The sequence below is a fragment of the Diospyros lotus genome, chromosome 1 (assembly GCF_014633365.1).
Source record: "Diospyros lotus cultivar Yz01 chromosome 1, ASM1463336v1, whole genome shotgun sequence".
Taxonomy (NCBI): Eukaryota; Viridiplantae; Streptophyta; class Magnoliopsida; order Ericales; family Ebenaceae; genus Diospyros; species Diospyros lotus.
The window spans coordinates 10353576-10497754 of NC_068338.1; the positions used below are offsets into that span (position 1 = coordinate 10353576).

The 144179-nt window shown below is 39.0% G+C and overlaps 1 protein-coding gene, 1 long non-coding RNA gene and 2 other non-coding genes across 4 annotated transcripts; all 4 read left to right on the forward strand.

Annotated features, from left to right (window-relative positions):
- Positions 1–30988: 30988 nt before the first annotated feature.
- LOC127806537 (uncharacterized) lies at positions 30989–93118 on the forward strand. Its single transcript, XM_052343904.1, has 7 exons — positions 30989–31370; positions 31484–31560; positions 31653–31787; positions 37834–37888; positions 37990–38077; positions 92550–92648; positions 92751–93118. The coding sequence occupies exons 1-7, from the start codon at positions 31015–31017 to the stop codon at positions 92889–92891; spliced, it is 951 nt and encodes a 316-aa protein (XP_052199864.1). The 5' UTR covers positions 30989–31014; the 3' UTR covers positions 92892–93118.
- Positions 93119–104033: 10915 nt separating this feature from the next.
- LOC127807904 (uncharacterized) lies at positions 104034–109829 on the forward strand. Its single transcript, XR_008024826.1, has 2 exons — positions 104034–106703; positions 109307–109829. It is a non-coding gene; the product is annotated as an uncharacterized LOC127807904 (long non-coding RNA).
- Positions 104541–104628, forward strand: LOC127793636 (small nucleolar RNA R12). The gene has a single exon (XR_008021472.1). It is a non-coding gene; the product is annotated as a small nucleolar RNA R12 (small nucleolar RNA).
- LOC127793607 (small nucleolar RNA SNORD24) lies at positions 104731–104822 on the forward strand. The gene has a single exon (XR_008021450.1). It is a non-coding gene; the product is annotated as a small nucleolar RNA SNORD24 (small nucleolar RNA).
- Positions 109830–144179: the final 34350 nt, after the last annotated feature.

Sequence of the window (144179 nt, forward strand, 5' to 3'; positions counted from 1 at the left end):
TACCATTGCCCTATCCTCAACGGAAGCTGAATATGTAGCAACTAGTTTGTGTTGCATACAAGTTTTATGGATTAAGCATCAACTAGAAGATTATGGCATTCATCTAGAAAGAATTCCAATCAAGTGTGATAACATGAGTACAATAGTCTTATCCAAAAATCCTATATTCCATGCAAGAACCAAGCATATTGAAATCAAACATCATTTATTAAGGGATCATGTTCAAAAAGAAGATATCACAATAGAATTCGTAGATACAAATAATCAAGTCGCCGATATCTTTACAAAACCATTAGATAACAAAAGGTTTGAACACTTTAGATCGTGTCTCAATTTATTGGAAATCAAATTCTAAGGTTCGCTTCTATCAAAATTTGATTCTAAGTGTTTTTGCTTAAAGAAGTTTCGAAACATATCTTTCAAGTTTCGAAACATGTGTTGTACCGAGAACATCGTGTTTCAGAACATCATATATTTTCATTTCAAAACACATTTTCCAGGGAGTTGTATTTCGAAACATGTTTTCCAGAGAGCATTATTTCGAAACATACTTGATCTATGTTTCGAAACTTGATTTCCAGAGAGGTATGTTTTGAAACATATCCATTATGTTTCAAAACCTAAAATTGGGATTACAAATACCCGAACGGTTTCAGACTTTCATTTTCTCCAAAATTTCCTCTTTGTTTCGAAACCCTAGCCTTTGAAACCTCTCTCTCTGCCTCTCCCACTCGACATCTCTCTCAATCTCTCATTCCATCCTTGCAAATCGATCACAGTGAGATCAAAGAGGACCGCCGACAAGCTTCAACACACCCATCTCTCTCCGTCTCCTCCTCCTCAAGAGTTCAACGGCGATTTTCCCACTCCTCAAGCATTCCATTCCTTCAAATCATCATTTGAAAAATGCGAGGTAAATCCCGACCGCCCTTTTGATACTGATGTCTTAGAAAAAGCCAATTTCTCCTATCTATCTTAGTTAAAATAAAGAAATTAGTTGCAACTTCAAAAACTTAGAACTCCAGTTCTTCAAGACTATGTTCGAATCTTGTATTCAAATGCGCAATCGTCTTTTGATAACCATGAATACACTGATCATTTTCGAACTTTTATCCAAAATACTGAAATTGAAATAAGCCCTAACTCACTGGCTACCGTTTTGGGTATTCCAGCCACAGGAGACATCTACATTCCTTACACATTTAAATCCTTAGATGCATGTAGGAAGATTTCTGGAAATCCCAATCTCAAATAGGCTTTCACAAATATAAACGTCTTATCATTTGATTTTCGTATCCTTCATCTTATTATTTGTCAAGTTTTACACCCTAGGAAGGGAAACTTTGCCAAACTCTATCCCGAGGACTTATGGTTCATGGAGAAGTATATGGATAACATGTTAATCAACCTTCCCTCAATTATTTGTAACAAAATGGTAGATGCTCGCGCTCACCATAAGCAATCTCTTCCCTATGGTTGCCTACTTTCAACGTTTATCAAAACTAAGTTTCCAACTATCCAATCTTCATCCATTCTTCCAGTATCAAAGATTACCCTTTTTAATCATACATCTCTTACAAAAAGGGATATAGATATGATGATGTGAATAAGAGATACACCAAAATGATCCATAGTCACCAAAGATTTAGTTTTGAGGTGGATGCTCAAGTGGAAGAAGAAGCCGAGAAAGAAGACTAGGAAGAGGAAGAAGACGAAGAAGACAAAGACGCTCCAGCCATCAAAGCTGGACCTTCCACTCGAGTCACACCCGATATGCTAGCATCGCTTCAATCCACTATAAATGAAGGTTTTGCCTCGATGACTCAGAGATTTGATGACATCATGACTATCCAAGCCACTTTTGGAACTCAACTACAATCCTTAAACGACAAGGTTAATGACAATCATTGCAAAACCAAAGAGTACCTTGACAATTTTAGGGATCAAATAGGAAATTTAGAAGAGATGATAGTTAGCTATCCGAGGGATACTTCTCCTCATTCCCCGACCCCCTAAGTTTTAGATGTTTTACATTAATGTATTTATGTTTTGGATATCTTGGCATGTATTTCCTACTGGATGTTTTTGGCATTGAATTTCCATGTTTTAGATGTTTTTAAACTTATCTACCATATCTTTTGCTTATGATAAAAAGGGGGAGAAAAATGTATGATGCATGCAATGTATGTCTAGTAAAAATTGGTATAAAAAACGTTTTCATGTCTAAGTTAACAATTGGCATACTATTCCTGAAACTCTAACTCTTGGTATCAAGAAAACCTTTGTGATATGTAGTTTCAAACAAATGCAAGAAAGGATGTGCCACTTCAAAGGTTTGTATTTCTATCTCGGTATAAGTTTACGGGGGAGTTATGCGTATGCTAAGTGCATATTGATTTTATTTTTCAAAGGGTTTTCATCATTATCAAAAAATAGGGGCAGAATTGTTGTATCATATTTTTTTATATATGAGAAAATGTGTTTGATGAAAAACCATATGAAAATCTCATATTTCGAAATAAGTTTTTCATATTTCGAAACATGCATGATTAGTGTTTTGGCGCTTAAGGTCAAATGTTTAAAAAATCCAATTTGTATGTATCATGTTTCGAAACTTTGTTTCAATGTTTCGAAACATAGTTCTATTATGTCTCTATACATATTCGAAATGCTCCGTGATATGTTTGAATAAATTCAATTTTTTATGCATCATGTTTTGAAACAATGTTTCCATGCTTCAAAACATCTGCCTGTCATGTTTCTTTTTCATGTTTCGAAATGTATATTGATAGGGTTTCAAGTTTTGCTAAATTTATTTGCTGTATTTTGAAACCTATTTGAAAACTAAGATTATGTTTCGAAACCTATATAGTATGTTTCGAAACCTCTATCAGCAATGTTTTCAAAATCCTTGTTTAACAGGTTTTGAAACATGTTTCTAAAGTATGTTTTGAAACTTTCTTTTTCATGTTTCGAAACATCTGACTCTGTCAGAAGAATATCTGAAAATCTGTCATACTTTTACTCTTTATTTCAAAAGCTATTTTAAAAGCTTATTTTTAAAATAATCCCCATACCCTGATGTTCAAATTTCAGATATGCTATAAATGGAGAATAAAACCAAATAATTTTGTTCTTAAAAAAAGTTGTCCTCCACTCATTTTGTCTCTTGGTGCATATCCAGTTGTAAAGGTTGTATATTTCGAAACATGGTATGTATGTTTCAAAACATTTGTGTAAAAATGTATTGTTTCGAAACCTAAAATATGTGTTTCAAAACCTACTTTATTATATTCTTGATTAGTGGTTAATTTTGTAAAAATTATGTTATAACTACACCTTTCTTTTGATCTTAAAAATGGCTTAAATTAGATATTAATATATATTTTATGGTTATATGCAAGTTTAAATTGAAAAATGAATGAAATGAAGTTCTAAAGTAAAAATTTAAAAATAATAATAATAATAATATATAAGATTATATATAATACATATACATCACTATATGCATGCATATAATATATATATAATATATAATTTATTAATAACATTAAATTATTATTTTTTTTTTTGTAGGCATGAAGAATTCAAGCCCATGAAGAATTCAAACCCATGAAGAATTAAAGCCCAATTTGAGCAACCCATGGAAGATAGCATTTGGAGAAGGACCAAGCATTATTTTTAATCATAATGAAGATTAAAAACCCAATTATAGAAATCTACGTTTATTTTTTTTAATGTGAGTGCTTTATTAGGTCTGAAAGTAAAGCATGGTCGCTACGGGGCAAACAGCGTAGTTCAAAATTTTTGAACTTACCCCGATCCCGGCGATTGGATCAACGTCGAAATCAAATCATTCACATACAAATAAATAAATCTAACCTTTAGATTATAGAGTCGTTCTTGGATTTGAGCCGTCCAAGCATCCGGCCTCTAACTCGTGATACGCGGCACACGTCCGTTGGCAAGAAGAGCGGAATAGGAGTGCTAGATCCTTCTCCTTTGCGTGGCTTGTGTATGGACGGAAAAAGAACGCCCTCGTTTCGTATTGATGCCAAAAGAAACGGGAAAGAGTGAACGGCAATACGTTTTTTCAACTCTTGAAAAACGACACCAAAAACTCCCCAATTTTGGGCAACCCATGAAGGTATATTTATAAGGAAATATCCTAGGGTTTCTAAAACCCTAATGGATTGGGCTAGCCCATTAATTCTAATTTAATTAGAATCTTAAGTGGGATTATTCTAGTCCAACTAGAAATATAATTAAATGGCCCAATCCTTTTATAGGTTAAATAAAATATTATGGTCCAAATCTAATTCAAGCCCAAATATATTTTATTTAATATTTGGCTCAAATCTAATTTGGTTCAAATATAATATTTAATATTTGGCCCAAATCTAATTTAGTCCAAATATAATATTTATTTTAATATTTGGCCCAAATCCAATTTAGTCAAAATATAATATTTAATTTAATATTTGACCCAAATCTAATTTAGTCCAAATATTAACTTAAGCCTAAATATATTTTATTTCCTATTTGCCACTCCAACAAATAGAAAATTATTAAATTAGAAACTCCTTCCTAATTTAATCAATTTCCATTTTAGGAAACTCTTTCCATTATGACGACCCCTCGCCATATCGACGTTATTACATCTATTTGTTCTTTTTCCGTGAGAACCTACGACGGCACAACTTCTTGCCGAAGTGTCCCACTTAACCATACGTCCACTCTCCTGGTTTAAGTCAGGGACCGTGCCTATTGCATATGACTCATTAGGCTTCCGAATATGTTGGCAATGTGTCAGTACAAACACATAAGACAAGATTGGCCTCTAGCAAGGCATCATGCCTACCCAATTATTCAGAAGGATTCATAATCCGCAAATAACCTTTCACGAATATGGTTACCGTGTAATTCGATCCTCTCGTCAATGTATCTTATGTGATCTCAGGTATGGTGATGTGTTGCTTGATAACGATCACATGAGTTTTCTTCGGTCTTCTAGATATCTTCACTTAATAGAAAGTAAATCAATAACTCCTTATTGATTTCTTTTACCATGGCCATGGATTTAAAGTGAATATCCACCGAAGGCGCCTTAGATACATCATCCTCTATCAAGGGATAGATGAGTCCCATCTTGGTTATACACCCATCTCCATAAGCCTCACGACATACCCAACAATCGCCCACGTACAGCCTTTGTCTAGGCCCATCGAAACGATGTCAAAGCATACCGGTCTTCTTATGTGATGACCGTGACAACCTCAGGTCCAAGGATTAGTTACACCCATCTCGTATGAGAATTCCATCAACATATAACCAAAATGGATTCTCATGGCGAGTCATGTATAGTGACACGTTCTCCAACATTGGTCACCTATGTACTTGTCTAGGCATCCCCATGCCTATGGGTGTGAGACCCTCGTTGCTATCACATAGCAAAAACATAGCACATACAAGTCTTACCGCAATTGTCAATGTCCATTCTTGACATTGCTACAACTTGGGACATTCAATGATGTCTAGAAACTGTGATGCATCTTCTCACATCTTTACAGATTAATCACAGTATACATCATATGGATTTCTATCTAGTTTCATTCAGTTATTACAATAATAACAAGAAACTAATAGAATGACTTCTTGTGAATTTGAACAACTCCTTATTCAAATAATAAACATGATTAAAATTGTCAGTGTACAACATGCCCAATCTGATTGGGTCTAGAGAACCTACACTAACATGTTTTAACTAAAATCCATTTAACTATTAGGTGTGTATTATAACTAAAATCCATTTAACTTTATGAGTGCTTTATTAGGTATGTATTTTAGCTAAGTGTGATTATTATTCTTGAATCAACGTTTAGTTGTTTCCTTAGAATTCTCTCTTAGATAATTGTTTTTGTTCTCTCTTATTTTCTCTATTGTGTTCTCTTGTGATCTTACTTCCTTTCTTTCTTCTTTTAAATTCTTATGTCATTTATTGTTACTTTATTATTCACCGCCTAAATGGCCGGTTAGTTTATGCCTTTAAATTTCTACAATTTTAATTCTTGTCTTTTAATTATCCACCTCCTAAATAACCGATTAGTTTTCTGCTATTTTAATTCCTGTCATTTAAATTCTGTTATTTAAATTACGTCGTTTAAATTCCTGTTAATTAACTTTCAAATGGAAATGAGTAGCTAAATCTAATCTTGGGTTAAGGCAAGGACAGTGTCCAACGCCAATGATTCCCAAAGAAAGCTTCGCTTTAAATGAGTAACATTAATTTAAATTTCAGTATGAGTATGTCTTAATTATTGAGAAATCACTAGGTTTGGATTGCAGCGTAAGCCTAACTTAGAACTTTCATGTCACGCATGAGAGTTACTAGAATTGGAAACGCTATCATACCCAAACTCGGATAATTAATTTAGTTGTTTTGTGTATTAATTGCAATTGGATTTATGGTGGTTTCTTAAATTAGAATCTCGCATATCATGTATGGGGATTGCTTAAACTAGAACTATCATCATCTCTAATTGCATTTAATAACAAACCCTCATATCTGAAATTAAATTAATGTTGCTAATATTTTCTACTAAAATTTGGGAATCAACGGGTTGACACTGAAATTGTCTTAACTCAAGTACTATCCAATTTCATATTCTCACGTTTAGTATTTATTTCAACTTTTGCCTTGCTTTATTTTATAGTATTTGTTATCTAAAAAAAATCATAAAAAATCTTGTTATCAATCCATCTAAATATGTGTGCGTGTGTGTGACATTCTTTTTCTTTTGCCATAAATAAATCTCTCAGTGGACGACCTGGACTCATCTAGAAAGTATAAATTTAAATTTGGACTACAACTGCACTCGTACACTGACAAGTATAAACCTCTCACCTAAATAAAGAAAAAAATATAAAATTTTTATTGTGTTTTGTTTTGTGTTTTAATTGTAAGGTGAGAGTGCAGCCAAATTTTGGCACCATTGCCAGGGAGATTGAGGCAAAAACAAAAAGAAAAAAATATATAAGAATGAGCATCTCCTGATAAATTCGTCTAAATAAAACTTTTGCATACGAGTTCATGCATTGAAGACCACCAGGTATGCCTATCTTCTATCATTTTATTGCCGATTGAGGACAATGCACAATTCAAGTTGGGGGGTAAGGTGTACTTAAGAATTAATTTATTGGTGTTTGAAATTGATCCATTGTGCAAATAATTTTATTTGACTCGATAATATTGTCTTGGGTGGTATATATGATTTTATAAGGTCCCTAAAAAAATTAATTAAAAAAATTATTAAAAAAATTGAATTGAGAGAGACAGAATTAACGTTGGTGGTAGCCATTTTTCTCGGGCAGTGCAATCACACTACCCTATAAAGGAAGAGGTACACTGCCAAATGTTGAAAAATGAGGCACCAAGCGTTGAAAAAGAGACGCCAAGCTTGACCCTGCAATTATGGCATGCCTCGAGTTGAGTGTAGAATAGTGATACCCATTGCTCTATAAGAGACTCCATATTTGTATGAGGCAAGCCACCCTTCTTTGAGCTCAGTCTTCTCTCCTTTGTGTTATTCTCCGATCAGGTACTCTCATCCATTTTGTAAAGTTTATAGTTCTTTACTTTCTTCTTATAGTTGTCTTTAAAAAATAAAGAAAAAAATGGATCTTTATCTCTCAAAAATTCACAAGTATTATCCATCTCTCCCGCAGAATGATTTGAAAAAAATTTATGCTACTAGGTGTGAAAGACTTAAGTTGTTGATGCGTTATAACATCCCTGAAGATATTCATTGGCTGATTGAAGCAAAAGTTCGATTAGCTGGCGAAACTTCACCTAGTTTTAAGCACTTTCCAGGCTTAGGGAAGAGTAGTTTTACAAAAAAAAAAAAGAGCGAAAAAAGTGAATGGTTGTTACAAATGTGCTCGATAGACCTGTAACACACGATGCAAATCTGTGGGGTTTACGTCCATAAATCGAGAAGATAAAATTAGTTTCATAAGGATGGAGTGAGTAAGGAGTCTTTGGATGATATTCGATTGACTCTTGAGACGCATCCATGTGGAATAGTGCAAAGAGACCTTCTTGCTTTATGGACCCAGTTCAGAAGTGACTACCAACGCTATAGTCTTGGAAATCTGACTAAAAACGACCATATTTGCCAATCTATAAGAAAATTGGATGGGAAGCCTATCCCCGCTTCATAAAAAGTGTTTAAACCGTTTCTGGCCGTAAAACCAGAGAAGATGTGAGCCATAATCACAACTACTTGTAAATACGCATGATTTTGGTTTGTGTTTATTTCTTATTGAATTCTTATATAGCTACTTTTGATCACCAAACTTCTTTCAGGGCATACAAAAGGAACAAACATGGAAGGCCAGTTAGTTCGTCGAATCAACACCATATGTGTACTTTGTGGCTCTTAACTTGGGAGTGATATTTGTTACGCATTTGCAGCAAGCGAACTTAGCCGAAAATTGGGAGAGAAAAAAAATTAATTTGGTATATGGAGGGGGAAGTCGTGGATTGAATGGTTATGTTTCACAAGATGCACATCTTGGAAAATCATCTGTGGTAGATGTAATGCCAATCCCTTTGGCTGAACCACATATTTTCGGGATTACACGCGGTCAACTTATAGAAACGACTTTTATGTCTGAGTGCATGGCTTGTAAGATTTATCAGTCAGATGCCTTCATTGCTTTACCAGGAGGTTTTGGAACACTTGAAGAAATCTTTTGTATAATCTCCTGGGCCAAGAGTAATCTCCATACCAAACCCATTGGACTTTTAAATATTAACCATTTTTTCGATGGGTTGCTCTCTTTTCTTGATCAGGCTGTGGACAAAGAGTTCATTTCTCTCTCAGCAAGAAAGATTCTCATTTCCGCATCCACCATTGAGGAGCTACTAGAGAAATTATACGCTTATGTTCCACAGTACGATCCTCATGAGCCTCGAATAGACTGGTCTAAGGCAATTAGTAACAAGCGCCAAAGGGGTCCGATTAATTTAGATTTATCATTGTGAAAAATGTTCTTTGTTAAGGTGGCTGAGTAAGGAGTACTTTTTGTACTCTTGAGACGCATCTAGTTATTGTATAATTTGTAGGATTTTTTTTAGTTTTTTTTTTTAAAAAAAAAATTGTAGAATGTTTTTAAGCAAGTCTATGATAAGATGGCAGAGTAAGGAGTACTTTTTGTACTCTTAAGACGCATTTTGTTTATCTTATGACTTGCATGAAATTTTTTATTTTGGTGTGAAAATATAAATATATATCTATATGATATGCTCATTTGTTTGTTTGAGTTTTAGCAGTTCATAGTAAATCTATGGACTTGTGGAGTTACAGGTATTCCTAACAACCCTATTTTATTACTGCAATTCAGGTTGGAGGGTGTAAGGTCTAGTTATGAATTATCTGGTTCATGTTTAACTGTGAGTTTGCTATTGTTTGCTTATAGTCTTGTGTAAATTAGTTATCTTTATCTACTCTTATTATAAAAAAAAAAATTGTGTGTTTCAAATAACGTTATTCCTAAAGCTTTAGAGTTATGCACTGATAGCTGGTTAAGTTTGCAATACGAAACATGAATGCATTGATTTCTTATTTGAAAACGTATATGCATTAGAATAAGTAATTTGCATTCATTGGGTATTCAAAATTTAAAAAATTGGTTGTCGGTCATAAAGTCAAAGGTAGCAGTAATTAGCTGATTAGTACACTGTATGATCCCTCAACAGAAGTAGAGACTATTACCCAAGAGAGTGTTTGAGCCTAATAACCGTTAATTTTGAGTGAAATAACACTTACTCTAAATATGCTTTATTGTTTATCTTATCTTTTCAATGGCTTCAAAACATCAATTCGCTTTGAATGTTTAGTATGATAGCGGATGAATTTAACTGGTTTCAAACTTCGAATTAGATGACTGAGTATCATCATTTTATAGAAGCATGATAGGGGGATCAATTTCTTTCATTTTGAGCCTATTAAACTTTTTTTTTCTTTTTTTAAATTAACTTCCCTTACTAGCCCATTTGAGCCAATTGTAGTACAACTTCTTTTGTTACCCTCGTTTAACCCATAACTATATGAATTTTGTCCAATCTTGTGTGTTTTGGGGAATTAGTCTATCTAACTATTTTCATATTTAAAAAAAAAAGCGAAAAAAGAAAGAAAAAAATAAGAAAAAAAAGTGAAAAAAAAAAAAGAAAAATTCTCTTAGCTATTCAGCACAATTGTTTCAAAATAAATGCTAAAAAAAAAATCCTAACACACCATTTGCACACTCTACCTTTTCTTTGACAACCCGTATTAACCTCATAACCCCATTACAACCCAGTCTAGTCCCTCTTGATGTTATAAATCATGTGATCTCAGAATTCGAGTTTGGAGTAGGGAATCATGTTTAAATTCAAAAGTTACTCATCTAGAGCATTATTCCAATCATGAAGCTATGTCAATTTCCCTGTTCTTTCATGAAAATACGTTCCTTGTATTTGGGATGACACCGAGTTTTGAACTTGTTCTGTATTTACTCTTATAACGGTGCACCCCCTTGTGTGTACACCTGAGGAATCCTTTTTATTGGAGAGAAAATCCGTAGTAAGGTTTGAAGTCAAAACTTTGAGCGAGTAAGTCTGTGTGTTGGTTATCCTAATTTCCATTCCTAAGATTGTATGACCTTTAACCAAAAATCCTATTTAGAATGCTAAATTACTTATTCGATTTTATGCATTTTGGTTTCAAATTTGAAATTTTTACATTCATACAATTATTGTGAATAAAGTTTGGCAGGTGTATAGTCTGATTGCGAAGGGACTCGCAATGTTTAAGTTGGAGGGTATGATTAGTGGTTAATTTTGTAAAAATTATGTTATAACTACACCTTTCTTTTGATCGTAAAAATGGCTTAAATTAGATATTAATATATATTTTACGGTTATATGCAAGTTTAAATTGAAAAATGAATGAAATAAAGTTCTAAAGTAAAATTTAAAAAAAATAATAATAATATATAAAATTATATATAATACATATACATCATTATATGCATGTATGTAATATATATATGTGCCATGTGTAATACATATATATAACATAATTTATTAATAACATTAAATTTTTTTTTTTTTTGTAGGCATGAATAATTCAAGCTCATGAAGAATCCAAGCCATGAAGATTTCAAGCTCATGAAGAATTAAAGCCCATGAAGAATTAAAACCCAATTTGAGCAACCCATGGAAGATAACATTTGGAGAAGGCCCAAGCATTATTTTTAATCATAATGAAAATTAAAAACCCAATTATAGAAATCTATTTTTATTTTTTTAATGTGAGTACTTTATTAGGTGTGTTTTTTAGCTAAAATCCATTTAACTATTAGGTGTGTATTATAACTAAAATCCATTTAACTTTATGAGTGCTTTATTAGGTATGTATTTTAGCTAAAATCCATTTAATATTAGGTGTGTATTATAGCTAAAATCCATTTAACTTTAAGTGTGTGAGTGCCCATTAGATATAATTATGTCTAGTTCAATAATTGAAATTGTGTGGTTTGTATTGCATCTTGTGACCTATAAATAGCTCACTTGATTGCATTTGTAAGTGTGATTATTATTCTTGAATCAAAGTTTAGTTGTTTCCTTAGAATTCTCTCTTAGAGAATTATTTTTGTTCTCTCTTATTTTCTCTATTGTGTTCTCTTGTGATCTTACTTTCTTTCTTTCTTCTTTTAAATTCTTATGTCATTTATTGTTACTTTATTATTCACCGCCTAAATGGCCTGTTAGTTTATGCCTGTAAATTTCTGCAATTTTAATTCTTGTCTTTTAATTATCCACCGACTAAATAGCCGATTAGTTTTCTGCTATTTTAATTCCTGTCATTTAAATTTTGTTATTTAAATTACGTCATTTAAATTCCTGTCAATTAACTTTTAAATGAAAATGAGTAGCTAAATCTAATCTTGGGTTAAGGCAAGGACAGTGTTCAACGCCAATGATTCCTAAAGAAAGCTGCGCTTTAAATGAGTAACATTAATTTAAATTTCAGTATGAGTGTGTCTTAATTATTGAGAAATCACTAGGTTTGGATTGCAGCGTAAGCCTAACTTATAACTTTCATGTCACGCATGAGAGTTACTAGAACTGGAAACGCTATCATACTCAAACCAAAATAATTAATTTAGTTGTTTTGTGTATTAATTGCAATTTGATTTATGGTGGTTTCTTAAATTAGAATCCCGCATATCATGTATGGGGATTACTTAAATAGAACTATCATCATCTCTAATTGCATCTAATAACAAACCCTCATATCTGAAATTAAATTAATGTTGCTAATATTTTCTACTAAAATTTGGGAATCAACGGGTTGACACTGAAATTGTCTTAACTCAAGTACTATCCAATTTCATATTCTCACGTTTAGTATTTATTTCAACTTCTGTCTTACTTTATTTTATAGTATTTGTTATCTAAAAAAAACCATAAAAAATCTTGTTATCAATCCATCTAAATGTGTGTGCGTGTGTGTGACATTCTTTTTCTTTTACCATAAATAAATCTCTCAGTGGACGACCTAGACTCATCTAGAAAGTATAAATTTAAATTTGGACTACAACTGCACTCGTACACTGACGAGTATAAACCTCTCACCTAAATAAAGAAAAAATATAAAATTTTTATTGTGTTTTGTTTTGTGTTTTAATTGCAGGGTAAGAGTGCAGTCAATTCTCTCCAACAGTTATAATTAGCCAAAAATCTATCTCTTGATATATATATTGATATATATATATATATCAGTTCTTTGAAGATAAGAAGTACCTCTCTAACAAGCTATAACGACCTACTCCCACTTACGGGCGTCACCGGTAAATAATCGACCGGATTACTCACCCGACGAACCACAACTGAAGGGTTGGACTATGTTTCAACAGGAAACGCCCTAAGTGGGAACTAGACTTCATCATTCCCTTTGCTCCACTCAAGAATCGGTCCCAACTCAAACAAGAAACACAGTGGACCGAGACTCGAACCCGAGTGAGCCTCACCTCTCTTCAACTCGCCCCATAGCAAGCCAAAGGTGACCCAGGCATAAAGCTAGCATAACAAACAGTTTGCTGAGTATTGGGGATTTATGAGAACATACCTTGCTAATCTTTACTCGGTCCGAACTTAGCTTCAACAACTCAAGCCACATATAAATCACGCAGACTCACAATCATCTAACACACTGATGATTACAACAATTAGATACATCTAATGCTCATCAACACATACATTTACTCACAAGGGTATACATACACAACACCACATGGCTACATACAAGAGATAATAAAATACACAACTCAGGCAACACTGCTAGTTGCCACAATAGCCTCCTGACACCATCCCTGCTTGCATATGGTCTTGCATCATCTACAACACGAGGTAAAACCTCATGAGTCATAAAGACTCAGTAAGGGTGCAATGCATGTAAATATGAATATAATCATGTTTATGTATGACAAATGCATGCAAATGAGGCTAGGCCCACTCATCCTCACAAACCACTAAGATTTGAGGCATCAACCTATCAGCCCCCACCACACTAGTCCTCCATATGGCCATAGGTACACTAGGTCTTGCATCACACAAGATATAACCACTACATGCCAATGTAACATAAAAACATTATCAAACATATTTACCCACTTGCAAGGCCACCTCCACATGGGGTCATCCCTTACCTGGCTCGAAGCTTCATCTCTGCCTCGACACGAATTCTAACCTGAATCTCAAGTTTCTCTAGGATCACTGCCTTCCTGGTCGAACCTAGAGACAAATAGACAAAACCCCACCATATCAAGCATTAACCAATGCCTTCGTTTTTGCTTACACCGCAAAATCACCCATCAACACTATCTCCAAACAACACTAACCATAACATACACCAGTCGTCAATAAATTCCAAACAACCCCAACCCAGGGTTTAATCCAACAATTAATTACTCTACACAATTTAAAATCTCACATAAAGGAAATATTCTGAAAAGAATTAATTAACTCACTTCAGATAATCTAGAAGAGAAAATCGGTTAATCACCTATGCCGACGTTGCCTCATTGACTACCATCTCATGCTCAAGAACTCATTCTCGAGCTTCTAATATGCTTCACGAGCCTCGAAATAATTTTTAAAACTTTTCTGGAATTTTCTAGAATTTTTCTCCTATTTTTCCTTATTTTCCAGATTTTTCCTTATTTTCTATTTTCTTTTCATTTTTCTTTTTCTTCTTATTTTTTTCTTCTCTTCTTCCCTGCTCCCTCTCCCGCGCGCGCTCCTGTTGCTTCATCTTCTTCGAGCTTGGCAGCCTGCTCCAGTCGCCGCTCATGGCCACACTAGTTGTCGTTGCTTGGCCCTACCATCGGCCACCGTTGTAGTCGTTGCTCACCACCTCGAACTACTCTCAACCACCACGTGAACGCTGGCTATCGGCTAGCCTTGAACCAGCCTCACTACAAGCCTCAGCCGCTGCCATTGATAGCTGCTTCCGACGCTGATAGGTGTCGCGACCACCACTGGTCGACTCTGCCTCCGGCCTCTACGAGCTTCACCGGCGCGCCTCGCTGCTCCACCTACTGCTGCCTTCTTCTTCCATCATCGGGCAGCCATAGCTACTCCCCCGAGCTTCAGCATCGCGGCCATGGCTGCGGCCTTTAGCCGTTGTCGCCATCTCTCGCTCTCCCTCGAAATCTCTCGACCTCTATGCTTCTCACTCACTCTCTCCTCTCTCGGCTCTGCTCCATTCGGCCATCTCTCACATTACCATGGCAGAGACCACACCGAGGAAGCTTCCTTGAAGCGTCCTCATCACGCACACACGTGCATATATAAATATATAATTTACACTTTTAATCCCTCAATTACTCAATTATTTCACTTCCTAATATCCTTAATCCCACTTAAGGAATTTATTAATTGCACTTGGCCCTCCAAGCCTTAATTAATTATCACTAAATCACACAATTTTTTTATTTTTCAAGAATTAATATTCGACCTTTTATTCGATAAGGCCGATTTTGTCCCTGCGCCTGCACGGGACTTCTATTCCACCTGAAAATGCTTCAGAGTTGCCTTAGTTGCAAAGCCGAACCACCCCTACGGTCCCCTCAGCTTCCCGGAGGTCCCCAACGACCATTCAAGATTGGCACCCACTCGGACTTATACAAAATTTATTCCGAAAATTATTCCCGGCCGGACCGCTTCCAGCATCATTATCCTCATCTCGAGATGCTCACCAATCTCTTACCTTCTTCCCTGGACATCCAAGTCCCGAGGCACTCCCTGCCGCCAACTCGGCAATTTCATTAATTAATTTCTCAGAACCGACTCTTGGGCTTCCCGGACCACCCGAGATCCTTTCAAAATAATCAAAATTTATTTATTTTTTCAATACCATGTAATATGGGGTATTACATTCCACCCCCCTTAAAGAATTTCGTCCTCAAAATTCACTTTACCTTATTCTTCTGCCCAAGATAATCACATTCTCGGGTTATTCACCATTTCCACTTTGGCCTTCTGCCAAATCGCCCCACTAGTCGCTGGTCACGCTTACTGCAACGCTGTCTATCTTTGGATGGATTTTCTCTGCCTCAAAGCATCACTTTGCAGTCCACTTCCTATTTTCCCATCAATCAAAACAAACTCTCGCTAACATTGCATCATTGATCAGTCTACCATGATTTTACGCCGATCACACACGGCAACGTTTCCCACTGCCAATCTCACATGGCCACGATTTTATGCTGGTCCAACCAACAACGTCTTAGCATTGATCATCCGCCGCAATGTCACTTCTAGTGCCCACAAGACACTCTAACACCCATTCCACTACGGCATGCAGCCGTTAATCACATGCATGCATAGTTTGAGTCGATCCTCATGGCAACCTCTCATTATCGATCAACTAACCATGCTAGCACTACATGGGAAGCAACCATTTGGCCACCCAGCCAACTTCGACCATTTCATACATGGTCTACTACCTTGACCAGTCGACCCTCATTTATCAATATGATTTTGCATAATCGATATACTCAGCACCATGCTAGGCGATTTCACATTTCAATCGTATGTGCACTACCTGAGTCCACCTCGAGCTTGGCGATGCACACACCATTACATTCTCACCTTGAGCTTAACCATGCTCGGCCAGAACCTTCTCCTAACTAGGAGCTCTTCACATAAGCACACAGAGACACTTAGGCCTTTCTTACTAGCCGATATCACATGCTAGTAGGGGTCTCATATCCATACCAGGGAACTGTTCACTGAGTAACCCCTCTTAAATTCTTCACCCAATTCAGCTTTCACAATCATGCTCCAAGCTAGGTCTTACCTTGGCTATTAAACCCTACCGCGAGTCAAGGATCCTACCATTGCACTTAAGGTCGCGGAAACCATTAATCGGTCCTCGTCATCACCCACGGTGCGTGGCACAAGTGATTGGGTTATTACCATCTGCACAATCACTTATTACATTGCACTTGTAGGATGACTCGTGCCTTTGGTCCGCACCACAACAAACTAACACGGTTACACCCCCACTCTTGTAGCGGTCTTCTAGCCAAATTTACTCGCCCAGCTTCAATTTCATTGGGACTTTTCAAATCTCACCATTTCTCAACAGAGCCTCTCACTCTAGAGGCACGAAACTTTCAGCCATCCTAAATCAAGTTCATTCTCAATCCGCAATAAACACCTGACTTAAACCATGCATAATGGTTCCCTTTGTCCTCCTCGGCAAGGACAACACCATGACAGCAACGAATTTCCCCCCCACAGTCGTTGCATCTCAAACTTCACAGGCATTAGCCTTTATGGCCATTCACACTCGGCTTCGAGGTCCTATCATGCACAATGGTTACCTTTGACCTTCCTGACAACATCTTTTCCTGACAACAACGATGACACCACCATATCCTCTCAAAAGACTCGCTGCTCCATGAATCTTACTGGTCATCGCTACCAACATGACCCCACTCTTAGGCTGCCTTCTACAAATCACTTTACTATGATTATAGCAGTTAGCTAATTCCCTGAGAGACTCTGGCTTCTCCCGGACTCTTATACACTTTGCTACAACTAGTTCACATCACTCGATGAGAAACCACATGGCTCTAACACCACAACAGCTTCACTAACCGATTTCCCTTCACAACCATTAACCTTAAACACGAGGTTAATTCTCATCAATTGCCCACATTCCAAGGTATCCCCCTAGCTGTACCACTCACAGCTATCAGGTGATTTCATCACCTCACACCATTCCTGGGAACCAATCTCGTCTCATAAGCTCTTCCTTCGACCTCTCATCACCCATTGGCGATATCTTAAATTTGCCCTCATCTTCCATCTAACCAACTCGATTAACCCTAGCCGGATTGCCCGGCTCACAACCAACACAACCTTCATCCAGGCACTACACTTGCAATCATCGACTACTTCTTCGATACAAACTCCATCCATTGGAAATCACCACTTCCATTCATGAGGAATTTACACTTCCACTCAATGCCACAGGACTTACATTCCTACTCAGGCACTTGCCATCACGCTGGCTTTCCCCGAGTGATCCATCTTGATAGAGTTGTAGTGCCTTCGAAGGTCCATTTAGTATTGTTGCCCCCTGCTCAACTTTTCTTGGGAGAACATTTCAAGTTCTACCCTGACCACATTTCAACACTATCATCTATAACTCCCGTTACGAAGTAGCACTCCTTCAAGTAGCACAATTTTGCCCTAACCAACCATCTTTTATCACCTTGGATCTCTATCTCAAAATTTGTTGGGTCAAGCCACCAAGACTCGCTGAACCTTTATATACACGGAAATCAACAAGGCTTTACATCACAGTCCTCGAGCCTCACGCTCTCACCATTGCCATCAGGTGCTACCACCTGGCAACTGATCCTATGTCATCAACCGAAAATTCATCCAGTGCTACATGAGGATACTTCCTCATTTTCGCATCGACACATCAGGACTAACACTAAACTGTGCAATTGCGAGCATTTATGGATTTCGAACCGTGCCTTATCCACTTGTTCAGCCTGCCTAAACTCACCTCACGGGATTAGAGATCCCCATACTTGAAACTTTTGCACGCTTCAACATTCCCATCTCATGGTTGGCTTCCAACTCATAAGTCTCGCCCTCCACGGCACTTACGTAACATTCTCGCTCCACTTACCAACTCCACCGATCAATCCCGTCTTCATGCCTTACTGGAAGATCATACTGGGTCCATCATCCCAATTTACCCTATCAACTTCGATCAAATTAACCACAACCACGTTAGCATCCTTTAACAAGGAGCATCGCCACACATCTTGTTTTCACACCATAAGATATCACTCGATCGATTCACAAACCTTCTCCCTGCCATGATAACCAAAGGTACCACTACGATACTTCAACCCTTACGGAAATTTAGGTCTGCCCTAGGCATAACCTATAGCATACCCCCGGTTTTGGCTTCTAATCATCTCCACCGCAGACGGGTTACTCCACATAGAGGGTTGCAATCCCTCATGTGAACTAACCGTCTGTATCTAGTGGTGCCTAGCATTAGACCCGTCACCGGTAGGCATCAACCATAGCGTTATTCCTATGCCAGACCTGTTTCTTTTCCACGAGTTTCTTTCTCAAACATCTCGACACTCTACAACACCTTAACATTCGTTAAACCGCCTTAACACCGCTTATTACTCGCAGTTGAGTTGTAGAACTGACCACAACTTTCGTCACCCCTACCGTGCATCTCACAAATCTTCAGCCCCTAACCATCTGCATAATCACTGTGTTACCCTGTGCTTTAAGCGAGCCAACACCTGGTCATCATTATCGTGTCACTCCCATACACTGGCCCAACACTGGTTTCCCATCGTGTTGCCCTGTGCTTCGGGGAGTCAACACCCAATCATTATTACCGTGTTGCTCTCTTACACTGGCCCAACAACAGTTCCCAACAACATGGCTCAGGTCTAACACTGATCTGCTTCGCACCCCGCAGTGCGTTTTTTCAGCCTTCCAATCCAACCTCTGATATCGAACCCGGCATGACTACCCCACCACGCTCGCAGCCATTATCCTTACCAGGCTTCCTACTCTGCAAATAATCTATCGGATCATTACCGCTTTCAAAGATTCCTCCTTAGGACTACTCTAGACGTCCTATCCCTTACAAGAGACTCTCGGTCTCACCTCACCAAATTTCTTAAGGTGTTGTTCCAAATTTTCGGCATCTGATCATCCCCTACAGTTCATTAAATTGCTCAGGCCCATGGGCCACTTGCCCTCAACACGAGGTAACTCATTAGTCCTCTGCCACATGGTCCATAGCATCAGATCCGTCACATCGAACCTTGCACCCATAGCATCAAGCTACTTAAAGCCTCCCCGAGCTACGATGGTTCCACCACCATCTTATCAAAGCCATCTTACTTGGTTATCCTTGCCTTGATAACCTCAAGCTCATACCATGAGCCCCACTCCTCATGACTCTACATCTCTTACCACTTATGAGAATCACAAACCACTCCAATTTTTGAGGCCTCATGATCTTACCCCACAAGATCATACCTCACGGCTTCCAACCAACACGGGAAAGTTCCAACTTCCCAAACAATGGATCCGAGTCCATCATGATTCACTTTACCACTCCGCTCATCCCAGAGCTTGACTATCAACGATCTCTCAATCCACAACCGACATGCCGAGCCTACCTCAAGCTCCGGCACCCATAACCATAGAGCACCTACCATTACCCTCCAGGTAAATAGAGACCTCCCGTCTCTCCTTACACACCCACAGTGCATTCAGTCACGACTCCCGGCCTGGCCTTCCAGCACGCCTCGCACGGGCTTCCATAACTTGGAATTTAAAATTCGGGGCCTCCACATTACTCATCATGCCCCTACCTACTCGGCATCCAAAGTTGGCATTTCTCTAGCGCGCATAGCCCACGGATGTCCTGTTTCCACACACTCATCGCCCTTGGACCACACACACACCCGTTCATACCCTTCATTGGGTGACCTCCGCATCTCCCATCAAGGGTCTCGTGACCTTAGGCGTCATCACGACCCCAAGCATCACAATGAGGGTCTATTCACTTCTCATCTCCCGACCTTAGGCATCCCACCAGACCCCAAGCGTCATAATGAGAGTTTTGATTGGCCCCTCATCCATCAATCACTTGAACGGTCTTTTGGCCCTTCACAACTAGGACTTCTAACCCAACGACTCTCACACGCATATCAACACATGACCAACTCTTTAATCCCCAATCTAGATTCCCCTGGATTCCAGCTTGACCTACTTGGGATTTTCATCTCATACAAACACCCGCTAGGGTTCATTTTCCACACGCCTATCATTCCCAATGATAGACCTCGTCTCATCATGAAACAAACTAGGGTCCACTCATACCCTAGGCACATCCCCTCTGGGATCATCACAACAATACGATTACATCGTATCACAATAATATGATCACATCGCATCACATATATCTAGCATCCTGACTCCCCTCAGAGTCCTCCCGGATTTTGCTAAAGACCCTAATATAAAACCATTGTTGCAACATATTCCTGATATACTCCGTCAAACATTGAATCAGCAATTTACGCGCATCTGTTAGAGCTGCATTGAGACATTCTGCAATGTTTGTTGTCATTATATCAAACCTCTTGCCATCTGAATATGCACATGCCTAACAATTGAAGCTAGCCTCTCTAAGATAGGCACCGATGGCTGGAGCATATCGCTCAATCTCATTAAAGTATTCATGAAATTTTGATTGTCGATATGTCTTCGCAGCTTTGTAGAAAAGAGCATGCAAATTTCCCTGTTTAAATTTAGCCTTAACGTTTTGGCCAATATGATACATACATGAAACGTGCAATGAATTAGGGAACACCATCATGACCGCCTTATGGATGCTTTTGTGTCGTTCAGACACAAATACCAAATCAGGTATCTTATCACCAAGTGTAGAGCGCAATTTACTGAAGAACCATTCCCATGAGGCATCATTTTCAGAATCTTCGACTCCCCATGCTATAGGATAAATATGATTGTTATTGTTTTTGCATGTGGCAACAAACAAACTACCAAGAACTTGCCCTTAAGAAAACAAGCGTCGACTGTAATGATGGGTTGTATCTTGCGACGAAATTCGACAAGGCATGCATCAATGGCCATAAAAATGTTCTTGAATCTGTTGCCATTGTCACTCTCAAATTCTGCAATACTCCCGAGGTTATTCAACTTCAACATGTATAGATAAGATGGAAGCAACTGGAATGATTCCTCCGTACCCCCCTGATCATGTCCAAAGTCTTTTCCTGCGATCTCCATGCCTTATCATAACTTATGTTTACCCCAAAGTCCTTGCGAATATCGTCGACAATGTTTTTAGACTTATAAATAAGCTTAACATCAAACTGGTTTTTATATAAGAACCGATTATTCTTCTCTTCACCCGACAATGATCGCGACACATTATTGAAGATGAACATTAATGAGTATTTACATATTTCCTAATTGTTCAACCAAAAGAAGTGCCGAGCGCCGCTGCCCTCAACTACCATTTACAATCACCGTTCTTAAATTTCATGTACATTACCTTCTTAGTTGACTTGACCACTTTGTATTCATAATTATTCTTCAAAGCCAACAAACTCATTTGTTGATGCAATTCTGATTTTGACGCAAAAATTTCATTCAACTCAACTTCTAACACCGTCGACGATGTTTGTAACGCCCCACTTTTCCAAATACACAACAACGTGAAATACAAGCAGACATCACCTAGGGCGTTATGGAAACCTTTGCCAACGGAAGCATTGGATCGAACTTGAAAGCTTAACCAAAGCAAAATAAATGGGGTTTCCACTCACTTTTCCTTTACATTTACAAGAAACGCATACAACTTTCAAAAAACCCAAAAGACACAACTCACTACTTGTAATTATAACTGCAACACATACTCAAGCTAGCGAATAAACCCTCATCATGGAAGCTTCCCCATACAACATTTAAAGTGTGTCATGACCACCACAACAGTACTCCATACCTTGTATACCCATTAATCTATGGTATTATAAAGGTACATCTTACTGTACATATACATGAGAGCAACCGTAGGACACCCACACACACCTCTTACAACCTTGAGTATCCTAATTGTTATTACAATACATCACTTGGTTACAAGGGTATATAATGAAATAAAACCCAAAGCTAGCCAACCATCGCCTCTTTGCCCTTGCTTGAACTAGAATCTGAAACACCTGGCACTTCTGATAAATCTGGGACGTTGAATGTCCCAAGGGTATGAAACATCCGAGTTAGATGATAACATCTAAGTGAGTGAATCAGAAAAGGAAAGGTATGTGCGAGCAAATGCAATAATGCTATTATGAAATCCACCCATGTGGTAGCAATGCCAAGGTGTTGCAATCACCCATGCGGTCATCATAGTCACTGGCTGCGCTTAACCTTGTGCATTTATTTCAAACAAACACATACAAAATAAACAAAGAAGAAACAAGCATGCAAGCACAAGGCGTTTATACTCACCAGTGTACGAGTGTGCGCTATAGCACAATTTACTTTTCTGGGTAAGTCCAGGTCGATTCATTGGGAGATCAAAATGGAAATGAAATGCGGCGAAAAATCTTTATGTGCTAAACGGGTTTGTCAGACCAATTTAGCTAAACAATTTGTTTTTCAAGATTAAAAATAGGATGTTTATGTATGGAAGGTAATCATGGGACAAAGCAATTTATATGCCAGCCCACTGATTTACCAAAGAGATATCAAAATATTAACATCGATTGATTTAAATTGAGGTTATGCAGTTAACTGTATTTCAAAATGATAATAGTTTTAAGTTAAGCACTCTCCATACATGGCATGAGAGAGTCTAGATTAAGTAACTATCATAAATTGAAATACAGATTAACACACATTTGAGATCCGATAAGTAACTACAACTCAAGGTCATGATAGTTCTAGGTTAAGCACTCTCCATACATGGCATAAGAAAGTCTAAATTAAGCAACCACCATAAATTGGATCGTAGATTAATCATTCTAGCTTGAGTATGAAACCATTTCCAGTTTAAGTAACCTCCATACATGGCATGGAGACTCTAAGTTAGGCTTATGTTTCAACTCAAACCCAAAGATTCAATACACACACATTTCTCAATTCAAATAAGCATTCTGTTAATTCAATCGGAGTTCGGCTCTCTTGGGCAAGCAGTGGCACTGGACACAGTCCTTGCCTTGGCCCAAGCTTAAGTTTAGCCACACATCTCCAACTAAAAATTAAAGAAACAGGAAGTAAAATGCTGGAATGTAAATACAGAAATTAAAATTACAGAAACATAAATAAACTGTTAAAGAACATTACAGAATGTCAACAAGCATGAAAAGAAATTGCAGAATGTAACTAACAGAAAATGAAGAACACTGTATTGATGAAACAAAGTAAATGAACAACACTATTGGAATGAAAGAAAAAAGAAAAACAGAACGTAAACAATGCTCTCTTCCCCTTATTCTAGTTAAATGGCGGATGGGGGTCTCTTTTGCTGAAGTCGACGATGAATATATATATATGTATATATTTTGCAAATGGCCCTGGTCAAAGAAGAAATTACGTCGCATGCCACCACGGTCATTTGCATGTGCTCTGACAAAATCTTCAAAAAGGGATTCCGATGATGGTGCTTGAAACAGCGTTGAACGGTTTGGAGAGGGCACATCCAGATGAGGGACGAGTCATTCGAATAAGTTTGATCTTCAACAGTACTTGGACTTCATCCATCTGAATGGGTATTGTGAAGCATCCAAATGAATGTTGGCTTTATCGGATTGAGCTTCACGCATGGCTGCCAAGACATTATAATATGTTATAATGTTATATATATTATATGATATATTATATGCTTATATATTATATTATATATATGCTTCACACATGCACTTATATGATATATATGTTTTATTTTTATATAGGTATTATATATATATATATATCATATTATATTTATTTTATTATTACTATTTTTTATATATTATATATACTTTTATATTAATTTTTTAAAACTGCATATAATCACAAATTGCATATAAATATTCAATTAAAACTAATTTTAAGATTAAACTAGGGGTATAAATATAATAAAATTTTGACATTTTTGAGCATCAATCAATCACCCCTGGCTCATCGTAAGAGCACGAGATCTTCCATTATGGCCCAACAACTAGCCACAGTCACCAACACGAACATGATATATGACAAAGCAGAAGGAATATACATAAATAAGGGAAAATATGACATGTAAGCCACAAAGGCATGATATGCAAGCCAACATCCACACACGAGTGAAGCAATAAATGCTCAAAGTGTCACAAAACATGCAGGAATCACTCACATTGACTGATTACCTTAGGAAGCACGGTTTACAACGAGCAAGATAGGTTTTCTCTTAGTTTTTCTTACTACTTGGCACGAACTTCAAGAAAAACCTGAAAACTCTGTCAAGGCTCATTCTCCCTTCTTTTTGATAGCGTTTCCTCTCTCAAACTCCTTTCATTTTTCTCCTTGCTTGGCGCCCAAAATGAATAACCTCAAAACCCTTATTTATAGGAAACTCCGACGAACCAAATCATGCCACGTGTCGCGTCATCATGAGACTTCAAATCCTATCTCCTAAGTGGCCAATGAATGCTTGCCACATGTCCTTAGGGATAAGGTTTTGAGACTTTTGCAAACATGGAGGCTAAGTAAGCTTTTCTTGGCCAATCATGTGATGCCACCTCAAGGGGTCATTATGAACCATCATGTGACCTTATCTTATCTTTCAAGTGGCCAATGGTTGATTGTCATGTGTCCTTGAGGATAAGGTTTGGAGACTTTTAAGGTTAAACAAAAGACTTGGAGAAGACTTAGGGAAGATTTTGAGAAGACTTGGACTTTAAACAAAGATTTAGGGAAGACTTGGAGAAGACTTAGAGCAAAGACTTGGACTTGGACTTGGACTTCAAAACGATCCAAAGCTCCATTTGATTTGAGTTTGAAATCCAAGATATTTTGAAGAGATATTTTAAGATTTCAACAAATGACACTTTGGCCCAAACTTTCCACGTAACTGCACTTAGACCCTTACAACTTGGTCCCCAGGCCATTTTTAATTGCACTTTTTGGTCCCTAAAAAATGGATAAATTACACTTAGCACTCCAAGATTTTAGGTAAATTATACTTTTACCCAAACTTCAGTATAAAACGATTTTGCCACTGGTTCAGAAACTGAACCTTTGACTCAAGACTTCTATAATCCCTTGAAATGACCTATTTTCTCAAGTATTAAAACCTAATAATCTCAAGTATTGCATCATATTTGAGTTTGAAAATCTGAGATATTACAATGTTCCCACACTAACCCTTGATAATCTCGAAGATGGGAGTAAACTAGGCGGCTTAGCATGATCACGAACCTCTACATTGATATTGTTCAAATTTTCAGCATCTTCAACTCCGTGCCCAGCATCATCCCAATTAACAGCTTCAACCCCATGTTCGGCATCATCCCAATTAACATCTTCAACACCATTTCCAACATCATCCCAATTAACATTTTCATAACCATTTCCGTCAACAACATCATCGCGATTAACCTTGTCTTTCAACGATGTTAGACTATCGCTGCCCAAGCATGTCACCGGAGAATCCTGCAAACTTTATTCTTTGCAACCACTTCCTTATGCCTAACACCAGAATTAGGTTGTGTTTGCGGTAGTAATTTGTCCACAAAATCAACATATAATGGGCTTTTGGACTTTATCCAAGAGCATTCTAATAGAAAACACTCAACATCTATATCATTACGAATCTCCAATGGAAGTGTGGATATATCCAAGTGCTTAAACTTATACTTCAGCACAACTGACTTCTCAGCTGAACTAATGTTAAACTTGTTATATAGGGAACTTACCAGTAGGTCGAATGTGCAATCTGGCTCCACACGTATTATCGACCCACATTCTTCAGTCACATATTTATATTCTTTCGAATCAACATCATATTGTCATTGACCTCCATACATCACAACCACAAAGATATGTCTCGAAGTTGCCATTCCTATAATATAAATTGAAAAGATTTCTAAATTAAATAAAAATATATCAATTTTCCTAAGGTATATCAGTTTCTAAATGTCGATTGTGTAAGGTCATATCGGTTAATATATATCAGTTTACATAAGACCTCAACCGATAACATAATACCGATATATCAATAGAGAAAGGATGTCGATACATACACATCATTTTGAAACCTATATATCGGTTGGTAAATATACTTACATGACCAATATATAAATCGATATATCATTTTTCATGATGCTTATGTGTTTGAACCTATATCGGTTGAAATATATTATGACGTAAATTGTTGAAATATCAATCGATATATGTCTAAACTAGCGAAATACATATTTTTCACTCATTACTTTTTCTTTCAAAAAATAGCAGAACAGAGGGCAAACTATCCTGAACTCACCCAAACTACTCAGACTCGTTGACCAAATCTTGTTGAAGATAGGAAAATAACTAAATACCTAGATGGAGAGAAGACGATTGATGTGTGAAAGCAACAACACTTAAGGAATAACAACAATGGGTTTGAAGAAGACGATTGATGAAGAAGTAACAACACTTTGGTGAGTGAATAACAACAATGGCTTTGAAGGAGCAGGAACACTCAGATGGAGAGAAAGAAAGACGAGCGAGAGAGATTGATGGCGACTGAGTGAGAGAAGACAAGAAGACAGGGTCTTGTCGTTGATTTAAAATGGGGGCATTTTTTTCCAAACAAGTTCCAAAAGTCCTAGTTTTGCAAAGATTTTCAAAGTGTCATATTTTTCCAAATTTCTTGGGTCCTATCGTTGATTTAAAGTGGGGGCATTTTTGTCCAAACAAGTTCCAAAAGTCTTAGTTTTGCAAAGATTTTTGAAGTGCCCTATTTTTCCAAAGTTTAGTATCGAAAGTCCTATTTTTCCAATTTTCTCTAAGCAAAAAGAAAACAAAATTTGTGTAACGCCCCATTTTCCCACAACGAGTGTTAACTCGAGATTTCGGGAATTTTTTTTTTTTTTCAACATCAAACACACAACATAAGTCTCTCAATACATATACCTTCATCATAATCATTTCCCGTCAATCCCGATCGTACCTTCTTAGCATATCAAAATTTAATAATAAATAAACTAAGACAGGCATTAACAATCGCATCAGCGGAAGCAAGATCGAAACCTCAATGATATATAACCGACAATTCCTTTACAATAACCAAGTCGATGTTTCACATGAAAATATCAAAATATTACATAACCTCTGAACATCGTAATCATGGACAAAACCTACGAAAACTAAACATAGCCGCTACATCTCAATGATATTCTTTCCCTTGGCGCCACTGCTTTCACCTGGAACGTTTGAATATTCAAGGGACATAGTCCAAATTAGATGCTGAATCATCTAAGTGAGAGTTCAAAAACGTTTTCATGCAGATATGAAAAATCATATACAAAATCGATAAATCCCGACATGCACCAGCCTAAGAGAATCCCACATAGCACTTAACCCTAACCGGGGAAAATGCAATCTCTCTAAAGGCGACACAACCACTTCAGCCCATTGGCAAAACAATCCTGCTTAAGAGGGACAACCTCGGCATATGAACCCGGGAATCACCCCATTGTCATTGTTAGGCTTTACGCTCCAACTCAAAAGCATTCCAAAACCCAACGCAACCTTAGCCCCAAGAGTGTCACATCAGCACTATCCTCGAAATCGACGTCACCTCGGCATTAATGCTATCGCTCAAAGGAACCTGGGGTGGTGTCCACTCGCAGCCCCGTCACTTGAGCCAACAACCGGGGTGGTGTCCACTCTCAGCCCCGCCACTTGGGTCCCGTAGGGTGAAGTCCGTCTCAGCCCCGTCCCAAGTGGGTCACCTAGCATTAATCCTAGGTACGCATCCCGAGTGCTGTCACTTTGGGCTACGTCACAAGTTACCAACCCACGTCCCACATGGACCACACAAAACAAGCCAATGCCGAAAAATCATAACATGCATAAAAATCAACATCTCAATGTATGCAATTTACTATACGAAATTCAATGCATGTGTAAATAACTGTTTGGACAACCATAATACACCAAGCCATAGGGATGAGCATTCATAGTAAACCATTCACATGTCACTCAAGGTCTTTTTGGGTAGAACCACTCACAAGTCAAAACGAAGTTGGGGGAGAACACTCACCTTTGGCGATATTTCTGTACGCCTCGATTTGCGTGCCTACCTCGATTTGCGTGCCTTCTTTGATCTTCGCACGAGTCACTTCGTGTCAACCCTCAAGGCACCCTAATCATCACATTTATCCAAAAATTATAATTTTCCTTAATTTTCTCACAATTTTCCTATTTTTCTCCCATTTTCTTCTCTAAGAATCCAAAATAAATATCTACACAACTATTTTCTCAAATATTTTTACATAATAATTCATAAAACAATATTTATAAGCCTCTGGGATTTTCTGGAAATTTTCCAGATTTTTCTCCTATTTTCTCAAATTTCCATAATTACTTTTCCTTGAGAAAATTTATTTCTCATCGATTTACTTCGAATATACTTCAAGAAAAATCACCAAAAATCATCAAATATATTACTTATACTTCTGGAAATTTTTCAGAATTTTTTAAAAATTCCTCCTATTTATTTTCTATTTACATTTCCTTTCAAAAATCAAAAATAATTATTTTCTCAAGAAATTTCCAAGATAAAAATTCATAAAAATAAACTATTCATCTTTATAGAATTTATGGATATTTTTCCAGAATTTTAATTCCTTTAATTCTATTTTTCCTATAATTTTCTTTATTTTCAGTATTTAAAAAAACACAAAAATACCTCCGGTCATCTTCTCCGGCGACGGCACACCGAAAAATTGAAGCGACGACACCAGGCTGTTCCTCTCCCTTATTCGATCCCAATGGTACCAATCTTGCTCGAAAAAGACCACCGGAAGCCTTCCGATTTGGTCAAAAACAGTCAGCCGAAGCTATCCCGCCACCGAACTCCGGCGAATCAAATTGACCCTCGATTCGAACTCCGATTGGCACGAAACTTTCCAGATCAGTTACCCATCACCTTGCGAACAAAAGCCCCTTATTAGATCGCTCGATCGATCACTCTACAACCCGATTGCAAAATGTATATATATATATACGGCCGAATGTATATATATACGAAAACACCCTCTATACTACCCCAAAAATTCCCAAAATCTCCAGAAATGATCCCCTTCCCTCAAGGATCAAAAGCCCCTTATTGGTTTCCCTCGATTCGCTCTCAAACTTGAGCGATTTGATGATTCAAATTCGGCCGAAACCCTTGGCTATTTATAGCCAAAATCCGACCCCTACGTGGCCAATTTCAGGCCAAAACTCCTCCTACACGCCACCAGGACAGTCCTTGGCCATGCCCTGATGATCCTAGGCTGCCAAATGGCCGGATTTTCCGGCCAAATCTATGGCCAAATCGGCCATGCTTGTACAATTTTTGGAAAATTGCACTTTGGTCCTTTGAAATTTCTCTTTTGCATTTTGGCCCTTACCCTCAAGCCCCTGATCTCTTTAGCACCCTCACTAAGACCCTCAAGATTAGGACTTCTCATTTCGCCCTTGAAATTTCTGAAAATTTACCGTTTTGACCTCCCTCGGGCATTTTTAGAAAATTACACTTAGGCCCGATTGATTTATTTGACCTCAAATCCACTCGATTCAACCTGAAACCTCTTAAGGGTTGTTATATACATTGAATACTAGTCCTTGATGCCCTCCTTTGACTTTTTGGACATCGTTTATAACAATTCGGTAATACGACCTAATTGGCAGCTGTATTTTTGCTGTACCGAAAACTGTTTCCGATCTCATTTCTTTTATCACTAAAAATCATAATTTTAATTGCTCGTCGGTACTATACCATTTTCCTTGGCTATCTAGAGTCCGAGGTACTCCTTCTGATTAATTCGGTCGTCCAAAGCTGTGTTAGTGTGCCCTATAGTCCTATTTTTTCCAAAATTCCAATTATACCCTTTATCAAATATCATTTTTATCCTCAAAATTATTCTCGGGTGTTACAATTTGACTAAGTATAAAGATGCTTATGAAGGCAAGCAATGGTGGTCTAAACGAAGGTAAAATAAAAAAATGGACCAACACAAATTCACCATTACCTGTCATAATATTTAGCAAAACACCCCAACGGGCGAGTTTTGCTTGCTTGGAATCTAGCAAGCTAGAACACTTTTTTTTTTTTTTTTTCGGATGGAGTGTTTAAATGAATGTTCGAATGCTAGTTTGTTAAATTACTTGAAAAATGTAATAATATATTAAATAATTTAAAACTATATAATATTTTTAAAAATTCCTCAAAAACAATTGTTGGACATGGATATGGATGGAGGGGACGTGGTCACTTTGGGCGACCTACCTACCACAACAATAACAAGAAGAAATATTCTCTATTCTCCTCCTAAAGCATAGATCAAGTGATTGGATTATGATAAATTAAGATTCGTATCAGTAGATCATAAGTTCAATTCATTTTTCTGTACAATAAAGTAAAATTTTTACTTATAATTTATTTTTTATATCAAAATCGAGAACATGAACGATGAAACAGTAATCCCAAAAAATATCATCTACTCTATGCTCTTTTAGATTCTAGAAAGAGAGAAAGGCAGTAACAATATAATAATAATAATAATAATAATAATAATAGTAGGAGATAGCAGAAAGTGAAAGCAGATAAATGGATTAAATAGATAAATAGATATGGATACAGTTTCCCAGCGACAATGACAACGGCAATGGCAATGGAGGCGAGCTCTGTGCTGCGCTCTTCTTCATCTTCCTCCTCGTATTCCATCGTCTCTTCTTCTCCGAAGCAGCCCCAATTTGTTTTGAGTTTCAACCTTCGCCCCTGTTGTTTCCCCAAGAAATGCCCATTTCTTGCTTTTTTTCCTCAAACCCGGGCTTTTCGCCGCCACAACTCCATCCTTCGTGCTTCTACTTCTGCCATCGTCGTCGGTGAAGAGGTCTCTTCCGGCTCTGCCTTCTCCTCCTCCTCCTCCTCGTCTTCGCCGGAATTGATGCCGAAAATCGACAAGAGCGGGAGGTTCTGCAGCCCCAGAGCCGCCAGAGAGCTCGCTCTGTATCCGTCTTCTCTCAAATTCTCTTCTCTGTCTATCCACTTGTGCTATTTGACTTGGTAGATATAATGCTTGAATGATCAATAACGTCGTGTGTTGGATTTGGAATTATCAGGTCTATTCTTTACGCCGCGTGTTTGGAAGGTTCCGACCCACTCCGCCTCTTTGAGAAGCGAATGAATGTCCGAAGAGGTCACCTTTGTCCCTCCCTCCTCTATTTTTCCCATTCATTTCCATTCCCATTTCCGACTATCTACCTACTTGTATTGTTGTTGTGAGTTCAGAACCAGGCTTCCTGTTTGACAAAACATTGTTAACCAAATACAATCAAATGAGCTTCGCTGGTCCGCCTGTCACAGTTGACACTGTTGAGGAAGCGGATGAGCTTATCCGCAAGGATAACGAAGAGTCTGAAATTGGTAAATTACTATTCTTCAAATGTCTTCTTTGCTTTTGCCATATCGGGATATTTATACAAGCACCGTGTTTCAGAACTAAGTGCAATTGTCAGTGACATATCTATTTCTAGATGACATGGTTTTAGCTCATAGAAATTCTCGTTACTTCGGTAGGTCCGTTCTAGTGTAGGGTCTTACATTTCACAAGTCCATCTTCTTACCATTATTCTGTATCTCAAAGGAAGTTTAAATGTTGTTGGGTTCACTCTATTATCATCTTTGATTTTTTCTTTCAGCAATTTCAGCAATGGTTATTGCACTGTGATGCGTATACTTGTGCTTTAATTTTGTTTGCTTACTGAGTAGTTTACACATCAATGCACTGTGATGTCCGTATTTGTCCTTTAATTTGTTGTTGAATACACCGGTCCTGAGCATGTCACTATATTTATCAACATGTCTGGCATGTGTGTGATGTTTAAAATTGAAATGGTAGGCACTGGGTGGAGTCTCACTTGCATGTATCTAAAGGTAGTTTAATGTGCAGTTTGGTTTCAAAAGTATGCACACGCATAACTGACTGGCTGGAGGTGTGCCGGCAAAGGAGTTGTCACATAACTATTATGTTGGGTTTCCAAAGCCTGGAACTAAGATCTTGGAAGATTTCGGCAAGAAGTTATGTTGAAACATTAGGAATGGAAACTCCCTAGGCAACTGCCCTGACGCCTTCGGTTGCATTCATTGGGCTTTGTTTGGGAGAGAGTGATGAAATGGAATGGAACATAACATATTTTTTTCCTCATTTGGATAGTAGAGGATGAAAAGTGATAAAAAAATGTGTCTCTTTTTTGAGAGAGTAATGCAAATGGATGAAATGGAAGGATATTGAGCAGCAAATGACCATAATATTCTTTTAATGGAATAGTACAATGTTATAAAGTCAAGGGCAAACTTGAACTTCTAAATAACTATTAAGGTTAATGTTGTCAAAACACATTGTTAAGATTTTCATCCATCCATTTCCATTCAAATTAGGGTAGACAAAAAGTAGGGGGATTGGAGGAGAATGAATTGGAATTGTGTCTATTCATTTTCATTTCATTCCATTACTATTGTCTATCTCTCTCCTAAATGAGGAGAACCCCCGTCCATCCATTTTCATTCCATCTCCCTCTCCCAAACACACTGTCTATTCATTTTGCATTTCATTCCATTACAGGTGCCATAGAAGTTTTTTTTTTGTTTATTTGTTTTTCTTTTCCCAGTGAAATGTCGGCTTACGATGAAAAGAATGGCAGTGATATATCCATGAACCCAATCTTCTTCCTGTACAAGAAGAATTGCTTGTGAACAATCCTTTCTTTCACACCCTCTTTCAGCTGCAAAATCAGCCAACACTACTTGTGAGTTGTGAAGCATTTGACTCAAAGACACCTGTTGCCGTTCACCATGGCCATGACCCTACACATGATTTTCCACCACAAAATCATCTTTTAGAATCAACTTTCTCCTCAATATATCTCCAATTGAAATCACTGAGGGTTTACATCAATTCCCCAGTGTTGGGGTTTGCTGGTTGTGCTCAACCCCCAGCAATGCAACACCTATCGGCCATCACTAGGGGGGCCATGGCGATGGTGGCTGGCCGCTGCTGGTGATATTTTAATTATTAAATGTATTTATATATTCAAATCTTTATATATATGTAGTTTATCTTATATATGTAGTTTATATGAATATATTTTTTTGTAAATTTGTTTATATACATTTAGTTTAAGTTTACACTTTTCTTTTAGAAAATATATATTTTAGTTTATAGTAGTTTATATTTTTTGTTTGGAAAATATATTTTTAATATACTTTACATTTATATATAGATATATTGTCTGTAAATATATATTATTTTTAGTTTAAGTTTATATTTATATTTATGTTTTAGTTAATTTTTTTATTTCTTGTAATTATAATATATTTTATAATTAAAAAAATATAATCTATAAGTAAAATATAGAGAGGAGAAAGAGACAGATAAGAGATAGTTATTTAAGAGAGAGAAGGGAGAGAGAAAGAGAAAGAGAAAAGGGAGGAAAGAATTTAAAGATTAGGGGCAAAGTAGTCAATTTAAATAATTTGTTAACAATAGGGGAGGGCATTGTCATTTCTGATAATTCAGATGCGTGTATGTCTCTTTGCCAAATCTCAGGGGGCATTGTCATTTTTTATAAGTTGGAGGGGTTTGTATCTTTTTGCTAAACCTTAGGGGTGTCAGATATAATTTACCCTAAAAAGTAATAATTGGCTTGTCAAAATATTTTTGAGATGTTTAATAATAATCAAGACAATGATACAAAAAGAAAAATCCTATTATAAATAAAAAAAAATTCTACTAGGGATCTTAAATGAATTATCACACATTAGTCACAAACAAACAAACATGGATGGATGTTATGCAAAGGGATATATTTAATTTTCAGTGCTTTGCAGCAACATTTAGTAGAAGAAAGATTATAAAAGAGTGAGTGAAAGAGAGACAACCTAAAATCTCTCCAATGCTAGCTAGGAATTTCACCATTGCAAACTAACAAGGTTCTTCAAGGAAATTTCAGTAGACCACAGCTCTCTTCAAGGAAATATAGTGAATTCATATTTCCCTCTTACTTTCTCTCTCTTTTTCTCCCTTGTTTTCCCTTATTTCTCTTGATTTCTGCTCTATCTCTCCCTCTAATTCTTCTTTGTTTCTCTCTCAAATTCTTCCAATTTCCTTCCTAGACCCTAGCTAAACCCTAGGGTCGTGACATTTGGTATTAGAGCCACCGTTCCTCAGCGGCTTTCTCTATTGATTAATTTTTGACGGATTGACATCTGCTGTCCAATGGAGGTTGATTCTCGGAATTAAAGGGAGAATTCAGTTCTGGTGATTTCGGCAAACCTTGGCACTTAGGTTGGGATTTGATTGATAGAACACCCACTCACACCTCTTGATCCACCATTTCGGCCCATCACTTTCAAACGTCGGAATAGCCATCTTTGATGCTGGGGATGTGGAAGGGTTTCCTCCAACTCCTCTGACCACATCTCCTTTCTCTGCCTCTGACCTCTCCTTTGCTTCCATAGGATCGTTAGGCCTCTGTCTAGATCTTGTCGTCATTAGATTTGGCGTCGATGAAGCTCTGGGACTGAAATCTGTCGAAAAACAGACATTAGACTGTCAAGCTAACATGCTCAAGGCAACATTCAACTGCTAGCTGATTTGCTGGCGGAATCCAGCAATTTCCTCCCGGAGTTTGCTAATAGCTCGATCCAAATTGGCCGCAAACTCCGCTTGATAGCAACTTGCCTCCACTTGGGGTTGCTTGACTTAGTAGGATCAACTATTGCAGGCACCTACCTTATCAAGACCTCGAATATTGGACTCAACCTCGTGGCATCTCACCGTGCTCAGTCAGTCTATCTGGCCTCAGAATAAGGATTTATGGATCCGTCTTCATCCAAAAATGACATAAGAAGACGTGCCCCTCAATCAAGTTCCCAAAATAGTCCATGGACATCAATGCTTGAAAACTTTATGCAAACCACATAACTGATGCATGTCAAAACAATGCAAAAAATGTACATGTAATACACTACACCAACTAATGCCCACCCTAGGTAGTCCTTTTACATGTTTCTTTTGATTATTCCTTGCCTGGAAGTTCCTCATGGATTTGACATCCCCTTTAAATAGAATATGAAATATTGTGTTACTGATAATCTCAAGGTTTAATTACACTAAACCCTTAAATTTCTAGGAATTACACCTTTGTTCTTGAACTCCTAGAAATCTCATTTTGACCCTTAAGCTTCTAGAAATTACGCCTTTGACTCATTTTTGTCTAGAAGGTTCATTGAAACCCAAATTGTTATTAAATCAGCACTATGGCCCCCAAACCATGTAATATTTATATAAAGGCCCTTTGATTTTTATAAATTGCATCTTGGCCCTTAGATTTTTCAAAAATTACATTTTAGGCTCATACTTTACCAAAAACCTCATTTGAGGCTGAACCATTATAATTTGAATACACTTTAACCCAAAACAATGCCTTAGTTACATTAAGACCCGCAAGATTTCTAAATAAACCATTTCACCCATCAACAACAACAACAACATATCCAGCCTTTATCCCACTATGTGGGGTCGGCTACATGAATTCTAGACCACATCAAAACCCCAAAGTCTTTCTTTAGTTCAGTTCCAGCAACTTAACGTTCAGTTTACTGCAGTTAGGGCCCTGAACTTTTATAAGCACACAGTCCCCTTGACCAAACTCCCTAGCTCATTAAACCTCAAATTCCATTCCATTTCTTGCTAATTAACCACATGCAAGCACCAACCACCAACCAGGGACATCTAGTAGTTAAATTATGCCCATCAACAGGGAGAAACTAAGCCAAAAACTAAAAATTGAACTTACTGAAAAACTGCCCCTCTTTTCTTCTGGAAAATTCTGCCACCATTTTCCTTTCTTCTTTCCCAATTTTCTTGTTTCTTCAAGCTCAGCCAGACAGTCAAGACATTCACAAGGACACATGGAATAATTAGACGAAGAGAGGGAAATCAGATTGCCAAAATTTTGAAAGAAAAGCTGACTGGAACACCCTGTTTGCTGCTGCTCATTGCTGCTGTTTCTTCTTTGTTGTCTGGCGAGCTCTCCTTCTTGCTCCAGTGAGCACCTCCAGCAAATGCCTTGACTGCCGGCAACACCCCCATCTTCTCTTCTTCTATTCTTTCTTCCTTTCTTTCTTCTCCTTTCTTTCCCTGATCTCTCAGCTGGAAGGTTTGAGAAGCCCCCTGCATATATTTATATATGCTTTCATCAAATTACACATTGGTGCTCTAGTTTCCTCTATTCGTGCTTAACTTTATATAATCTCACATGGACCCCATTTAATCTCCTTTATTTCACTTAAGCCCACAAAGTTTCAAGAACTTTCTTACATGCCCACATAATCTTTCCCAACATTTATTAATTTTTCCACTTTGGCCCTAAACTGTTAATCTTCAACTTTCTTGAGCCCTCAGGATTTCTTAAAATATTTTGAGTCCAACCTTCAGGGTCCATTTGTGCCCATTTTAAAAATCTCTGTAATGTGAGCCTCGCAACAGCCAATTTTCTTGTTTCAAGTAACTGCGAATGTTCGGGTCTTGTGTTCTACCTGACCTTACTTTAGGGTTGGTTCTTAATAAAAAATAGACCCTCACTCAAGTTCATTTCACTTTTCTGAAGTCCTTATGATGTTTTGGTTTTTCAGGTTGGCATTTAGTCATTTAGGCACTATCTCAATTTCAAGATCAAGTCGTATCACTGAACTTGCCTTGAGTTCCTCATTTTGATTCCATTCTTACATGTCATTTTTCGAGGTTTAGAGCCATTCTTATTACTGATTCAGTACTTTCTCGAGTCCTTGAGCCATTATTCCTCCCTTCGGATCCTTTTGATCCTCAATGATCCTTCTTAATCCTCAAATTCTCCTTTAGACATGCCTTAAGTCCGACTTCAAAGTAAGCTTGTAATGCGGTGTATTACATGTTTCCAAGAAAGAATTTTGAGCTCGTTTGACTAGAATGCAGCAGTACAATTTCAAATCATGTTTACCTATTTTGCACCTATAGGTCTATAATTAGACCATCTGAAAGGTCTTTTTCTTTCTTTTCCAAGTTGACACCGTAAAAGGTCAAACCCAATCTATTATTCTGTTTGAAGCTGGTAGAAGTTTGTCTTTGGGTTGCACTGTAAGCATGAAACTATGATATGATAAGTAAAAATTGTTTTGATACGTGAATGAGAATCCATAGGATTGTCATTTATTGAATCTTTTAAATTTGTAACAATTGTCCTATAAGGATGTCATGTTTTGGTCATGCACTAAAATCTAAAAGTTTCTTTGGTCACCAGCACTTCTGCATGCAATACTTCCTATCCATATTAAGTTATTTGACGTTTTCTACAATTGTTCTTTGCATATTTTCCCTTTGGCATGCAATATTCTCTCTGAGCAATATTAATTATGTGATTTTGCATCCCAGAAGTGGAGGTACTTTCAGCTCCTCCCAAGCTGGTATACAGCAAGCTCATATTGCGGTGAGTCTCTTAAATACATTTATTGAGTAATTCATTTTGCAGCAAGTGATGTATAAAGATAGAGAGATAGATCTCTCATTAGTTATGGTTGCTTCTTACAGCCTCACAAGGAAACTTCTAGTAGCAGTTGTAGATAGGTGGAACAGTCATGTCCTTGTTATTGACAAAGTTGCCCCATCTAATTGGAAGGTTTGCTCTATAACTTTTATGGATGGCCTTTTACACTTGTTTTTTTTTTTTTTTCCTTTTTATTTGAAGCAGGACACTGTAGTTATTCACTTTGTTTACTCCAAACTGCTTATCTCGTATCTTTCTGACATGCATTATTTTGTCATGCCTTTCCAGAACTTCAGTTATATATATATGTATATATTCTGGATTAATGCTTGAGTTTTTATGTTTTTATTTTTCCCCTGGGTATGGGGATTGGCTTCGTACCTAAACTTCTTTGGAACTTCCCTGATATACAATTGAAAGATTGCTAGGATACCAAATCTGATGTGGGACAATATAAATATTGTTCTATTGCCAATTTGATGCAGAACAATCAAAAGAGTTGATAACGAAACTTCAATTTGAGCTGACCCAATTTGCAACCTGACCCACTTTGGAACCCAATGAGCCATTCTTGAAACCCATTAACCCAGTTAGCCCTTATTCAATTGGGCCCAATTCATTTAAACCGAAGCCCAAGCCGCTGTGAGCCCAAACCATCAGATTCACCATAGTCAATAACAGGTTGTGTCTTTCCCACTTTTTTGTTTTAATTTTCTGGTTCCTGAATTAGTACTAATCTATTCTTGTGTGCTTAGAATTTCAATAGCCTTGTTTGCATTATTGACCTATATTTTCCTCGTTACCTTCATCACCCGTTACCTTCATCACCCATTATCACCTTTACTTAACCCATTGAATAATCACCATTATTTATGTTTTAGCATATATCGTCCTCATTTTGTTTTGCAGCATATATTTTCCTCATTTTGTTTTGTTTGGTGCTTTTTTAGTTTAGTGGTTGACAATACCTTAATCTCATCTCAGTGAAAAGATCAAAATAAATTTCTATTTCTTGTCTTGGTTTCTAACTTTTGGTCCTAATAGTTTTTCAAAAAGACAAAGATTCTCTTCCATGCATTTTTGAAATTATTTGAAGAAAAAGAAAAAAAATGAAATTTGAAAAAAAAATGTGCCTTGATTAGAGTTAACTAAGATCTCAACATAGTAGATTAGAGCGTGTCATATGCAATTACAAAGTGGTAGTTCTACCAAACTAGTATACCTTTGAGTACTTCATGTAGTCTAACCAACAGGAGCCTTCAAATGCCTAGTTATTTATGTAAACACCCATTTGCTTCCTACCACACTTTTATTTTGAGGCAAATTCACCACTTCCCATGTGCCATTTTTCTCTAGTGCTTCCATTGCCTCCATCACAACCCTTTTCTAGTTTGGTATTTGTAGAGCCTTATTGATATTCCTAGGAATTTGCACTTCATCAACTCTGGCAGTGAATGCCCTGAAATTTGGAGATAACCGAGAATAAACCACATGGTTAGAGATAGGATATTTAGTGCACGATCTCACCCCTTTTCTCCAAACTATTGGAACATCCAAATCATATTCAGGCTCTGCATTTGGCTCTGTATTTTCTGCACTGTCTATTTTGTTATGCTCATCAATAGGCACTGCTTCAGGCATCGCTATTTTAGCTCTTTCATCCTCAGGTACCAGACTTGTTTTTGGGATTAATGAATGGCTTTGCTTTGATTCAAGAGCCTTTCTTTGAGAGTGCACCTGAAAAGGTGGCTGAGACTTAGGAATTTCTTCTTGAATTTGCTGCTGCTACTGTTCTCCTCCTTGATTAGTTACACAATTAGGAATAGGAGTAAATGATGTAACTGTCTCAGGAAACACATTAATATCCCTACCATCCATACCTTGTTCTGCACTAGGAATCTCCTCCTACAAAGGTATGGTAGAGTAGTAATATTGTTTCTCAAAAAAGGAGACATTACAAGACACAAAAAATTTCTTAGTGTTAGGACAATAACACTTGTAGTCTTGTTGTGTGAGAGAGTAGCCAACAATACACACTTCAAAGACTTGGGATTTAATTTGGAGTGATAGTGATGGACAAATGTTGTACATCCAAATACTTTTGGAAAAAGAGGATTAAGCATTTGGGTAAGGAAAGGATAGGAAGCAATGAGAGTGCTCAAGGGAGTTTTAAACTTTGGAACTCTAGTGGGGAGTCTATTGAGGGGTAGGCATCTGTTAGAATGGCTTCTCCCTAATAGGAAGTAGGAACTGAGTTAGTGAACATTAGGGTTCTAGCTATTTCAAGCAAATGCCTATTCTTCCTCTTGGCCACACCATTTTGTTGTGGGTTATAGGGATAGGTACTCTAATATATAATTCCATTCTCACTCAAATAGGTTTCAAATTCTGTTGAGAAATACTCCCTTCCATTATCCGATCGAAGGATATGGATCGAGATTTGGAAAACACTAAGAATTATTTGATGGAATTTTTTGAATACCTTGTTGTCACTGTCCTAAACAGAGACAATGGGCTTCCCTTGACTTGATGAGATTCAAGGGGAACTAACAGGAAGAATTTGGGTAGGAAGGATAGAAAGAACAGAGGAAGTAGAGAGAATTGAGTGAGATGAGAGAGAGAGAGAGATAGAGAGGAATAGAATAGTTTTTGTATTTGTCGATATTCGGAATCAGTCAACCGTGATTTGTAGGCTCGCAATGAGATAATGGGCCCAAAGGCCAAGAGGAGAAACAAAATAGAACAGATAATAAGTCACATACAGGGAGTTTTTATGTGGTTCGGCCAGAACGATGCCTACTCCACGACTGTTCTTTGGTTATTCCGATAGAGTAATAGTATGTCATTCATCATTCTCATCCCCTTGCAATGGTGTTTTTGACCCCTATTTATAGTGTGAGGTGTTTACAATTTACATAAAATCCGTGAAATGGAAGGATAATGATATAGGGGACAAAGTGTCCTTATCAACTCCATAAAACCGGGAGTGGGCTCCGTATTACTAGGGATCTGATTTGCCTTAGATAAAGTAGATGGGTCTCGGCCTCCGGTTGTTTCATGGTTTTGTTGTTATGCGAGCTGAAGGATTAGGCTAGCGAGCTGGAAGTGTTGCTGAGAGATCGCTTTAGGCCAGTGAGCTAGGAGCATCGCTGGGAGCTCGCTTGGTTTCGTGGTTTGAGCTCGGGTCTCGGCGATGTGTGATCTCGTTCTAACGAGCTCGGCCTTGGGCCGGTCTGCTGGGTCATGTCCAGCCCATAAGAAGTGGTGCGGGAAATACCCATAATAGTATTCAATCTTTTCATAGCTTCTCTCGTGGAATGGGATGAATACATATAGGCGCTTGGTGTGGGAGTAGATGTAGCAGATCTTCCCCCCTTCCAGCGGTTACAACAAACTATTTTGTCCTTTTCCTAAGGCCTTACACGTGGCCTTCTACCCCTAACAGAATCTGATAGTTAGAATATAAATGCAACAATCAAATAAAAGAAGTACAACAGTGCATATTGAGTAAACAAGAATAAGACTGAAATTAAATACAAAAAAATAGCCATAGCCGTGACAATTCTCCCCCCTTAGAACATTTCTTGTCCTCAAGAAATGCTAAGAAGGCTCGTAGCTCTTGAAAAACGCTAAAGTAGACCTGGTAAATACTCCCATGTGTTGTCCTTGTTACTCCCCTGTTCCCATTTCACCAACACTTGGATTAGAGGGACCCCTTGGTTTATCTATAATAGCTTCTGGTTCCATGGGACCTTCCTTCCCCTTACACGGCGCTGGTAAGACTGTATCAACTGGCTCTGCTCCGGTTGATCGCTTCAGCAAGGATACATGGAAAATAGGGTGTATGTGAGTGCCTTTGGGTAGTTGGAGCCTGTAAGCCACCTTGTTTATTTTTTTTGTTATTCTGAACGGGCCAAAGTATCGGCAACTTAACTTGGATACTGGCCCTTGACTGAAGGCCTTAAAGTGAAGCTTACCTTAGCTTTACATACACCTTTTCCCCCACTTCTAATTCCCGGTCACTTCTTTTCTTGTTAGCATACTGTTTCATTCTATTCCGGGTCGATGCTAACTCTTGCTTCAATTGCTGTAGGACCACCCTCCTTTGCTGCAAGTATTCTTCCACAAATATCTCCGTTGCATGCCCTCCGGTAGCAGGCAACAACGGTGGTGGGCATCCATACAACGCCTTAAATGGAGACATTTTTAGGGATGTGTGGTGGGTGGTATTGTACCACCATTGTGCCAAGGCTAACCACCTATGCCAGTGTTTGGGCTGCTGTATACACATGCATCTTAGGTAGGTTTCTAGCACTTGGTTGACTCTCTCAGTCTGCCTATCTATTTGGGGATGATATGTCGTCGACATGTTGAGCTTAATCCCTATAGATCCCATCAATTCTTGCCAAAAATGGCTTGTGAACACCTTATCGCAGTCTGATACAATGGTACTCGACACCCCATGCTGCGATACTACACTGTCCATAAACATCCTATCCACTTCCTTGGCGGTGTAAGGGCGAGCCAGCCCTATAAACTCCTATAAACTGCGCAAACTTCATGAACCGATTCACTACAACCGTAATACTATCACTCCCTTCTGATTTAGTTAGTCTCTCGATAAAATCCATAGTTACACTAACCCAAGCTCGATTCAACGCTAGTAGAGGTTGCAAGAGACCCGGGTAAGCCACATTCTCCAGTTTACATCTCTTGCATATATCATAGGCTAACACAAAGTTCTTTACTTCCACTTTCATCTTGGGCTAATAGAACAACTGTTTAACTCCGAGGTAGGTATTTTGAATACTAGAGTGTCCCCCCACGGGTGAGTTATGCAATGGCTGTAAAATTCTTCGCTTAAGGTTTACACAAAAAGGCCAAGATCCGTCCTTCTTATTGACTAGAAGGACCAGTGAGGCATAGGGGCTGTGGCTAAGCCTTATAAAGGATTGGTTTAGCATCTCTTTTACCATCTTTTCGACCTTTGTTTTTTGTGTGGGTGAATACCGGTAGGCTCTGATGTTTATTGGCTCGGAGTCTGGTTTGAGGTTGATAGAATGGTCTAGGTTTTGGGTGGGAGGTAGGGTATTTGGTTCTGCAAATAAGTCCCCAAATTCTACCAACAATTCATCAATAAGGTAGCTAGAGTGTACTTGGCCAACTTTCCTCTAAGCGTTGCTGATGGACAAGGTGAGCTCCCCATACCTCAGTTTCTCCTACCCTTCCTCCACTGCCACAATCGAAAACAATTGAGCCAGCTTACTCCATTTGTTCCGAATGACTCGTTGTTCGCTCCTCCTGTCATCATCTTACAGGCCCCGGTTTCTCTTCCTCCTTGAGTGTCATCCTTTTTCCTCATTTTTCAAAGGATACCTCCATTCGATTAAAGTTGAAACTAATGTGGCTAACTTCATTCATCCAGTCAACCCCTAGAACCATATCACATTCTCCCAGTTGCAGAAGCCTGAGATTAGCTTCAAACTCTTCTCCTTGCATCTCCCAATTGAACCTTGGGCAGGCCGAGTTGCTAATCACTTTATCCCCATTAGCCACTGTCACACTAAGGGGTGGAGTGTTCGAGAGGGGGCTTTTCAGTCTCCTCGTAGTGCCTTTATCAAGGAAGTTGTGGGTGCTTCCGCTATCTATTAAGATCATTAGACTCCTTTTCCTTCACCCTCCCTTCGACTTTGATTATCTTGTTGTTAGTCACCCCTTTTAATGCGTGGAGTGATATTTCCCCATTGTCTTCCTCCCCCAACTCTTCACAATCCTCAGTTTCTTCTCCTCTTCCCATTGCTTTTCCCGGATCTCCTTCTAATAATAGAATTTGTCTCCTACATTGGTGCCCCGGGAAGTACTTATCCCCTCACCTGAAGCACATACCTGACTGTCTCCTCTGTTCGTTAAACCTTCCCATTGTGTGGGGTACTCCTGATTGTTTAGCTCCTGGATTATTAATTGCCCACTCCCAGTTAAATCCTTTGCCTCCTTGGTGAGAGGTCCCTGTCGCCATAGCCTTACTTTGCTGCCTCTATTTCTTCATCAAGGCCTCCACCACCATCTCCTGTAGTCTAGCACTCTGTACTACTTGTTCCACTGTTCGGGGTCTGATCATTTTGACCATAGGCCTTAGATCCTCACTTAGGCCACTCAAAAAGCTAGACACGAAATAGGCCTTCGAAAGATGAGGATCGTGGCTGCTCATAAGAGATTTGAGCTCCTCAAATCTTTTTAGGTAAGCTTTCAACTCCCCTACCTGTCTGAGCTTGTTAAATTCTTCGACAATATCGGACATACTTCTTTTCCCGAACCTCTCATATAATTTCTCAGCAAACTCTCCCCATATAGGATGGTCCCTTACACTAGTCCACCCTTGATACCACGCATCTACTACATCGTCAAAGTAAGCGGCAGCTAAGGACACCCTTGTACCCTTCGGGATGTCATACCATTCGAACATCCTTTCACACTTCCTTACCCACTAGCAAGATGGGTATCTCCATTCGGGGTATGGGAAACCCTGGCTGTTGTCGTGGGGTCTGCTCCGCATGACCCCTGTGCAACATCGTTTCCCCTTCCTCATCCTGTTCTCCTCCTATATCGGGGGTCTCTGGCCGACGTACTGTTCTATTGTTTCTTAAGAGAGGCTCAGTTCTATCTCTAGGAGGGAATTCAGGGGCTATACTCATCGAATTTTGGCGAGTGAACATCAACATGAATTGTTAAAGTTGTGCCCGAGCTCCTCTCTCATTTGTGCCATCTCTTCTCGCATCTGGACCAGCGTACCATCGAGTCTCCTCTCCAAACCTTCTATCGAACCTTCCAGCTTATGGTCGATCTCCATGATTGCCTCGTGGTTGCGACCATTCCCCAACTCCAGCTGTTCGACTTGCCTTTGGGTTTTATACATGGACGAGTTGACTTGTTGCAACTGAGATTCCACGTTCTTCATGCGGGTTCCTTCCGTGATAACTTTCTATAATTCTTGGCCAGAATCGAGTTCTTATACCAAATTGTCATTGTCCTAGATAGAGACAACGGGCTTCCCTTGACTCGATGAGATTCAAGGGGAACTAACAGGAAGAATTTGGGTAGGAAGGATAGAAAGAACAGAGGAAGTAGAGAGAATTGAGTGAGACGAGAGAGAGAGAGATAGAGATAGAGAGGAATAGAATAGTTTCTGTATTCAATCTTTTCATAGCTTCTCTCGTGGAATGGGATGAATACATATAGGTGCTTGGTGTGGGAGTAGATGCAACAAATCTTCCCCCTTCAGCGGTTACAACAAATTATTTTGTCATTTTCCTAAGGCCTTACACGTGGCCTTCTACCCCTAACAGAATTTGGTAGCTAGAATATAAATGTAACAATCAAATAAAAGAAATACAACAGTGCATATTGAGTAAACAAGAATAAGACTAAAATTAAATGCAAAAAAATAGCCATAGCTGTGACACTTGTATACTTCAGATTTTTCTTTTAACAAAAATACCCAACACACCTTAGTATGATTATCTATAAAGGTAACAAACCTGTGAGTGTAGGTTAAATTTGGAATTTTTCGTTGGTCCCCATACATCACTATGAACAACATAGAATGGTTTGGTTAGTTGATAAGAATGAATAGGATGGGAAGCTTTTGTTTGTTTGGCAAGAATGCATTGCTCTGATAGGCCAGTGTACTGGACCTACCAAAGACGCCACAAGCAGTAGCAAGCATGAATGATAGAATAGGGAATCAACACATGCAAGTGTAACAACCAGCATGTGCACATGGGGGGTAGAATTGTAATCCGCATGTTGAGGGAATAATCAGCATGTGCAAGGGAATTCGATTAGAGAGGAGCAGATGAGAGGTATAAATAGCTTAGAAGAAGAGAGAGATAGTTGGCTGGTTTTTGGTAGAAAATTCTGGAGAGTGAGGGCCTCTCGAATGCCCTGAATTGTTCTTGTTCCTTGCTGGTAATTTCTAAAAGCTATTGATATTGGGTCACAATATTGGATAACTATTGGGTATCTCATCAATTTGGTATCAGAGCATTGCCGATCCTCATGGTGAACTTAACGGAGAGAGTGGGAGATTTGGAGTCGAAGATGGAAGGCATGCAAAAGGGAGTCGAAGCCATGAGAGGAGATATCCAGGCGATGGAACAAAATGTGGCGATGATGGTCAAACAGTTCGCCTTCATGCGAACGAAGTGGGACTAGTAGGAGCGGGAGAGGAAGAGCAAGTCCAAGGAGGGAGAAGGACCTTCAGAATTCACCTTGGATTTCGAAGTAACACCTAGAATTGTGGGCGGCCGCGACTTGGAAGGAGGAATTGGGGGTGGGTGCCAGTCAGAATTATGAGGAAGGAGGCTGGAAATGCCGTATTCGAAAGAGAGAACCCAGATGAGTGGATTTTCCAAGTGGAGAGGTATTTTGCGGTCAATCAATTAACAGAGGAGGAGAAGATAGACTCGGCCGCATTGTGCTTTGAAGCTGCGGCTTTGGCTTGGTTTCAATGGGAGTCAAGGCAAAAAGGAATTCGGAGTTGGGAAGGCTTGAAGTTGGGAATTCTGGGCAAGTTTCGATCCACTCAAGAAGGGTCATTGGAGGAGTGTTTCTTGGCTTTCCGACAAGAAGGGACTATTAAGGAGTATAGGTTGATGTTTGAGATGTTGGCCTCGTCCATGCCGGATGTTCCTGAGGCATTTTCGGAAGGCCAATTCCTAAACGGTCTCAAACCAGAGATAAGAACTAAGATTAGGGTGTTGCAACCCTGAGGGCTAGATTGGATCATGACAATGGCTCAAAATATTGAGGGCAAGAACACAACACTTCAGAACTGCTTTAGGGCAGCAGGACCACCAAAGAGTGGGTACCCTTTGGCACCATCGGTCGCCACCTAGATGTTCTTTGTACCAGGGAAGAGTTCGGGTTCCTCCCAAAAGTCTGTGACCCAAACGGGACCCCAGTTTCACGCCTCTGGAAATGTCAAGAGCTTCCCTTTTAAATGGCTTAGTGAGGCTGAATGGAAGGCCAAGCGTGAGAAGGGCCTTTGTTTTTGCTGCGATGAGAAATATTTGATAGGTCATAGGTGTAAAAACAAGGAGCTCTAGGTTATGATGATCTATGATGAAGAAATAGGAGAGGCTGGAGGAGAGAAGGAAACATTGGAGGGGGGTGAAGAAGAGTTGGTGTGTGGCAGGGAAGTGATCGAGCTATCCATGAATTCGGTTGTGGGATTGACTACATCACAAACGATGAAGTTAAAGGGACACATAGAAGGGCAGCTGGTAGTGGTTCTTGTGGATGGAGGAGCAACCCACAACTTCATAGTGTTCGAGTTAGTGCAACAATTGAGTTTGCTGAGGACAAAAACGGCTGGATATGAGGTGATAATGGGAACTGGGATGGTTGTGCAAGGAGCGGGAATTTGCAAGGGGGTGAAACTAATCCTTGATAACCTGCAAATAGTGGAAGATTTTCTTTCATTAGAGTTAGGGAGTTCCAATGTCATCCTTGGCATGAAGTGGCTAGCTTCAGTGGGAAAAATGAGCGTGGATTAGAGAAATCTGACCATGAAGTTCCAAGTTGGTGGAATGGCTGTGACTTTGCAGGGTGACCTTAGTTTAAGTAAGACGTTAGTCTCCCTGAAGGCTATGATGAAGGTATTTAAAGAAAATAGGGAGGGAGTATTGCTGGAAATAGGAAAGGTGATTGCCGAGCTCAATGAATTGTAGGTGGGTCTGCCTCGGGGTTTAGAGGAAGTGTTGGTTGAGTTCAAGGGGGTTTTTGCCAACCCAGAGGGATTGCCACCCACTAGAAACAAGGACCATGCCATCAACCTCCTACCCGACACTTCTCTGGTGAGTGTTCGGCTTTACTGCTACCCTTATCTTCAAAAAAATGAGATCGAGAAGATGGTGCGTGAGATGTTGGTAGCTGGAATTATACAACCAAGTGTTAGTCCCTATTCCAGGCCGGTGTTGCTCGTGAAAAAAGACGGAGGGTGGAGGTTTTGTGTAGATTATCGGCCCTTGAACAAGGTAACAATCCCCGACAAGTTCCCAATTCCAGTCATTGACAAGTTGCTAGATGAATTACATGGGGCTACTGTTTTATCGAAGCTAGATCTCAAATCTAGTTATCATCAAATTCGAGTCAAGGCGAGGGATGTTCCGAAGATTGCATTTTGAACACACGAGGGCCACTATGAATTCCTCGTCATGCCTTTCGGATTGATGAATGCACCGGCCACCTTCCAATCCTTAATGAATGACATATTCAAGGAGTATTTGAGACGATTTGTACGAGTATATATTTTTTGACGATATATTGATTAACAGTCGTGATTTTGAACAACATGTGCAACACTTGCGCTATGCTCTGAAGGTGTTGGCTAACAATTAGGTGCTTGCAAACAAGAAAAAATGTTCATTCGGGCAATTGGAGGTTGAGTATCTAGGCCATGTCATTTCCCAACAAGGCGTGTCAGTTGATCGCTGCAAGGTGCAAGCCATGATAGATTGGCCCACACCCAAAACTTTGAAGGAATTGAGGGGGTTCCTCGGTCTCACGGGGTACTATTAGAGGTTTGTAAGAGATTGTGGCAAGATGGCGTGGCCCCTCATGGAGAGATTAAGGAGGAATAATTTTTTTTTGGGATGAGGGAGCTAAGCAAACCTTCCAGCAACTCAAGACAACGATAGTATCTCTTCTGATTTTAGCACTACTGGATTTCGATCAGCCATTTGTCATTGAATTTGATGCTTCAGGGCAAGGATTGGGGGCAATGTTAATGCAGAATCACAGGCCTGTTGCGTATTTCAGTCACGCTCTTAAGCCATCGGAGAGAAAAAAATTAGTTTACAGAAGGGAGCTGATGGCCATGGTGTTTGTAGTTCAAAACTAGAGGCATTACCTTTTAGGAAGAAAGTTCATTGTGAGGACAGATAAAAAAAGCTTGAAGTTTTTGTTGGAACAATGAATGGTGAGCCCGGAGTATCAAAGATGAATGATGAAGTTGATGGGGTTTCAATTTGAGATACACCCTGGGTTAGAAAATAAGGCAACAGATAGCCTCTCAAGAATCAGTCACTCGACAGTCCTATTAGCCTTAACAGTTTCGAAGGTGGTTCAACTAGACTAGTTGGCCCAAGAAGTGGAAAAAGACGCGTACTTATAGGAAATTATAAGGGAGCTACAACATGATCCTTCTTCTCGAGCATATTTCCAACTTGTGGATGACCAGTTCCTCTACAAGGGGCGATTGTTCCTGCCTAAGGGTTCTTCCCTAATTCCATTATTACTCCATGAGGGTCACGATGGAAGTGTTGGAGGCCATTTAGGGTTCTTGAAAACGTATAAAAGAATTGCAGTGAATGTGTATTGGCCCAGCATGAAGCATGGCATACGTTAATGTGTGAGCAGCTGTAACATTTACCACCAAAATAAGTATGAATCCTTAACATTGGGGGGACTTCTACAACCTCTTCCTATTCTAGATCAGATTTGGGATGATATAGCTATGAATTTTATTGAGGGTTTACTAAGGTTGAGCCATATGAACTCTATATTGGTGGTGGTGGACAGACTCTGTAAATATGGATATTTCATTGGTCTCAAACATCCATTCACAGTAGGAGAAGTGGCAGGGATTTTCATCAAAGAAATAGTGAGGCTTCATGGCATGCCTCGGTCTATTGTTTCGGATAGAGACAAGGTATTCATGAGCCGTTTTTGGGAGGAGTTGTTTCGGCCCCAAGGTACTAAACTTAATCGTAGCACGACCTACCACTCGCAAACGGAGGTCCTCAATAGGACCCTAGAGACGTACTTATGTTGTTTTGCGTTATCGAAGCTTAAGGGATGGTATGTGTGGCTACCATGGGCTGAATTGTAGTATAACACCTCATACCACACTGCTTCAAAGGTAACTCCTTTTCAAGCAGTGTACGGGTGGGAATCGCCAGCCTTGATAAGATTTGATAAGGGAACTACTTCTGTGTCTGCAGTGGAACAACAGTTGATGAAGCGGGATCAAGTTCTGGAAGAACTCAAGAACCAACTTTCAAGAGCTCAAGCTATCATGAAGAAGGGAGCTGACCGAAAAAGGAGGGATGTTCAGTTTGCTATGGGTGACTTCGTCTATTTGAAACTAATGCCATACTGAAGGAAGACACTGGTTGTCCACCCTAATGACAAGTTGGCTCCTAGGTTTTATTGGCCATTTGCAATTGAGCAGAGGGTTGGGGTAGTGGCTTACAAACTGGTGCTACCGGCTCACTGCAAGATTCACTTTGTTTTTCATGTGTCACAGCTAAGGGAGGTAAAGGGAGGGGTGGGAGCAAGAGTGGAGATTCCCCACCAGTTGAATGCAGACCTAGAGATGAGGGTTGAACTAGAAGTGGTGCTGGGAGTTCGGCCTGGTACTAATTTGCGTGGGCTGGATGTCTTGGTCCAATGGAAGGGTTTACCCCCATTAGAGGCAACCTGGGAACCCTATAATATGATTCAGTAACAATTTCCTACTTTTCACCTTGAAGACAAGGTGAAAGTGCGGGAGGGGAGTAATAATAGGCCACCGATGTACTGGACCTACCAAAGATTCCACAAGCAGCAACAAACATGTAGGATAGAATAGGGAATCAACACATGCAGGTGTAACAACTAGCATGTACACATGGGAGGTAGAATTGTAATCCACATGCTGAGGGAATAATCAGCATGTGCAGGAGAATTTGGTTAGAGAGGAGCAGAGGAGAGGTATAAATAGCTTAGAAGAAGAGAGAGATAGTTGGCTGGTTTTTGGTAGAAAATTCTGGAGAGTGAGGGCCTCTTGAATGCCTGAATTGTTTTTGTTCCTCGTTGGTAATTTCTAAAAGCTATTGATATTGGGTCACAATATTGGATAACTATCGGGTTATCTCATCATGCTCACAATTGAAAGATTCGTTCATTTAATTGACAAACAAATGAGGATACAAGAATTTTAAATATCTAAAACTTGGATACTCTAATCTTTTATGCCATAATAGTATGCTAGAATTTGAGACAGTAGAGGATACAAATGAATTGTGCAACTTAGGAAAAATAAGAGTACCAGCAGCTCCCTCCACATAGTATAGGCCTTCTCTTTCTTTAGCATTGCCAATCATCTTCCTCGAAATTAGGTCCTGAAATACACAATGAGTTGGAAAGAAAGTCACTTTATAATTTAGGTCTTTAGTAATCTTGCTGATAGACAATAGGTTGCATCTCAAATTAGGCACATATAGACAGATTTGAACCACAAATCAGCTAGGTAAATCGAGCCTTCTCCCTTAGCATAAGAGATAGTACCATTTGCCATAGTCACCTTTATAGTTTTGTAGCATTGCTTGTACTCAGAAAAACCATTCAAGGAACTAGTTATATGGTTTGAAGCCCCAGTATCCACAATCCAATCATTCATATTCAGCATCTTAGAGAGATAGCATTTATGGAAATTATCTTGTTTAGCAATGGAGAGTGTTGGGTTAGGAACTTCCACAAAATCTGATGGTTTTGTAACCTTTGTTCAGTTCAAAACCTGTTGCAATACTTCTAATTGTTCTGGGATTAAGGTAAAATTTGTACCTTTACCTTCTTCAGCATCAACTGCATAGGCTGTTTGTTGCTTCTTTTGATTTCTCCCTTTCCAGTTTGCTGGCTTCCTGTGTAATTTTCAACAGGTTTCTTTAGTGTGGTAGGGTTTGTGGCAATGGTCACACCATTGTTTTTCCTTCGGAGGGTCTACACGAGTTGGTGTTGCCCTTTGTTTGGAAGCAACAAGAGCTGATCCATTCTGATTGTTAACTTCAGGTGATGCACTAAGCATTACCTTCTTTCGAATCTCTTCTCTTCTAACTTCTGCAAAGGCCTCTCTGATAGATGGAAAGGGTTCGGTTCCTAACAACCTTCCTCTAACTTCATCTAAGTCAGAGTTTAGGTCATGTAGGAAGTCAAATACCCTTTCTTTCTCTATCATTTTAGAGTACTTTGCCTTGTCTTTTGTACACTCCCAACTGATGTCATAGAACAAGTCAATCTCCTGCCATAATTCAGATAACACATTAAAGTAATTGGTTACTTAAAACTTTGTCAAGTATTTCATATGGCTGATCAAACTTCAAAGCACTGTGCTGTATTTTCCATATCTGAATACAAGCTTTGGACAACCTCCCATACTTCTTTGGCTGTCTTGTAAAACAAATAGGTCCTCCTTATCTTTGGCTCCATGGAATTAATGAGCCAAGCCATAACTAGGGAATTTTCAGCATCCCATGCTTCATAATTTGCAGCTTCAGAATCTGGCTTTGGAATTCCCCTGGTTAGATACCCCACCTTTCCCTTTCCTTTCATCACCAACAAGATTGATTGGGACCACTCCTGAAAGTTAGTCCCATTGAGTTTATGTTGAGTGATTTGAAGGTTGTGGTTGTCTAGGGAATTAGAAGTAGCAATTGGAAGTAAGGATCTTGAGCTTGTAGGGCAGATTGTTGATGCTTCACTGGTTGGCGAAGAACTAGCCATCTTGAAGCCGTTTGTGTGGAGATACAAAAGGTATGGAGCTTACCGAACACTTGGCTTTGATACCATGAACAAGTTTAGAGGATTTGAGAATGAAATTCTCTAAGCAACAAGGGGTGAACGGAACTGTCAGTTTCACACCTTCAATTATATCATACTATGGTTATAAATATAGAAAATTCTATCATCTATATCCTAAAATCTAGGAATTCAAAATATAATTTTAAATTTACAATAAAACAACAGATAAATCTTAGAAATATTCTCCTAACTTTTAGGGATAGTTGCCATCTTATCTTCTCTTGATCTGATCTGTCTTCCTTTTTTTTCTCTTATTCAAATCACTCCTTATAATTCATAATTATCCTTTGCTGGAAATATGCTCAAATTAAGGGAGTCTAAACAAGATTGAGAAAATATAATTCTCTATTTCTTGATAATAATACAATGATTTCCTTTTTCTCTTTATAGAGGAAGAGAATAATACAAAAGGGAAATAACAAAAAAGGAAATAGGAATATACATAGAATCTAAGATATACACAGAATATTCTATTTCTACACTCCCCCTCAAGCTGGCTTGAAAATATCTTCCATGGCCAGCTTGCTCACAAGTTTCTCAAACTGAGTTCTATGTACTCCTTTTGTAAGAATGTCAGCCACTTGGTCAACTGTTGGAATGTAGGGCATACAAATTACTCCATTATCAATTTTTTCCTTAATAAAGTATTTATCCACCTCTACATGCTTTGTCCTGTCATGGAGAACTGGATTATGAGCAATAGAGATTGCAGCTTTATTATCACAATAAACTTTAGCTGAAAGGGAAGTGGAGACTCTCAAGTCTGATAGAAGCCTCTTTATCCACATGACCTCACAAATACCATGAGCAACTGCACGAAATTCAGCTTCAGCACTGCTTCTGGCCACCACATTTTGTTTCTTACTCCTCCAAGTAATAAGATTGCCTCCCACAAAGGTGCAGTACCCTGATGTAGATCTTCGGTCAGTTATACTACCTGCCCAATCTGCATCTGTATAAGCCTCTACATGAAGATGTCCACGTTTTCTAAAAAGTAGACCTTTCCCAGGGGTTCCCTTTAGGTATCGCAGAATTCTGTAGGTAGCTTCAAAATGTTGTGAACCAGGTGAGTGCATAAATTGACTTACAACACTTACAGCAAAGGCTATGTCTGGTCGAGTATGAGATAAATAGATAAGTCTACCCACAAGTCCTTGATATTTCTCCCTTTCTACCACATTCTTAGCCTTGGCAGGTTGAAGTTTTAAGTTGGGTTCAATGGGAGTTTCAGCAACCTTACACCCAAGCATTCCTGTTTCACTGAGTAAATCCAGAATATACTTGCGTTGGTTGACAAAGATCCCCTCCTTAGATCTTGCAAATTCCATCCCAAGAAAGTACTTTAGAGGACCCAAATCCTTGATCTCGAACTCATGAGCTAATCTTCTCTTAAGCTCTTCAATCTCTCCCTTGTCATCACCAGTCATTATTATATTATCCACATAGACAATTAAGATTGCTTTCTTATCGTCGTTGGCGTGCTTGAAGAATAGTGTGTGGTCTGCTTGGCTCTGAATGTAACCATAACTTTTCACCGCCTTTCCAAATCTTTCAAACCACGTTCTCGGAGACTGTTTTAGACCATACAATGATTTTTTTAAACGATATACCTTGTTTGTCCCGAGGCTCTTTTCAAACCCTGGTGGAAGATCCATAAACACTTTTTCTTCTAAATCACCATTTAGGAAGGCATTCTTTACATCAAATTGGTGGAGTGGCCAATCAAGATTCACTGCAAGGGAGAGGAGAACTCGAATAGAGTTTATTTTAGCTACTAGAGCAAATGTTTCTTGATAGTCGATGCCGTATGTTTGGGTGAAACCCTTAGCAACCAGCCTTGCTTTGTATCTTTCAATGCTCCCATCTGCCTTACATTTTATAGTAAATACCCACTTACAACCTACTGTTGCTTTGCCTTCTGGTTTGTTCACAATCTCCCAAGTTCCATTCTTTCTAAGAGCACTCATTTCCTCTTGGACTGCTAACTTCCAATCTGGATCACCAAGGGCATCCTGAATTGTTCTTGGGACATGCAGGTTAGAAATATTTGAAAGAAAGGCCTTATGATGATTGGACAATTTTTGGTATGACAGGTATTTAGCAATTGGGTGTTTGGTACAAGATCTCACTCCTTTCCTAGTAGCAATAGGGACATCAAGATCAGACAAATCAAATGTAGAATAATCTGTAGGAGTGAGTTTAGAGTTACCATGAGAAGAAGAAGAACTATCAGAAACCCCATCACTCGAAGACGTCGATTGTTCAATTGTTAGAGGAATATTTGGACTGATAGTATTTTTCAAGGTTTGTCTTCTAGTATAAAACTGAAGCTCCGGTTTTGGAATATTTTGATCCATTTGTGGTAATTCTCCCCCCGGTTCCAATCCCATCACGCTAGGCATCTGTGAACCAGACACACCTTGTTCCACAATATTTGGAACATTTATATCCTTGAGTTGTTTATTAGAGTGGAGGGGAGCACCAATCATGGTAGGACGAGGATCCTCAACATTAGAATTCAAAAAATTATCTTCTTTCTCAATATGCTCCCCCTGAAGATGATTTTTGGGAAAGTAGGGTTGAGTTTCGAGGAAAGACACATCCATACTAATATAAGTTTTTTTGGTAACAGGATTAAAACATTTGTACCCTTTTTTATTTGGTGCATAGCCCAAAAAGACACATTTTTCAGCTATGGGATCTAATTTAGAACAAAAAATGTGAGGAACATAAACAAAGCAAGTGCATCCAAAAACTTTTAAGGGTAACTCAGAATATATAAGACAGAGAGGGAAGAGTTGTTTTAAAGATTGTAAGGGGGTTTGAAACTGTAGAACACGAGTGGGCATACGATTAATGAGGTAGGAAGCTGTTAAAATGGCATCACCCCAGAGGTATTTAGGGACATTCATAGAAAACATGATGGCCCTGGCAACCTCGAGTAGATGTCGATTTTTTCGTTCAGCAATACCATTTTGTTGGGGAGTTTCACGACAAGTGGATTGATGTAAAATTCCTTTTTCTTTTAAAAAAACCCCCAAAGAGTCATTAAAATATTCAGTGCCATTATCAGATCGAAGAATACAGATTTTTGTGTTAAATTGAGCTTCAATCAAATGGAAAAAATCCTTGAAAGTTCTAGGCACATCTGATTTTTTTGCAAGTAAGTAAACCCAACAAAGTCGAGTATAATCATCAATAAAAGTAACAAACTACTTTTTGCCAGACAAAGTGGAGACTTTAGAAGGACCCCAAACATCACTATGTATTAAATAGAATGGTTTTGAAGGACAATAAGGTTTTGAAAGAAATTTAACACGATGATCTTTGGATAAATGACAACTCTCACATTGAAACATAGAATGATCCACTCCTTTAAACAACGTAGGAAATAAATATTTCAAGTAAAGAAAACTAGGATGACCTAGCCTAAGATGCCATTGCATTATTTGATTAGAGACAGAAGTAGAACTAATACCACTCAGCCCGTGAGCTTTTTTATTACGCAAGACATCCCCATCCAAATAATAGAGCCTGTTTATTTATCTAGCATTGCCAATCGTCTTCCCCGAGTTCTGGGCCTGAAAAATGCAATAGGAATCAAAAAAAGATAACACGACAGTTAGAATCTTTGGAGAGTTTACTAACAGAAAGAAGATTGCAAGCAAGTTTAGGAACATGGAGTACTGATTGAAGATCAATATTCTCAGAAAGTTTAATGAGTCCTTTACCTGCAATAGGTGAAAGACTACCATCGACTATTCTTATTTTTTCACTACCAGAACAGGGAACATACGAGTTGAAGAGATGAGATAAACCAGTCATATGATCAGATGCTCCTGAATCAATTATCCATGGAACAGATTGAAAAGAGCTAGATAGGGCAAAAGAGTTTCTACCTGAATAGGTCAAAGAACAATTGGGTGTACCAGGGGATAGATTAGGCTTTAGCAGTCGCAGAAGTTGATCAAGTTGCTCTTTGTTGAATGGTCCTGTATCAGCTTCATGTGTAGTAGGTTGGAATCGCTTTGATCTAGACTTCCAATTGGCTGGCTTGCCATGAAGCACCCAACAGGTCTCCCGAGTATGGCGTGGTTTATTGCAATGATCACACCAAACACGAGGTTTTTCTTCTGCCTTTCGTTGACTCGCAATATGCCGTCCACCAGCATTAGCATCAGCAGTCACAAGTGCCATATTTTCAGATAACCCACTTTCTCCACTCTTTTTCTTGCCTAACATAACCAGTCTTCGGCTTTCTTCACGCCGAACTTCAGAGAAGGCTTCACTAAGAGACGGAAGTGGATTTCTACCAACGATCCTCCCTCGGACTTCATCATACTCAACATTGAGTCCAGCAAGAAACTTAAATACTCGATTAGCATCGACCATTTTTTGATAATACTTGCAATCTTCTGTGTTTTTCCACTCATATGTATTGAAGAGATCTAAGTCCTGCCAAATGCGCTTTAAAGAATTAAAATATAGGGTGACAGTATCACTACCTTGTCGAATCTCACCAAGTTTCAAGTTGAGCTCGTAGATTTGGGATTGATTCCCCAAATCGGAATACATGGCAGTGACTTCATCCCATAGTTCTTTTGCTGTAGAGAAGCACATATAGTTCGAACTTATCTCTTCCTCCATGGAGTTAACAAGCCACGTCATCACCATCGAATTCTCGGCATCCCAAATGTCATATAGCGGGTCTTTGTTGTCTGGGGTTAATGTGGCGCCAGTTAAATAGCCAATCTTTCCCCGACCTCGAATGTACATACGAACAGATTGTGACCAACGTAGGAAATTAGTACCATTGAGACGAATGGTCGTAATCTGTATCGGATGTGAGTCGGAGGAGTTTTGAGAAACTCGAAACTGAGCTTGAGAAGACTGAGATTGCTGGGTCGGAGTGACTGAGGATGCAGAGTCATTCATGATGGTTGAAGAAACGGATTAGGGCAGCAGAAGTAAGGACCCACTACAAGTTGGATCTGGATCTGGATCGGATCTGGATCTGGATCGGATCAATACAAATATGGAGACCCTAGCAAAGACCCATGGATCTGGATCCTTGAATCTGGGTACCCAGTTGCCCAAATCGCAGCACAAATCGCACGAACGACCAGTACGAACAGCAGCACAAATCGCATGAACTAAGCACGAACGAGGCAGCAAGAGCGAAGAATAGGAGCGGCTCTGATGCGCGATGCAGAGCCGACCTTCTCGACAGCAACAAGTGCGGACGTTCGATGGAGAAGCAGCACGAACGACGGATAGGAGCGGCTCTGGAGTGCAACGCGATCCTTCGCAACCGAGAATAGCAACAGGCGCGACTGATGAAAGCCGACCTTTGCGAGAGGCTAGGAGATCGCGACCGTTCTAGAGGTGGGAACCAGAGGCGGCGGCTGAAGATGCAGCAGCAGTGGTCGGGATGGCCGAATCTCAGAGGGGGCGACCGCTGGAGGGTGGTCAGTGAAGAACGGCGGGACTTCTAGGGTATGGCAGAGGAATAGAGGAAATTAGGGTTTCACAGTTGAACGGCTGTGATTTAATCCTAATTCCTGCTCTGATACCATCTAAACAAGATTGAGAAAATATAATTATCTATTTCTTGATAATAATACAATGATTTCCCTTTTCTCTTTATAGAGGAAGAGAATAATACAAAAGGGAAATAACAAAAAAGGAAATAAGAATATACATAGAATCTAAGATATACACAGAATATTCTATTTCTACAGGGAGATTTGACTTTGATCCTAGAATATTCTAGGATTTATGTTTTATGTAAATATTATGTAAATATAGTAAGTAAAATATGTAAATTAGGATGCTTCCTATATTTAATTTATTTCTTTCCTTCTTTGTTCATAATCCTCTCTTTAAAAGAGGATGTTCTTGCTTATTTGAATCAATCAAGCTATATTATCCTTGATTATTTCTAAGATGGTATCAGAGCCTCAGATTAAATTTCAGCCATCCATTACCTAGGCCCTTCGCCCTTTGCCATAACTTGCGACCGTCTGAGCCTTTCTATTGGCCGCTGAAGCTCGGAGCTAGCCACTTTCAGTCAATCGGTCACAGCCACCCAGATCGCTTAGCCGTCACTTATCTCGGGTCTACTGGTTGCTGCTACCCAAGGTCGTCTTCTCTCCATTGTCAACCGCCAAGATCGTTTCTACCTCTTGCGAGTGCAAGTTCTCTCTGGGCGAGATCGTTTCAGGAATGAGATGCCCACTTCGATTGGGTCTGTTGGGTTTGCTTCAGCCACCGATTGCTTGCGGCCTCTCTGCCTTGACTGCCTACTGCTTGCTTCAGCCACCGATTGCTTGCGGCCTCTCTGCCTTGGCCACCTACTGCTTGTTGGGATCTTACATCGGCAGCCATCTTCCAGATCTTGGTAACCCTATTGTTTCTTCTTGTCTTTTTTTTCCACTCCCAAGTGATAAGCTATGTTGGAAGTTACTTCTCAAACTACCCTAAACCCTACTGCTACCATCCAAACAAAAATTCTAGCAACCCAGCCAAACCATTCTAGCACCCATTCTGTCCAAATCACCACCATTCGTTTAAATTGTGATAATTTTCTTCGCTGGTCTCAATCTATCCGGATGTATATCTGCGGGCAAGGAAAAATTGGCTACATCACTGGAGATAAGAAGGAACCTGCAATGGATGACCCAGCACATTCCATTTGGGATGCTGAAAACTCTATGGTCATGACTTGGCTGGTCAATTCTATGGATGAAGATATTAGTTCCAATTATATGTGTTATCCTACTACTAAGGAATTGTGGGATAATGTAAATCAGATGTACTCTGACCTGGGTAACCAATCTCAGGTTTTTGAGTTAACTCTAAAGCTAGGAGAGATTCGGCAAGGAGATGATTTTGTTACTAAGTACTTCCATTCTTTGAAGAGATTGTGGCAAGATCTTGACATCTTCAACACTTATGAGTGGAAATCTACTAAAGATTGCAATCACCACAAGAAAATGGTTGAAGATGGTCGTATTTACAAGTTTCTTGCTGGTCTTAATATCGAGTTTGATGAGGTGCGAGGGAGGATTATTGGCCGATCTCCCCTTCCTCCTATTGGTGAAGTATTTGCTGAGGTTAGAAGGGAAGAAAGCCGAAAGAATGTCATGCTTGGCAAAAAAACTGTTGGTGAGTCGATCGAAAATTTTGCGTTGTTTACTGATTCTACTGTCTTCAAGGCTACAAATTACCAGCATAGGAGCAATGAACGGCCTCGGGTCTGGTGTGACCATTGCAACAAGCCACGCCATACTCGTGAGACCTGCTGGAAAATTCACGGCAAACCTGCCAATTGGAAGAGCAACAAGCAAGGAGACAAGGGTAGTAACTGTGGGGTCCCTATTGCAAATGAGGTTGACACAAGTCCCTTCAACAAAGAGCAGATTGATCAACTCTTGAAGCTGTTACAATCCAGTTCCTCATCTGGTATTCCTAGTGTTTCCTTGGCATACACAGGTAGAAAACCTAAAGCTCTTTCTTGTTTACATTCCTCTCCATGGGTTATTGACTCTGGAGTCTCCGATCATATGACTAGTTCTCCTTATTTATTTAATACCTATCATCCTTGCTTTGGCAATGAAAACATCAGAATTGCCGATGGAAGTTTTTCATCTATTGCAGGAAAAGGAGTTATTAAACTAACCGAGAAAATTAATCTCAATTATGTCCTTCATGTTCCTAACTTGGCTTGCAATCTTTTGTCTATTAGTAAACTTTGCAAAGATTCAAACTATCGTGTTACCTTTTTTGAATCCCATTGTGAATTTTAGGACCATAACTTGGGGACGATGATTGGGCGTGCTAGGATGATTGAAGGTCTTTACTACTTTGATGAAATTTTGTCTGGTAATAAAAAAGCTCAGGGCTTTAGTAGTACTAGTTCAATTCATGTTCACAATACAATTATGCTATGGCATCTTAGACTAGGACATCCTAGTTTTGCCTATTTGAAACGTTTATTTCCTGAATTATTTAAAGGAATGAATTGTTCTTCTTTTCAATGTGAAAGTTGTATCTTAGCAAAAAATCATCGTTCTACATATTTATCAAAACCCTACCAAGCATCCAAATTTTTTTATATAATTCATAGTGATATTTGGGGTTCATATAAAATTTCTACTCTATCTGGAAAAAAATGGTATGTTTCATTTATAGATGATTATACCTGTTTCTGTTGGGTTTTTTTTATGCACAAAAAATCTGAAGTGGAATATTTATTCAAAAACTTTTACACTATGATTGAAAACCAATTACAAACCAAAATTGGCATTTTACACTCTAACAATGGCACTGAGTATTTTAATGAGCACTTGGGGGATTTTTTGAAAACCAAAGGTATTCACCACCAATCTACTTGTCGACATACTCCTCAACAAAATGACATTGTTGAACGTAAAAATAAACACTTACTCGAAGTAGCACATGCCATCATGTTTTCTATGCATATTCAAAAATACTTATGGGGTGAAGCTGTTTTAACGGCATCCTATTTTATAAACTGGATGCCTACTAAAGTATTAAAGTACTAAACACCCCTTGAGTGTCTAAAAGACTTTTTTCCCAACACTAGATTACATTCGGACCTCCCTATCAAAGTTTTCGAATGTACTATGTATGTTCATATCCCTGCTCAATTTCGCTCAAAACTTGATCCTCGGGCTGTCAAATGTGTTTTCTTGGGCTATACCTCTCAAAAAAAGGGGCTATAAGTGTTATGATGCTCTCACAAAAAAGATCTACGTGAGTATGGATGTCTTCTTTGTTAAAAACAAACCCTATTTTTCCAAAAATTTCCTTCAGGGGGAGAAACATGAAGATGAAGACAATTTTGGGGATGTTTCTGTCCCTCTTCCAAATGCAATCTGTCCTACTCAGGAATCGCATGTTTCTGATAATGGTCACGTAGGAGATTCTGGTTCCTTGATGCCAAGTAAAGGGGTTTTTCGGGCAGGGGGAGAATTACTACAAACTGATCATCATGATCTAAATTCTGAGCTTCAGGTTTATACCAGGAAGAGATTTCATCAAATGAACAAAGACTTGAATGTCAATTCTGCACAAAATTAGTCTGAAAACCTGAGAAATGGCATTGTAAGTTCAGGGAATCCCACTTCAACATTTAGTCCACCTCCTTCCACTTTACCTAATAGTTCTCAAGTTGATTCTTTAACTATTTCCAATCATTTACCTACTATTTCTGATCTTGATGTTTCTATAGCAATTAGGAAATGTGTCAGAAGTTGCACTAAATATCCTATTGCTAAATATCTCTCTTACCACAGACTATCAAAGAATCATAAGGCTTTCACATCTAGGATTTCACACTTATTTGTGCCGAGGAATATGATCCAAACTGGAAATTAGCAGTTATAGAGGAGATGAATGCTCTAAGGAGAAGTGGTACTTGGGAGATAGTTAACCTGCCCAAAGACAAAAAAGTAGTAGGGTGTAAATGGGTGTTTACAATAAAATGTAAGGCGGATGAGAGTGTTGATAGGTACAAAGCCAGACTGGTGGCTAAAGGCTTCACCTAGACTTATGGGATTGATTATCAGGAGACCTTTGCTCCTGTTGCAAAAATAAACTCTATTAGAGTCCTGTTGTCTCTTGCAGTAAATTCAAATTGGTCTCTACACCAACTTGATGTCAAAAATGCGTTTCTTAATGCTGATCTTGAAGAGGAGGTCTTCATGAGCTTGCCACCGGGATTCGAAAATAAACTTGGGAGTGACAAAGTATGTAGACTGAAGAAATCCCTATATGGTCTCAAACAGTCCCCAAGAGCATGGTTTGAATGCTTTGGAAAGGCAGTTACCAGTTATGGCTTCCTTCAAAGTCAGGCAGATCATACTATATTTTATAAACACTCAAAAAATGGTAAAGTTGCAATTTTGATTGTTTATGTTGATGACATTATTTTAACTGGTAATGATGAGACAGAGTTAGCAGTCCTCAAGCAGAAACTTGCAAAGGAGTTCCAAATCAAGGATTTGGGGATCCTAAAATACTTCATTGGAATAGAGTTTGCAAGATCCAAAGAAGGCATCTTTGTTAATCAGAGAAAATATGTTCTTGACTTTCTTGGAGAAACAGGTTTACTTGGTTGCAGGGTGTCAGAAACTCCCATCGAGCCTAATGTGAAACTATATGCTGCCAAAGTTGAAGAAGTAAAGGACAGGGAACAATATCAGAGATTTGTGGGCAGATTATTCTACTTGTCTCATACACGACCTGACATTGCTTTTGCAGTAAGTATGGTGAGTCAATTCATGCACTTACCAGGGCCAGAGCATTTTGAAGCAGTCTACAGAATGCTAAGATATCTGAAAGGGACTCCTGGAAGAGGCTTACTGTTCAAGAAACATGGCCACCTGCAAGTTGAGATCTACACTGATGTAGATTGGGCAGGAAGTGTTAATGATAGGAGATCTATTTCAGGCTACTGTTCTTTTGTTGGGGGAAACCTAGTCACTTGGCGAAGCAAAAAACAAAATGTGGTGGCTAGAAGTAGTGCAGAAGCAGAGTTCAGAGCTGTTGCTCATGGAATTTGTAAGGGAATGTGGATCAAAAGGATACTTGAAGAATCGAAGTTTCCTCAGTCGAAACCAATAAAAGTCTATTGTGACAACAAGGCTGCCATCTCTATTTCTCATAATCCGGTGTTACATGATCGTACAAAATATATAGAAGTGGGCAAACATTTTATCAAGGAAAAGCTCGATGCTAGAATAATATGCATGCTATATCTTCCAACAACTGAACAAATTGCTGATGTTCTAACTAAGGGTCTTCACAAGAAGCAATTTGATAAACTTATTGGCAAGCTAGCTATGGAAGACATCTACAAGCCAGTTTGAGGGAGAGTGTTGGAAATATGCTCAAATTAAGGGAGATTTGACTTTGATCCTAGAATATTCTAGGATTTATGTTTTATGTAAATATAGTAAGTAAAAGACGTGAATTAGGATGCTGTCTATATTTAGTCTATTTCTTTCCTTCTTTGTTCATAATCCTCTATTTAAAAGAGGATATTGTTCTTGCTTATTTGAATCAATCAAGCTATATTATCCTTGATTATTTCTAAGATCCTTCTAATCATTCGGAAATTCCTCAACAATTTCAAAGTCTTCAATGCTTACTGGCCCAATTAGACCAGATAAATCAAGAAATACAAACACTGAATTAAGATATAGAAGCCCAATTTGCAACCTTGACCACAAGAATTAAAGCACTTAAATTTAATTGTCTCTATAGGAGAGATGATATGGGTCACAATGGACATAGAGATTTAGAAATAGAACATGGTAATACCATCGAAATGCACATAATTCCCCAACTCATTAGGAAGGATTACTAAAAAATGTCAAGTTAGAAGCCCTTATTTATGATTGTCGCTTTGATCCTTGGGTTTTCACCCAATGGATTAGTGAAATGGATCGCTTGTTTGAATGGTACAATTTTTCAAAAGATAGGAAGGTTGGATTTACACATCTAAAATTAACTAGGAGTGCCAAAATTGGGGAAGCCCTCTTAACAAGATGGCGTCAACCTCTAGTCGAGGATGGGGAAGAGATGAAGGCATAACTTTTAGAGAAATAACATCCCCTATCTTATAGAACTAACTTATTTGATCAATGGAACAATCTTAAACATATAATGAACTTGTGCATGAATATGTAACCTAATTTTGAGTTTAAGATGAGGTGTAATGTCATTGAGAATGAAATTGTAAGTTTGAGTAGGTTTAAAAGAGGTGGCCAAATCCATATTTTTGCCTCTGTACTTTCACTTTTTTTCGTGTGGCCACTCAAATTTTTCGTTGTTTTTTATTACACCCCTGTACTTGAATTTTCAAGCAATTTAATTCCTATACTTTGACGTGTAAAAAAGAGAGGGATGGCGTTAAATTGACTCATCTCACTTTAACTTCTTTTTTTTTTTTTAAAAAAAAATTCAAAGTATAAAAGTTAAATTGACTCAAAAATGCAGGTATGGGAGTGTAATCGAAACAATGAAAAGTTCGAGTTGCCACACGAAAAAAAGATTAAAGTAAAGAGGTAAATTAACTCGAAATGCAGGTTTAAGAGTATAATTGAAATAATGAAAAGTTCAAGGGGCCACACGAAAAAAAGGTGAAAGTATAGAGGCAAAAATATGAGTTTGGCCAAAATAGGCCTTTTTGATGATATTAGGAGGGAACTAGTTCTAAGAGGTGTAACAACCCTTGACCACACCTTTATGTTGGCCTAGAACTATAAACTTTTGTCTTGATCTCAATATGTTAGGTGAGGAGATAATTACCCTTCCTTAGATCAGGTCTCCCCCTAAGAAATAAGTCTTGTCTTAGGTACGCCTCCTTAGAACACACCATCCACTAAAGAAAATAAGGGCAAGGCCCAATTGAATGGAAACCAAATCCCTACGTCTGGATTCCAATTAAGACCTTAATCATTCAAGAAATAGAAGAAGTGAACAAGGAGGAATATGTAGAAGGGCGTATAGAGGAGCAAGTTTATGAGCTGAATGTGGGGGAATTTGTTGACTTGATGACAATTTGATGGTAGTGTCTTGAACTAGATTAGAGTTAATTCTAATTAGCTAGGGTTACCTAAATCCTCTTAACATCCCATACCTAAACATTGTTCGATGTGCCATTAAACAACTTAAGGAATTTGATGACAAGCATCATCCCACACGTTTTTTCACATTTACATTATAATCAATGACAAAGGCATGTAAAGTCATTATTAATAGTGGTAGTTGCATTAATGCAGTCTCTTCTTTTACTATTAACTGCATTGGGGCTTTTGTCGTCCTCTGTGTTAGTTCCCTATTAAATTCAATTATTATAAGGATCAAATTTGGTGTGATGTCATTCCTTATGATGAGAATCATGGAGGGTCGATTAACAATGATGCAATCGGACAAGTCAACCTAGTCAACCATGTCGGAATTGGATGATTGACGAGATTTGAGAGCATAAAAAAGGAATGGATGATTGATTGATTGCCTGATTGATTGATTGAAAAGATCTTGGAATATAAAATGAATGATTGATTGATTGATTGACCAGATCTAGTTATTTATTTATTTTCTATGTAATTTAGGATTTTTATTAGTTTCCATGTAGAATTATGATTTAATTATTTGCCTATTTAAAGGCTTTTCCATTGTAAACATTAGACATGGATTATTATGAATTTTTGAATTTGAGAGATCCTTCTCTTCAATTTTGTTCTTCAATGAACAAAACTTCGAACTTATCAAAGGAATGATTCTTTTGTGGCGTTCAAAACCCGAACTTATCAAAGATTTGGACAGTCTTTGTGGCATTCAACAATTCTTGGTTCTTGTTTTTACATAATCAACGGGTTTAGATTTTAATATAGTCTAGGTTCTTGGTTCGTGAATTAACGGGTCGGGAATTCTTTGCCTTCTATCCGATTTTGGCTTTTCTGGGGTTCGTTTCAATCTTTTGTGGGTTCCTTTGGCCTTGTCCCATCGCGGGTTCACATCAGTTGGTATCAGAGCTTTGGCTCTAAAATCGGGTATTTATCTATCCTTTTTTTTTTTTGTTCATTCTTATATCATTTAAAAACACAAAAAAATATTCACATCCTAAGGTTTTGTTCCGTCTTTTGATTCTACGTCACATTATCTTGAGTCTTGTTATTCGAAATTCCTAGAGTCATTCGTATTAAAAAGTTAAAACAAAGAGATTTTTTTTTATTTTTGTATCTGGTTCTTTTCTTTTCGTTATTCCTCACATTTTGTTCTTGAGTCATTTTGTTTGATATTTCTTAGAGTCATACAAAAAAAAAAAAAAAAAAATTGCTTGAAAGTTTGCAGGCTTTTGGGGATGTGACTATTTATGAGATTGCCTACAAGCTGATCCTTCCAGTTCACGATTTGAGGACGAATCGTCTTGAAGAGAGAGAGAATGATGAGAATCATGGAGGGCCAACTAACAATGATGCAATCAGACAAGTCAACCATGTCGGATTGGATGATTGACAAGATTTGAGAGCATAAGAAAGGAATGGATGATTGATTGATTGCCTGATTGATTGATTGAAAAGATCTTAGAATATAAAAGGAATGATTGATTGATTGACCAAATCTAGTTATTTATTTATTTTCTATGTAATTTAGGATTTTTATTAGTTTCCATGTAGAATTAGGATTTAATTATTCGCCTATTTAAAGGCTTTTCCATTGTAAACATTAGACAGAGATTATTATGAATTTTTGAATTTGAGAGATCCTTCTCTTCAATTTTGTTCTTCAATGAACAAAACCTCGAACTTATCAAAGGAATGATTCTTTTGTGGCGTTCAAAACCCAAACTTATCAAAGATTTGGACAGTCTTTGTGGCGTTCAACAATTATTGGTTCTTGTTTCTGCATAATCAACGGGTCTAGATTTTAATATAGTCTAAGTTCTTGGTTCGTGAATCAACGGGTCTAGAATTCTTTGCATTCTATCCGATTTTGACTTTTCTGGGGTTCGTTTCAATCTTTTGTGGGTTCCTTTGCCCTTGTCCCATCGCGGGTTCACATCACCTTATGGATGTGGATTGCATTATTTTGGGAAAACAAGGGTTGGTTGATTGGAATGTCCCAACTTATGCTTTTTTATATACAAGGCAAGAATATTCAACTCAATCCTTTACCTCCTTGACCTACCAATCTAGAAAAACCTCAAGAAGTGGTACAACAAAAGGGTGTAAACATCATTAGCCTAAAGGAGTTTAAGCATGAGATGGAAGAACAATCTGGTGCACTTGCTGCAGTGCTTAAGGAATTCCACAGGAAGAAGAACAAGAAGTACTTGAAGAAGCACTCCAGGTATTGACGAAATTTCAAGGTGTTTCACATGGAACTTCCAAATAATTTTCCCCTTTGTGTGAAATTCAACTTGCCATTTACCTTGTTCTAGGGGCAAATATTCTTAACCAGCCACATTATTGCATGAACTCAAATGAACATGTTGAATTACAATAGCAAGTAGGACTCATCTATAAAGTAAAAAGTGGAAGAATGCTATGAGTGTTGAAATGCAGGCCTTGGAGAAAAACAATACTTGGGAAATTATGGATTTTCCAAAAGGAAAGAAACCAGTGGACTGTAAATGGGTTTTCACAGTCAAATATAAAGTAGATGGGTCACTTGAAAAGTACAAAACTCGATTGATGGCTAAGGGATACACCCAAATATATGGAATTGACTACCAAGGAACTTTTGCTCCGGTAGCCAAAATGAACACAATAAGAATTCTTTTGTCCCTAGTAACCATTTTTGATTGGCCTTTACAACAATTCGATGTGAAGAATACTTTCTTACATGGAGACCTTGAGGAGGAGATCTACATGGATATACCTCTAGAATTCAGTGAAAATAGACCTGGAACTAAAGTCTGCAAACTTAGGAAGGCATTATATGGCTTGAAACAGTCACCTAGAGCTTGGTTTCAGAGATTTTCCAAGGTGATGCAAACCATGGGGTATAAACCAAGCCAAGGGGACCACACTTTATTCATAAAACACTCTGGTTCAGATTCAGTTACAACGCTTATTGTTTATGTTGATGATATTATAGTGACAGGGAGCGATGAAAAGGAGAGACAGAACTTGGGAAGTTGTTTGGCTATGGAATTTGAAATCAAGGAACTAGGGAATTTAAAATATTTCTTAGGTATTGAAGTGGCACAATCCAGACATGGGATATTCATACCTCAACACAAGTATGTTCTTGACCTTTCGAAGGACACAAGGAAATTAGGTTGCAAACCAGCCAGCATCCTGATTGATCCTAATCACAAACTGGGAGAAGCAGAGGGAGACAAGGATACCGACAAAGAAGCCTATCAAAGATTAGTTGGCAGGTTGATTTATCTATTTTACACAAGGCCGGACATAGCCTATGCAATGAGCATGGTAAGTTAGTGCACAAACCCAAAGAGCTTCACCTGCAAGCAGTCTATAGAATTCTATACTACCTAAAAGGCTCTCTAGAAAAGGGAATTTTGTTTAAAAAGGGAACTAAACTTACCCTAGAGGCCTATACTGATGCAGATTATGCAAGTTCAACGGTTGATAGGAGGTCTACCACAGGGTGTTGCACTTTCTTGGGAGGAAATTTAGTTACTTGAAGGAGTAAAAAGTAAACTGTTGTGGTAGGTCGAGTGCAGAATCGGAATTTCAGGCAATGGCACAAGGTATATGAGTTTCTATATTGTACTTGTTGGTTTCACCATGTCAATTAAGTGATGGAACACAACTATATCAATTATCTTCATTCACCACCATCTCATGAAACTTCTCCATATGAAGGTGGTGTTAAAAATTCATTTCATCATTACTTCGCCAGGGTTCCAAGCCTGGATAAAGGAGGAGGGTTGCGTTAGGTAGCCGAAAGCCAGCGTAAAATCTAGTCGGATCCAAATATGAATTCTAGACAAACTATCTGTTGGGGTGTAACCCACATAGAAGTCTAGAATTCATGTAGTTGACCCCACATAGTGGGATAAAGGCTGGATATGTTGTTGTTGTTGTTGGCACAAGGTATATGAGTTGCTATAGTTGAAAATTATTGTTGAAGACTTGAGACTCAAGTGTGTCTGTGATAGGATCCTCGATAGAAATCCAACAAAAATCAAATATCAATAGCTATCAGATTTTTCAGCCAAGAATAAAAACAACCCAGGGCATTTGAGAGGCCCTCTCTCTCCAGAATTCTCTTACCAAAAACCAGCTAGCTTTCTCTCTCTTCTCCCCTACTATTTATACCTCTCCTCACCTCCTTTCTAACTGAATTCCCCTGCACATGCTGATTATTCCCTCAGCATGTGGATTACAATTCTACCTCTCCCATGCGCACATGCTGGTTGTAACACCTGCATGTGTTGACCCCCCTTACTCTAATCTTCATGCCTGCTATTGCTTGTGGCGTCTTTGGTAGGTTCGGTGCACCGGCGGGCTATCATTACTCTCCTCCCGCACTTTCACCTTGTTCTCAAGGTGAAAAGTCGAAAACTGTTGCTGAATCATGTTGTAGGGCTCCCAAGTTGCCTCTAATGGTGGTAAGCCCTTCCACTTTACCAAGACATCCAGCCCACTCAAGTTAGAACCCTTTCCAGGCCGAACTCTTAGCACCGCTTTTGGTTCGACCTTCATCTTTAAGTCTGCATTCAGCTGGTGGGGAATCTCCACTCTTGCTCCCACCTCTCCTTTGGCCTCTCTTAGCTGTAACACATGGAAAACAGGGTGAACATGGCAGTGTTCTGGTAACGCCAATTTATAAGCCATTAGCCCCACCCTCTGCTCAATTGCAAACGACCCATAATACCTAGGAGCCAACTTCTCATTAGGGCAGGTAATCAGAGACTTCCTTCGGTAAGCCTTATTTTCAAATAGACAAAGTCACCAACTGCAAACTGCACATCCCTTCTTTTCCGGTCAGCCCCCCTTTTCATGATTGCTTGAGCTCTTGCCAGTTGGTCATTGAGTTCTTCCAACGCTTGATCCCTCTCCATCAGTTGCTGTTCTATTGCAGACACAGGGGTAGTTCCCTTGTCAAACCTTATCAAGGTTGGCGGTTCCCTCCCGTAAACTGCTTGAAAAGGACTTACCTTTGAAGCAGTGTGGTATGATGTGTTATACCACAATTCAGCCCATGGCAGCCATATGTACCATCCCATTGGTCTTGCTGATGCAAAACAACGCAAATACGTCTCTAAGGTCTGATTGAGGACCTCCGTTTGCCCGTCCGTTTGTGGGTGGTAGGCTGTACTACGATTAAGTTTAGTACTTTGAAGTCGAAACAACTCCTCCCAAAAACGACTCATGAATACCTTGTCTCTACCTGAAACAATAGACCGGGGCATGCCGTGAAGCCTTACTATCTCTTTGATGAAAATCCTAGCCACTACTCCTGCTGTGAACGGATGTTTGAGACTAATGAAGTGTCCATATTTGCTGAGTCTGTCCACCACCACAAGTATAGAATTCATATGGCCTGACCTTGGTAAACCCTTAATAAAATCCATAGCTATATCATCCCAAATCTGACCAGGAATAGGAAGAGGCTATAGAAGACCCCCCGATGTTAAAGATTCATACTTATTTTGCTGGTAAACATCACAGTTTCTCATATATTGGCGTATGTCTCGCTTCATACCAGCTCAATACACACTCACTACAATTCGTTTATATGTTTTCAAGAACCTTGAATGACCTCCTACACTTCTGTCGTGACCCTCATGGAGCAATAATTGAATGAGGGAAGAACCCTTAGGCAGGAACAACCGCCCTTTGTAAAGGAGCTGGTCACCCACCAGTTGGAAATCTGATCGGGAAGTCGGATCTTGTTGTAACTCCCTTCTAATTCCTTGTAAGTAGGCGTCTTTCTCCACCTCTCGGGCCAGCTGGTCTAGTTGAACCACCTTTGGAACCATTAGAGCTAATAGGGTTGCTGGGTGACTGATTCTCGAAAGGCTATCCGATGCCTTATTTTCTAACCCCGGGTTGTAGTGTATCTTGAAGTGAAACCCCATCAATTTCAACATCCATCTTTGATATTCCGGGCTCATCATTCGCTGCTCTAATAAAAACTTCAAGCTTTTCTGATCTGTCCTTACAATGAACTTTCTTCCCAAGAGGTAACGCCTCCATTTTTGAATTGCAAACACCATGGCCATCACCTCCCTTTCGTAAATTGATTTTTTTCTCTCCGATGGCTTAAGAGCATGGTTGAAGTATGCAACCGGCTTATGATTCTGCATCAATAACGCCCCTAACCCTTGCCCTGAAGCATCAGACTCAATGATAAATGGCTAATCGAAATCTGGTAGTGCTAGAACCGGAAGTGACACCATCGCTGTCTTGAGTTACTGGAAGGCTCGCTCAATTTCCCCATCCCAGAAAAAATTATTCTTCCTTAGTCTCTCTATGAGGGGCCACGCCATCTTACCATAATCTCTTACAAACCTCCTATAGTATCCTGTGAGACTGAGGAATCCCCTCAATTCCTTCAAAGAAGTGTGTGCGGGCCAGTCCACCATGGCTTGCACCTTGCAGCGATTAGCTGACACGCCTTGCTGAGAGATGGCGTGGCTAAGATACTCAACCTCCAACTGCCTGAAGGAACATTTTTTCTTATTTGCAAACAACTGATTTTCAGCTAGCACCTTCAGAACACAACGCAAGTGCTGCGTATGCTGTTCAAAATCTTGGCTGTAAATTAATATATCATCAAAAAATACTAACACAAATCGTCTCAAATACTCCCTGAATACATCTTTCATTAAGGATTGGAAGGTGGCTTGTGCATTCGAAGGGCATGACGAGGAATTTATAGTGGCCCTCGTGTGTTCGAAATGTAGTTTTAGGCTCGTCCCCAGCCTTGACTCGAATCTGATGATAACCAGATTTAAGATCCAGTTTCGAAAAAACCTTAGCCCCATGTAATTCATCTAGCAGCTCGTCAATGACTGGGATTGGAAACTTGTCGGGGACTGTTACTTTGTTTAGAGCTCGGTAATCTACACAAAATCTCTATCTTTCGTCTTTCTTTTTAACGAGCAGCACCGGGCTGGAATAGGGGCTGACACTTGGTTTTATAATTCCAGCTGCCAACATCTCACGTACCATCTTCTTGATCTCATTTTTTTGAAGATAAGGGTAGCGATAAGGCCGAACACTAACCGAAGGAGTGTCGGGTAGAAGGTTGATGGCATGGTCCTTGTTTCTAGTGGGTGGCAGTCCCTTCGGGTTGGCAAAAACCCCTTCGAACTCAGCCAATAATTCCTCTAAACTCCGGGGCAGTCCCACTTGCAATTCGTTGAACTCGGCAGCCACCTCTCCTATTTCCAGCAGTACTCCCTCCCCATTTTCTTTAAACGCCTTCATCATAGCTTTTAGGGAGACTAATGTCTTACTTAAGCTAGGGTCACCCTGCAAAGACACGACCATTCCCCCTACTTGGAACTTCATTGTTAGATTCCTCCAATCCACACTCATTTTCCCCACCGATGCCAGCCACTTCATGCCGAATGACATTGGAACTCCCTAACTCAAGTGGAAGGAAATCTTCCACTATCTGCAGGTTATCAAGGATCAGTTTCACCCCCTTGCAAATTCCTGCTCCTTGTACAGCCATCTCGGTTCCCATTATCACCCCATATCCAGCCGTTTTTGTCCTAGGCAAACTCAGATGTTGCACTAACTCGGAAGCTATGAAGTTGTGAGTTGTGAGTTGCTCCTTCATTCACAAGAATAACTGTAACATCCCGCATCGAGCGATAGGAAGGACCGGAACAACTTACCCTGATAAGCCTACACGAACTTCCCAGGGGGGTCACCCATTCTTGGATTACCCCAGGTCAAGCACGCTTAACTTGGGAATTCTTTGCCAACATTCAGCCCAAAAGGTATCCAGCTGGTGTTGTTTCATTACTTACTTATCCTCGATATATACTACCCTTCTCTGGGCTCTCGGGGTATTACAATAACTATCGGCTGCCCTTCTATGTGTCCCCTTAGCTTCATCATTTGTGGTGTAGTCAATCCCATAACCGAATTCATGGATAACTCGATCACTTCCCCCCCATATCCCAACTCTTCATCGTCCCCCTGCATTGCTTCTTCCTCTCCTACCGCCTCGCCTATTTCTTCGTCATAGATCATCAAAACTTGGAGCTCCTTGTTTTTGCATCTATGGCCTATTGAATATTTTTCATCATAGCAGAAGCAAAGGCCCTTCTCCCGCTTGGCCTTCCACTCAGCCTCACTAAGCCTCTTAAAATGGAAGCTTCCACCATTTCCAGCGGTGTTAAACCGGGGTCCCGGCTGGGTCGCAAACTTTTGGGAGGAACCTAAACTTTTCGCTGCTACTGGAGACATCCGACTAGTGACTGTAGGTGCTATAGAGTACCCGCTCTTGGGTGGTCCGGTTGCCCGATGGCAATTCTGAAGAGCTGCATTCCTATCCTCAATGTTTTGAGCCTCCACCATATTCCGATCGAGCCCCCGTGGTTGCAACACCCTGATCTCAGCTCTTATCTCTGGTTTGAGGCCGTTTAGGAATTGGCCTTCCAAAAACTCCTCAGGAACATCATGCATTGCCGCGGCCAATGTCTCAAACCTCAACCGATACTTCTTAACAGTTCCCTCCTGCCGAAGAGCCAAGAAACGCTCCTCCAACGACCCCTCTTGAGTGGGGCGAAACCAGCCCAGAATTCCTTGCTTCAAGCCTTCCCAACTCCGAATTCCTCTTCGCCTTGTCTCCCATTGGAACCAAGATAGAGCTGCGGCTTCGAAACATAGTGCTGCGGACTCTATCTTCTCCTCGTCTATTAGTTGATTGACAGCAAAATACCTCTCGGCTCGAAAAATCCACTCATTTGGATTCTTTCCTTCGAAAATAGGCATCTCCAATCTCCTTCCCCGTATGTCCGATCAGTACCCACCCCTGACTCCTCCTTTCGAGTCGCGACCTCCCACAACCCTAGGGGTTACTTCAAAATCCATGGTGAATTTCGAAGGTCCTTCTCGCTCCTTGGACTTGTTCTTCCTCTCAAAATCCATGGTGAATAGCTCTGATACCAAATTGATAGTATCCCTGATAGAAATCCAACAACAATCAAATATCAATAGCTATCAGACTTTCCAACCAAGAATGAAAACAACCCAGGGTATTCAAGAGTTCCTCTCTCTCCAGAATTCTCTTACCAAAAACTAGCTAGCTTTCTCTCATTTCTCCCTTGCTATTTATACCTCTCCTCACCTCCTTTCTAACTGAATTCCCTTGCACATGTTGATTATTCCCTCAGCATGTGGATTACAATTCTGCCCCTCATGCGCACATGTTGGTTGTTACACCTGCATGTGCTGACCCCCCTTACTCTAATCTTTATGCCTGCTGCTGGTTGTGGCATCTTTGGTAGGTCAAGTGCACCGGCGGCCTATCAGTTTGCTACCAGCATTGGACACAATCCTATACAGCATGATGGAACAAAACACATTGAGATTGATCGATATTTTATTAAAGAAAAACTGGATAGAGGGCTTTTTTGTACTCCCTATATACCAAGTGAATCCCAACTAGCTAATGTTCTAATTAAGGGACTCTCTAGTCCTGTTTGTCACAAGATTATAGCCAAACTGGGAATGGACAATATTTATTCACCAGTTTGAGAGGGAGTGTTATGAATCAAGACAGAAAAATCAAGAAAAGTTGCCATAAATCAAGGAAGGGAGATTTGCCACTATTGGATTAGCTATCAATTAGAAGTCAAAGATTAGTTGTCGATTAGCAGTCAATTAAGCTTGTGATTAGATGTAATTAGCTATAATTTAGGTCTTAATTATTGTACAGTTTATTATAAATTTCAATGGAGGGATGCTAGACTCAACATAGAGTTCTACTCCTAAAAGAAGGGTTTTCTCTATTTTCTATCTTGTTCAACAATATCATCCACATATATAATTAGGATAGTTCTCCTGCCATCTACTGTATGTTTAATGAACAAAGTATAGTCAACCTGCCCTTATTTGTATCCTAGCTAGTTTAAGGTTGTATTAAACTTTTTGAACCAAGCCCTAGGGAACTGTTTAAGTCCATACAATGACTTCTTCAGCCTGCAAACCTTTCCTTTCCTGTCTTTTGTCTCAAAACCTAGAGGGATTCTCAGGTAGATCTCTTCTTCTAGATTACCGTTGAGAAAAGCATTTTTAATATCAAGTTGGTGTAAGCCCCAATCCAAATTAGCTGCAAGAGAGAGCAAGACACGTATATAATTTAGTTTTGCAAAAGTCTCCTCATAATCTAATCCTTGAGTTTGGGTGAATCCTTGGGCTACCAATCTGGCCTTGTACCTATTAAAGCTGTCATTAGATCTATATTTAATAGTAAATACACATTTGCTGCTTACCACATTTTTATCTTTAGGTAAGGTCACAATCTCCCAAGTGCCATTCTTTTCCAATGCATGCATTTCATCCATTACGACAGTCTTCCATTGTCCATTTTGTAAAGCACTATGGATATTCTTAGGGATTTCAATTTCGTCAACTCTTGTAGTAAAAGCCTTGAACTGTGGAGATAATCTGGAATATAACAAGTGATTAGAAATGGGATGCTTGGTACATGACCTTATCCCTTTTCGACAGGCTATTGGAATATTTAGATCATAGGTTTCTATTTCTGTAGGTACTGCCCTATGTTCTTCCTCTTCAGGTATTGTCCTCATAGTCTCTTTGGGTTCTACTCTTGCCTCATCCTCTTCAGGCATTGGACCTCCCTCTTGAGGTGATGGTTGGCCTTGCTTTGGGTCACAAGATCTTCAAGAGTAAACTAGGGGTGGTTTAGTAATAGCTTGGGCCTGTTGTTCTCCCCCTTGACTTGTTACATAACTCGGAGTAGGATTAACTATAGTGACTGCCTCAGGACAAAATAGAGAATCCCAACATTGTTTTGCATTAGGGTTAGAATCTCCTCCTAGAGAGATATGTGGGAATAAAAATATTGATTCTCGAGAAAAGAGACATCACATGAGACAACAAATTTTCTAGTATTAGGACAATAACACTTGTAGGTTTGTTGTGTTGAAAAGTAGCCATCAAATACATTTCATAGACTTAGGTTCCAATTTGGAGTGAAGTAAAGAATAGTTATGCACAAACGTTGTACAACCAAAAGACCTTTCGTGATAGTGAATTAAGCATTCTAGTATGAAGTGGATAGCTAGCAAGGAGAGTGCTCAAGGGAGTCTTAAACTTTAGGACCTTGGTAGGAAGCCTATTGATAAGGTATGTAGCTATAAGAATTGCCTTTCCCGAGTAGGATTTAGAAACTAAGCTTGTAAACATTAAGGATTGGGCGGTTTCAAGGAAATAGCGATTCTTTCTCTCAGACACTCCATTTTATTGTGGATTATAGGGACAAGTACTTTGATAAAGGATCCCATGTTCACTCAAGTAGGTTCTAAACTTATTTGAGAAATATTCCCTACCATTATCTGACTGAAGGATATGGATTGAAGTTTGAAATACGTTGCGTACCATTTGGTGGAATTTTCTAAAAATTGTATGAACTTCAGATTTTTCCTTCATTAGGAAAACCCAACAAACCTTGGTATGATTATCTATAAAAGTGACAAACCAGCGTGTGTTGGTTATATTAGGAATTCTTGCTGGCCCCATACATCACTATGCACCAAATAAAATAGCTTGGGGGGTTGGTAAGAATGAATAGGATGTGAGACTTTAGTTTGTTTAGCAAGTATACACTGCTCACATTGAAAAGAATCACTCCCTTTATTAATAAACAAATGAATGAGGATACTGGATTTTCAAATGCCTAAAGCTGCTAGAATAACCTAACCGTTTGTGCCATAGCTGAATATTAAAATATGAGATAGTAGAAAGAGAAGATTTATTATGTAACCTAGATGAAGTAGGAATACTGGTTGCTCCATTGACATAATAAAGACCTTCTTTTCCTTCAGCATTGCCAATCATCTTCCCCAAAGTTAGGTCCTAAAAACCACAACGAAATGGAAGAAATGTGACTTTACAATTCATATCCTTTGTTAGCTTATTGATGGACAACCAACAGGTTACACTTCAAATTAGGTACATATAGAATAGATTTTAAATGCAGGCTAGCTATATATACCTATCCTTCTCCTTTAGCATATAGGACACTATCCCATTAGCCATTGTCACAGTTATAACCTGTGAGAGCCCCCTTTATCGGATATCTTGTTAATGCAGGAAATCAGAGGGAAGTCCCACGAGAGGATAGTAGAAAAGCATAATTCTACCATGTATATTTATTGGACAACAACCTAGCTCAGCAAAAACATGATATATACATAGTTAAATAGTGAAGGTGACAACATCATAGCCTAACTATGAAACGTAAGAAGAAAACCCTAACTTTTAATATGTATATACCACTTAATTAAATTCATTAATTATACACCTATATATATATACAAATACAATGGGCTATGGGCTCTAACATAGGATTAACCCTAGACTATAACCATATAACTCAACACTCCCCCTCAAGCTAGAGCATATATATTATATGTACCAAACTTGTTACAAATATACTCAATTCGAGGACCCTTGAGAGACTTAGTGAATACATCTGCTAACTGGTCATTGGAATTGACAAAATCTGTAGTAATACAGTCAGATAAAATATTCTCTCGAATAAAGTGACAATCTATCTCGATATGTTTGGTCCTCTCATGAAAAACTGGATTGGAAGCAATATGTAATGTAACTTGATTGTCACAAATTAATCTCATCTTTGATATCTCCCCAAACTTGAGCTCCTGAAGCAATTGTTTTAACCAGATAAATTCACAAGTTGCCAAAGCCATAGCACGATATTCTGCTTCTGCACTCAACCTAGCAACAACCTCATGCTTCTTACTTTTCCAAGATACTAGGTTTTCTCTAACCAGAACACAATATCCTGAAGTAGACCGTCTATCAGAAGGAGAAACTACCCAATCAGCATCAGAATATCCGACTACTTGAGTATGATCTCTATTCTCATACAATACTCCTCTACTTGGAGCTCCCTTAATATACCTGAGAATTCGGACTACCACATCCCAGTAGCTATTGCGAGGAGATTGTTAAAACTGACTGACAACATTGACTGAGAAAGAAATATCTGGGCGAGTGATAGTGAGATAATTAAGTTTTCCGATTAGTCTGCGGTATCTTCCAGGATTAGCAAGAGGCTCCCCCTGTCCTGGTAAGAGCTTTACATTAGGGTCCATAGGAGAATCTATAGGTTTACAATCAAGCATCCCAGTTTCTTCCAGAATATCTAACACATACTTTCGTTGAGAGATAACAAAGCCAGAATTGGATTGAGCAACTTCTATGTCAAGAAAGTATTTAAGTAACCCCAAGTCCTTAGTTTGAAAATGATGGAAAAGATGTTTCTTTAACTGAATAATACCATCCTGATTATCACCTGTAATAACAATATCATCCGTATAGACAACCAAGTATATACCTCTCCCCTATGATGTGTGTTTATAAAAAACCGAATGATCAGACTCACCACGAGTCATACCAAAGTCTTGAATGACAACACTGAAACGACCAAACCAGGCTTGAGGAGACTGCTTCAACCCATATAGTGAGCGATAGAGTTTACAAACCTGCCCAGACTCCCCCTGAGCAACAAACCCAGGAGCTTGCTTCATATAAATCTCTTCCTGAAGCTCACCATGTAAGAAGGCATTCTTAATGTCCAGTTGATATAACGGCCAGTGGCGCATAGCTGCTATAGAGAGAAACAAACGCACAGAGAACATCTTAGCAACAGGGGAAAAAGTGTCACCATAGTCAAGACCATAAATCTGAGTATACCCTTTGGCAACCAAACGGGCCTTAAGGCGATCCACCTGCCCATCAGGACCCACCTTGATAGTATAGATCCACCAACAACCGACATGAGATTTCCCTGGAATAAAGGAACCAAATCCCAAGTACCATTGGAATGCAAAGCAATCATCTCATCCACCATTGCTTGTCGCCACCTCGGATCAGAAAGTGCCTCACTAATAGTCTTAGGTACTGAAACAAATGATAAGGAAGACACAAAAGCACAAAAAGGAGATGAGAGACGGTGATAGCTAAGAAAATTATAAATGGGGTGAGAATTGCGAGAAGAACGGATACCTTTCCGAAGGGCAATAGGAAGCAGATCCTCAGAAGGCAGGACTGCAACAGGTGGAGAGACTGGAGCAAGATGTGAGGCAGCAGGAGTTGTTGAAGTAGTAGGAGATACGGGAGAAGGCGCAAGAACATGTCCACTGGGAGGAGACTGAGGCTGATGACGCCGATGATAAACCTGCAATGGGGTACAAGAAGGAACAAGGAGAATAAGAGTAGGAGGACTCGCGGGAAGAGGGATTGCCTTAGAAATGGGTTGACATTCGGAATGAGGCGAAGAGTAAAAAAGAGACGACTCAAAGAAGGTAACATCCGCCGAAAGAAAATAACTGCGAGTGGCAGGAGAATAACACTGATAACACTTCTAAAGGCAAGAGTAACCAAGAAAAATGCACTTGATGGACCGAGCAGACAATTTATCTTAACTGGGAGACAAGTTATGGACAAAGCAAGTGCAACCAAAGATACGGGGAGGAAGAATATATAATGGTTGATCAGGAAACAAGAGAGAGCGAGGAATCTGGTGTTGAAGAACCGATGAGGGCATCCTGTTAATGAGATAGCAAGCAGCAAGGACAGCTTCAACCCAAAAGCAAAAAGGGATATGATGATGTAGAAGAAGAGTGCGAGCAGTTTCAATCAAATGTCTGTTTTTACGCTCAACAACCCCATTTTGCTATGGTGTATATGCACAAGACGACTGATACAAGATCCTCTAAGAAGACAGAAAGGTAGTAAAGGGAATAGAAAAATACTCAGGGGCATTGTCACTGCGTAATACTTGGACAGAGGTATGAAATTGCATTTTGATTTCAGCACAAAAGATTCAAAAATTGAGAATAACTCAGAACAATTTTTCATTAAATATAACCATGTGCAACGAGAATAATCGTCGATAAACGTTACAAAATATTGAAAACCCAAAACAGACACGACACGACTAGGACCCCAAACATCAGAATGAACTAAAGCAAATGGGGACACAGCCTGATTATTGACATGCTTTAGAAAAGAAGTGCGAGACTGTTTTCCAAGTTGACAAGACTCACAATGAAAAGACGACAAACTAGATAAATTAGGGACCATCTTCTGAAACTTAGCCAAACTAGGATGTCCCAAACGATTGTGGAGAAGAGCAGGAGACTTAGTCACCGAGCAAGCAACAGGTGATGCAGGAAGGTTGAGATGATAGAGACCCTGCGACTCACATCCGATGCCAATCATCTATCCCGTACCGCGATCCTGGATAGTAACAGAATGATCATCAAAGGTGATAGAACAATTTAAGGCACATGTAAGTTTACTAACAGAGACAAGATTAAAGGGACAATGAGGAAGATAAAGAACATAATCTAAAGGCAAAGAAGGTAAGGGTTTGGCAGTGCCAACAGCTTTAGCAACCGCTTTGGACCCATTGGCTAATGTTACAGAAGGTAAAGAAATAGAATTAGTAAAATGAGAGAACAAATGGGGATTACCAGAGATATGGTTAGAAGCACTTGAGTCCAGGACCCATGGTCCCAAAGAGGATGACTAAGCGAGACAGGCAGTGGAATCACCAAAGTGGGTGATAGAAGCAACTGTGGATGAGGTTTGCTGGGACGTCTTGAGATACTCATCATAGTCAGCCCCATTGAGAAGGACAGATTGCGGTGGATGACCATCAAAGGAGTCAGATCAAGAACCATCAGCATGAGCAACATTAACATGAGGAGGGCGGCCGTGCAACTTATAACACTGTTCCTTAGTATGCCCCTACTTGTGACAGTAGTTACACTTGGGGCGTTTGCCTCGATTACCACAATCTCCTCCCTGTTCGCCACTACTCGAACTTGTGAAGCCATGATTGAATGATCACCTGCAGAAGATGGAGGTACTGTAGGTACAGATGAAACCCGAAGAAGATGAGAATACACTTCATCCATAGTACGTACAGTAGGACTAGCAAGAATCTGATCACGAACAGGAGTAAGCTTAGGACCAATGGCAGCAAGAGTACACACCATGAAGAACTTATCCCGCTGAGCTAGATTCTTTGCAGCAGTCTTACCAGCAGGTAACAGAGAGTTAAATTCAGCTTTAATAGAGGCTATCCGACCAAGAAAATCAGGAAGAGTCAAACCCTGTTGTCGTAAACTGAGCAGATTAAACACCACCTGAATACAGGCATTGAATGCCATTAGTATATAACGCCTTGGCTTGAGCCCACAATTCATAGCACGTGGTATAGTTAGTATAGATTGGATGAAGAAAGGGATCAATTGATTGCCACAGGAGACTGCATAACAGAGCATCAGCTCTCTGTCACTCAGGTTTATTTGTGGTCACAATCTCGGCCTTGGTAGTTAGATGATTCTGTAAACCTTAACCCGTACACCATAGTTCAACTGCCTTAGACCATGAGATATAATTGGAACTGCCTATCAATTTCTCAGTAGCAATGGCTGGAGAGGGAGACAAAATACCAGAGGAGCCAGATTTATTGGTACCAGCCATGTTGGACAAAAAGGAGCCCTACAAGATCAATAGTTCTGAAACAAAAGGGTTAAATAAGCCAAAAAAGAAAGGCTGGATGATCCAGCATAAAGAATGAGGTGTGGAGGCGCGCTAGAGCGACAACAGATGGCAGATGCCAGTGATTGGCGGCTGCGGATGGCAACGGATGGTGACGAAACCACAGGGGCTGGGATGGACTGAAACAGGCGAGTCCAATGGTGAAGACGGCGTTGCGATTGGAGCACTGGTCAGAGAGATCGAAGAAAAAACGTCTCCGTGAACAGTGCGAGAGAGGCGACTCGTGGCGGTGACAACGGCGACGTTCCTTCAGGGGTCAACAGATCGGAGGCCGGCGAACTCAACGGCAGTGGTGTGCGTGATCGGTGGCTGGACAGTGAAGACCCGCTGCTAACTAGTAGCGCGAGCGGCGGAAACGCAGTAGGTGGTGGCACAGCAAGCTGCGGCGGTCGGTGGTGACGCGATCGACGGTGGTCCTCTGTGATGTGGGAGGCGGTGGCTAGGGTTTGTATTTTGGCTTTGATACCATGTGAAACTTTAGAAGAAAACCCTAACTTTTAATATGTATATACCACTTAGTTAAATTCATTGACTGTACACCTATATATATATATATACAAATACAATGGGCCATGGGCCATGGGCTCTAACATAGGATTAACCCTAGACTATAATCATATAACTCAACACTAACATTTAACATAACACAAAGACATATAAACACAGCACTAAGGGGTAACAAACACCCTCCAACAAGCAAAAGTTGCAAGACACCCCCAAGACTCGATGGCTGGGACTGCCCTGTATACTCTACTACCTGAGAACTCAGATACTGCCACCCTCGCCCTCGATTTTAGTCTTCTCTTTATCTGAAATGATGTAAAGCAAGGGCGAGTCACAAGATTCAGCAAGCATAAAGAACAAAAGGGTAATAGAGCTGAGGGAATAACCCGAACCACCCACACGACACGTGCACATTCATAACATGAACTTCAAACCATGCAGTAAACGCATAAATATACATGCACATAATGGTCCTTGGGGCCCATATAAGACACACCGGCATCCAAATCCCTGAATCCAGACATGTTTGCTACCATGATCTGGCAAGCAAATCAACATGAGTTGTTGCTCCAAATCTGCACCATGTGCTCAAGTCCTCATACCAACACACCGAGCCAAAGCTCCCACAAAATAAATCAAGCTGAAGCTCCCATACCAATATACCGAGCCGAAGCTCCCTTAAGATGGTCCTCCCGTCACCCGAGGCTGTAGATGTACATCTAGCGAATAAATTCGCCGCACGCTCTGAAACCATACAATGCAACATATAAGAAATGTAATGGTATAGTAAGCATAAACGTGATACCATAGCCCCCATAAGCTAGGAATCAGGCCACGCTTCGCCTACGTAATAATACACACACAATGTAATGCTCATGCACAACCACACCTTAGTCATTCTAACATGCCCGTGCCCAAGCATCCATAGTATGTGGCCTCCCAATGATACAAACCCGAGCCCTAACTTCACATTGATATAATTAAAGGTAGCAAAATCACAAGCAGGGCAGGGTCAGTCGACAACTCTAGGACAACAATCGACAATTTGTGTCTTAGGGGCAAAACGATCGACAACTTGCTCGAGTCGGTCAATAGTTCCCTCCCACAACACCAAACGGTAGACAACTCGAATGCCCAGCAACCCATCCAGCATACGAAGACATAACAAAACACCAACCAACCAACTATCCTCCCAACTAGAACCTTCCCCAACAAGGTAAGGCATCATTCCACAAGTATTGAGAGGTGATACAAGCCCTTCTCGGACAAATGGAACAAGAGTTACAAGGACTTCTCAAAACAAGGCTCAATTGAACAACTTATGAATTTGGAAGCTAGAAGAAGATATATCAAAGCCAGACCAAGGTTAGGAGCTTACAAAAGAGGGTTAAGAACTTGCCTAAACCAGAGGAGGAATTTCCTTAAGCTGCTGCCTCCTGCTTCTCTTCCTTTTCTTCTTCTTTTCTTCCTCTCAATCTCTCTCAGCCGATTACCTCTTCCTCTTTTTCTCTTTTCTTCTCTATATTTATACAACTCCTTAGATGTTGTAGGAATGTCCTAGCACAAGCCAAAGTCTTCTAGAAGGCACCCATCGAGCTCCACCACTGCATGACCAACTTGAAAGTGGTCTGGGAATCTGAACTCTGTAACAAACAATTGACAATCTCAATGTAATCTATCGATAGTTTCATCAATCGATCGACAGTTTCAATGCTATCTGTCAACAGTTGCTGCTTACAACCACCTCACCTTCTTACACACTACAAACATACACCAAATATACTTAAGTGCCACAAAAATCCGAACCCTGATAATGGGTCATTACAAATCCTCTCCCCTTAAAAGAATTTGGTCTTCCAAATTCATATCTGGTCACTCAAACAACTGGGGTAGATGTGCTTCATTTCCTCTTCCAGCTCCCATGTAGCCTCGTCCAATCCGTGGCATTGCCATTGAACCTTCATGTAAGGAATAGATTGATTCTTGAGTACCTTCTCCTTGCGGTCCAAAATACAAATAGGCATCTCATCAAAGGTTACATCCTCTTTAATGCCCAAGAGTCGGTAGTCAATGATGGGCTGTGTTAGGATTTGCATGAGTTAGCATCAATTCTCGAAGAGGATTTTAAATGTAGTTAGAAATAAGTTTGTATTTTATGTTTTATGAGTTTAAAATGTAACGGAACTAACTTCTTTAGAGTTAGTACCAGTAGTCCTTTTATTTCTTTATATTTGCATTTAGGTCCTTGATTTGTAACCGCCTCTATCTCTTATAAATAGAGGCGGATAGGCTCTGGGCAGGTGTTCCAACATTCATATTTCTGAATCATCTTGCACGGGTTATAGAGAGTATTGAGAGAGAGCCTTGCTTGGTCCTTGTATTCTCAGAGGGAGGCTATTGATTCATAGCCAGTTGTGTGAGAAGGAGTGCTGTAATCTTGATTGCTTTCTAGTGGATTTCTAAAAGGCTTCAGCAGTCTGGATGTAGGGCATATTCATGCTTAAACCAAGATAAGTCTCTTGTCTCATTTATCTTTCTGTTATTGCTTTGTTTTTCTTCCAACTTGTGTAATTCTATTTCTAGTTCTATCGGGTGAGTGTTGGTTGTGAGAAAGTGGGGTTTCTTGTGTGGTGTTAGGTCTTATATTCAACAATTTGGTATCAGAGCCTAGGATTACACACAATTACTTTTAGGATTCATCCAAGAACCCTTAGAACAGTCTTAGAAACCTAAGAAAATGGCTCTGTTCCGATCTGCATCTAGATACAATATAGAAAAATTTAATGGCTCCAACGATTTTTCTTTATGGAAAATAAAGATGCTAGCCCTCCTCGGTAATCTTGGATTAAAGGATGCGCTCAAAGAAGAATCTAGGGATAAGGATAAAGTAGGGGATGGGATTAAAACTCTCTCGGCAGAACAGAGAGCGAACATAGAAGATAAGGCTTTTAATACCCTGATTCTTAGCTTAGGAGATAAGGTATTAAGGGAAGTGTCTAAGATGACTACAGTCTTAGAAATCTGAAAAAAATTGGATAGTCTTTATCTAACTAAAAACCTTATCGAGTCGGTTATATCTAAAGACTAAATTCTTTACATTTAGAATGAAAGAAAATCAAAAGCTGCAAGATCATATAGATGAGTTTAATAAACTTTGCCTAGATCTAGAAAACATCAATGTTAAATATGATGATGAAGATAGCGCATTAGTTTTATTACACTCTTTGCTTCGGTCATATGAGCACTTTGTTGATATTCTACAACATGGCAGAGATAAATTGTCTTTAGAAGATGTAACAGGGGCCCTAAATTCAAAAGACTTGAGGCATAACCAGGAAAAAAAATCTTCCCATGGTGATGTTCTGATTGCTAGATCTAGGAGCTTTAAAAGGACTCTAAAGATATAAACAAATCTAGATCTAAGTCAAGAAATGAGAGGGGTCCAGTTAAGTGTTATCATTGCCAAGAAGAAGGGCATTTTAAGAGAAATTGTCCAAAAAGGAAGAAAGATTTCAAGGAGAAAAATGTCTCGGATGGTGGAGCTTCAGTGTGTGAGTTTGGCTATGATAGTTTTGATGCACTAACAATGTGAGAACTCGGTGAAGGAAATGTGGATCATGGACTCCGGTTGTTCTTTCCACATGACACCCGATAGACATTGGTTTGTAAATTACTTGGCAATTGATGGGGGCAAGGTTCTTCTAGGAAATGATCATGAGTGTAAGGTCCTAGGAGTAGGAGATGTAAGGCTTAAAATACATGACAACACCTATATGACCCTTCAAGCTGTAAGACACATCCTAGAATTAAAGAGAAACTTAATCTCTCTTGTTGAATTAATTAAGAATGGCTATAGTTTTAAGGGAGAGGGAGATACACTTATGGTATCTAAAGGATCCATAGTGTGTGTGAAGGCAAACCAGCAGAATAGGATATATGTTTTACAAGTTGCTGGGATAAATTGAGAAGCAACAGTGGCAGGCAATAAGGCAGCTACAACTTGAAGATTGTGGCACCTTAGGATAGCTCACATTAGTGAGCTTGGCCTTAAAGAACTAGCCAAGCAAGGGATGTTAAAGAGGGAACAAGTGGCAGGTCTAGAGAAGTGTGAATCCTGCATATATGGAAAGGCCACTAAGGTAAAATTTAATAAAACAACTATTCACTCATCAAAGGGACCCCTAGATTATATTCATAACGATTTATGGGGACTTGCCCATACTGTTACTTATGGTGGAGTTAGGTATTTTTTTTCCATAATTGATGACTTCTCAAGAATGGTAGGGATTTATGTTTTGAAAACAAAAGAACATACTTTTGAGGCATTCAAAACATGGAAAACCATGATAGAAAACCAAAGGGGAAGGAAGATAAAGACCGTTAGGACTGACAATGGTCTTGAATTCTGCAACAAAAAGTTCACAGACCTATGTAAAGATAATGGGATAGTTAGGCATTTGACTGCTCTAGGAAATCCTAGACAAAATGGCCTTGTCGAGAGGATGAATAGGACTCTCCTAGAGAGAGAGTTAGGTGTATGCTATTTCATGCAAACCTCTCAAAGGCATTTTGGGGAGAAGCTGTGAACACTGCAACCTATGTGTTAAATCGATCTCCATCTGCTGCCATAGAATTTAAGACTCCCTACGAGAAATGGATAGGTCATAAACCTAGCCTAAAACACCTAAGGGTATTCGGGTGTATTGCATATGCTCATATAAAATAAGGAAAGATGGAACCTAGGGCACATAAATGTATTTTCATAGGATATCCAGCCAGGGTAAAAGGGTAAGCTATGGAGTCTAGAACTTGAAAACCAAAGGATTATAGTTACAAGGGATGTCATCTTTGAGGAGAAATTTGTAGCTAAGGGACTGCATGATAATGGTATTAAGGAGCCATCATCTACAATAGAAAATGTAGACATAGAATGGCAGGAAAACATACCTAGTACAGAAGCATCTGGCTCTCAAAGCCGGGGTTTGGATCAGGAAGTAGATCTAGAGGAGCCCATAGCTGACCAAGACTTTGACCCACAGGAAGAAAGAAATGAGGGATCAGATGCAGAAGATGTTCCAAATCAGCATAGGTATAATGTTACCCGGGATAGGCAGAAAAGACAGTCAAAACCCCCTAAGAGATATGGCTTTTTCAAACCTGGTTTCCTATGCACTTACAAGTGCATTAGAGGTTGTGGGTGAGAAACCTCAAACGTATGAGGAAGGAATAGCCTCAAAGGATTTAATGAAGTGGATTGAGGCTATGAAATCTGAAATCAATTCTCTAAGGAAGAATGAGACCTGGACCTTAGTTGACAGGCCTAAGGGATAAAGAATAGTGGGCTGTAAATGGCTCTACAAAATAAAGGAAGGAGCTGGGAAGGATTCTAAACCTAGATATAAAGCTAGGGTGGTTGCAAGAGGCTTTACCCAGGTTGCAGGAGTGGATTATAATGAGGTTTTTTCCCCTGTGGTAAGGCACCCCTCAATCAGAATACTCCTTGTAATGACAACCCATATGAACCTTGTGCTGGAACAAATGGATGTCACGATTGCTTTCTTACATGGAGAATTAGATGAAAAGATTCTCATCATGGAGCAGCCAAAGGGGTTCAAATCTAAAGGAAAAATAGAGAAAGTATGTCTTCTTAAGAAATCCTTATGTGGACTAAAACAATCACCACGACAATGGTATAAAAGATTTGACACTTTTATGATTGAACATGGGTTTGTTAGGAGTTCATATGATTGTTGTGTATACTTTAAGCAAGTATCAAACAACATATTCTTGTACATCCTATTATATGTTGATGATATGTTGATTGCAAGTCAATCATGGGATGAAATCTAGCAGTTAAAGCTTGGACTTAAAGTCAACATTTGAAATGAAAGACTTAGGAGAAGCAAGGAAGATATTGGGAATTGAAATTAAGAGGGATAATAAGATAAGAACCCTAGGATTGTCACAAAAAATTATCTAGGGAAATTAATCCAAAGATTTGGGATGGCTGAAGCAAGGGCTGGCAGCACTCCGTTTGCCCAGCATTTCAAGTTATCTGCAAGTCAATCTCCCATAAATGAGCAAGATAAGGCATAAATGAGAGATGTTCCATACTCTAGTAGGAAGCCTGATGTACAACTTGGTTTGTACTCGGCCAGATCTTGCCTATGCAATGAGTGTGGTTAGTTGGTTTATAGCAAATCCAAAGAAGGCACATTGGGGAGCAGTTAAGTGGATGTTCAAATACCCAAGAGGATCATTAGGTACAGGTATAGTTTATGGTGGAGCAGGAAAAGAAATAGAAGCCAAGATCCTAGGATACTCCGATGCAAACTATGCAGTGGATCAAGATAGGAGAAGATCAACTGCAGGCCATGTCTTCAAGATTTGGGATGTCATAGTGAGTTGGAAGGCAAGTTTACAACATGTTGTAACCTTATCAACTACTGAGGCAGAAAATATTGCCCTAACAGAGGCAATAAAGGAGGTTATGTGGTTAAAAGGGATTCTAAGAGAATTGCTAGGAAGGGAGGTAGTTACAACCCTAAAATGTGATAGCCAAAGTGCCATTCACCTAGCTAGAAACCAGGCACACCATGAACGCACAAAATATATTGATGTTCGATTGCATTTTATTCGAAAAATTCTTGACAGGAAAGAGTTGAAGCTGGAAAAGGTGACAACAGATGACAATGCAACAGATATGTTCACTAAGGCTGTTCCAACAATCAAGATGAAGCACTACATGAAGCTACTCAACATAGCTTAAGGAAGTCTAAGCAATTAAGCTTAGAAGGAAGTTGAAAGATGGAAGAAAGGAAGCAAAAGCAGAATCTGGAAGACTGGAGATTGAAGGCTCAACTATGCAAATGGTGGAGAAAATTGTTAGGATTTGCATGAGTTAGCATCAATTCTCGGTAGAGGATTTTAAATGTAGTTAGAAATAAGTTTGTATTTTATGTTTTATGAGTTTAAAATGTAACGGAACTAACTTCTTTAGAGTTAGTACCAGTAGTCCTTTTATTTCTTTATATTTGCATTTAAGTCCTTGATTTGTAACTGCCTTTATCTCTTATAAATAGAGGCGGATAGGCTCTGTGTAGGTATTCCAACATTCATATTTCTGAATCATCTTGCACGGGTTATAGAGAGTATTGAGAGAGAGCCGTGCTCGGTCCTTGTATTCTCGGAGGGAGGCTATTGATTCATAGCTAGTTGTGTGAGAAGGAGTGTTGTAATCTTGATTGCTTTCTAGTGGATTTCTAAAAGGCTTCGGCAGTCTGGATGTAGGGCATATTCATGCCTAAACCAAGATAAGTCTCTTGTCTCATTTATCTTTTTGTTATTGCTTTGTTTTTCTTCTAACTTGTGTAATTCTATTCTAGTTCTATCGGGTGAGTGTTGGTTGTGAGAAAGTGGGGTTTCTTGTGTGGTGTTAGGTCCTATATTCAACAGGCTAGGGGTCTAGCATATACTTCCGTAGCATAGAGACGTGAAAAACGTCATGCACACCTGGCTAGCTGTGGGGGCAGCCCAGAATCGGCCCAAACAGTAGCACTGGAACAGTAACGAAACTTCATAAGTTTTAGGATCCTACTTCATGTTTGATTAGGGCTTTATTTTTATTAGGATTATAGTTGAATTTTATTTACAAGTATTAGATGGATTAGTCAAATTTTATAAATATACCTAGAAGATAGGGGTTGTAATTAGTTTTATTATTTAATAAATTCCAGCAAACTAGTTCGGTTTTTTTCAGCAAGCAGCTTCAGTTCTTGCGCTAGTTAAGAATCCAGCTTTGGTTGTTGAAGTTTGTACTCTCAAGGGTATTTGAAATTTATTTTTTCAAGGGTTTCTTTGTGTGTTTTCTTTACACACGCGCTACACTCTGTGTCACGCACTCATGATTTACATGCTAAGATCACTAGACAACTTGAGGCAAATAATGCCTTGTGAGGGCGAGTTTTTCTCCCATAAGGGGAGAATGATAATGATATAAGATTATTTATTTTATTTTTCTTTTATATTGTATTTTAGATGGTATAATTGGTTTAGGCTTTGTTGAATTGTTAACTATCATCTCATTTAAAAGTTTAAATTGTTAGATAAAGGGTTAATTTTATCTTTTATATTATCTTTTTTTACTCTCAACGTGCCCTCTCACGTTTGGCCAAACTTCATTGCATAACTTGTTCGAACATGTGCAACAATATAATGATAGGGTTAGCAGTAAGGTTTGAACTCAAGACCTTTTGCCTACTCTGACACCATGTTGAATTGTTAACCACAATCTCATCTAAAAACTTAAATTGTAAGATAGAGGGTTAACTTTATCTTTTATATTATAATTTTACTCTCAAGATAAATTGTAACATGATAAAGCCTGTTGATTATAAAAGATAATTTTATATTAGAGGGTTTAGGGTTTAGGGTTTATCATGTTACAATTTATCTTGAGATAATTTTATATTAGAGGGTTAAATTGTAACATGATAAACCTGCCTAATAGATAGCAAGATAAAGCCTGTTGATTATAGTTTGAATATAGTTTTGTAATCATGTTATAGTTTGGATTAGATTTTGCCTATAAATAGGCAAATGAGGTATTCTGTAAGTCACTACTTTTGATTATTGAATAACAAAGCTATTGATTTCCTCTCCAGATTATTCTCTCTCGGGCCCTTTGTTAGCTTCTTAAGCTTCTTCTCTTCTTCCCCCAATTTCTTTTTGTCCCTCAATCTTTCTCAATTTCTAATTGTAAAGATTATCCCTCGCAAAACAACCCTCTAATTGTTAGGGTAAGAAATCGCGAAATCAGTATATAAAATTAAACGAACACCAAACTGAAAAACAAGAACAGTAAAACTCCCTGTTGATGCTCGGCAATGGAGAAGAAGAAGGTGGATTTGCAAGGCTCAGCGTTGATCGGTCTGACACCCACAAAAGGTAACCCAAAATTGGTTCCAAGCATAGCCCAAGAACCGCATTCAATCGACACCCAAAACAGCCTCAAATCAAAAAACCCACAACCGAGAATAGCACATCCACACAAGGACGAAGAAACCCCACCAAGGAGAACACACTTCTCACTCTCATCTCTCTCTCTTTCTTCTCGCATTTTCTGCACATTCGACGCCGCCTATTTCCCCGATATAAAGATAAAGATAAAGATAACCTCCCAAGAACCAGATAGAGATCTCCAAGGATAAGGATAACCATCGGGTTATCCGATAGGTTGAGATAAGATAGGGGAAGAGACCAAACCTGCGTTGGAATCGGCCAATGAAGAATAGATGCAGCAATCTTCAATAGAATAAAGAGACTAGGTCAAGACAAGGTATATATATGTGGGCTTTTACATAAGGTACTGTGGGCTTAGACAAATGGGCTTGGTCCTTGATTTGAGCAGTTGGGCCAAGCCCAACTTTCCTCAAACTCAAGGTAAATGTGCTTGGGCCATCTTTTTGCCCGGCCACCTCTTTGTGGGATTGGACCTCTCAAAAAATTATCAATCCTGGGCTGAGACCTATGATAGATAACTTATCCGACCAATGTTTACTGATTGTTCCAAATTATTCCCCTTTTGAGAACTTACACTTCGAACACTTGATATTGCTCCCATACGATATTGTTGTTCTTTGATCATTTGAAGAAGTATACACATTTTCTACTTCAGAATTTGCAGAAGAATGACATGCAGATGTGTTTAAGCAAAAGCAAGCCTAATTTACTATCAAATTAACTACTTTCCTGACTGTTCAGTTGTATGATGTACTACCAAGTGAGGACAAAATGTAAAACAATGGAGATAACAAAATTCACTCTGTTTCTATATCTAAAGAAATTGGAGTTGCTGTTGGATTGTCTTGTGACCTTTAAGAACTCAAATGAACTACCAGCCAAGTATCACTGGTTCGTACCCATCTGTTTATACCGGATTTTGTGGCAGAAAAGGAAGTGAATGTGTTGGCTGGAAAATTTTATGAAAATATTCATTATCTGAACTTGTGTTTGACCTCAATTGAGTTCTAAAAGTAATTTTCTGTTGTGATTATAAATGGCCTTTATATCTCCAATGTAACATTAGATTGGAAATGTTGATAGCCCGATGAATTTATTTACTTTTCTTTTGCCTAAGTAGTTTCTTCTGCATTGGTCAGAATAAGCCAGCGGGCCGAATCTTGGAGCTCTGTATTCTTCACATGGCAATGTCTGAAATATCAGTGGTTGGAACAAGGCACCAAATAGTCATCAATGAGGTTCTCTTTTTCTTCCATTTTCCGTAAAGGGCTATTGTTTCCCCCTTCTTTACTGTGTTCCCCTTTATGATGTGGATCAACTGCTTGTGGATATTTATGAAGGCTGTTGATCTTGCGAAACGCTTCTGCGATGGTGCAGCCCCTCGCGTTATCAATGGTTGCCTCGGGACGTTTGTCAAGGATGTTGGTGAAAATGGTATCATAGCTCTGGGGTCCGAAAATAAGCAGGCACTGTTGAGCTAATCTGGGATATGATGATGTAATCCAAGGTATGGAGTTAGCTCTGACGCTGGAGAATCTCAACAAGAGCCTCCTTCTCTTGGACACACGGGGAGGGAGATGAGATTCAGATCTCTTTAAAAGTAGAGGAAAAAATTTCTTTTTATCTTTATATGTATGATGGTGCAAGTACATTTATTGACATGCTTGGTCTGCTAGAAATAGAATTGATGGGGAATTTTATATGTTAATCATGTAAAGAAATTTCTAAATGCAACCCGGTGGGGGGCTAAGGCTACTAAAAAATGAATAGCAGAATAGGGCCGGTGATGGTTGACACGGGCGGATTTAAAATTCAAAATATATATATTATATTTATTTTAAAATATATATATATAATTAAAAATATTTATTCCCCCCGCGTGCGAGAATCTGAAATGCCGTCCGTCCCTCCCTCCCAGCCAATTAAAATTTAAAGCTTTCCCAAACTCCTACATTCCCATTAAACTCTCTCCTACCCCACCCATTGTCTCCTTCATCCTTCGGCCAAAATTTGAAAGCGCAAACCATTTTTTTAAATCTTTTTTTCTTTTTATTCTCTCACCAATGCATCTATAAATCATTGATTTTATAAAATATAATTGTCTGATCTTGGATCTGATCGTATTTTCATCGCGAAAGTGACCCCAATCTATAAACAAGTAAGTCTTTTAAAATTTTCAACTATTATTCTTACTTTTTCAGTACAGATTCATAATATATATATATATGTGTGTGTGTGATTTGAGTTTAGCATTTCTTTATGTGAATTATAATAATTTATTTTTTATTTAGATATGAAAAAATTTCTCATAAAAAGATTAAGGTTAGAGCAAAATTTAATTTTTGAAGCAAGTGAGGATCGAGAACATTCTAAGTATAAGCATGTTGATTTAGACAATCTTGAAGTAGATCTAGGATTACGAAAAAATATTTCTAATTATCATCGTAATAAAAGAGATGAAATTTGACGAACCTATTTATTAAGATGTCTATGTCAACCACGAGGGCACCACTTTCCACAAAAAAATAAGGAAATGAAAGGCGTCGTTTTCAACCAGAATGGTTTGATGAGTTCAACAATTGGTTAGAGTATAGCATTAAAAAATATGCTACATTTTGTTTGTGTTGCTATCTTATGAGAGAGTATGTTAGCGAGCAATGCATTAGAGGTGAATCTTTTGTTTTAGAGGGGTTCAAAAATTGAAAGAAAAAAAGATAGACTTCAAAAGCATGTAGAAGGCCCCACGAGTGCTTACAATCATGCTTGGAGCAAATGTCAAGCTTTAATGAATCAAATGTAACATATTGAAACTCTTTATTCTAGACAATCCAAACAACCTCAAAAGAAGTATCGAATTCGTTTGACTGCAACAGTAGACTGTGTTCGATTTTTTTTGCGTTAGGGATTGGCATTTTGTGGTCACAATGAGTCCAAAAGTTTATTAAATCAAGATAATTTTTTAGAACTTCCGAAATTTCTTGCTAATCACAATGAAAGTATCCACAATGTTGTGTTAAAGAATGCTCCAAAAAATCTTAAAGTAACAGCTCATGATATCCAAAAAGAAATTGTGAATGCAGTAGTAACTGAAACTACTAATGCAATAATTCATCTATATTCATTATTTTACTCATCAACTTGAGTTGGCTCTTGTAGTAGTTACAAAAAGTCATACTTAAATTGCTATTCTTTTCAATTTTCTTACTAATGTTGTGAATGTTGTTGGAGGTTCATGTAAGTGTCGAGATATTTTAAGAGAAAAGCAAGCAAATAGTCATTGAAGCATTGAGTAATGGGAAAATTAAAAGTGGACGTAGTTTAAATCAAGAAAGTAGTCTCCAAATACCTGGTGATACACGATGGGGATCACATTATGGTACATTGATGAACTTGATTATTTTATATTCCTTTGTTTTTTATGTACTGGAAATTGTTGAAGAAGATGGTACAAGTTCAGAGCAAAGAGACGAAGCTTGTGCTTTATTGAGTTTAATTCAATCTTTTGAATTTATATTCAACTTACATTTGATGAAAAAAGTCTTGGGCATTACAAATGAGTTGTCACAAGCATTGCAAAGAAAATATCAAGATATTGTAAATGCCATGACATTGGTTAAATTATCCAAACAACGTTTACAAACAATAAGGGATGATGGATAAGAATTGTTACTTGATGAGCTTTCTCTTTTTGTGAAAAACATAAGATTGTAATTCCGAATATGGATGATGTTTATGTTGTTCCAGGGCGCTTAAGGCGTAATGCTGAACATCATACTAATATGCATCATTACAGAGTTGAACTTTTTTATTAGGTGATAGATAAACAACTTCATGAGCTCAACAATCGTTTCACAGAGACAAATACTAAGTTACTTCTTTGTGTGGCATGTTTGAATCCAAATAATTTTTTTCATGCTTTTGACAAGGATAAGTTGGTTCGTCTTACTAAGTTTTATTCATTAGAATTTTCTGAAGTTGATCTTATGGCACTTAAGAATCAGTTGGAGACTTATATAATTGATGTGCGGTCTAATAATGGATTTTTGGAAGTTAATGGGATTGGTGGTCTTGCAAAGAAATTAGTCTAAACGAAAAAGAATGTTGTATATCCATTGGTGTATATGCTAGTGAAGTTAGCTTTAATTCTTCATGTTGCTACTGCAACCATTGAAAGAGCTTTCTCAACCATGAATCTCATTAAAAATCATTTGCGCAGTTGAATTGGTGATCAATGTATGGATGATTGTTTGGTTACTTATATTGAGAAGGAAACATTTGATACAATTGATAATGAAAAAATCATGTAGTGGTTTCAAAATATGAAGACTCGGCTAGAGCATCTATGATTTGCTGAAGACTTAAATATAAGTACAATATTATTTATTTATTTTTATAATTCTTGTTTGAGCCTTGTTTTCATCTTTGAGAGAACTTATAACTGAGAATATTATTTTTCAGACCCTCTCGTATTTTGCAACATCTTGTATTTTCCTAGCTTGTCTTGCTAGAAGACCTACTTTACTTATAGGAGGTTTTTGTGATACCTAACTTTGCTAGAGGGCTTGTTTGTTTAAGCAAAAGGATTGTATCTTCCTAGCTTACTGCTAGAGAGCCTATCCGGTGTGATAGGAGAGTTATAGTGTTTTGCTTGAAAATCCTTAATGAGGAACTAAGGTAGTGGACTAGGCTTAGTTAAACCGAACCATTATAAATCATTGTGTTCTTTTATGCTTGCAATCTTTACTTATTTATCTTTTCAAAATATTTCTTTTGCTTAACTTGACTCATACATTTAAACCTTTCATTAAAAAAGATTTCATATTTTTCATTCTTAGGTTCTCCATTGTCAAAACGAGATTGTCTATATTCAATTGATATCTCATCGTGCCATTTAAAGGTCTTGAGGTTTAACGAAGTTGAGGTCTTCATAGATGACATCTCCTTTTCAATTAAAAGAATTTTTAATATACCAATTCACCAATCTTAGTTTCCTCAAGTGTTCTTTGTTTAGGTCCCCTTGTGTCCCAGCAACAAGATGACACGATGATTAATGCTCCATTGATTAATGGTTAATTTTGTAAAAATTTTGTTATAATTATACCCTTCTTTTGATCTTAAAAATGGTTTAAATTAGATATTAATATATATTTTATGGTTATATGCAAATTTAAATTGAAAGATGAATGAAATGAAGTTCTAAAGTAAATAATAATAATATATAAAATTATATATAATATATATACATCATTATATGCATGCATGTAATATATATATATATATAATATAATCTAATATATATATGTGCCATGTGTAATACATATATATAATATATAATTTATTAATAACATTAAATTATTTTTATTTTTTTTAGGCATGAAGAATTCAAGCCCATGAAGACTTCCAAGTCCATGAAGAATTCAAATCCATGAAGAAATCAAACCTATGAAGAAATCAAACCCATGAAAAATTAAAGTCCATGAAGAATTCAAGCCCATGAAGAATTAAGGCCCAATTTGAGCAACCCATAGAAGATATTATTTGGAGAAGGCCCAAGGATTATTTTTAATCCTAATAAAGATTAAAAACCAATTTATAGAAATCTATTTTTATTTTTTATGTGAGAGCTTTATTAGGTGTGTTTTTTAGCTAAAATCCATTTAACTATTAGGTGGATATTATAGCTAAAATCCATTTAACTTTATGAGTGCTTTATTAGGTATGTATTTTAGCTAAAATCCATTTAATATTAGGTGTGTATTATAACTAAAATCCATTTAACTTTAAGTGTGTGAGTGCCCATTAGATATAATTATGTCTAATTGAATAATTGAAATTGTGTGGTTTGTATTGCATCTTGTGGCCTATAAATAGCTCACTTGATTGCATTTGTAAGTGTGATTATTATTCTTGAATAAAAGTTTAGTTGTTTCCTTATAATTCTCTCTTTGAGAATTGTTCTTGTTCTTTCTCATTTTCTTTAGTACTTTCTCTTATAATCTTACTTTTTTCTTTCTTCTTTTAAATTCTTATGTCATTTATTATTACTTTATTATTCATCGCCTAAATAGCCGGTTAATTTGTGCTTTTAAATTTCTGCAATTTTAATTCTTGTCATTTAATTATTCACCGCCTAAATGGCCGGTTAGTTTATGCCTTTAAATTTCTGCAATTTTAATTCTTGTCATTTAATTATCCACCGCCTAAATGGCCGGTTAGTTTATGCCTTTAAATTTCTTGTCATTTAAATTCTGTTATTTAAATTACGTCATTAAATTTATGTCAATTAACTTTCAAATAAAAATGAGTAGTTAAATCTAATCTTGGGTTAAGGCAAGGACAGTGTCCAACGCCAATGATTCCCAAAGAAAGCTGCGCTTTAAATAAGTAACATTAATTTAAATTTCAGTATGAGTGTGTATTAATTATTAAAAAATCACTAGGTTTGGATTGGAGCGTAAGCCTAACTTAGAGCTTTCATGCCATGTATGAGAGTTACTAGAACTGGAAACGCTATCATACCTAAACCCAGATGATTAATTTAGTTGTTTTGTGTATTAATTGCAATTGGATTTATGGTGGTTGCTTAAATTAGAATCTCGCATATCATGTATGGGGATTGCTTAACCTAGAACTATCATCATCTCTAATTGCATTTAATAACAAACCCTCATATCTAAATTAAATTAATGTTGCTAATTTTTTATGCTAAAATTTGGGAATCAACTGGTTGGTACTGAAATTGTCTTAACTCAAGCACTATCCAAATTCATATTTTTACGTTTAATGTTTATTTCAATTTCTGCCTTACTTTATTTTCTAGTATCTGTTGTCTAAAAAAAAAACTCATAAAAAAACCTTGTTGCCAATTTGTCCAAATGCGTGTGCGTGTGTGTGACATTCTTTTTCTTTTGCCATAAATAAATCTCTCAGTGGACGACCTGGATTCATCTAGAAAATATAAATTTAAATTTGGACTACAACTGCACTCGTATACTGGCGAGTATAAACCTCTCACTAAAATAAAAAAAAATATAAAAGTTTTATTATGATTTGTTCTTATTATGTTTTAATTGCAGGGTGAGAGTGTAGTCATCCATCTGATCAGGAAATTAAGATGGCCCTTGATGATATTGGGGAGAACAAGGCTCTTGGGTCGGATGGGTACTCTTCCGGGTTTTTTAAGAAGGCATGGTGCATTGTGAGTCATCATTTCTGCCAGGCAGTTAAGGAGTTCTTAAACTCGAGTTCGCTGTTGAAGCAAATTAACCATACAATAATTGTGCTGGTGCCTAAATCTTCCCATGTGCTGATGATTTTAGGCCTATCTCATGTTGCAATGTTTTGTATAAGGTTATCTCTAAAATCTTGGCTTCTAGGATGACCCAATTTCTTGTCTCTATTGTGGACTAAGCTCAACCAGCATTTGTTGAGGGGAGGAGCATTTCTGGCAATATCCATCTTGCCCAAGAATTGCTGAGAAAGTATTGCTGCAAGAGAGTTTCCCCCAGATGTCTGATTAAGGTGGACTTGAGTAAGGCTTATAACTATATAAATTGGAGTTTCATTGAGCAAGTGTAGCTAGGCCTTAGCTTTCACTCTCAGTTTGTGTCTTGGATCATGGAGTGCATTTCTACGCCTTCTTATTCCATCATTGTGAATGGAGAATTATGCAGGTATTTCAAAGGAGCTAAGGGTCTTAAATAGGGCGATCCTATCTCCCCTTTTATATTTGTGTTATGTATGGAATACATTTCTAGAGCTTTAAACTGTGTTTCGAGGTAGCTGGACTTTAACTTCCATCCTAAGTGTAGTAAGTTGTGTATGTCTCACCTTGTGTTTGCTAATGATATTTTGCTCATGTCTAGAGGGGATCCCATTTCGATTTTGATGCTTATGGATTGTCTGAAGGAGTTCGCTGCTATTTCGGGGCTGGTTGCTAACCTGAGGAAGTCCAGCATTTTCACTACAAGGATTAATGACCAAGAGTTGTAGGATATTCTTAGTATCACAGGGTTCCAAAGGGGGCAGTATGCCTTTCCGTTACTTGGGGTTACCATTAGCGACTCAGAAGCTGAGAGTGAGCTTTTATGCTCCTTTTATTGATAAAATTTTGGAGAGTATTAGTTCATGGATAGCTTCATCCTTGTCATATGTCGGGAGAGTTGAGCTTATTCAGGCTGTTTTGCAAGGAACTGAGTGTTTCTAGCTTTCGATTCTTAATGTCCCTTGTGCGGTTATTGAAAACATTTCCAGAATGTGTAGGCTATTTTTGTGGAATTCCAATGTCTCTTTGGTTCCTTGGTGAGCCGTTTGTTTACCGAAGCATGAAGAAGGGTGTAACGACCCACTCCCACTTACGGGCGCCACCGGTAAATAATCGACCAGATTACTCACCCGACAACCACAACTGAAAGGTTGGACTATGTTTCAACAAGAAACGCCCTAGGTGGGAACTAGGCTTCGTCCTTCCCTTCGCTCCACTTAGGAATCGGTCCCAACTCAAATAAGAAAAATCCAGCGGACCAAGACCTGAAACCCGAGTGAGCTTCACCTCTCTTCAGCTCACCCCATAGCAAGCCAGAGATGACCCAGGCACAAGGCTAGCATACAAACACTTCGCTGAGTATTGGGGATTTATGAGAGCATACCTTGCTGATCTTGACTCGGTCCGAATTTGGCTTTACCGACTATGCCACATTCAACAAGCAATCTCACAATCATCTATTACACTATGATGATTACACAATTAAATACATTTAAGCCCAATAACACAGACATTTACTCACAAGGGTATACATACACCATGCCCCCCTGGCTACATACAAGCAATATTAAAAAAAAAAAATACATAACTCGGGCAACTCAGCTAGTTGCCACAACGGCCTCCCGGCGCCATCCCTGCTTGCATCCGGACTTGCATCATCTACACATGAGGTAAAACCTCATGAGTCATAAAGACTCAGTAAGGGTGCAATGCATGTAAATATGAATATAATCATGTTTATGTATGCCAATGCATGCAAATGAGGCTAGGTCCACTCATCCTCACAACCCACTAAGGTTTGAGGCATCAACCTATCAGCCCCCACCACACTAGTCCTCCATATGGCCACAGGTCCACTAGTTCTTGTATCACACAAGATATAACCACTACATGCCAATGCAACATAAAAACATTATCAAACATATTTACCGACTTGCAAAGCCACCTCCACATGGGGCCGTCCCTTACCTGGCTCGAAGCCTCATCTCTGCCTCGGCCCGAATTCCTAGCCCGAACCTCTAGTTCCTCTAGGATTATCGCCTCCCCGTCGAACCTCATCCAATCTGGAAGGAAAAATCGGTAAATCGCCCACATCGATGTTGCCTCCTTGACTGCTATCTCATGCCTAAAATCTCCTTCTCGAGCTTCCGGAATGCTCCACGAGCCTCAAAATAATTTCCAGAACTTTTCTGGAATTTTCTGGAATTTTTCTCCTATTTTTTCCAGATTTTCTTTATTTCTTTTTTTTTTTCTATTTTCTTTTATTTCCTTCTTTCTTCTCCTGATTTCTTCTTCCTGCGCGCGATGGGCTACTGTTCCTCCTTCTTCGCGCAAGGCAGCCGCCACCCACGCCTGGCTCGCCGACCGCCGTTGCCACCCGCGGCCACAGGCTGGCACCACCTCTGCCGCGATCCGCTGCCACCGGAACCAGCCTCCTCGTGCGCCTCAGCCGCTGCCATCGCTCGCTCGCTTCGTTGTTTGCAGCAACTGCGCGCTACCATGGCCGCGCCTGGCTGCTGCAACAGCAGCTTCACGCTGCCATGGTCGCGCCTCCGGCCATCTCCGACGATTCCTCGCGCCACTACGCTTGCTGTCGGCCTCCCGCGTGCATCCCCCAACGTTGCCTAGTTGCTGCAACAGTAACGAAGCTACAGGCATTCCGCTCGTCGCTGCCTCGATCGACGCCGCTGCAACCGGTCAGCACGCCACCGCTTCAGGTCGCTTCCAACCAGCCATCTCTCGCTCCCGATCTCGCTCCATCTCTCTTGCAATGCCTCAGCCCAGCTCTGCCTCTCCCTCCTCTGATTCGGCAATCAAATGGCAGCCATGGCCGCTGCCTTCGGCTAGCACTTCCGGCCAGCTATCGATCGCTCCAAGCTCTCACTCTCCCTCGCGCTTTGCTTCACTCAGCCAGGAGCTCTCTCCCTCTCTACCTCTCGCGATCTCCTCCCCTGTTCTCGGCTCCTCCCTCTCTCTCTCTGATTTGAATTTCAGAGACCACGGTACTGTTGGAAGCTTGGTGCCCACGCATATACATATATATACATATATTTACACAATAAACCCTTGAATCCTCCATAATTCCACTTAAGAACCCTTAATTTCACTTAGGAATTCTTAATAATATCATTTGGGCTCTCTTAGCCTAATTTAATTACCTTTAAGCCACACCAAGACTTGACTTCTCAAAAATTAATTGCCGACACTTACTCGGGAATATCGATTTCGTCCCTACGCCTGCACGGGACCTTTATTCGACATGAAAACACTTAAGGGTAGCCTTACATTGAAAATCGAACCACCCCTAGGGTTCCCTCAGCTTCCCGAAAGTCCCCTGCGACCATTCGGTATTGGCACCCACTCGGGTTTATACAGAATTTATTCCGAAAATTATTCCCGGTCGGACCGCTTCCAACGTCATTAATCTCATCTCGAGACGCTCATCAATCTCTTGCCCTCTTCCCTGGACATCCAAGTCCCGAGGCACTCCCAACCGCCAATTGGGTAATTTTATTAATTAATTACTCGAAATTTACTCTTGGGCTTCCCGGGCCACCCGGGATCCTTTCAAAAATAATCAAAATTATTTATTTTCAATACCATGTAATACCGGGTATTACAGAGGGCTTGGCTTTATAGACCTTAGAAGTTGGAATATTGGGTTGATGTTCAAGATTTTATGGAATATTCATGCCAAGAAGGACTCACTATGGGTGAAGTGGATCGGCCATCAATATTTAGGCTCAAAGTCCATTTGGGTGAGGAAGCATAGAAATGATGACTCCCATTTATTCAAAAGGCTTTTGAGTATCACTAATTCCCTATTATAGAATGGAAGATCCTAGGCTGGTGCCTTATCGATCTTATATGGTTGGACTAAAAATGGGTCTCTATTTTCTAAGGCTACGTATGATTATTTCAAGCCAAGGGGTAGAGAGTTAAATGAGCTTTTGTTGTATGGAAGTGTATGGAAGTCCAATCTTGTGCCCAAGCAGGTTTTTCATATTATGGATGTGTGCCATATCAAAGCTTCTCACCAAAGACAAATTGATGTTCCTGGACATCGATAGAACATGTTCCATGTGCGGGGCAACTGAGGAGTCATTGGGGCATTTGTTCTTTCAATGTCAAGTTAGTTCGCCCATTTGGAGAGCAATTCGGGGATGGTTGGGCCTCACTCGTGCAATGTCTATTGTCCCTAGGGAGTTAAAGTATATTCAATGAGAAGGTAAAATGACCTCATGGCAAAGTAGAGTTAAGCGGATGGCCCTGGCTGCCACTGTTTACCATATTTGGGTTGTTAGAAATCGGGTTGTATTTGAGAATGAGAAACCCTATGTTGAGATCATGATCTTAGGATTAAAACTTTTGTATACAGAGTTATATTTTCTTTGTATTCCTATGTTTTAGTCCAGTATGAATCTCTAGCTCAGAGCCATTAATTTTTGGTTCTCCATTATGCCTTGGGTATGCTCGGTGTTTACTTTACATTTTGATCTTAATACATATTTACATTCTGATAAAAAAAAAATCATTAGGAGATATATACAAAAAATAGTTTTATTAAAATTATGTTTTGTTAAATATCAAAATTCACAATAGGTTAATTAGAGCAATTTGACTCAACACTTGCTAGTAGATTGAGCCTTTCTTGGGCCAGTGGATTAGTTCAATCCCGGACGACCACCTTTTCTTTCAAATTTTGCAGACCGGATGGGAAGCCCAAGGGGTGCTTTGTGTTCTTCTAGCTCCTTCCTAAGTTTTTTCACAAAAAATAAATTTTAATTATTATATTCCAAGAACAATAACAAGAAAATTAGAATGGATGGAGAGAGAAATGATAAGACGAGTTTGGTTGAGAATTTAGAGGTTTTGACCTAAGACCCAACAAAATTTGAATAATTGCATTACAACCTTGGAAAAAATAAACTGATGAATCGATAACCCTTATTAGTTACTAACAATTTAATGGCTGAAATTTAAACCATTCGATTAAATAACCCATATCTCCTTTAGTGATACCATGTTGGTATCGTAAAAGCCCTTTAAATATAGAAATAGTATTTTGACATTTAATTATGTTACTTTTATTTTAGTGAATTATATTTTGGGTCACATAAATAAATGTAAATATAAAATTGTTGTTTAGAATATTATAAATAATTATCTAAATAGCATTGTTGATTTAAAAATGTATATACAAGCTTTAATGACAAAACAGATTACGCTGAAATGAACGGCGGAGATCGCGTGATGGGAACCCGAAAATAAGGAGAGAAAAAGGGTAGGTTGGCGGTTTTAAAAAAGAAAAAAGAAAAAGGAAAAAAAAAACAAATGCTTGGACGGCGTTAGGGTTTTTCATAGCCAGGCCCCGCGGCCTCTATATATAGAGAAACACAAACAGCTATGACCAGCAGTCTAGCCACTCGCCAGATCTCATAAGAATATTAGGGTTTTTGTGGTGCTCGTGCTTCTGCTGCGCCATCCCTCCCCTACTTTGCTATTCGTCCTGTTTTTTATGTTTACATTCAAATCAATATCTTGAGATCAGGTATCTGCTATGCCTAATATTGCAATTCCTTGATTTAATTTTCCCAGTGAATCAAGGGATCTATCGTTAGGCCATATTAAAGGCTGTGTATATACCAATATATATATATATATATATGCGTCTTCCTTTAGCTCCGATTGTTCTTATTTTACAGATAGAGATATCGGTGACATGGTAGATACATATATGATGGTCACTTCCAGTTTGTTGTAAATTTAATCTCCCTTGGCTTTACTTTGGGATTATCTTGTATTTTTCATAGAAGCTTTCGTTTTGCAACGTTATTTGCAATGTTATTGTTAAGGGCCCGGGATGATTGGGATGATGAAATGAATCAGACGGATTCCCACTGATTACTTGGTCGCAAGTAATATGACGTCGCAACCAGCTACTTCTGACTGTCATCAGGTCCTCCTTTTCTTTATCTTTCAACAGTTTCTATTTTCGCATTTTTTGTGCTTCGATTTATGTTTGATTTCTTTCATAAGAAGAACAAAGGGGAGAAGGCCGGTGATGTGAGAAAAATATTTGCTACTCTTGATTTGATTCTTTATTGGATCCAGCTGATGATTTCTATCCACCAAGATCTCTGAGGCCTTTTATTTCTCTTATATCCTTTTCTTGTTTCATTGTGTTTTTTTGGAGTGGACGATCGACGAATATCGGTGGGAGCGATGCAATAAAGTTGGATAACAGTGTAATTTACGTTTTTAATGCCAAGAAAACCAAGAAGAAATCGTAGTTTATGGGGCACTTTTCTTCGTCCATGGTTCTTCAATTCATGAGAATCGAGATGACGGCGGAAATAGAAGAAGTTCACCATATCTTTTATGAGAATAGTAAATTTAATGCTGTCATGAAATTTTTAAATGTCTTTGATTTGATAATTTGCTCTTCCAAAACAAGTATTTTACATTGTGTTGCATTGATTTTTCGTTTGTTTAATGAAACCTTTTTTTTTATTTTTTATTTTTCTAAACTTTGTCCTTAACAAGGCCCAAATGAAAGGGGTTTTGATTCTTAGCTGTATAGAGGTTGCGAGATTTTAAGATTCAATTTGATTTTCATTACTGCTGAGCTTTTTCCAACTTAAAACCTGGAAAGTTATTCTATCAATATTTTTTAACATTAAGGTAAAATCTCTAAACTTTTCTATGTGGATCAAATATATTATGGTTTTTTGTTTTTATCAATTGTGTAATAAAATTTTTAATTTCGTATTAGTTGGATAATGCTAATGTGGAATTGGACATGGAGTAAAGATGGGAAATGGGCCGGCCGGCCTGCCTCATAGCTCGGCTCAACCTGATTCGATTTGTTATTGTAGCAAATGGGCTGGATTGACCCGCCTAGTAAAATGAGGTCTGTGTTGGGCTAGCAATATGTGGCTCGTAGCCCGGCTCAGCCCATCAAAATGGCCTGCGGGCTGGCTCATCAATTGGTCCGCTAAAATAGCTTCGGTTTATTAAAATATAAAAAAATATTTAAAAAATTATGTTTATATTTAATAATTATTATAAATATAATAATTAAAAATTATGTTTCTTGTAAACATAATTTTATTGTAATGTTTATTATGTTTGTAAGCATAATTTGAGTATAATTTTTGTAAACATAATGTTTATTGTAATCATCATAATTTTATAAACATTAAAATTATAAGGAAACATTAATAAGCATATTTTAAAAAATATTAGTTACATTTGAGAAAAAATAAAAAATATATTTAAAAAAATGTATATAAAAAAATTAAAAATAAATGGTTCATGAGTCGGTCTTGCATAGGGGACCCATAGACTGGCTCGGTCTATTTTGGTTCATTTATTAAGGGCCACTGTGTCGGGTCTAAGTTTTCATTTCCTTGACTCTGTTAGGCTTGTCTTTATCGTGGGTTAAATTCGGCTTGGTCTACTAAATGGGTGGGTCAAGCGGGATGCAGGCCAGGCTGATCCGCCAATTACCCATCTCTACATGGAGACCAAAAGGGGGAGGATTGACACCTTAGATATTTTTTGGAGGGAAAGCATAATTTCGCAAATCAAAACGGTAATTTGAGAGGTAGGAGTGGAGAGAAGTTAGGTGGCGGACTTCCCCCTCTGCTAGAGGCTTTATGGTTCATATCTCTCCTCTGACGCTAACCTCCAGCTCGTTCCGTGTCTTTGCCATCTCTACCTTACTCGCATCCATCTGTTGAATTTTGCCACCACTCCCTCTGTTCTTATCTCTTTCTCTACCCGTTGAGACCGAGGCTTGTTCTCGTAACAATTCCCGATTTATCTCAGCTCTCTCTACCAACACGCTGCCAAACAACCCAATATCCCAGCAGCAAATCGAAGTGCTCAATTGAACGGCGTCCCTTCGCTTCTGCTCAGCGCCCAGACTGCTATGAAATCCACGAAATGTCCCTACACTGGAGTAGCGCTCGATGGCTACCACAAGATCTCAAATGCTATTTTGGTCCAAAACCCGAAGAGATAAGTAAGGCTTCTACAAGGGCTAAAGTACCCATTTGCTTCAGATTAGGGTTTTTGTTTTTACAAATTTGCCCCTCTTGTTGATCAAATTTGCCCTTGAGATTAGAGTTCGAGGGGGCTGCTATAGTGTGTGTATTGGACAGTGCCATGCAATTGATACGAAAATTCGATATATATTTGGTATATAAAGTAAGTTTGAGTGTTTGTGGCCTCAAGGGCATAGATCGAGCGATTAGACAAGCGATATGTTGGTGTCAGTTTAGGGAGTCATGAGTTCGATTCTCGTAATCAAGGATAGTTATCCCAAGTTTGAATGTTTGTTTGATTTGATTGTAGTATTAAAATTTCGTTTTATGGGGCCCCACTCAATTTATGTATGATGTATTTAGTTTTATTCATCTTTCAAGTTATTTATAATAGTTAAATTCTAATATATTTGTAGAAGAATCTAAAAATAGTTCTTGTTAATACTAAAATGTTGGCTGAACCATGCTCTTTAATCCACTGCAACTTGCAGTTGGAAGTAGTTGTATTCTAAAGTCAGTTGCGGTACAATTTTCCTATAGTAATATATTATTTTAGACTTAAGCTTTAATAAGTTGCTATTTAAGGAAAACATAATTGTTATAATGACAAAAATACATAATTAGATAGGTACTTTAAAGTGTGACAAGTTATAATGCATGGTTTTTCTAATCCTTTTCTTGATTCTTTGTGTTCATTCTTTGGTTCTTTGTTTCGTTTATCTCCTGGCTTGATTTTACGTAAGTGGCAGAATATCAGTGGTTTTTAGTTAATTCTTTGTGTTCAGCTCCTTTGTTGTGTTTTGATTGCATGACATGTCTATCACGCCCGTGTTTGGATTTGCTCGATCATCGGCAAATCCAAAAATAACTTGAATTTGTTTGTGTCGAGAGATTTTGTGTGACATATCAACTAGATTGTCTTTTATATCAACGTCCTTTACAATGTGATACTTTGTGAAATGTCCCTGATAAAGTGGTACATAACATATGTTTTTTTTCTATAATATATTAGATCCTTAACTAGATGCCCATCCCACGTCATGACACCTAGACTGGCTCTCTTAGAAACATTAGTATGTACTTCAAATGGTAGCTTAAAGTTTGGCAACTTCAGCACTAGTTTTGAAGCTATTGTTGCCTTCGATTGGTCAAATTCTTCTTGACAATTAGCAGTCCATTGCTAGCCCTTATTCTTTTTCAACAAATTCGTCAAAAATGCAACCTTCGTCACGTACTCTTAGATAAACTTCTTGTAGTAGTTTGCAAACTCAAGGAATGATCTAAGTTTCAAAATCTTTGTAGGAGTAGACCAATTGAGTATTGCTTGCACCTTTCTGTCATCCATTTGGACTTGCCCTTTGCTAACATGATACCCTTAGAACATGATCTCATCACGGGCAAACTCACATTTATCCATCTTTACAAAGAGCTGATGTTTCCTTAATTGAGAAACACCTTCCTCAAGTGCATCAAATGCTTCTAAAGGATTATGAAAATCCTGAAACCAAAGTTCAGTTTTTAAACTAAGGGCAAAATCATAATTTTGAAGTTCAGATATAATTGTAATTTTCTAAAATCAAACCTAGGAACAAGTGTAATTTACTAAAAGACTTAAGAATTGGTGAGATCAAGGATAGCTCGGAGATCTAAATGAAATGGATTTCAAATTTCATTTCAATATGACATTGAAATATTTGGATTTCAAAATTTATTAAATATGATTTTGGATTTGAAATATTATTTAATTTAATTTTGGATTTCAAATAGAATTCTAGTATAGTTTTGGGACACGTGGCAGAGTAATGATTACGGTGCTAGGAGGAGGCACGTGATTGGCTCGAGATTTCTATAAATAGGGCCAAGGTTTCCAAAAGCCATTCAAGTGAGTTTCGAGTTGGGGTGAGAGGTTGTGAGGTGAGGAATCTATTTTGAAGAAGGTGGGAAACTCTGCAAAAATAAGGAGTGAAATTAGTGGAGAAATGAAGAAGAAACGGGCTTCGTCAGAGTTTTCGGGTCTTTACTAAAGTTTGAGCCAAAACGATCAGAAAACGGTGATGTAAGTTCGGCATTTGGTTATATTCTTGTAGAGGGGGAAAAAAGAGAGTTATAGGTTCAAACGGGGGTCGAATTAGAGCTAAAACGAGGGAGTTATGATCGAAAAATCAGAATAATTGCTCGTTGTCGCCAGAGAAAAAGGCGGCGCGTGCATTACATACGCCGGTAGGGGTTGCGAGTGGCAACATATCCGGACCCTTCTCCCTGTTCGTGAGGGCTCGTGAAGGGACCTTTTTGCTTAAAATTTTGCATATCAACTCCTCTTTTAATTCCTTACAACGTCATGTAAAAATATTTGATGTTTGGTTTACAAGAACTTGTATTTTCTATAGAAACCTAGACTCGCTAACTGTGAACAGTACACTCGAAAGGTAAACAGTCAATGTGAGTGGTTCATATTTGCTTCTTGCTTCATTTTGATCATTCTTGATTTCATTTGTGTGTGATCTATGGCTTACATCTCATGTTTCATTTGTTCTAAGCATATCTCTTTTTATTTTGCTCACGTTACGATGTTTGCGGCTAGTTGGTGGGTCATCATGGTGATCAGGGAACAATCCAGTGCCTAGAGGTGGGGCTATGGAGTTTGGATCTCGATCACGTGCCTAGAGGCGGGTCCAAGCCTAAACACGGGGCTGACACGATGACTAGCGAAGGAAATGGTGATAGGGGAAGATTCTTGTTATTCTTTTCACTTGTTTGCTTATGCACAAACTGTTTCCTTTCTTGAATTACTCACTGAGATGTTTCATTTCTTGCTTATACATGCAGGTATTTTCTTTTTTGAATCATCTCACTTAGATGTAACTATATAACTTGGGTGTTTCATATCTCTGGAACATTGAACTCTGGAACATTCAATGTTCCAGGTATGTCAGATATGACAGGTGCCGCAGGTTCTTGTTTTGGTAAGGGCAAGGAGGTGGTGCTATACTAACTTTGAAGTTTTGGATCTTTAGTTTACGAAATCGATGTTTATACTTGTAACCCAAGTGTAATACTTGTATTCTTAATATTGTATTGTAAATAATAATTAAGATACTTAAGGATGTATGGTGTATGTGTGTGGTTCTATGACTGTACCATAAATTCATGTATTCATGAGGTTGCTATAGTTTCTAATATGTTGGTGCGTGACAAATTTTTATTAAATTTGTGAAAATTCTAGCTATTTAACATCCTAAGGTTCGATATTCGTTTCCATTGATAAAAGATTTCCAATAACGCCTGATGTTGTTATTAGCGTATAATGAATATCATATAGCTTCATTGTATATTTGAAAGGTGGGGTATTACATCATTCATCAAGTAACATAATGTAGTTGGAGCATTAGTTACGTCAAAAGGCATCACGAGGAACTTATATGCCCCATACCTAGTTACACAAGTTATTTTCCCCTCATCCTTCTCAATAATCCTATCTTGCCAATACCTCGAACACAGGTCTAGCTTTGTAAAATAGGTGGCCCTGACAACCTATCAAGCAAGTTTGCAATCAATGGGATTGGGTACTTGTTCTTGATGGTCATCTTGTTGAGGGCACGGTAGTCAACACACATCCTAAGAGACCTATTTTGCTTCTTTTGAAAAAGCACAGGAGCTCCATAAGGCACCTTGCATGGTTGAATCAAGTCTTCTAGACTATACTGGGGCATTATGATAGATGGATTGAATAGTATTGGAACTCATCGCAAAAAGGTTCATCAGAAGTGTCATTTGCATTTTATTATGATATGATAGCCATGATATGTAGCTAGATGTCAATTTTGGTCTAAGGGAAATATGGTAATTTTTGGTCATGTGATGACATAAATTACGAATCATAGTCAAAGAGTTTGATTTAGTGTAAGATTTTTTAATTTTCTTTTGCCATCTTCATTGTGAACCTATAAAGTCACACACAAACAAAGAGGAGCTTTATGGAAAATTCAATGGGACCGAAAAATGTTTAGGTTCGGACAAATTTGTGGGTTTTTGGGGTAATTTAGCACACACGAAAAAGTCCATGGGATGTCAAACAATCCAGAGGCTTGGTGAACAACCTAAGAAATGAATGACTTGATTAAGAGACATCGTGAAAAGTCCACGGGATGTTTCATCTTTCGGGTTTCCCCATAAAGGGGTACCTTGGTCAATTTCCATTTCCATGTTTTTCTTGGAGTCATTCCTTTATTGGGTTAAGGTTCGCTTCCTAATCCTTTTGGAGGACTTTGTTTTGTCGAAGAATTCTTGACTTACTAGATAATTCCATGCATTCATAGTGAGTCCTCAATTCCTATAACTCATTCATTCAATAGAAGCTCGAGTTTTAATGACCCTTGTATGTCTTAGGGGTTCTTCGTGCTTTTATCTTCTAACTAAGACCAAACCAATCCTAAGTTATGTTAAATTGGGCCACATTTAACCATGAGTTGTGAGGTTTGTCATGTCGGGTCCTACGATTTTTGTTACTATGTGCATCACAATAAGCCCCAGGGTTTCCCCTTTAAAATTGTAGATCACTACATGTCTTAACAGTTATTCAATTTCTTAGATGGTGAATCCTAGTTCATTCACACATTTTTTGAATTTCATTCTAGATCATTCTCACATATTTTACACTTTTGATTCTAGGTTTGTCCTAGATCATTCGTATGCTTTTTTTGTGCTTTTAATTTTATATCATTCTCTCATTTTATGTTTTTGATGTTAGGTTTTTGTTGATGATGGACCATGGATCATTCTCAAGCCTTTTGTGCTTCTAATGCTAGCTTTATCCATCCATTATTTATTCTTCTTGGGATACCCTAGGTTGTTCTCGAGCATTTTTTGCTTCTGATGCTAGATTTGCTTATTCACTAAGATTTTAGTATTTTTCATGCATTCATTGCCCAAAAAAAATAGAATACCCAAAAAAAAGACTGCAAAAGGGTGAAAGTTCTTTATTCGGGCATTGTATATTGAGAAACGAATATAATTGTTAGTGTTTCAAGTTTTGTCTATAATACTTCCCTACTGTATCTACAATATACAATTATTTTAGTGGTTAACTATGCTCCCTAAACCCACATTTGTTTTGCCTTTGTTAGAGTGTAATGCCCCGCTTCCACCTACGGGTGTTACTCACGAATAGTCAACTTACTATTCACATGCTAGGGCAAAGATGAAAAGATGACTACGTTTCAATGAGAAATGACCTAGGTGGGAACTAGGTTTTGCCCTCCCTTCGCTCCACTTGAGGATTTAGGAAATATCGAAACGACCCCGCGACATTAAAACCCGAAATCTCGCAAAGTGTCACCCCTTCTCAAACTCTTAATGAAGAGTTAAGGATGACTTCCCAAGATCGACAAAATAAACAACTCACTTGCTTCATATAAATTATGGCATAAGGCCTTAATTATAAAAAAATAAAATTTCTTTGCCCCAACCATTAATCAATTTATCTCACTTCCAATTCCTTTAGAAAAGATTTGGATTAATATTTCTTTGAAAATATTTAATAAAATTTTCCTTATCAAATCTCCATTGATTTTTCCCTTTAATTATTTCAAAATACCATAATTTTTCAACCCTTAGAAAGTTAATTTTTGAAATTCAAACCTCAAGGCATCCTCATCCATTTTCAAAATATAAGGAAAATACTCCATTATTTAATTTCTCAAAATATAGAATTTTTTTCCCACAATTGCCTCAAATTTATATTAATTTAATAATTAATTTGGAGGATAAAATACTCCTTTATTTATTTATTTAAACATAACTTATTTTAAAAATTTCCAAAATATCATAAATAATTAATTAAACAGAAAAAGAAATTAAAATAAAATAAAAAAACATCACAGGAGCAAGGGGGGCGGGCAGCATAGTTAGCTGTGCCCAGCGTGCGGGCCGCGCGCGCACACAGCCTGGCTGTGCGCGCACACGGCCTGGCCGCGCGCGCGCTTGCCGCATGCCATGCGCGTGCACGCTGCGCGCGGCCGCGCGCCCCTGGCACCAACACACTGCTACCTCTTTTTAATAAAAAAAAATATATTTTTTTCTTTCTTTTAAAACCCAAAATTTTCAGAATGCTTTTACACTTCAAATGGCTTCCAAAACATTCAAGTTTGCCACTTTTCACCCACATTAAGCATTCATTACATATTTAACAAAATAAATACAACATTACTCACTAAACCCACAAAATACATACAACTTCGCATGCAATCTTCTTGCTTCACTACCTTCAACCTTCCAAAACTCTTTTTCTTTTAGATGATTCCCCACCTACATAGAGGTCAAATGACCTTATGAGCAAATGCTCAGTAAGGATGCTATGCAAATGTATATGTAACATGAGAATATAAACATATAATGCAAATGCAATGCATATAATGGGTAGTCCTTCATGCCTTCATAACCACTTAGGTTAAAGCACCAACCAACCCCTCTCTCATCACTAGTCCTCCTTATGGCCATAGGTCCACTAGAACACAAAACATGCAACTCATTCAAAACATGTACAAATGCAAGCAGAACCCCACCACTTAGGGTTATCCCTTACCTCTTTCCTTAAAGTTTCAATACTTCCACTCGCCAAGACTCTCTCTTTGGCTTTTAATCACCTTAAGAAAATATCCTTAAAGCATTAGAGATCTTTAAGACTAAAGAATGAATGGAGAATGAAAACTTTCCTACACACTTGAAGAAATTTAAATTAAGGCTTACCTCTTGCTTGCCTTTCTTCTTCCTTCTCCTAAACTTCTTCTTACTCTTTTTCTCTTAATATGTGGAAAAACCTTGCACAAAAATCTCAACTCCCTATTTATAGATATTTCCTACTCAATCCATGCCAAAATTCAAGATTACATCTTAGCCATTGGTTTTTCTTTAATTCAAGAGACTCAATCTCAACCCTCCAATACAAGCACAATCCTTGTGCTTCTCTTAATCCTCAATCTTAGACATTGATTTTAAGAGAACTCATCTCTAGTCTCTAAAGAAACACAATCCAAGAGACTTAGTCTCTTTAAATCTTATCATTTGATTTTATTTGGAGATTAAATCCTCAACCATTGGATCAATCTCTAATTCCCATAATTCTCAAATTTTTAAAATTAATAAATAATGACTAATTTCAAGATTGACAAATTTCTCCATTTTTCATTTAATTTAAATCCATAACTTTTCAAGCATTTAATGGAGACTAATATCTTTTCTTTTTTATTTTATTTAAATTGCTCTTGAAAGACCTAATTCATTTTACTTTGGCATTTAATTAAATCCACCATTTTCCCACACAAATGCATGACTAATTTCCATTTAATATGAAATTTCTTTTAATTCTCTCCATAATGGCTCTCATTTAATGCTTGAGAGACTAATTTCCTTTTTCTTTTTGAATTTCTTTATATCTTGCTTTTGCTTCACAAGATCATGCCAAGTGTCACCAATTACACTTAATCAAATAATTCATTATTCCCAAATTTAATTAAATCTCATTCTATAAGATTTTGCCAAGTGTCACCAATCTAATCTACTTGGCTTCCATTTTAATTTCTAATTATCCATGCATTTAAACAAGAATTAAATTCTCCAAAAATCAATTCTCCAATATAAATAATTTCTCCAAAAATAATTTACCCTTTTATGGGACGGAACTCCAAATTACAGTTTTGCCCCTCCTAAGGCATCCTGTATATTATGTGCCTTCTCATTAATTCAAGGGCAATTATGAAATTTTTCATATACCAATATTCTCTTAATTGATAAAATCTATCATGACTCATCAAGGGTATTACATTTCACCCCTCTTAAAAGAATTTCGTCCTTGAAATTTCATTTCCATTAATGTAATTGATCAATACATCAAAGCTACTCTTCCATTACATTAACAAATAATTCAGGAAATTGGCGCTTTAAATCCTCTTCTAGCTCCCATGTTGCTTCCCGATCAGAGTGATGATTCCACTGAACTTTAACTAATGGAATTGATTTGCTTCTCAACCTTTTCTCCTTGCAGTCTAAGATTTTCACCGGCCTCTCAATATAAGTTAGGTTCTGACGAACCTCAACCTATTCCTCTGGAACTTCCATTCTTGGATCCGGTATGAACTTCCGCAATTGAGACACATGGAACACGTCATGAAATCTGGCTAATTCGTTGGACAAGGCCAACCGATAGTTGGGCATGAGATTGGTGAGTGTCTCAAGGCGAGGCTAATAACACTGGAAGTAGTCAGACCGGGAATAGTTTGCGGAATAATTTTTGTATAAACCCGAATAGGTGTCGGTACCAAATGGTCGTAGGGGACCTCCGAGAAGTTGAGGGGACCTAGGAGTGGTTTGATTTTGCGAGTGAGACAACCTTGAAGTGTTTTCGGGTGGAAGGAAGTTCCTGCAGGCGTAGGGTCGAAATCGACCTTTATCGAGTAAGCGTTGATAATTAATTTTTAATAAATCAAGAATTTATGTGGCTTGATGGTATTTAAATTAAAGCCGTAGAGGGTCCAAGTGCAATTATAATTTTCTTAAGTGGAATTAATGGGAATTTTGAGGATTAATGTGTAATAATTATATATATATATAATTATGGGTTGGGGCCAAGTTTGGAATAACAGCATTGGATCCGAAAATTTGGTTTGCTAAACCATTTGGCCGAGAGAATGAAGTAGAGAGAGAGCCTAGCTGAGGCATTGCGAGGTAGGGGAGAGCTTGGGAGAAGAGAGATCGAGATTGAGAGAGGAAGGAGATGGCGTTCCTTGAGGCCGACGGTGACCTGGAGTAGCGATCGATGGCTGGTAGCGATGGTAGGGGTCGGTGCTGGCCAGATTTGTAGCGGCGACTTGAGGAAGCCAAGGCCATGGCCACGGTGCTGAAGCTTGGGGTGAGCAATGGAGGATGTTGTGGCTGTCGATGAAGCAAGGTGGAGTAGCAGTGGCTCGGGAGGTTGGCTTGGCTAGTGTCCGTAGCTGGAATGGCCATGGCAGCCATGCACGTAGGCAGCTGCTCGTAGTGTGGGGCTGCTCGAGACAATGGTAGCCAGCCGGTGGGTCGCATGGTGGCTGGGTGCGGCAGGCGGTGGCCGCGGGCAAGCGGCAGCGGCCAGAACAAGGCCAGCAGCCATGCACAGGGGCTGTGCGCACATCGTGGAGAAGAAGAAGCAGAGGAAGAAGATGAAATGAAGAAGAAAGGAGAAGAAAAATAAAAAGAAATGGAAAAAAAAGGAGAAAAAAAAAGGAAAATTCCAAAAAAATTGGGAAAAACTCTGAAAATTAATTTGGGACTCGAAGAGCATGCTAGGAGCTTGAAAATGGGATTTTGAGTGTAAGGTGGCGTCCCATGAGGCAACGTCGATGTGGGCATTTTTCGAATTTCTCCTCCACAAGGCGAAGGTAAATTAATTAAATTATTTTCTAGTTATTTGCATTAAGCGAGGTAATGTAGAATGATTATTAGTTGGATTAAACCCTCGGTTGAGGTTTATTGGAAGTTGTTGATGGGTGATTTTGCGGTGTATAGTAGAAATATAGACCTTGGTTTAATCTTTGTTGTTGGGTTTGTGATTGCATTTAGGGTCGACCAAGGAGGCAGTGATCCTAGAAGAGTTTGAAATTCGGGTTAGTGTTCTCGCCTGTGGCAAAGATAAGGGTTCGAGTCAGGTAAGGGACGACCCCAATAGTGGTGGCCATGCGAATGTTTGGTAATATGATTAAATATATGTTGTGTGCAGTTGTGTGTTGTGCATGTTCTATAGGTAGTCTAGTGGAGTCCTATGGCCATGGGAGAGACTAGATGCATACTAGAGGTAAGTGCCTCGAACAAAAAGGTACGAAAGGCGGTGGTGCCTCGTCATTCATGCATACTTACTTGTCATTGCACTACATTTATTATCTTGTTTACATTCATTTGCACCCTTACTGAGTCTTTATGACTCATGAGGTTTTATCTCGTGTTGTAGAAGTTGTGAGTCCAGATACAAGCAGGGATGATATTTGGAGGTTGAAGTGGCAACTAGTGTTGTTACTCGTGTTGTGAATTGTATTATCTCATGTATGTATTCATGTGGTGGTATGTATATATATCCTTGTGCGTGAATGTGTATGTTGTTGGGCGCTGAATGGTATCCAGTTTATTGTAATCGGTATAATATAATATATGATTGTGTAGACTTCAGGTTGTTAATGGCTTGTTTGGTGGAGCCAAGTTTTAGGATCAGGTAAGAATCAAAGAGATACCTCCCATAAATCTCCAGTACTTAGTAGATATTTAATGTGCTAGTTTTGTGCCTGGGTCACATTTGCTTGTGGTGAGACGAGCTAAAGAAAGGTGAAGCTCACTCGGGTTTTGGGTCCCGTTCCGTTGTGGTTCTTTAATTATTTTGGGACCGACTCCTCGAGTGGAGTGAAGGGAAAAACGAAACCTAGTCCCCACCTAGGACGTTTCCCGATGAAACATAGTCCATCTCTTCATTAGTTTGGTGTTGTGCGTGAGTAATCTAGGCGATTATTCACCGGTAGCGCTCGTGGGTGGGAGCGGGTCGTTACATAGGCTAATCTAGAAAGAAGCTTGGAGCAAAAAAAAAAAAAATAGTAATTGTTGGAGCAACTCACTAGTAAAGGTCTTAGGTTTTAAGGGTTTGGAGTAACTCACTAATTTCACCTCCTCAAAACCCTTTCTATTAATCGATAAATCATATTTCCTTTCTGATAAATTTAAGAATATCAATAACCTTTTATTAATATCAAGAATACATCAAAAGTTTCACTCACATACATCTCATGAAGTGTAAATCTAACATTTAGGGCACTATCACTAGCGAAGGATTCTTGCAGTGGTATTGATCGCTTTGTCCCTTGGAGCATTACAGTGATTGCCACATCTACCTACTAGTCCTAAATCTCCAAGGTCTCATTTCTGAATTGATCTACGTATTATCTAAGTCTCCTTACCATTCTGTCGGAAGCTAAGCAAGTATGTGGCATCTTGCTTCCTTTGGCTATTGATTATGAAGACCTTAATGAATTCTCTTCTTAATTACTCAAAGGAGAAACTAGATCTCTCGGTCAAGTAGTTAAACTATATTCGAGCACGATCAATCATGGTTAAGTAAAAATCTTGACACATGATAACTTTTTCCCAACCATGCAATAACATTACAGATTCATAATTCTAAATGTGATTACAAGGATCGCCTTTTCTCGAATAAGTAGTAAGTTGAGACATCTTGAATTTAAGAGGTAGGGTTTCTCCATAATCTTTGGAGTAAAGGGATCTTCCTCATGTGTTGGTTTTCTTTAATGGATACCAGTTTCTTTTGTTCCAATACTTGCTAAATCATTCTTTTCATGTCTACAGCTTTGCATGCATTGAAGATAAACTAATTATCACCTTCTTATGCCTTTATAGGATAAGGTTTTGGTGAGATTCTAGCTTCTTTTGCTATCATACTTTCCACAATTTTGGAATATTTTTCCTTGTGGACAACTTCTTTTCGGATTATGGTAACGCTCGATCTCTCCTTTCGGCCTTAGAGAATTTCCCATTCCTCTCTCTCCCAGCAAGTCTCTACGAGAGATGGGTGTTCCTGTAAGAGACTCTCTCGTAGGTCTCTCAAGGGTTTAGCAGTGGTTCATTATGCCCACTTTTTGTATATTTTTGTAAAGTAGGCAAAAGTAGAGCTTGGGGCACAACATTTTGCATGAAGATTACCATTTTATAGACAACCTTAGTGCTTTCTTCATCATCACAATGCTTTATGCTCGCTCAAAGGGACAATTTGAGGGGCTATCTTAGAGGTTTCAAGATCCCCTACCAACAAAGTCTCTTACAACCTTTGAGGATTGGAAGCGTTATCGACATCGTGACCCTTTTCACTTTATCTATTTCCATCTATTTGGGATCTTGTGTGAACCATTTTGAAGATTTTTGCATGTTTTAATTTCTTGATTGTTTTGTGTCCAAGAAAATAGGCCCAACCCAATATAGGTCCAAGAGGAAAAGCCCAAGGAGGGAAGCCCGGGAGATCTTCTTGACAAAATAGCCCTAGGGAGACTCTTTCAAAAGCTACTCTCGGGTACTACTTCCAGTAAACCTTCCCAGGGGTGTAACACCCCACCTTCCTAGGGCATTAAAATATATGTTAGGGTTTTTTTTTTTTTACATCAAACACGAACCACAATAAATCCTCAACATAACCTTTATAGATTAACATTCTCAAACATAGCGAAGGAATGATACACTTTAAATTTAAGCGGAAGCAAGATCAGAACTTGTAAGAAACCTCAAAAACATAACATACGTGGGTACATACACATCGTTCACCCAACATATCATTACAAATATTATTTAAAACCTAAACAATACAATTGAATGAAATAGATGGTTCTAGCCCTGCATAGGACCCACAAAACTTATGTCGCGCTCATGCTTCGATCACCCCCTTGCCCTTTCGATTGCTTGCCTCACCTAAAACGTGGAATATTCCGAGGACATAGTCCAATATTAGAAGATGAAATCTTCCAAGAGATGGTTAAATAATCATGAATGAATAAATGATGCATGGACAGTATAAATAGATACCCTAGTGTAACTTTCCTAGTCCATCAGTCCAGCACGAAACCCTAGGCAGAATCCTGACCCTTTTGCAAGATAATGCTAATAGTGTTCCCTCAATTTCCATTGGAGAATTATGGCTACACTATCAGGGTGGCATCTCAATCCCATGCATGAATTTCAATATGCCAATAATATCGTGCCATGCGAATATCATGACTTTTCATGCAATAGAATATGAACAAAATTGACAAAAATGATCATAACATACATAAATATCATTCATAGAAAAGTAATCATGTCATATATGGTGTAACACCCCGCTTTTCTCTTACCGAGCATGTCACTATGTTGGGGCCCAAATTATACATAAATTATTTTTTTCGTTCTTTCTCGGTACATAACTTAACCTTAAGTACCGAACCCCAAACAAAACCCCCAGCAAATCATTAAAAATGCGGAAGCGATAATCGAAACTTGATATGGTACATAATCAAATCACTTTATTTATAACATAAGAATTCGTACCATTATTAACATCATATCCTCAATATTGAAATACATAAATACATGGAGATTCCATAATATTCTAACAATGCTGAACATCAATAAAGCATCAGCTAAAACATATCCGAGTCAGCTCGCTGAATCCATCGGCCACGCCATCACGTGCCGTCATATCTCAACTTGCTCCTTGCCTTAACTACAAGTCTAAAGCTAGAACGTTGAATGTTCCAGGGCATAACCCATGAGAAGATGAAACTTTTAGTGAGGGTCCAAAACATATATACGAATACATGATGCAATAACATGAATAACATTTTCCCTTAGTGTAACTTCCTTGGCTCGCAAGCCCGGCTAGGAATCCTAGGCAAATCTCGTACCTCTGCAGAATAAGCCTAACGTTATTCCCCCAACGCCCTTGGAGAATTACGGCTACACTCTGGGGGCGACATCCCATTCCCATGCACAAATATCAACGTGACAATAATATCGTGCCATGCAATTATCACGACTTTCCATGCAATATGACAAAATGAATCATATTTTTCATAAATATCATGCATAATAAACAATCACATCATGTAGGATAGGAAAACTCACAAAACAATGTTTAGGATAAAATTACTCACCTTTTGAGATAAACTTGCATTTTCTCGAAAAGCGTGCATCACCTCGATATGCGTGCCCCGCCTCGATTTTCGTGCCAACTCTCAAAAGTTGCACCAATCACATCATCTCGATCTCCTCAATCATAAAATAATATTTAATCACTAAATATCCTCAATATTCCATTTATTTCCTATTTTCTTTCATTTTTCCTTCTAAAAATTCCAATAATTATATCGAAACTATTTCCTCAAATCTATCTTCACAACAATTCATAATATGCTATAAAATTCAAAGAAAAAATACTGGACTTACCCCGATAGTGCATTTTCACGCAAAACAAGATTCTTTAGTGCAAAAATCGAGACATCGGAAACCCAAACTTCAAAACTTTTTGCACGGAACCCCGTAAAATAATTTTTTGGATTTTACAAGATATTTTCCAGAATTTTAGGAGGCCCCACGCTCCCTCACGTGCTGGCGCGTGGGCTGCGCGTGTTGACCAGCGCGTGTGGCCCACATGCTGGTCATCTTCTCTGGCGCCGGCCATGCCGGCGATGTTGGTTTTTGATGCCATCTTCTTCCTCTCCTTTAGTCGATCCACTTGGCATATCTTTGAGCTCGAAAGGAGGCCGGGAAGGCCTCTGATTTGCCGGCCAAAGGCTCGGCTAGACCGCCCGCCTCCAAACTCTGGCGAGCTTCGAAACCTTATCAAAACTCCATGAAAATGTTCCAAAGTTTCCAGATATGCTCTATACTTCATGGGCTTCAAAAGACCCTTATTTTGGAACGCTAATTCGTTCAATAAGTGGGTCAATTTTGAAGCTCAAAAACCCTAACTTTCGGCCACCATTGAACGCCTATCAAATGAGCACCAAAACGCTCCAAATTTACCAGAAACACTCTAAACCTCATGGGCTTCAAGAGCCCTATGCTTTTAGCCTTCAATTCGTTCGGTTGAGCCTTCGATTTGAAGCTCCCTCTTCTCCCAAAATTCGGCCACTTCGAGCTCTGTTTATAGGCGATCATCGAGCTTCAAAATGGATTTGGCCGCCTTGCCCATCACCTTAGGAGGTTAAACCTTCCCTAGATCAACCTTGAGGCTCCCTTATCCGACCATAATTTCGATTTGCAAGTATTGACCATTCGGCCGAATTCTTTGGTCGAATTTTTGCTTTTTCAGGCCACTATGATGACTATTGTAGCCCCTTGCCTTTACAAAAGTTGGTCGCTGGCCTTTCCTCGTGCCATCCCTGTGGCTGAAATCGGCCATGGCCGACCGGCCATGTGTTGGTCAGATTGCCCATGCCCAACTTTCGAATTTTGCACTTAGGCCTCAAGGTTTTGGCTATTATCACTTTAGCCCATTTCACTTAACCCCTGAACTTTTCAATATTTCCATTCAGTCCCTCAAGTCCTAAAACATTCATTTGGCCCTTGAGACTTTCGAAAAAATATCATTTCGGCCTCCCTCTAGCAATTTCCAAAAATTGCACTTAGGCCCGAATCTTCGTTTTGGCCTCAAACCCTCTCGTTTCTTCCTAAAACCACTGAAGGGTTGTTCCCTATGAAAAATTGAAGCCTCCTCAAGCTTCCGTTGACTTCTGAGACGTCGTCTATAACAATTCGGTATTGCAACCTAATTGGCAACTGTTATTTTATTGTACCGAAAACTGTTCCCAATCCAATTTCTTTTGACACCATAAATCCTATCTCGGGGTGCTCGTTAATGCCACATCATTTTCTTTTGGCATCTCGGCTCCAGGGCACTCCCGGCAGTCGATTTGGTCAATTTTTCGGGTTATTCAGATACCAATTTTCTCTGAAATCTCATTTCTCCAATAAATTGCTTATTTTTAATTAACCCAAATTTCTCGAGTATTACATATGGGTTCTTGGGACAAAACCACTCACCTTTCACAAAATTCGGCATACCTCGAAAAGTGTGCACCTGCCTAAATTTTTATGCCAAACTTCAAAATTCGCACCAACTATTTCAACTCTAGTCCCAAAGCACCCTAGGCAAGATATTTATTTAAATAATCAATAAAACCTACTTTTTCATAATTTTCTTGTCTTTTTCTCTATTTTTCTCTAATTATTTTCTTTAACAATCCAAAATAAATACCTACATCAACATTTTCCCAAATATTTTTTCATGATAAATCCTAAAATAATTTTCTAGGAATATTAAAAAAAATGCAAAAAATTCCATGGCCCCACGCGCTTGCACGCTCCAACGCGTGATAGGGCGAGTGAGACTAGCGCGTGAAGCACACGCGCCGGTCGTCTTCTCCGAGGATGGCACATCGAAAAGTTGAGATTTTTACATCTCGACAAACTACAGGCCAAGTCGATCTCAAGGGTACCTGGAATGGCTCGAAAGGAGGTCCGGAAATGGGTCAACTTGCAACTCGAAGTGTCGACCAGGCGGTCAGCTTAGGACTCCGACGAGGCCTCGGATCTCCTTCGTTTCTGTTCTGTTGCTCACCAAAATCTCTAGAAATGACCTACTATTCTCAAGGATAAAAATCCCTTTATCCTTGCCCTTCGATTCGACCTAAAACGCCTTTGATTTGAGCTTCAAAGTTTTGAAAATCTCGGCCACTTCGAGCTCTATTTATAGGCAAAACCGATGCTCGAAATGCCTTTGGCCGGCTAATGCAACGCCTTAGAAGCCTCAACCTTCCCCAGATCACCCCCGATGCAGCCTTATCTGACAAAAAATGCGATTTGCAGAGCTTGACCATTCGACCAAACTTCTGGTCGGATTTCTCAAAAATTCGGCCACTCTAGTGGCCATTGTCGGCTCATGATCACCCCCAAGGCCTCCCTGACCACTCCTTGTGCGATCCCCGTGGTTCAAATGGCCGGTCGGTAACTGTAACGACCCGCACCCGCTTACGGGCGCCACTGATGAATAATTGATCGGATTACTCACACGACAAACCAATAATTGAAGGGTTGGACTATGTTTTATCATGAAACGCCCTAGGTGGGCACTAGGCTTCGTCCTTCCCTTCGCTCCACTAGAGAAATCGGTCCAAAAAAAAAAAAAAAAAGAAAATACAGCGAAACGGGACCCAAAACCCGAGTGAGCTTCACCTTTCTTAAGCCAGCCTCGCAGCAAGCCAAAGGTGACCCAGGCACAAAACTAGCGCATTAAACATCCACTGAGTATTCGAAATTTATGGGAACATACCTTCTCTATCCTTACCTGATCCGAACCCAGCTCCACCAACTAAAGGCATAAACAACAAGTAATCTCACAAACACCTCTCCCATTACAATGAATACAACAACTAGATATATCTAGTGCTCATTGGCATTTACATTCAATCACATGAGTACATACAAGAATACACACATACAAACTCGGGCGACAACGCTAGTCCCCATATCAGCCTTCTGACACCATCCCTATTTGCATCTGGACTTGCAATATCTACAATATGAGGTAAAACCTCATAAGTCATAAAGACTTAGTAAGGGTGCAATGCATAAGTAAATGAAGCATGAGAGAGCATGTAATGCAAAAATGCAATACAAAACGAGTAGTCTTCCATGCCCTCGTAACCTCCTTAGGTTAAGGCATCAACCAACCCTTCCCACGACACTAGTTCTCCATATGGCCATAGGTACACTAGAACTCATACCATGCAAGTACTACCACTACATGCAACTCATAAAGAAAACATTTACAAAGCAAGCAAGACCACCACCACTCGGGATCATCCCTTACTTGGCTCGAACCCTCATCACTGCCTCGGCATGAACTCCAACCTGAACCTCGAACTCTTCTAGGACTACCGCCTCCTCAGTAGAACCTAGATGCCACACAAAACCCATCAACTTCAGACATTAAACTAGAGCCTACATTTTTTTTGCCATACCGAAAACCATCCCTCAACAAATTTCCAAACAACCCTGACCCAAGGTTTAATCCAACTAACACTCGTTCTACATTATTTCTCATAATGTTATTAACTCAAAAAGAAATTTAATTAAATTTACCTCAGACATTCTGGAGGAAAAATTCGGCCAACCGTCTACATTGGCGTTGCCTCTTTAGCTACCAATTCGCGCCCAAATCTTCATTTTCGAGCTTTCAGTACGCTCCACGAATCTCGAAATAATTTCCATAACTTTTCCCCATTTTTTTGGAATTTTTCATAATTGTTTCCCTATTTTTTTTTTGAATTTTTTTCTCCATTTTCCAAATTTCCTTTTTTTATTTTCTTTTTCTAGTTTTATTATTTTTCATAATTTATTTTATTTTTTTCTTCACCATCTTCAACCTCCTTCTTCTTTCATGGCGTGCACAGCGCTTGCTCCCACGCACCAGAGTCCGGCCGCTGCTACCCGGCCTGCCAGTCGCTGCTCTTGGCCACGTCGTCGTCGTCGGTCGCTACTGGCTGCATCATGACCTCCGCTGATGGCTACCGCCGTCACGAACAGCCTCCCCGCGCCTCGGTCGCTACCACCGTGAGCAGCCATGGCCGTCCGCTGCCCTCATTGGAACCACTATCACCGGACTCCGACGTGCGACCACCATTGGCTGCCTCCACCATTGATGCATTGTGGGCGATCGCTGGTACGTCGCTGCCGCTGCTCTTCTTCGTCGGCCATCAAGCTCTCTCTCACTCTCACTCTCGTGCGAGCTCTCTCCCATTCTTGATCTCTCTTTGCTCTCCCCCAAGCCTTCATCTCTCTCTCTCTTCTTCTCCAGCTCTCGGCCAAGCTCCCTCTCCCTCTCTCTCTCATTTTGAAATATCAGAGGCGAAACTCACCAGGAAGCTTCCTGCACACATATATATATATATGTATGTATATACACTTTAAATTACACATTACACATTAATCTCACCAGGCTTATTCAGAATTTATTCTGAAAATTATTCCCGGTCGGACTGCTCTTAGCATCATTAACCTTACCTCAAGACGCTCACCAATCACATGCCCTCTCTCCTGGACATCTAAGTCCTGGGGCACTCCCTACTGTTGATTTGGCGATTTTATTAATTAATTTCTTGAAACCGACTTTCGGCTTTCCCAGACCACCCGAGGTCTTTTAAAAATAATCGAAAATTATTTATTTTTCAATACCATGTAATACATGGTATTACATTCCACCCCCCTTAAAAGAATTTCGTCCTCGAAATTCACTTTACCTTACTCATCTGCTCAAGATAACCACTTTCTCAAGCTATTTCTCAAATTCTCATACTTGAGAATCTCATACCTTAGCCATTGCTTACCTCTTTCTTCGAGCTCTCCCCACTTTGAGATTTCACTTAGGCTACTGATCCTCCCACTCCCGAGGATATTCATCTATTGATGCCACTTTGGCCTCTTGCCAAATCCTGCCACTAGTCGCTGGTTATAACACATGATTACCGCAATAATGTCCATCCTCTCGATGGATTTCAACTGCCTTAAACATCGCTTTGCAATCCACTTCCCATTTTCCACATCAAACCAAAATCAAACACGACAATGCCGATCAACTCGATAACATTGCATCACTGATCAGTCAACAACGATTTTATGCCGATCAAACATGGAAACGTTTCCCTTGCTAATCACATATGGCCACGATTTTACGCTGATCAAACATAGCAACCTCTTAGCACTGATCAACCACAGCAGTGTCACTTCCAATGCTCATCAGGCACACTGACATCCATGCATCCATGGCATTTCATCGTCAATCACATACATATGCATAGCTTGAGTTGATCCTCATGGCAACTTCTCATTGCCGATCGACTATAACCATGCTAACACAATATGGGATGCAATCGTTTGGCTCATCTAGTCGTACTCGACCATTTATCCTATGGTCTACTACCTTGACTAGCTGACTTCCACTAATCACTATGACATGTGCATGACCCACATACCCATGCCTCCTAGTGGGTAATTCCATGCTTCAATCGATTACATACCCTACTCGAGTCCATATCTCAAGCTTACCAATGCATGCGCCATAACACTCTCCCAGTTAGGGATTCATTCTATATTTAACAAAACACTGAGGTTTTTTTTTTTCTTATTAGCCGATACCACTTACCAACTGAGGTCACTTACCCATATCTGGGACTCTCATTGGGTAACCCCTCCTAAATGCTCTGCACCCATACCTCATATGTACGCACGATCATATCCCATGCTAGGCCTTACTCTGGCTGTCAAACCCTACAACGAGAATGTGATCCTACAATTTTACTTTAGGGTTATGGAACCTTTAACCCCAACCCTCGTCATCCATACCGTGTATGCCACAGTTCTTCGGCCCCTGCCCACCCGCATAATCACTATGTTTCCCTGTGCATTAGGCGAGCCAACACCCAGTCCTCATGACCATGTTGCTCCCATACAGGCACATCAGGGCCCAACACCAGTTTTGCAGCAGCATGACCTAGGCCCGTCATTGATTGCATCGCACCCGTAGTATGACTCCAAGTTTTCGGGTCTCAGCTCCATTACCTCAAGCCATCATGGTTACACCACCACCCATGTAATGGTTTTCTAGCCAAGTTTACTAGCCTATTTAATTCCATCAGAACATTTTCGAATTCCACAATTCCTCGACACAGCCTCACCCTCAGGACACGAGACTACATGGCAATCCCCTAACAACTTACTTCTCAATTCGCAATAGACACATGGGCTTGAGACTCTACCATAAACAATGGTACTCTTGTCCTCCTCGACAACGACAATACCATGACAACAACAGGTCTCTCCCTAAGGTCGTTGCATCTTAAATTTCACAGGTCGTCTCTATCACCACGACCACAATCTTGGATTAGCTTTTCCCGTATTACCTTGCCATTCATTGAATAGCTTACCAATCCCCGAGAAACTCCAGTTTCTCCCGGATTCCTCTTGTACCTTTCGCTTCCATCGAGCTCGCACCATTTGGTTAGTAGCTACATTGGCTCTAATGCAACCGTCGTCGACCAAGACAACCTTCTGTCATCTTTCGCTGTCGCATCCAATCGCAACTTCGGCTCCAACACCACCAACACCACTAACTGACCATTCTTAGGACGCCGCACAACCATGACTAGCCGCTACTCGCCGTTGCCACTATCATCGATCAGCGCCTTCAGTCGCCATCGGCCACCCTCAGCCGGTCACCGATCTACTCCATTAGCTACTTTCTTTCACACCCATTAACCCTAACCATGAGGTTAAATCTCATCAATTATCGACACACCAGGGCATCCCCCTAACTGTATCACTCACAGCTATCGGGTGATCTAATTATCACTTCCCCCATTCATGGAAACTAATCTCATTCTCATGAATTACTCACTTGGGTTCTCACTACCCATTGGCGAAATCTCAAATTCTCCCTCAACATCCATCTAATCCACTCCATTAGATTTAGCTAAGTTGCTAAGCTCGCGACTAATGCAACATTCCTTTAGACATTACTCTAGCTGCAGAAACCCTCTCGAACTTAGCAGCTCGGCTATTAACTCTACAGATCGGCCTCCCACCAGCTCGGCAGCTCGGCCCTCTGCCAGCTCCGCGGCTTGGCCTCCCACTAGCTCGGCAGCTTGGCCTTCCCCAACTCGGCAACATGGCCTCCACCAGCTCAGCGGCTCGGCCTTCCACCAGCTCAGCAACTCGGCCGACACTACGAAGCAACACTCAATTGAGCTCATCCCTGCTCCAACTAACCACCTCCAGGCCTTGGACCTCTTTCTCAAAACCAACCGACCTGACTACCAAATTTTGTTGAACTCTCACACTAGTGGCATACATGGCAATCAGCAAGGCCTTACGTTCACAGTCATTGAGCCTCACGCTCCCATTATTGCCATTACAGGTGCCACCACCTGGAAATCGATCATGTGTCATCAACTGGAAACCTATCCAATGCTACATGAGGATGCTTCTTCAATATCACATTGACACATTCAGGATTTACACTTGACTGTGCAACTGTGACCCTTCACAGAGCTCACAACCATGCCTTAGCCACATGTTCAGCCTATCACAACTCACACCACAGGTTTAGAAATCCATATACCTGAAACCCTCACACATTTCAGTATTCCCAACTCACGATTGGATTTCAACTCATGAGTCTCTCCTTCCACGGCACTTACTTCACATGACCTCTTGAGGTCACCTGCCAACTCCTTTAGCTAACCCTATATTCCCACATGGGTCACATTAGGTCCATCACCCCAATTTACCAAGTCAAACACGATCAACTCTAGGCACAAATGCGCCAAGATCCTTTAACAAGGATCATCGTCACACGTCTTGCATTGATTCCACAAGTCCTTACTCAACATGGAACTTAGGCTTAGCCTAGACATAACCTACAGTTCGCTCCAGGTTTTTGGCATCTAATCGTCTCCACTGCAAACTGGTTACTCTCCACAGAGGGCCATAGTCCCTCATCATGAGCTAACCCAATGGCCACCTCTCATCTACATCTACATCAGTGATCCCTAGCATTAGACCCGTCACCGATAGGCATCACCTGTAGCATTATTCCATGCTAGAGCCATTCCTTGTTCCTTGGGTTCCACTCTCTTTAGACATCTTGAGACACCATTTGGTCTCAACATGCAGATAACCATTTCATCACCGCTTCACTGCCACAAAGGAATTAACCCCCACTTGGGCCTTTGTGCACTTCGCTCATCTTGGCCTCCATGCATTTACCCGACTCGCAACTCTCGGCTTCTCAATTGAGCTCACTCTTCGACACTAAGCAACTAATCACCATGATACAGGCGACATTATAGCTAACCGAGCTACCCTAATCTCTCGATCACCTTGACCTTCATGGAAGATTATCGGTCCTACTAAACCTAGACCCTTACCTGACACAATTCCTATAGTGTTGCTCCAGATCTTCGGCATTTGATCGTCACCTACAGTTCACTATGTTGCTCCGGCTAATGGGCTGCCTGCCCTTACCGCGAGCCAACTCATTAATCCTTTGTCACATGATCCATAGCATCAGATCCATCACTGCGAGCCTTACACCCGTCGCATTAACGCTACGTTGAAGCCTCCACGAGTAGCGATGATTCCACCTTCATCTAATGGAAACAACCTCATTAGGTTGTCCTTACCTTGATAACCCTCATTCCTCAAGACTCCATATCTCTTACTACCTAAGAGCATCACAACAATCCAACTCTTACAGCCTCACGATCTTACCCCACAAGATCATACCTCACGGCTTTTCAACCAAGATCTGAAAGACCTATGTTTCCATACCAATAGACCTTGATCCATCACGAACAACTTTACCACCAAGCTCACCCTAAAGCTTGACTACCTCATGTTCTGGCACTTATCGTTTGGAGCACATACTGCCACCCTCTAGGTGAGTTGAGACCTCAAGTCTCCCCTTGCATACCCCCATATGCATTTAGTCACCACGCCCAGCTCAACCTTCTAACAAGCCTTACTCGGGTCCTTAGACTTGGGGATTATAACTCGGGGCCTCTATATCACTCGCTACACCCCTCGCCTACTCAGGCATCTGTAGTTGGCATTTTCTTCACGTGCATAACCCATGGATGTCTCGTTGCCACAATCTAGCCTATCATTGCACTTGACCCACACAACCCGTTCATACCCCTCATCGGGTAACCTCCTCGTCATCCCAACAAGGATCTCGTAACCTTAGGCGTCATTCCTGACCCCAAGCATCACAACGCGAGGGTCTATTCACCTCTCATCTCCCAACCTTAGGCGTCCCACCCGACCCTAAGCATCACCAAGAGAGTTTGATTGGCCCCTTATCCATCCATCACGTGAACGGTCTATTGGCCCTTCACAACTTAGACTTCTAATCCTATGGCTTTCGCACGCATATCTACACATGCCCAACTCATACATTCCCAATCTGGATCCCTTTGAGTCTCAACCCAACACGCTAGGGACTTTTCATTTCATACAAATTCCTGCTAGGGTCCATTTGCGACACACTTATCCTTCCTTAGGATAAACCTCGTTTCATATTGAAACCAACTAGGGTCCACTCCTACCCTAGGCACATTCCCTCTGGGATCGCCATAACAATACGATCATCTCGTACCATATACATCTAGCATGCATACATCACATTCGACCCTCCTCGAAGTCCTTTTGAAAGCTACTTACATCATGCCTACCCTGGCTATGACATACATATGCATCACATGCACGCTCTACCTAGAGCCTCACTGCAAGCAACTTTACTTTACTCCCCTCCTGGAGCTCGTCACATGGCCTGATGACGAATCATCTTCTTAAGCCTCAAGTTAACTATCACTTTGGCTCTTTCTAACCCAAGCACCAAAGCCTTATCGCACCACTTCTAAGGGAAAAAATCCCTTTCCTCAAACATACTTAGCTAATTCCCCAACATCAAGACACTTCACTAATCCCCTCCTAGATTAGCTATGCCTCGGCTCTCTTTGCCCCTTCATGGCTCTTATCATGACTCGGCTTCGTGTCCCTACACAAAGCCTCAACACTTCCATCACAAGGAACTTTCATCCTTTGAACACTTCATATTCCCCGAATTCCCACATTCGGGTTCTTTGCCATCGACACCCGCACATGGGTTTTTAGATTCTTCTTTGCTCAACTAGTATTCCACTCATGGGTATCCCACCGAGCCCATAATGTTTTCCCTACCTTTGAAATAGGAATATCCTCACACACCCATCAAACCATTATGAGCCTTCTCATTTTGACCCAATCCTTAGGGTCCTCGGGCCACATGTCCTACCTTCGAGGTCATTGAATCAATCTCACATCGCAACCTCGAAATATCAAACCAACTATTCCCGACCCCAACTCAGCCGCTAGCACATTAGACTTACATACGAATCACACCAGACATCCTGGACTCATAACTCTAGCAATCACTCACAACAATCACTTAACCAACAATACATAACGCCACTAACACGCTAGCCTTCCCCACTCATATAGCTAGCAGTGCTCTGATATCAACTGTAACGACCTGCACCCACTTACGGTCGCCAACGGTGAATAATCGATCGGATTACTCACACGACAAACCAACAACTGAAGGGTTGGACTATGTTTTATCATGAAACGCCCTAGGTGGGCACTAGGTTTCGTCCTTCCCTTTGCTCTACTCGAGGAATTGGTCCCCCCAAAAAAAAAAATGAAAACACAACGGAACGGGACCCGAAGCCCGAGTGAGCTTCACCTTTCTTCAGCCCGTCTCGCAGCAAGCCAAATGTGACCCAGGCACAAAACTAGCGCATCAAATATCCACTAAGTACTGGGAATTTATGGGAACATACCTTCTTTATCCTTACCTGATCCGAACTCGATTCCACCAACTAAAGGCATAAACAATAAGTAATCTCACAAACACCTCTCGCATTACAATGAATACAACAACTAGATATATCTAGTACTCATCGACGTTTACATTCAATCACATGAGTACATACAAGAATACACACATACAAACTTAGGCAACAACGATAGTCGCCACATCAGTCTTTCGACACCATCCTTGCTTGCATGTGGACTTGAAACATCTACAACATGAGGTAAAACCTCATAAGTCATAAAGACTCAGTAAGGGTGCACTGCATAAGTAAACGAAGCATGAGAGAGCATGTAATGCAAAAATGCAATACAAAACGAGTAGTCTTCCATGCCCTCGTAATCTCCTTAAGTTAAGGCATCGACTAACCCTTCCCATGACACTAGTCCTCCATATGGCTATAGGTACACTATAACTCATACCATGCAAGTGTTACCACTACATGCAACTCATAAAGAAAACATTTACAAAGCAAGCAAGGCCACCACCACTCGCGGTCATCCCTTACTTGGCTCGAAGCCTCATAACTGACTCGGCATGAACTCCAACCTAAACCTTAAATTTTTCTAGGACTACCGCCTCCTCAGTAGAACCTAGATGTCACACAAAACCCATCAACTTCAGACATTAAGCCAGAGCCTACATTTTTTTTGCCATACCGAAAACCATCCCTCAACAAATTTCCAAACAACCTCGACCTAGGGTTTAATCCAACCAACACTTATTCTACATTATCTCTCATAATGCTATTAACTCGAAAAGAAATTTAATTAAATTTACCTCAGACATTCTGGAGGAAAAATTCGGCCAACCACCTACTTTGGCGTTGCCTTTTTGGCTGCCAACTCGGGCCCAAATCTCCATTTTCGAACTTTCAGTACGCTCCACGAGTCTCAAAATAATTTCCATAACTTTTCCCCAATTTTATGGAATTTCCCGAAATTGTTTTCCTATTTGTTCGGAATTTTTTTCTCCATTTTCCAAATTTCTTTATTTATTTTCTTTTTCTATTATCATTATTATTTTTTCTTTTTATTTTTTTCTTCACCATCTTCAACCTCCTTCTTCTTCCATGGCATGCATAGTGCTTGCTCCCTCGCACCAGTGTCCAGCTGTTGCTGCCTGGCCCGCCGGTCGCTGCTCCTGGCCATGCTGCCGTCGCCGATAGCTGCTGGCTGCATCGCGACCACTGCCGATGGCTTCCGCCGCCGCGAACAGCCTCCTCGCGCCTCGGTCGCTGCCACCGTGAGCATCCATGGCCGTCCACTGCCCTCATTGGAACCAGCCATCGCTGGCCTTCGACATCGCGACCATCACCGGCTGTCTCCACCACTGCTGCACCGCGTGCCACCGTTGGTCCGTCGCTACCGCTGCTTTTCTTCATCAGCCATGGCAGATACTGCCATGGCCAATCAGCCATCAAGCTCTCTCTCACTCTCACTCTCGAGCGAGGTCTCTCCCATTCTCGATCTCTCTTTGCTCTCCCCCGAGCCTTCATCTCTCTCTTTCTTCTTCTCCAGCTCTCGGCCAAGCTCCTTGTCCCTTCTTCTCTGATTTTGAAATATCAAAGGCGAAACTCACCAGGAAGCTTCCTGCGCACACATATATATATATACACTTTAAATTACACATTAATTCCTCCAATATTCCATAATTTCACTTAAAGAATTTTATTTGCACTTGGAAATTTTTTGATAATTTACCTTAGACCCTCTGAACTTTAAATTAAATACCCTCAAGCCACACAATAACTCGATATCTAAAAAATTAATTATCGACATTTACTTAGGAATTTTGATTTTGTCCCTGCGTCTGCACGGGACCTTCATTCCACCCGAAAACATTTTAAGGTTGCCTTACTTGTAAAATCGGACCACCCTTAGGGTCCCCTCTGCTTCCTGGAGGCCCCATTAACTTTCTGGAGGTCCCCTGCAATCATTCGGTACTGGCACCCATTCGAGCTTATTTAGAATTTATTCAGAAAATTATTCCTGATCGAACTGCTCTAGCGTCATTAACCTTACCTCAAGACGCTCACCAATCACATGCCTTTTCTCTTGGACATCAAATTTTGGGGCACTCCCTGCCATCGATTCGACGATTTTATTAATTAATTTCTCAAAACTGATTTTCAGCCTTCCCGGATCACCCGAGGTCTTTTAGAAATAACCAAAAATTGTTTATTTTTCAATACCATGTAATATGGGGTATTACAGAGACCGTGAATGGCTTGGTCGGATTCTTATTGCTAAAGTTTTTCGATTTTGCACTTTTGCCTCTCTAGATTTGGTTTTCTCACTTTGGTCCTTTTTCACATAGCCCCTCAACTTTTGATAACTTCTATTGAGTCCCTCATGTCTTAACCCTTTCATTTCTCCCTTGGAACTTTCGAAAAAATGTCATTTTGACCCACCTTGGGTAATTTTGAAAAATTACACTTAGGCCCGATTCTTCGTTTTGACCGTAAACCTACCTGTTTCTTCCTGAAACCACTGAAGGGTTGCTTTACTCAATAAATCGAAACTTCTTGAGGCTTCCATTATCTTTTTGGGAGTCTCCTACTCCAATTCGATTTTCAGCCTGATCCATAGTTGTACCGAAAATGGTTCCTGATTCGGTTTCTTTTGGTGCTAAAAATCATGCCTCGAGATGCTCATTAGAGACATTCCTTTTTCCCTAGGCATTTAAGGTTCAGGGTACTCCCTTCGACTGATTTGGTAATTTTTTTGGGCTTTTCAGATATCAATTTTTCCCGAATTTTTATTTTTCTAATAAACTAATACCCCAAAGTTCTTGGGTATTACAAGGGACCTCTCGTGGGTCCAAGAACATGTCAACTCTTCTCCAATGTCTCTGCTTGAAAATCTAGAATAGATGATCCTAAAAGACGTGGATATTCTTTCACTTGTTAACTTCAGCCTTTATAAATAAATGGGTGATTCCTCATATCAAGATAAGACCAGAACCTTACTCAAACTATACTTCTCTTGCTCTTATATACTCTTCTGCAGAGACTAACTTAAGTATCGAAAGACTCGTGTGAGAGACACCCCATGCCCCTAACTGTTTTCTCTTTCACAAGTCTCCCAGAAATTAGAATCTCAAGACAAACATTGTCTCACAAATATAAATTTATTGTTGTATCTTGATAATAACAAATTGAATTCCCATAAAAGGTGTCAATTGTTGCTCAAATTCAACAATAGAATTTATACTAAGCGATCCATCTTCAAGCTTTCAAGATTCTACAAGAAAGAAACCATCAAAGAACGCAAAACCCTACGTAGACACTTTGATCCTTAAGTTAGATTATTGGTGATTGCAAAAGAAATTGCAAAGCTTTTGAGTGAGTAAAAGTGACTTACAGAGCATAGATCACCCTTTATTTATAGTTGAAATTGTTAGGAAGTGATAACAATCCTTAATATCTTGGGATTATGATTGCTTTGGATAATCTTCAATCATTACACAATTTTTAAAGAGGATTTTAGAGGTAAGTTGTTTGTAAGTCTGTCATGCGAATACCCCCCTCCCCGAATCTTCAATCATTACACAATTTTTAACGAGGATTTTAGAGGTAAGTTGTTTGTAAGTCTGTCATGTGAATACCCCCCCCTCGAATCTTCAATCATTACACAAATTTCAAAGAGAATTTTAGAGGTAAGTTGTTTGTAAGTCTGTCATGCGAATACCCCCTCCCCCCCCGCGAGTAAGGGCCTCTTGGGTCTCCCTCAAAGTCTCCTGGGTCTTTCTCAAGGTTCCCCAAGTGATACCTAGTTAATTGGTCCTAGTCCATATACACTTCAACTATAAAGTGGAAGCTCAAAAACTATATCTCATAATCAATAATCTAAAAAAATATATGTATTTCATACACAATTGTATATAGTTATAAATAAAAAATAACTATTGATATGCCCTGTAAACTTGGAGAATCAAAAGACCTAAAAAAGTCGTGAGACATGGACATGAATCCCAAAGGCCCAACAGGTTGTAGGAGATCAAGGAAACAAGCCAAAGGAGCAAGAGGTCAACCCGAGACCAAGTGGGGAGGACCCATTCAGTTATGCTGAGTGGGTATGATACTGCTTTGGTTTTTGAGGAATAACTCTCGTATATGAGCTCCGATTGAGCTGATTCAAACTCCTATGGAAAGATAAGAGAATTATCTACAATTTTCATGTTTTGAGTTTTCAGAGATTCAGGCTTCATCAAGGCTTAAATTGGGCTCTAAGTTGATGCATCTACACTATTAAGGCTCAGAGTCAAGTATTGAAGAAATATGGATCTGAACCAAGACAAAAGGGAAAATAGTGGCATGAATGAGTGGCCCCCCACTCGGTCATGGGGAGACCAATTTCCCCTCACTTTTCATGACCCACTCAGTTATGCCGAGTGGGTACGACACTGCTTGGTTTTTTGGCTATAACTTTCTCATACGAACTCCGATTGAGCTGATTCAAAGTCCTATGGAAAGATAAGAGAATTATCTACAACTTTTATATTTTGAGTTTTAAGAGATTCGAGCTGAATCAATGTGAAAATTGGGTATAAAGTTGAGATACAGGAGCCAGTCAAAACCAAACCAAGGAAAATGACAAAAGAAGGCATGACCGAGTAGCCCCCCCACTCGGTCATGGTCGAGTGGGCTTAGTCCAATCTCTCCTATTTTTCCTCCTGGATGGGCCGCGAAATCATCGAAATAGGCCGCGAGATTCTCGCCCCGATTCTCGCACGTCTTCTCTCTCTCTCCTCCACTATAAATAGGAGACCATGCCTTCATCACAAGGTACGCACTCTTGAGTTATTGAAGTACCATTTCGCATTTTCTCTCGAGATCTGACTTAAACATCTGAGGGTTTGCGCGGGGACCCCCACCCGCGTCCTAACGGTGCTATCATTTTGTAGGCCACTCATCACCTCAGGTCACTCGGTTATCCAAGGCCACTCGTCACCTTAGGTCACTCAGTTATCCAAAGCCACTCGTCACCTCAGGTCACTCGGTTATCTTGGGCCACCAGATCATTAGGCCTGTCAGAGCATCAACTCTGTTAGATTACCAGATCTGCACATCTACCAGATCCAGTTGCTCGTTAAGATTCTCATCAGTGAAGGCACGACTCCCAAGACTTTTACATCTGCCCACAAGTAAAAATAGATTGTTATATTTTGACAACAACAACTATAATCACCTTAAAAAAATGAAAAATATATATTTCTTAAATGAGATTTTTTTTTATAATTTTTAAATATTTATAAAATTTAAAATATTTTTTTAAAAATATAATTGGATGATTAAAAACTATAAAGTAAAAACTATTAAAAGATAAAAGTTTTAATTTTTAAACTTTTGACTACTGCTGACTTTTACATAGAATTTGTATTTTTAAAAATATTTTATATTATTTTTATAAAATAAATAAATATAATTTTTTAAATTAATTTTAAATCGATCTAGCTTGATGGGCTTTGGCTGGGCTAAAACCTATTCAGGCTCGTGAGCCGAAGCCTAGACCGGCCGACTTGACTTGGCTTGCCTCGCCTCGAGCGGGTTCATGGATCAAGTTGGGCTTAGGTGTAGCATGTCTGAGGAATGAGCCAAGTCCAACCTAGCTAGGCCATTTGACAACTATAAAGCAAGAATCAGACACGCACAAATTGAATTTATGTGATTTAAGCAGGTCTGGCTTCAATCACATATGTTGTTGAGATAGATCGAAATAAATAATGTGCATATATATATAGATAGCAAATAAGAAAAACTACCCTAATAAAGCTTGGTAAAGATATATAATAATGTTACTCTAATGCTTAAATCAACAAAAAGATGGAGGGAAATTATAAGTTATGAGAATATATTGTAATGGATATGCTATATATATATTTATCTCAATTAATTCATATTTAAATCTTTAATTTGGAGTGAGGATAGGAATAAAGACAGCTAGTTAAGTTCGCCCATATCACATCACGTCTTTTAATTATATATTTTGTGAGCCCAAATTAAATTGAATTAAATTTTGATTATAATTGAGTCAATTAATAATATTGTAGATTTATCTTATCCTAAATTTACATATAAAGATTATTGAGACATGATGTATGTAGTTAATTTATCAAAAGACTCGAAATTAAATGTTAATCGATATCATGTTGATTAATCTTTTCTTTGTAATGAGTTGAGATTTATTTAATTTGTTTATTTACACTTACAAATTGCCTCGGGTTTGGGTTAATTATTTGATAAAGCTTGAAAATATTCTTTTATTGAAATTGTGATTGCAATGGTAATGGTAATAAGTTGATTATTTGTGTCTTAATTATATATATATATATATATCTTGCTTGGATGGATCGAGTACACTTGAGGTTTCAGGTCCTGCCTTGGATTGGACTTAATTTGGCCAACTCAATCAAAGTCAAATTGCATGGAAGCTCATTGGACGTACGTATGCACGTTAACCTCTGGCGACATATAGGCAGGCGTGCATGGGTCTCTCTTTCTCTTGCTCTTGCTCTTGCTTCCGTGTACGTACGTATTTATTTTGTTCTGTTTCAATCATCAATTATATAAGGATAATGCTATTCGGCCAGAAGTAGTGCCCAAAGAAGGGCCATCCTAGAAGGAAATTACAATTTCACCCATACTCCAATTGACACAAATGCCTCTGTTCTAATTTCAGTATTCCCTCCCTCCGACGCTCAATCTCTCACTCTCTTCTCCCTTCTCTCACTTTCTCTCTCTGTGTTCTCTTGTTCTACCCTATCCATTGCAAAATATCTCACTCTTCTCACTATCTTCTCCCTCACTTGCTCCCTCTTGTTCTCTCTAGCTCGACCTTCCCCATGGCTGAAAGACAAATCGGTCGTAGTGTGAGCCTTCTTCTCGGATCAAAGAAGGGTCGTCGTCTTCCGCCTGTGTGACTTCATCTCTGGCCCTCTCTCGGTCTCTTTCACTCTGAGGCACTCTCACGTCTCCATTAGCTCAGATCTACAGGGAGGGAGGTAAGTCTTTTAGACATTTTAGTCATCAGCACATCTACGCGTTTTTTGGGTTTGGCCGAGACTTTAATGTTAGATCTAGGGAGATTGGGCAGTTGGATCTTGCTGATTTTTGGGTATGTTGGTTGATGGGCCCTTAGCTATCGGGTGGTCACCTCTGATCGCTGGAAACCACCAGTGACGGTGGCTGTCAGTGTATTTTTAAATTTGACCAAAAATTAAAAATCAGATCTACTAAAATCTAACCGTTAAATATGTCCTATTTTTTTGTATGTTATCTCTCTTGACTTAGTGTTTGTGATGGTAGGCTATGATCATAGTAAGCTTCAACCGGCAGTGGTCGGTGGCGGCGGATACATACATACATATTTTTACATATTCTGTTTTGTAATTATTTTAATTTATATTGTAAATATTGATATTGATATTTAATTATGAATTTGTATTGAAGATGTTGAAGTTAATATTGAATTTGTATTTAATTTGTGATATTTGAATATTGTGAAAGTTAAAATTAAATTGATTTGTATTTGTTCTGTAAATTTTTGAATTAAAATTATTAAGTTTATTGAAGAATTGAATGGTAAGTAGTTTTTGTTAATTTTATTTGAAATTATTAATGTGTAGATATATTTTAAATTTATATTAAATAAAGTTTAATATTGAATTTGTATTGAATTGGTGGTATTTGTTTTGTGAATTTTTAAATTAAAATTATTAAGTTTAGTTAAGAATTGAATGGTAAGTGGTTATTATTAATTTTATTTGAATTTAGATATTTATTAATGTTTATATATTTTTTAAATTTATATTAAATAAAATTTTAAAAAAAATCAAATAATTTCATGTGATGCATAGATATTGAGTTGTACCTTTTTAATTTTTTTTAACCAAATGGAGAAACACCACGGGAAGTACTAATTGTTCAAAAATTTGTTCATTTGAGTTTAGTTTTATTTTAATTTATCAAACAAATTATGCATTTCTCTTAATTGAAATTTTCATTCTTTTAAAAATTGTATTTAGTACTAAGATTCAAAAATCATAGATATATATATAATGAGTATTATTAAATCATAAAAAATATAAAATGAAAGACTTTTTGTAAATAATAGACTTACCAACTCATTCCCCACTTTGATGGTAGAGTAAATGAAAAAAATATTCTTTACAAATACCTCTTTTGTTTTGGTAAATGAAAAAAAAAAATTAATTAAAAACATCTTTTTCTTGATTTAAAGTAAGAGAATTAGGAATTATTTTTAAAATAAAAAAAAAAAGATGAATCCAATTGGTGGATGTGAATATGAATTGAGCCAAGTTAAGTGATTTTTTTTTTTTTTTGTACGAGTAAAGAATTTTTTTAAAAAAAATGTATAATACATTAAGTGTTTATTTACTATATATAATTACATCATTTACATAAAAACGTTTCGACTGTTAATTTTCAGATTAATAAAAATTTAAATTTAACTTCATACACATTAATAAATATAAATTTAAATTTGATATTAAGCTAATTTTAAAATATATATACAAATTAATAAATATTTAAATTTAAATAAAATTAACAATAACTACATAGCATTCAATTCAAATATTCACAAAACAAATACAAACTAACTGAATTTATTAACATTTAAATTTAAACCAATTCAATTTAATTTTAACCTTCACAATATTTAAATATCACCAATTCAATACAAATTCAATATTAACTTCAACATCTTCAACACAAATTCATAATTAAATATTAACATTTACAATATAAATTAAAATAATTACAAAAGAGAAAAGAAAATATATGTATATATGTAACAGTCGCTACCAACGCCTCCGACGACCACCGTCGGCCGAAGCTTCTCACGATCAGAGCTTACCATCAGAAACACCAAGTCAAGAGCGTTAACATACAAAAAAATGGGACAAATTTAATAGTTAGATTTTAGTAGATCTGAGTTTTAATTTTCGGCCAAACTTAAAAATATATTGCCAGCCACCACCGGCCATCTTAGCAGGTGGTTTCCGGCGATTAGAGATAACCACCCGATACCCAAGGGCCCATCAACCAACATACCAAAAAACCAGCAAGATCAAACAGCCGAAACTCCGTAGATCTAAGTTTAAAGTTTCGGCCGAACCCAAAACCCATTTAAACACACTGCCAGTCACCACCGGCCACCATGGCCGGTGGTTTCCGGCGATCTGAGGCAACCACCCAACACTCTTATGCCCATTGACAATCATACCCAAAAACCAACAAGATCCAACGACCAAATCTTGATAGATCTAAGTTTAAATCTTCAGCCAAACCCAACACTCACATATACCTTTGCTGAAAATCATTTTTTGTAAAACTAGAGACATACCTCATTGTAGATCGGACAAGGATCGAGCCAAGGGATGCTGGAGATACTGTAACAGGGGCTGGAGAGCAAGAGATGGTCGTAATGAGCCCAATGGAGACCGGAGGCTCGGTCGAATGCGCAGGAGAGAAAGAGAGAGAGAGATGGCCTTAACAAGAGGAATGGAGGAACAAGCCTCTTCGAAGGGGAGCATGGGTTAGGCAGAGAATATGAGAGAGAGAGAGAGAGAAAGGGGGTTGTGAGAGAGAGAAAGAAGAGAATGAGAAGAGAGTGAGAGATTGGGCCAAATCTCCAGGAAAAGTTAGGATGGGTCAGGCAGAGAGAGAGAGAAAATAATTTGAAATTTGAAATTTCAGCCACCCTCACTTCATTGAAAATATCGCGATATTTTGGAGATAATTTCGCGATATCTATGGGGTGGCACTTCTTCGGGCATCACTTCTGGCCGAATAGCAACACCACCAATAAGACCAGAATATTTTCTTTTACTCGAAACCAAACTAATAAGCCAGACCCAGACCCAGACCTAGCATGCATAGCTAGACAGTAAATAAGCCTCAAAACTCCTCGACATCGCAGATAATTGAATACAAAACCAATTAAATAGCCAAATTAATTATATATATATAAAAAAAAATAGCCATTTTAAGTGTAGAGGTAGCAGCGCCTTGAGAGAAGAGACGACGACTCCTCTTCTTGGAAGTTGGAACATATTTAATCTAAAGCAAAACCAATTGGCCCAAAAATGGAAATTAAACACTACGTACTGCCACTTACCCAAAAAGAGACAAACACACATGCAACCTTCCCTCTAGCCTCGCAATAATAGTTACTTCCAAAATATCTGACTATATGTATATATATATAGAGAGAGAGAGAGGTGCCATTGGGAGTGTACTTGCTGCCTATATATTTCAAGGGATTTTTTCCTTTTCTTTTTATTGTTTGTGGAATCACAAACGTTAGAATTGTCTTTTTTTTTTCTTTTTGGTCTTATCATTCAATAGATAAGTTTCTTCAATTCAAAAGCATGAAGATAAAAACGTTCTAGCCGCAATAAGTGGGAAAACCAGTTTGTGATCTCATCTAATGTATAGAACGAACATAAACAGGAGATGGCCTAGCCAGATTAACAATAGAATTAGGCTGGACAGAGAGCTAGGAATGTGGATTAGACATACACGTAGACATGCATGCATGCAGAGTCGACAGACCACAAATTAAAGCTTTAATAATGAAGAAAACACCCGGAAAAAAATGATCAACCTCCACAGCCTGAATCACCATCCATCCCCCATGTCACATTTTTAATCTGCTTCCAGTAGCTAGACCACAATCAGATCTAGGTAGCTCGCTTAGCCTCTCAAATTTACTTTCATAGTATCCCAAGAGCTCGAATCTGCAGGTTCCAGATATATGGATCATAATATAATAATTAATTAATCCATTAATTAATATATAATTGATTCCGGTTGGTTATTGCATGGATAATATATATATATATGTACCATATATATGTATATAGGAATTAATTAATAATTAAGTTGGAAGATTACTAATATTATTAGGCCATCTCCAACGGATACGACAAAAGATCACATCAAAATGGTGTGATGAACAGTGGGACGCCATATTTGGGGTCTCACTGTTCACCCACGACATTTATGCCGTGGAAAGTTAATGCCCAAATTATCCCTTCCCTTTCAATGTAAAAAAATATTATTCTCATTATATCTTTTCTTAATTTTGTTTTAGTATGTATAATAATTGATTTTAGTCTTAATTATATATTTAATTTGATCAATATTTTTAAGAACATAATAAATTAAAATTAAACAAAAACAATTATAATTATTTAACAAGATAAAATAAATTACTCCATAAGATTTAAAAAGTTGAGAACAACATGAGTAATATAGAAACGTAAATATTGAAAATTAAATTGCAACATACATTAAAAATGAAAGACAAATATTTAATAATTCGGTAGATTATTTTCAGACCCTCCAAGACCATCAAAATAATGACCAAATGGAGTTGAGGAACTTTCGAGTTCTTTGTCCTGTTGTTCACCTCTTTTCTTCATGATTCTTCTATGTTCTTTTCGTATAAACTCGCATAGTTCTAGATCTAAAATAGAGCTCAAATCTTTTAGTAGAATTTTATTTTCAGAACAAAATTTCGCCGCGTTGGCTTTTTTTAGATTACTTTCAGTTCGAGCTCTCTGAATTTCATAAATTTCTTGTCTATCTTCAATTCCCTTATGTATGATTTCAGCGAGTTGACGTTGTTCTTCCATCTTTTCTGGAATCATTTTTGAAAACTCTTCTTCATTTTTCCCTTTTGATTTCGCCTTTTTAATCCCAATAGGTCGTTGACTCGAACTGCCGCTTGGATTTTCTTCATTTATATCAAAAGAAAATGAAGATAATCCAGGAGACCCTAAGGTAAGAGTCTCTGGAGTTGGAGACTCTACCTGTGTTTGAAAGCTTGGTAATTCTACTTGCACGTGTTTTCCAAATTTTTCGTTATCCTTAAGGATGGGCCAGACATGATCAAACTTAAACCCTTTTTATATTGATCATCATGGGACAATAATATTTTGGCTCGATCGATCTGTAAAATGACATCAATATACATGTTAACATTTATTACGAATAATATAAGAAAACAAAGTTTTCAATCAATACTTACAATATCTTATTCAGAAGCACCACTTGGATTCAGATTTTTCACTTGTCGAATGCATCCTCGCAATTTGCCAATAGTTTTTGAAATTGTAGTGTAGCGAGTCTGCAATGATCTTAGCGGTCGACTCTGAGTGATACACTCTGGTAGTGCGTTGTTGTAATCAATCTCAACTCGAGACTAGAATCTCTCTTTCGCTTGATTCACACCTATGATCGGGTTTTGAGAAACATCTAGATATACACGACATAGGTGTATATCTTCTTGAACAGTGCATGAGCCACTTCGTTTGTTGGAACTCATTTTTTGTTGGTTAGTAGAAGGTGAAGGTAGCAGAAGGTAAAGGTGGCAAATAATGAATAGGCTCACACTATTTA

What these genes read in the sequence shown, in the direction of transcription:
- LOC127806537 (XM_052343904.1), top strand. Translation starts at nt 31,015, where the DNA reads ATGACAACGGCAATGGCAATGGAGGCGAGCTCTGTGCTGCGCTCTTCT. An exon ending in GCCGCCAGAGAGCTCGCTCT is followed by an intron (nt 31,371 to 31,483) that starts GTATCCGTCTTC and finishes TGGAATTATCAG; the next exon opens with GTCTATTCTTTACGCCGCGT. An exon ending in ACCAAATAGTCATCAATGAG is followed by an intron (nt 92,649 to 92,750) that starts GTTCTCTTTTTC and finishes ATATTTATGAAG; the next exon opens with GCTGTTGATCTTGCGAAACG.